Here is a 144,179-nt window from a genome sequence, read left to right as displayed (position 1 = left end):
AACCTCGGTTTGTGTGCTAATACTCTAAAAGGTGAGGTTTGCTTAAGGAGAGTTGAGGATGTGTAAGTTTGGGTTCCACACTGACCAAAGTAATTGAGAGAGTTCTTTGATGTAATGAGTCAACTCTTGATGCTCTTGTGTCACACTTGATACATAGTTTTTCAAAGTTTAAATGTTGTTAATGATTCATTCGTATTGAGGGCAATTGTTAGTCCCAATTGATGCTTGTTGAGGTTACGTTAGGATAGTTGGAAACACTTGGATTTTCCCTTAAGGGGTGGGTCTTATTTTGTTTGCTTGAGGACAAGCAAAGGCTTAAGTTTGGAAAGTTGATAAGTAGGGAGTTTAACGAGTTTCATGCTCCTTCTTGCCTATGATTTGATTATAAATTGTTACAAAATAGTCCCAAAAGGCTCATAAGTTGTGCTTGATTGCAGGTTTGATCGACAAAGTGACGAAATGTCAAATATTGGCTCAAAAGGAGTGAAACCTGCTCAAGTATCAAAGACAAAGTAACCTGAGGGAAAACAAGCCTAGTGTGGACCGCACAAAGTCGAATGCGGCCGCACTAGGTGATTCAGAGAGATGGCAAAACCAAGCTTCAGGCAACGCGGCCATAGTACACATTGCACGGTCCACGTTGAAGGTTTCGCGGCCACACTACCTTATTGTGCGGTCCACAGAAGAGAGATTCAGAGAGATGGAAATTGCCAAAGTTCAAGCCATGCGGTCCGCGGTCATGATTGTGCGGACCGCACCAGCTGCCTCCGTAGTCGCGGTCCATTCTACGAGGTCCGCGGAGCCCAAGTTCAAAGAGCCCAGAATTGAAGTCCAAGAGCCTAGTGCAGCCGCAGTCCATTTTATGCGGCCCGCACTGACCCAGCAGGGGTATTTTTGTCCAGTTTTTCCAGCCTAGTATAAAATAGAACATTTTACCATTTTTTATGTTATCTGATATATCTAGAACTGAGCTGCGCTCGTGGGATCCTCATTTGTAGCCATTTTTGGCATCTTAGCTTTAAATTAACGATAGATTCTTGTATTTTAATTTAGTATTTAATTAATATGCCTTGTTCTTCATCTGTTTCTCTATTTTCTCCTTCAAGCATGAGTAGCTAAACCTATTAGCTAGGGTTGTGGCTCAACCCTAGTGTGGGTAATTGATGGGTGTTGCCATCTATTGTTAGATTGACTATAGGTGTTTATTATTTGGGTCAATTTTATGGTTTAATCTATGAATTGGTGGTTGCAAATACTGGTTTGTGCTAAGTTGACTTGGCTCTTCTTGAGAAAGAGAGCCTAAGTCTCCAAAATTGACCCAACAAGGAATTGGGATGGACTTAAGAGAATTGATAGTCCCAATTAAAGGGTTAAACCTCGAGAGAGTAATTACCCAACTTGAACCGTAGTTGCTTGAGCTAATTTGCCTACCCATTTGGTCTCGAGAGAGTCAATTAGGCAAAATCACTCTCTCTACCGAGAGGTGTGAGAGTGAATAAAATTGTGCAACGGTTATAGCATAAGCCCCAATTATGTCAATCAAACCTTAGTAACATCTACCCGTAGATTAGCCACCTAGGTAATGTCACGACCCTAGTTCCCTTCTTCCCATTAGATACAACTTAGCAATTATCTCGTAGTATAATCTAGTTTCAATTAATAGTTTGATAATAGTAGTTTATAATCAAAAACCCAAAAATGTATGGAACTGACATTTGGAACAATTACACAACTCTAGTCTATATAGATACTCGACTCCATTCCTAGCTCCATCTGGAAATCGATCCCGACCCTCATATCGAAAAAATCTATTGCAACCCTTTCTTCCTACTTTTTAGTAGTATGGAGTTGGCAGCTCTCAGTAGGCGAGATTTTGATATAGGGGTCGGAATGGAATTCCGAGAGTTGCAGTAGTTCTGTTGTGTCATTTGGGATGTGTGTGAAAACCTTTAGGTCATTCGGATGTGGTTTGGTTGGACTTTTTATCAAAAGCGTTATTTAGAAGATTTTGGAATTCTTAGGCTTGAATCCGATGTGAATTTGGTGTTTCGATATTTTTTTAGTGTTCCTAAAGTTGGAACAAGTTTGAATGAGGTTATGGGATATGTTGGATTGTTTGGTTGAGGTCTTGGGGGCCTCAGGTGTGTTTCGGGTGGTCAATCGGACCATTTCATGAAGTTTGGAATTGCAGAAATATGCTGCCCAGTGTTGCAGACAATTGACCTTCGCGTTCGCGAGAGGGGAGCCGCAAGGGTTAGCTGGAGAAGGCTGAGATTTTGGCCTTTGCGTTCGCGAAGGGCTGGGAAATGATTCATCGCGTTCGCGAGGTAAGCTCCGTGTTCGCATAGAGGAAAGTGGTCAGCTGGGTTCGAGGTCAAGTTGTTCATCGCATTCGCGAGTGAAGGGTTGCGTTCGCGAAGGGTTAGTCTGAGGAAGCATCGCGTTCGCGATGGGCAGGTCGCGATCGCGAAAGAGGAATTTTGGTCAAAGGTGATTTGTGCTTTGCGAACGCGAGGCTTTGACCGCGTTCGCAAAGAAGGATTTCAGGCCTATGCAGAATGTTTAAATACTCATCTTGTCCGCGATTTTGGGGTTTATTTCTTCCATTGTTGATCGTTTTTGGATCTTTTTGAAGAGGGATTCAAGGGGAATCACTTGAAGGTAATATTCTTGGACTTAAAACTCGATTCTATTGTGAAATCTACCCAATAAATCATGGAATCTAAGCCAAAAATTAAAAAACTAGGGCATGAAACTTAGACCTTTGATTGAGGATTTAAAGGACCATTTGAGGTCGAATTTCAGAACTTTTGATATGTATGAACTCGTGGGGAGATAAGGAAGCTATTGATGTAAAAAATTTCGAATTCCGAGATGTGGGCGGGGGGTCGAGTTTTGGTAATTTCTGGATTTTATTGTAAATTGATTATTTTCGCTTGGGCTTCATTCCCTTAGCATATTTTGACGCCGTAATTCTGATATTGGATAGATTCGACGCGAGTGGAGGCCGGTTCGAGGGGCAAAGGCATTGCGAGCTAGAGATTTGACCGGATTTAGGTGAGTAATGATTGTAAATAATGTTCTAAGGGTATGAAGTCCCGAATATTCACATCGTTGTGCTATATTAATGTGACGCACACACTAGATGACGAGCGTAGGGTCGTGCACTGTTGGGGATTGTGACTTAATCCGTCCTGAATGACTATTTACCGCGTATTTGACTGAAATCTATTTGCTATCATCATTATTTGGGCTGAATGCCATATTTGGGCTTCGTGCCAACTATTTGAACCCTTAGGGGACTTTTATTGATATTTCCTCACTGTTTTGACTTTATACTTGAACTCAGTCATGTTATATTTCGCTGCTTTCGTACTCAGCCATGTTTACTCTATTTTAACACTTAAATGATATTTTGGGCTGAGAATCATGTTGTACTATTGCCCGAGTGGCTTGTGTGGATTTTAACTGAGTAAGGCCGAGGCCCTATGTTGTGAGGAAACATTTGATATTGATTATGAGGCCGAGGGCCCGAGATATGTACGCCAGGAGGTGGCTTGTTGATATGAGGCCAAGGGCCTAGTGATGATGCCACGAGATGGCTTGATATTTTGTTTGGGCCAAAAGGGGACCCTCCAGGAGTCTGCACACCCCAGTGGGTGCGGGTACCCATTGTGATGTGAGATATAGCCCGAGGGGCTAGTATTGTTCTGAGATATTTCCCGAAGGGCGGATTTATGGATACTGTGCCCGAGGGGTGAACCTTTATATGTTTATTCTCCTTAATTGCCTATCATTTATCTGCTTAAATTGTTCAAAAAGGTTTTCGTGAAGTTTAATTTGAGTTAAATGACTTTCACATATCTTTTACTGATTTCACTACTTCACTAATTTTACTGCTTCATTATAGCCTGCAAATGTGCTTTACGTGATTTCCTGCTTTCAGTCTTTATTTATGATTATTACTCACTGAGTTGGAGTACTCACTTTACTTCTTGCACCCTGTGTGCAGATTCAGGTGTATCGGGTCCCGCTCTCGAGTACTGATATTCCCAGCTCAGGTGGATCCGAGGAGTCTCTAGGTAGTTGTCGGCATTCGTAGCCCGGAGCTTCTCCCTATCTTATTTCTCCATGTTTTAGTTACTGTATTAAACTATGTAGTTTTTCTCTGAGTATTCCGAATTGTTTAGATGCTCATAACTAGTGACACCCTGGTATCGGGCTGTGTTGGGTTGTATTCCGCAAATTATGTTATTATCTGCTTAAACTTCGAATATTTTATCAAGCTTAGACTGTTTCTTACTATTTAACTATTACATACTGAAATGAAAAGTGTCGGTTGGCCTTGTCTTTACGAGAGGCGTCATCACGATCGGGTCTGGGTTTAGGGTCTTAACAAGTTGGTATTAGAGCCTAGGTTACATAGGTCTTACGAGTCATCAGCAGGTTTAGTAGAGTCTCGCGGATCGGTACGGAGACGTCTGTATTTATCCTCGAGAGGCTACAGAACCTTTAGAAAAAACTTCATATTCTGAAATTCTTGTCGTGCGACTTTGTTAATCCGAGTACTAAACTTATGTTGTTCTATTCTCTCACAGATGGTGAGGGCACGCGCTACCGGTCAGGATGGACGTCTACCAGTACCACCAGCTATGGCCACTAGAGACCAAGGATGCAGTCGTGGTCGCGGTAGGGGCAGAGGTGTGGCCCGCACAGCAGCTAGGGCAGAACTTACAGATCCACTAGCTGCCCCAGTTCAGGATTAGGTCCCAGTTATGGACGCTCCAACACCACCAGCTCAGGCACCAACTGTGCCCATTGTGATTTTGGGTCTTCAGGAGGCCTTGGCTCAGATCTTATCAGTTTGCACTAGCCTAGCTCAGGCGATTTCAGCCACTACAGCCGCAGCTACTTCTTAGGTCGGGGGAGGTAATTAGACTCCCGCCGCTCGCACAACTAAGCAGGTCGTGCCGGGACTTCAGACGTTGGGGGCACATCCAGCCCAGCCGGTTGTAGCTGCTCAGGACTATATAGTTCCTGCCATTCCAGAAGACGAGCAACGTAGGTTGGAGAGGTTTCGTAGACTTCAGCCTCTGACCTTAAGTGGTGTAGAGGCGTGTTGGTGCAGCACCCTTTACTTGGCAGCAGTTCTCTATTCTCTTTTTGGAGAAGTATGTGCCGTAGTCCCGCAGAGAGGAGCTGCATAGGGAGTTTGAGTGGTTGCGTTAGGGAGAGATAACTGTGACACAGTATGAGATGAGGTTCTCTGAGTTAGCTCGTCATGCTATTTGTTCGATTCCAACAGATAGAGAGAGGATTAGGAGGTTTGTTGGTGGCCTCACTTATCAGCTTCGTATTCTCATGACCAGGGAGAGGGTGATTGGTGCTACCTTTGAGAAGGTTGTAGACATTGCTCGGGAGATTGAGTCTATTCATCGCCAGGAGCGTGAGGAAAGGTAGGCCAAAAGGCCTCGAGGATTTGGCAGTTATAGTGGTACTCCTTCGAGAGGTCAGTTTCAGTATGGCAGAGGCCGTCCATTAAGGCATGCTCAGCCAGCTCGCCCAGGTTATCATGGGGCATCATCAGGTCATGGTTCTCATAGTTCTCATCAGGGCCAGTCATCACTTAGTGCCCTTCCAGCTCCGAGTTTGTCCCGTTCTCCATCAGTTCAGGGCTCTTCTATGCCAGGTGTATCTCCTAGTCACTTTGGTGCGAGGGGTTCCCTTCAGTCCCCTTCTCCAGCACTTGGGAGTTGTTATGAGTATGGTGAGATGGGTCATATATGGAGGTAGTGCCCTCGTCGTCTTGCGAGTTCATCTCAACAGAGGGGTCAGTTATCGGCTTCAGTGCCAGTTGCTTCATCACCACCCGCTCAGCCAGCTAGGGGTAGAGGTCAGTCAGCTAGGGGTCACCCCAGAGGGGGAGGTCGATTAGGTGGCGGTCAGGCCCGTTTCTATGCACTTCCAGGCAGACCTGATGCTATTGCTTCAGATGTTGTTGTTACAGGTATTGTTTCAGTCTGCCACAGAGATTCCTCTGTATTATTTGATCCTGGTTCCACCTTTTTATGTGTCATCATACTTTGCTCGTTATTTGGGTATGCCCCGCGAGTTTCTTGCTTCACCTGTTCATGTATCTACCCCGGTGGGCGATACTGTTGTTGTAGACTGTATGTACCGGTCGTGTGTGGTGACTATTGGGGGTCTGGAGACCCATGTGGATATTTTATTATTGTGTATGATGGATTTTGATGTCATTTTGGGCATGTATTGGTTATCTCTATGTTGTGCTATTCTGGACTGTCATGCTAAGACAGTCACATTGGCTATACCGGGTGTGCCACGGATTGAGTGGCGAGGTGTGACTGATTATGTTCCTAGTAGAGTGATCTCATTCTTGAAAGCCCAGTGTATGGTTGGGAAGGGTTATCTTTCGTATCTAGCCTTTGTGAGGGATGTCGGTGCTGAGACTCCCAGTATTGATTCTATTCCAATTATGAGGGATTTTCCTGATGTGTTTCCTGCAGACCTGCCGGGCATGCCACCAGATAGGGATATTGATTTTGGTATTGACCTAGCGCTGGACACTCAGCCCATCTCTATTCCGTCGTATCGTATGGCACTAGGAGAGTTGAAGGAATTAAAGGAGCAGTTTCAGGAACTCCTTGATAAAGGGTTCGTTCGGCCTAGTGTGTCACCTTGGGGTGCGCCAGTTCTATTTGTGAAGAAGAAGGATGGCCTATGAGGATGTGCATTTATTATAGGCAATTGAACAAGGTAACAATTAAGAACAAGTATCCTTTGCCTCGCATTGATGATTTATTCGACCAGCTTCAGGGAGCGAGAATGTTCTCCAAAATTGATCTCCGTTCAGGTTATCACCAGTTGAAGATCAGGGACACGGATATTCTTAAGATAGCTTTCAGGACCTGATATGGTCATTATGAGTTCTTGGTGATGTCTTTTGGGATGACCAATGCCCCAGCAGCGTTCATGCATCTGATGAACGGCGTGCTCTAGCCTTATCTCAAATCGTTTGTGATAGTTTTTATTGATGATATTCTGGTGTACTCGCGTAGCCAGGAGGAGCGCGTGGAGCATTTGAGAGTTGTGTTGCAGAGATTGAGGGAGGAGCAGCTTTATGCAAAATTCTCCAAGTGTGAGTTTTGGCTCAGTTTAGTGACTTTCTTAGGGCACGTGGTGTCCAGCAAGGGTATTCAGGTTGATTCGAAGAAGATAGAGGCGGTTCAGAGTTGTCCCAGACCGTCCTCAGCCACAGAGATTCGCAGCTTTCTTGGTTTGGCAGGCTATTATCGCCGGTTTGTTCAGGAATTCTCATCTATTGCATCGCCCTTGATCAAGTTGACTCAGAAGGGTATTTCATTTGTATGGTCGGTTGAGTGTGAGGAGAGCTTTCAGAAGCTCAAGATAGCCTTGACAACAGCTCCAGTGTTGGTTCTGCCATCAGCTTTAAGTTCATATACCGTGTATTGTGATGCTTCGAGAGTTGGTATTGGTTGTGTTTTGATGCAAGAGAGTAGAGTTATTGCTTATGCTTCTCGTTAGTTGAAGACCCATGAGAAGAACTACCCTGTTCATGATTTGGAGTTGGCTGTCATAGTTCATGCGTTGAAGATTTGGAGGCATTACTTGTATGGTGTCTTGTGAGGTGTTTACTAGTCATCGTAGTCTCCGGCACTTGTTTAAACAGAAAGATTTAATTAGAGGCAGTGCATATGGTTGGAGTTGCTAAAGGATTATGATATTACTATATTGTACCATCCGGGGAAGGCCAATGTGGTGGCCGATGCTTTGGGCCGAAAGGCGGTGAGTATGGGGAGTTTAGAATATATTCCAGTTGGGGAGAGACCTATTGTAGTTGATGTTCAGGCCTTGGCCAATCTGTTCGTGAGGTTAGATATTTCGGAGCCTAGTCGAGTATTGGCTTGCGTGGTTTCTCGGTTTTCCTTATATAATCGCATCAGATAGCACTATTATGATGATCTATATTTGCTTGTCCTTAAGGATAAAGTTCAACATGATGATGCCAGAGATGTAACCATTGGTGATGATGCGGTGTTGAGGATGGAGAGCCGGATTTGTGTGCCCAATGTGGATGGGCTTCGGGAGTTGATTCTGGAATAGGCCCATAACTCGTGGTATTCCATTCATCCGTGTGTTGCGAAGATGTTCAGGATTTGAGGTAGCACTATTGGTGGAGAAGAATGAATAAAGACATTGTGGGGTTTGTAGCTTAGTGTCTTAATTTTCAGTAGGTGAAATATGAGCATCAGAGACCGGGTGGTTTGCTTCAACAGATAGATATTCCAGAGTGGAAATGGGAGAGGATCACTATGGACTTTGTAGTTTGACTTCCACGGACTTTGAAGAAGTTCGATGCTATTTTGGTGATTGTGGATCGGCTTACCAAGTCCGCGCACTTCATTCCTATGTGTACTACCTATTCTTCAGAGTGGTTGGCAGAGATCTATATCCGGGAGATTGTTCGTTTGCATGGTGTCCCAGTTTTCATCATTTCAGATAGGGGCACTCAGTTTACTTCACAGTTTTGGAGGTCTATGCAGCGAGATTAGGGTACTCAAGTTGAGTTGAGCACAGCTTTTCACCCTCAGACGGACGGGGCAGTCCGAGCACATTATTTAGATATTGGAGGACATGTTGCGTGATTGTGTCATTGATTTTGGAGGTTCATAAGATCAGTTATTACCGCTTGCAGAGTTTGCTTATAACAACAGCTACCAGTCGAGTATTCAGATGGCTCCATATTAGGCTTTGTACAGGAGGCGGTGTAGATCTCCAGTGGGTTGGTTTGAGCTGGGTGAGGCTAGGCTATTGGGGACAAACTTGGTGCAGGATGCTTTAGAAAAGGTGAAGGTGATTCAGGAGAGGCTTCGTACAGCGCAGTCGAGGCAAAAGAGTTATGCTAACAGGAAGGTTCGAGATGTGTCCTACATGGTTGGTGAGAAGGTTCTGTTGAAGGTCTCGCCCATGAAGGGTGTTATGAGATTTGGGAAGAAAGGGAAATTGAGTCCACGGTTCATTGGGCTTTTTGAGGTACTTCGAAGGATTGGGGAGATGACTTATGAGCTTGCTTTGCCACCCAGCTTGTCGAGTGTGCATCTGGTATTTCATGTTTCTATGCTCCGGGAGTATATTGGGGATCTATCTCATGTTCTAGATTTCAGCACGGTTCAGTTGGATAGTGATTTGACTTATGATGTGGAGCTAGCAGCTATTTTGGAGCATCAGGTTTGAAAGTTGAGGTCAAAGGATATAGCTTCAGTGAAAGTGCAGTGGAGAGATCGGACCTGGGAGGAGGCTACCTGGGAGACCGACTGGGAGACCGACCAGGAGATGCGGAACATATACCCTTACCTAATTGAGGCTTCAGGTATGTTTCTTGACTCGTTCGAGGACGAATATTTGTTTAAGTTGGAGGGAATATGACGAGCCGTCTAGCCGTCTCATGAGTTACCGCTCTGTTTTCCCCATTTCTGCTTCTTATTGCTTTGTCTATCGGTTCTATATGTGATCGGGTTGGTTGGCTCGGATTCAAAAAGGATTTGGTAAGGTTTGAGACACTTAGTCTCTTTTAAGAAAGCTTAAGTTGGAAAAGTCAACCGAATGTTGACTTATGTGTTAGAGGGCTCGGATGTGAGTTTCGATGGTTCGGATAGCTTCGGGAGGTGATTTTGGACTTAGGAGTATGATCGGAATGAGTTTTGGAGGTTTGGAGTAGATTTAGGCTTGAATTGGCGAAGTTGATATTTTGGCGATTTCCGATTGGTAGGCCAAATTTTGATATAGGGGTCGGAATGGAATTCCGAGAGTTGTAGTAGTTCTATTGTATCATTTGGGATGTCTGTGCAAAATTTCAGGTTATTCGGATGTGGTTTGGTTGAGTTTTTTATCAAAAGCGTAATTTAGAAGATTTTGGAATTCTTAGGCTTGAATCCGATGCGAATTTGGTGTTTCGATGTTGTTTTGAGTGTTTCTGAAGGTTGGAACAAGTTTGAATGACGTTATGGGATATTTTAGCATGTTTGGTTGAGGTCCCGAGGGCCTTGGGTGAGTTTCGGGTGGTCAATCGGACCATTTTATGAAGTTTGGAATTGCAGAAATCTGCAGCCCAGTGTTACAGACAATTGACCTTCGTGTTCGCGAAAGGGGAGTCGCGATCGCGAAGGGTTAGCTAGAGAAGGCTAAGATTTTGGCCTTCGCATTCGCGAGGAAGGATTCACGTTCGTGAAGGGCTAGGAAATGATTCATCGCGTTCGCGAGGTAAGCTCTGCATTCGCATAGAGGAAAGTGGTCAGCTGGGTTCGAGGTCAAGTTGTTCATCGCGTTCGCGAGTGAAGGGGTGTGTTCGCGAAGGGTTAGTTTGAGGAAGCATTGCGTTTGCGATGGGCAGGTTGCGATCGCGAAAGAGTAATTTTGGTCAAAGGTGATTTGTGCTTCGCGAACGCGAGGCTTTGACCGCGTTCGCGAAGAAGGATTTGAGTCCTGGGCAGAATGCTTAAATACTCGTCTTGTCCGCGATTTTGGGGTTTATTACTTCCGTTATTGATCGTTTTTGGAGCTTTTTGAAGAGGATTGAAGAGGGATTTAAGGTGAATCACTTGGAGGTAAGATTCTTGGACTTAAAACTCGATTCTATTGTGAAATCTACCTAATAAATCATGGAATCTAAGCCAAAAATTAAAAAACTAGGGCTTGGAAAATTTGACCTTTGATTGAGGATTTGAAGAACCATTTGGGGTCAAATTTTAGAACTTTTGATATGTATAAACCCGTGGGGAGATAAGGAATCTATTGATGTAAAAATTATAGAATTCCGAGACGTGGGCCCGGAGGTCGGGTTTTGCTAATTTCGGGATTTATGTTGTAAATTGATTATTTTTGCTTGGGCTTCGTTCACTTAGCATATTTTGACGTCGTAATTCTGATTTTGGATAGATTCTACGCGAGTGGAGTCCGATTTGAGGGGAAAAGGCATCGCGAGCTAGAGATTTGACCAAATTGAGGTGAGTAATGATTGTAAATGATGTTCTGAGGGTATGAAACCCCGGATTTGCACATTGTTGTGCTATATTGATGTGACGCACATGCTAGATGACGAGCATGGGGTCGTTCACTATTGGGGATTGTGACTTAGTTCGTCCCCAATGACTATTTTACTGCGTATTTGACTGAAATCTATTTGCTATCATCATTATTTGGGCTTAATGCCATATTTGGGCTTCGTGCCAACTATTTGAACGCTTAGGGGACTTTTATTGATATTTCCTCACTGTTTTGACTTTATACTTGAACTCAGTCATGTTATATTTCACTATTTTCGTACTCAGCCATGTTTACTCTGTTTTAACACTCAAATGATCTTTTAAATGATATTTTGGACTGAGAATCATGTTTTACTATTGCCCGAGTGGCTTGTGTGGATTTTGACTGAGTAAGGCCGAGGGCCTATGTTGTGAGGAAACATTTGATATTGATTATGAGGCCGAGGGCTCGAGATATGTACGCCAGGAGGTGGCTTGTTAATATGAGGCCGAGGGCCTAGTGATGATGCCACGAGATGGATTGATATTGCTCTTGGGCCGAAAGGGGACCCTCCAGGAGTCTACACACCCCCAGTGAGCGCGGGTACCCATTGTGATGTGAGATATAGCTCGAGGGGCTAGTATTGTTCTGAGATATTTCCCGAGGGGCGGATTTATGGATACTGTGCACTAGGGGCGAACCTTTATGTGTTTATTTTCCTTAATTGCCTGTCATTTATCTGCTTAAATTGTTGAAAAGGGTTTTTGTGAAGTTTAATTTGAGTTAAATGACTTTCATATATCTTTTACTAATTTTACTGCTTCATTATAGTCTGCAAATGTGCTTTTCGTGATTTTCTTCTTTCAGTTTTTATTTATGATTATTACTCACTGAGTTGGAGTACTCACTTTACTCCCTGCACCCTGTGTGCATATTCAGGCATATCTAGTCCCGCTCTCGAGTACTGATCTTCCCAGCTCAGGTGGATCCGAGGAGTCTCTAGGTAGATGTCGGAATTCGCAGCCCAGAGCTTCTCCCTATTTTATTTCTCCATGTTTTAGTTACTGTATTAAACTATGTAGTTTTTCTCTGAGTATTCCAGATTGTTTAGATGCTCATGACTAGTGACACCCCGGTATCGGGCTGTGTTGGGTTGTATTCCGCAAATTATGTTATTATCTGCTTAAACTTCTGATTATTTTATCATGCTTAGACTATTTCTTACTGTTTAACTGTTAAATACCGAAATGGAAAGTGTCGGTTGGCCTTGTCTTCATGAGAGGCGCCATCATGACCGGGTCCGGGTTTAGGTTCGTGACATCTAGCCTCGCCCAGCTCGAACCAACCCACCGGGGATCTACACCGCCTACCATACAAAGCCTCATACGGTGCCATCTGAATGCTGGACTGATAACTATTGTTGTAGGCAAACTCCGCCAATGGTAAAAATTGATCCCAAGAAACTCCAAACTCTATCACACACGCACGGAGCATATCCTTAAGAATCTGAATAGTGTGTTCGGACTATCCGTCCATCTGGGGGTGAAATGTGGTGCCCAGCTCTACCCAAGTACCTAACTCATGCTGTACGGCCCTCCAGAACTATGATGTGAACTGAGTACCTCTATCTAAAATGATGGAAACTAGAATACCATGCAGACGAACTATATCCCGGATATAAATCTCCGCCAACCGTTCTGAATAATAGGTAGTACACACAGGAATGTACTGCGCGGACTTGGTCAGCCGATCTACAGTCACCCAAATGGCATCGAACTTCCTCAAAGTCCGTAGGAGCCCAACTACAAAGTCCATGGTGATCTGCTCCCACTTCCACTTCGGAATCTCTATTTACTGAAGCAAGCCACCCGGTCTTTGGTGCTCATACTTTACCTGCTGACAATTGAGGCACCGAGCTACAAACCCAACTATATATATATCTTCATCTGCCTCCACCAATAGTGTTGTCTCAAATCCTGGTACATCTTCGCGGTACCCGAATGGATGGAATACCGCAAACTGTGGGCCTCCTCTAGAACCAACTCCTGAAGCCCATCAACATTGGGTATACATACCTGACCCTGCATCCTCAATACCCCGTCATCACCAATGGTCACATCTCTGGCATCACCATGCAGAACCTTGTCCTTGAGGACAAGCAAATGAGGGTCATCATACTAGCGCTCTCGGATACGATCGAACAAGGAAGATCGAGAAATCACACAAGCTGGAATTCGACTGGGCTCCGAAAGATCCAACCTCACAAATTGGTTGGCTAAGGCCCGAACATCCATCACCATGGGCCTCTCTGCTGTTGGTAAATACTCCAAACTCCCCAAAATCTCTGCCCAACGACTCAATGCATCGGCCACCACATTGGCCTTGCCTGGGTAATACAAAATAGTGATATCATTGTCCTTCAGCAGCTCTAACCACCTCCTCTGACGCAAATTAAGGTCTTTCTGCTTGAACAGATGCTACAAACTCTGGTGATCAGTATAAATCTAACAAGGAACACCGTACAAATAATGATGCCAGATCTTCAGGGCATGAACAATAGCAGCTTGTAACGACCTATCCGGTTATTTCATTAGTTACCGCTCCATTTCCCCCATTTTTGCTTCTTATTTCCTTGTACAGTTGTATTATGTGTTATCGGGTTGGTTGGCTCGGGTTCGGAGAGGTTTTGGTAAGGTTTGAGACACTTAGTCTCTTTTGAGTAAGCTTAAGTTGGAAAAGTCAACCGGATATTGACTTATGTTAAAAAGAGGTTGAATGTGAATTTTGATGGTTCGGATAGCTTTGGGAGGTGATTTGGGACTTAGGAGCATGATCAAATTGTGTTTTGGAGGTCCGGAGTAGATTTAGGCTTGAATTGGCGAAATTGGAATTTTGTCATTTTCTGGTTAATAGGTGAGATTTTGATATAGGGTTTAGAATGGAATTCCAAAAGTTGGAGTAGGTTTGTTATGTCATTTCTGACGTGTGTGCAAAATTTCAGGCCATTCGGACGAGGTTTGATAGACTTTTTGATTAAAAGCGGAAATTGGAAGTTTTTGGAATTCTTAGGCTTGAATCCGATATAAATTTGGTGTTTTGATGTTGTTTTGAGCATTCTGAAGGTTGGAACAAGTTTGAATGAGGTTATGGGTTATGTTGGCATGTTTGGTTGAGGTCCTGAGGGCCTCGAGGTGATTTAGGATAGTTGACGAGAAGTTGGAGTTGGAGAGTTGCAGCTGAAGCTGCTGAAGTTTGTCATAACCGCACCTGCGACTTGGGGACCGCAGGTGCGGGCTCGCAGAAGCGCCCAGAGGGTCGCAGATGCAGAAAGGGCTAGGGGAGCTGGAACCGCAGAAGCGGTTGCTTGAGCACACCTACGATAGCGTAGGTGCGGTTTTGAGCACTTAAGTGATTTGCGCAGGTGCACACCTGGGATCGTAGGTGCGGGTCTGCAGGTGCAAGATTATGACTGCAAAAGCGGTTTAGCTAGGGCAGAACATGTAAATTATGGACTTCACGATTTTCATCCTTTCTTCACCATTTTTTAAGTTGGTTTTGGAGCTTTTAGGGAGATTTTGAAGAGGGAATTCAAGGGAGCTTCGTTGAGGTAAGATTGTTGAACCAAAAACTCGTTTCTATGGTGTTATTTCACTGATTAGGCTTGAAATTTATGGAAATTTGTGGTTAAAAGTTGAAGAACTAGGGCTTGAAATTGGAGACCTTCGATTAGGGATTTGAGGGGTCATTTGTGGTTGGATTTTGATGTATTTAATATGTATGAACTCATGAGAGTGTAAGGATTCTAGTTTTGTGATTTTTGTTGGAATACGAGACGTGGGCCCGAGGGTCAGGTATGGCCAATTTCGGGATTTTTGATGTAAATTGGTTATTTTCGAGTGGCCTTTGTTCCCTTAGCATATTTTGATGGTATAAATCTATACTTAAACAGATTTGGAGCATCCGGAGATCGATTCGAGGGGAAAAGGCATCGCGAGCTAGAGTTTGGATCGGATAGAGGTAAGTAATGGTTGTAAATGCTGTCCTAAGGGTGTAAAACCCCGGATTTCACATTGTTGTGCTACTTTGAGGTGACGCACATGATAGATGATGAGCATGGGGTTGTGCACCATTGGGGATTGTGACTTAGTCCATCCCGTATGATTGTTTAACCACGTATTTGATTGAAAATTGTTTGCTATCTTTGTGTTTTGGAAAGTATTATTATGTTTTGGGCTGAATGCCATATTTGGGCCTCGTGCCAACTGTTTTGGACCCTTAGGGGGTTTTTACTACTATTCCTCACCGTTTTGACTTCATATTTGTACTCAGTCATGTTGTATTCTACTGTTTTCAAAAATCAACCATATTTACTCTGTTTTGACCTTTTAAATGATATTTTGGGCTGAGCGTCGTATTTTACTGTGCCCGACTAGCTTGAGAGATTTCTGACTGAGACAGTATGTGTTGTGAGGATATCATGGGATCGGGTTGCGCGCCATAGCAGTATTGTATTGATTCATGATTATGAGGCCGAGGGCCTGATTTGTTATGCCACGAGGTGGCTTATTATGAGGCCGAGGGCCAGTTTGATTATGCCACGAGATGACTTGATATAGCACTTGGGCTGTAGGAGCCCCTCCGGAGTCTGCACACCCCCAGTGAGCGTGGGTACCCAGTGTGAGATGTGATATAGCCCGAGGGGCTGATGTTGTTCCATGTTATTGCCCGAGGGGCTGATACGAGTGATTGTGAGGTAGCCCGAGGGGCTGGTTCTATTGGTATTTTGCCTAAGGGGCGGTTATGGTACTTGTTTTTCCCGAGGGGTTGATTTGTATTTCTATCCTTTTCTCCATGTTTTCATCACTCATTTGAACTACTAAAATATGTTTTAAAGAGGTTTTTACTAAACTAAGGTGTTTTTACGAGCTTTTACTACTTTACTGCATTGTTCATGTTTTATAATGTTTTGATCTAGATGTTGTGTTTTACGTGTTTTTTTATCGTTCAGCTGCATTTACTTTTATTACTTACTGAGTTAGCGTACTCACATTACTCCTTGCACCCTGTGTGCAGATCCAAGAGTCTTGGGTCACACTAGCGAGTGCTGATTTGCTTTCACAACAGGCTTGTTCGGAGTTGACTAGGTAGTTGCTCGGCGTTCCCAGCCCAGTGCTTCTCCTTCCTATATTTATTTCCCTTTGTACTAGCTTTGTATTAGACTATGTAGTCTTTTCATACTATTATATGGATTTTAGATGCTCATGACTGGTGACACCTCGATGTCGGGCTATATTTGTTTCCGCACTATTCTATTATACTCTATATTTTGGGATTTATAGCTTATTAATGACTTAAAATGAATTATTATAACTTTTTAGTTGGTTGGGAGTTTGTGTCGGCTGGCCTTGTTTCACGATAGGCGCCATCATGATCAGGTCTAGTTTAGGGTCGTGACACAGCTAACTCGAGATCATGGACAGGATAATTCTTCTCATGTACCTTCAACTGTCTGGACGCGTAGGCAATCATCCTACCGTCTTGCATTAATACCGCTCCAAGGCCAATCCTCGAGGCATCACAATAGATAGTATAAGACTCCGAACCTATAGGCAATATCAATACTGGGGCTGTAGGCAAAGCTGTCTTGAGCTTATGGAAACTCTCCTCACACTCTTCCGTCCACTTGAACGGAGCACCCTTCTGGGTCAGTCTGGTCATAGGTGCTGTAATAGATGAAAATCCCTCAACAAATCGACGATAATAACCCGCCAAGACAAGAAAACTATGGATCTCTGTGGCTGAGGATGGTCTGGGCCAACTCTCCACTACTTTCACTTTCTTCGGATCCACCTTGATCCCTTCACTAGATACCACATGACCCAAGAATGCCACGGAATCTAACGAGAACTCGCATTTTGAGAATTTTGCATATAATTTCTTATCCCTCAAGGTCTGAAGCACTGTCCTCAGGTGCTGCTCATGATCTTTTCGCCTCTGGGAGTACGCCAGAATATCATCAATAAAGACAATGACGAACGAGTCAAGATATGGCCAGAATACACTATGCATCAAATGCATAAATGCTATTGGGGCATTGGTCAACCCAAATGACATAACAAGGATCTCGTAATGACCATACTGAGTCCTGAAAGTAGTCTTCGAGATATCTGGATCCCAAATCTTCAATTGATGGCAACCTGAACGCAAGTCAATCTTAGAAAACACTTGTGCATCCTGTAACTGGTGAAACAGATCATCAATACGAGGCAAAGGATACTGGTTCTTCACTGTAACTTTGTTCAACTAGCGATAATCAATGCACATACGCATAGAACCATCCTTTTTCTTCACAAACAAGACAGGAGCACCCCAAGGCGATACAATGGGCCGAATAAAACCCTTGTCAAGCAATTCCTACAACTTCTCCTTCAACTCAGGAGGAGTCATACGATAAGGAGGAATAGAAATGGGTTAAGTGCCCGGCAACAAATTAATGCTAAAATCAATATCTATATCGGGTGGCATACCCAGAAGATCATCTGGAAACACATCAGGAAAAAATCCCTCACTATAGGGACTGAATCAATTGTAGGGGTATCAATACTGACATCTCTCTCATAAAATAAATACGCATCACACCCCTTTCCCAACCATCCGATGAGCCTTAAGGAATGAAATAACTCTACTGGGAGTGTGATCTAAAGTACCCCTCCACTATACTCACGGTATACCTGGCATAGCCAGTGTCACGGTTTTGGCATGACAATCAAGAATAGCATAATGGGGCGACAACTAGTCCATGCCCAAGAAAACACCAAAATCGACCATGTTGAGCGATAATAAATCGACTCTAGTCTCAAAGCCACTAAGAGAAATCAAACACGATCGATAAACGCGATCTACAACAAGGGAATCTCCTATAGGAGTAGAAACATAAATAGGGGAACTCAAAGAATCCCGAGATATGCCCAAATGCGGGGCAAAATAAGAGGACACATAAGAATAAGTGGAACATGTATCGAATAAAATCGATGCATCTCTATGACAAACCAGGACAATACCTGTGATGACAGAATCGGAGGCGATAGCCTCAGTACGGCTAGGAAGGGCATAGTATCTAGCCTGGCCTCCCTCTCTAGGGTGACCTATACCTCCCCGACCTCCACTCTATATGGCTGAGCAGGTGGGGCAGCAACTAGTGATGTGATCATAGCTTGGGAACTCTACGGAGCACGTTGTGGCTGAGAAGTCTATGAAAGTGCACCCCTCCTATGTCTGGGGCAATCCCTCACCATATGGCGTGTATCACCATACTCAAAACAAGCTCTGGGAGGACATGGTGGTTGTGACTGGCTTGGGCCAGGTCTGCTGGACTGACCACTAAAAGCACCCCGCGTAGAAGGCGTACTAGATACTGGGGTGCATAATAAAGGTCCTGAGGTCTATGTGGAGCTGGAAGACCACTGGTTGTTGGAAGAATTGAATGACGGGGCGACTCATATAACCCTTATCATGACGAACTACAGCTGGAGCACGGGCACCAGAATAATGGCCCGACTCTCGAGACCTCTTGGCCTCTATCTCCTCCCTATCCTGAGCAAGAATGCCCTCTACTCTCCTAGCAATGCTCACCACCTGCTGATAAATAACATCCATCTCTAACTCCTGGGCCATGCTAGACCTGATATTGGGAATGAGTCCCTCAATAAACCGGCAAACTCTCTCACGAACTGTGGAAACCAAGGCCGGTGCATGTTTAGCCAAGTTGGTGAAGCGGACAGCATACTCTGAAATAGTCATAGTACCCTGGCGCAAATGCTTAAACTCTACGTGTCATGCGTCCCTGAGGCTCTGAGGAACAAACTCCCTCAAGAACATATCTGAAAACTAGGTCCATGTAAGGGAAGCTACCTCAACTAGGCTGTCAAACTCAAAAGTATGCCACCACGGATAGGCTGCTCCTCGAAGCTGGAAGGCAATGAAAGAAACCTCACTCGATCTTGATATACCCATAGTGTGGAGGATACGGTAGCAGTCCTCCAGAAATCCCAGAGCATCATCTAATACTAGACCACTAAATGTAGGAGGCTTGTACTTCTTGAACCTCTCAAGCCTCTGCTGCTCATCCTCTGAAGTTGCTGCCCTATCCTCGGGCTGAACTAGGGCTACAGGCAGTACCGGTATAACCTCCGGGATCTGATCAACCTAGACCCACTGCTCTAGGGTGCGGGTGGCAGGAGTATGTGCTCCTCCCCTATCCTGGGATGTGTCTGCAGCAAGGGGAATCAACCCTGCCTTAGCTAGAGTGGTGTACATGCTCACGAACTGTACAAGGGTCTCCTGAAGAGTTGGAGTAGTAGTAGCAGTAGGTGTATCAGGTGCCTCGGCTCTGGCTGGAGCTGCTGGTGGCTCCTCTATGGTAGCTCGCGCAGGTGCTCTGGCTGCACCGCATGCGCTTCCTCGGCCTCTACCCCGACCTCGACCTCTGGCGGCTCTAGTAGGGGGTATGGGTGCTTGGTCATCTCCGGTAGCATGTGTCCTCACCATCTGTGAGAGAATAGAAGATATAGGTTTAGAAATTTGATATCAAAAATCTCGCATGACAAGGAAATTAAATGAAGTGGAATTTTCCTAACAGTTACATAGCCTCTTGAAGATAAGTATAGACGCCTCCATATTGATCCGCGAGACTCTAATAAATCGTCTTGTGATTCATAACCCATATGAACCTAGAGCTCTGATACCAACTTGTCACGACCCAAGTTCTCCCTCCGTGAATTGTCATGACGGCACCTAGTCTCTACGACTAGGTAAGCCTAACAATTTGCGGAAAAAGGAAATAAAGATACGAAACTAGCAATTTACGGATAACATAATAACTCGGTTTAAAATGTCGCTCGGCATATACAATAACACTCTCTCAAACGGAACACAAAATACTCCCAAAACCTAGAATCTCATGAATCACAAACTAGAGAAAATACATAGTGTTCTAATTCCAGAAGTCTAAACAAAAGTGATTACAAGAAGTCTATCGCTAAAAGGGAGAATAAAGAGGGACTTCTAGGTCTGCGGACACGGCAAGTATACCTCGAAGCCTCTAAAATCGACTTGCCTCATTGATAGTATGGCTGAGTAGAAGAACCTGGATTTGCACACGGAAAACATATGCCGGAAAGGGCATGAATGCACCACAGTGGTACCATGTAAGTAAAAGCCTAACTTCAGTCGAGTAGTGATGAGGAAGGTCATGGCCCTACTGGTTATATATATATATATATATATATATATAACTCAGTACACAGAGATAGCAACAGGGGATCTACCAGGATATCGTCTCGTAGTCCCAAATGTAAAAGTGTCGGGGGATCTGCCGAAATACCGATCTGTAGTCCCAAAGTAAATATCCAGTATAGGAGAATCTACTGGGTGTCGTCCCGTAGACCCAAATATAAATGTGCAGGCGTATCTACCGGAATAACGATCTGTAGTCCCAAAGTAAACATGCAGGGGATCTACCGAAATACCGATTCGTAGTCCCAAAGTAAACACACAACAGTCTCAATAAAGAATCTACAGCTCTATTCAAGTTCATACCAAGAAAAGTTGAGATTTCTATTCTAAACATACTGCACAAAATTCAAGTAAGCAGTTAAAGAAAATACGGTAGTTAAGTCATATAGTCATGCTTTCCTAAGCTAAACAAGAAACTTCAAGTACAAATATTGCTCAATTAAAGGAAGACACAGATATTTACTTAATGAAAACAGGATTTTTCAACAAATAGCCCGTGTACGCACTCGTTACCTCACGTACACGACGCTCACATATCAAAAAAGTACAAAATCCTAAGGGAGTTCCCCCACACAAGGTTAGGCAAGCCACTTACCTCGAACCAAGCTCAAATCAATCTGTAACACTCTCTTGCCACGAGTATCCAACTCCGAGTGGCCCAAATCTAATCAAATCAATATCATAACGTAAATACAACTATAAACAACTAATTTAGCTAAAGAAATCAAAGCAAAGGCAAGAAAATACAAGAATGCCCAAAAATCCTCTCCGGGTCCACATCTCGGAATCAAGTAAAAGTCACAAATTATGAACACACATTCACTCACGAGTTTAACCATACCAAATTCACTCAAATTCGATACCAAAATCTCGATCAAAACCCCAAAATTCGGCCTAAGAACTTTTCTCAATTTTCCCAATTTTTCACCCCAAATCCGAAATTAAATGATGAATCCAACATTATATTCGTGTATTTTATCCAAAACTGAGTTAGAATCACTTATTCCGATGAATTTCTTGAAAAACCTTCAAACAATTGCCAAGTCCCGAGCTCTCTAGGTCAAAATATGAAATAAAATCCTAAATCCCGTATTTATAATGCACCTCTCGGATTCCCATTTCCGTTGACAGCCGAAAATCATCGCCCCAGCGAACTTCCACCGCTGACCGCGCTTCTGGTGGCTGCACAGGTAGGCCTTAGTATTTTGGCCATAACTTTCTCTAAATATGTCCAAATGATGGTTTCTTTATCTTTCTGGGAACTAGACACGAAGTGCTACAACTTTTGTTTTTAAATCATCTCAAACTTTCTTGTAGATCAAAACATATAGGCTTCCGAAGTGGGACCAACGAACCTGCGGATTCTTCCCTAAAGCGCCTCAGCGCCCCATTTTCCGCCCTCAGCGGAAGTTCATTCGCCCTCAGCGAAGATTCAAGCATCAAAACCATGCTTGAGTTCCGGTAATGCTCGGATTCGCTCAAAGCTCACCCGAAACACACCCGAGGCCTTCGGAACCTCAACCAAATGTGCCATAAAGTCCTAAAATACCATACCAACTCAATCGAGCTCCCGAATCACCTCAAACAATAGCAAAAATATGAATCTCATACCAATTCAAGCTTAATAGACTTGAAACCTCAAACTTTCACAACCGATGCGAAACCTATCAAACCTCTTTTGAATGACCTCAAATTTCGCACACAAGTCATATTCAACACTACGAACCTATTTCAACTTTCGGAATCAGATTCCGACCCCGATATCAAAATTTCACTATCGGCCCGAAAACTCCAAAAAAATCAACTTTCGGCATTTCAAGCCTAAATAAGCTACGGACCTCCAAAACACAATCCGAGCACGCTCCTAAGCTCGAAATTATCCAACGGAGCTAACGGAATCGATGGAATTCCATTCCAGAGCCGTCTTCATACTGCTCCGACTACGGTCTACATTCTAAGACTTAAACTCTCATTTAGGGACTAAGTATCCCAAAACACTCTGAAACTCAAGATAAACCATCCCGGGAAATTCATAATAGCAGCAATAGACTCGGGGAAAGTAGTTAATAGGGGATCGAGGCATTAATTCTCAAAACAACCAGTCGGGTCGTTACAATGGGGCTTGGTTCGGGAAGCTCGGGGCATGGGAGGAGGAACAACATGACCACTAGATTCGCCACTCTTGGATTTTCCCTTATTCTTATTTTAACCAAAAATATTTTTTAAGGAATCCATCTTAATTAATCAAGTAATAGCAAATAAATAAAACAAATAAAACTATAATATTAAGACTTAAGAGTTGGAATGAGTTTACCGAATTGACGAACAACTTGTTGAAAATTGATTATTGTGAAAGACTTGAAGGTTTCGATTTACCAACTTCACAATTTTTTTCATAAATTATAACAAGATCAATATTTTTTTTTAATTTTTTGGAATAAAGTAAGCAATATTAGCAAGTATAGAAAAAAATTAGAGAGAGATTGTGATAGATTGATATTGATTTTGTAAGAAAAATAAAAGAATGAGGGGCTATTTATAGTTGAAAATAAAGAAAAAGTATAATTATAAAAAGTTTGGGGTTAAAACAAAGTTGGGGGGGTTAAATGGCTATTTTTTAAATAGCCAACGACTATTTTCTAAAACCCAACGGCTGTTTTTTTAAAAAGCCAAATAGCTACTTTTTTTAAAAACAAAATTAACAGTTGGGCCTCGTCCCGGTTCCAATGGTTCAAAGCCAAGAACCGGCCCATAAGATCGGTCCAGGCCCACCTCTAACGGTCCTACCGGTCCCAGCCCACTTAGCCTGTTTAGCCCGCGGTCCCAGGCCGGCCCCGGTCCCGGACCGGCCCACTAGCGAAACCTGAATTAAAGGATATTAAGTACTTCTGGTGTCCCTCCAATTCTTGTAAATGGTTATGTAACATTCTTTTCCCTTTAGGAGTATCAAAAAAATTGGCATATTCCACTTATAATGTTTGTTTAGATAATATTCATGTATTTAGTTTTTTTAATTGAGATTTAGTGTGATGTCTTATTGATATAGGCTATAATTACGTATTTTAGTCACTTATTACACTCAAATTTACTGTACTTTAATTGAGTTTGAGTTTTAATCGCTAGTGTCTTGCACTAATTGTGTGTTTTATGCCTTGTAGGAGTGATTCCGAGCTATGTAGATGTTATGAAATGAATTCAAGTGATTTGGAGATTTGAAGTCTAAGTAAAAGCTCAAGTAATTAAGCTGGATCGTGTTCGGGGGTCAACGGATGATAGTTAGAACAAACGAAGAATCGAGTAGACATATTGTGTACTGTCTAATAAAATGCACATAACTGTTTTGTTAGAACTCCATTTGGACTCCACAATATATGGCTTGAAAGCTAAATCAAAGGGCTACAACGTTCATGTTTTACGTTTTTCCAAATTCCAAATGGTACAGGGTGAAAAGTGCGTGTCAAGAGCGCGGTCGCGCTCAAGCCGCGCTAAGGCCACGCTCGTCAGGCAGAATCAAAGTGGATATGCGCGGTCCAAGTGCGGCCCTGAATGTTCTATTCGGAAAATGTGTCCTTTTTCGCGTAGGAGAATGTGTAATTATTTGGGTCCAACCCTACTTGGTATTTATACATGGAAAAAGGGTATTTTGAAATCTTTGACATACTTTTGACATAATTTAGACCTAAGGAGGCTAAGGAGACCGAGGATTCGACCTAAAGAGGCAAAAACACATTAGAAGCAAGGCGGAGAATTTTTCTACAAGTTTATCACTTCCTTCTTCCTATTTTCATTATCGGTTATGACTTTTAGTATTGTATCCCAAGCAACCATTGTACTATTTTACACTTCTTGGCTTTTAGATGAGGTATGCAGTCCTGTCTTTCTGGCAAGAAAAATAACAGATTGTAGGCACCTTGTTCCTCATTCCTTGACTCCTCAATTAGCTCGGATGACTCTATTTCCATATCATCATCCAAGCCCAATGTGAAAAAATGTTTGGAGTGAGGACCAATGCGCTCAAACACATGAACTTCAGGACTTTCAACATCCTCAACATCAATGATACTAGAGTCAACAAAATTTGTATCCTCAAAGTCCTTGCCTGACTCTAATCTCACTTCTTCAACATCGATATCCTCAAATTGTAGTTGGCTAGGTTGTTGATGTTCTACTCTGACCTCCTTAATTAACACCTCAAATTCACGCTCTTCTTGGCTACTATCCCCAATAGGCTTGTTGAGCATTAACAGCTCCAACCACTTGACTCAATTGAGCCTCCAAGTTGCGAATAGTTGCCTCTTGCCTCTCTATCTATAGTTGTTTCTCATTATTTTGTTCCAGAAGGTACTTTAACATATCCTTGATCTCCTTCCGCTCCGCATTCCCAGGTTCTTTGTTCCAATTAACTTCACAAGAAAAGGTAGAACCATCATAGTAAGGGGTTGGGAAAAAATAAAAAATATAAACACAACTATGAAGGTGACCATTTTTACCATCACACACATTCCACAAATAAGATTGAGTTGGTGCACATAACTCGCTCTCGGGAATATTTTGATAATTTTGATACGGGTGGTTTCCTTTACAAAATTTATGAGGATCAATAGTAGAATTATCTACACCTAAATTTCCATAATCCCAAGATGTCATGTTTCTCAAATCAACGGTTATAATAAAATAAAAAAAATTCAAAACAAAAAAAAAGTTCAAACTCGCAGCCTAGCAATATATACAGCTATAACTACACCGTTAGTTCCCCGGCAACGGCACCAAAATTTTATTATGCCTAACTATGCCTTATAAAAAGGACTAAGCGGTCGTTGCAAATATAATCCGGTTTACAAGTCCGGAGTCGAATCCCACAAAGAACTAAGGCTTAGCTACAGTTGTTCACTATCACCTAGAATACAAGCTTGAACAGTTCCTAACTTATAGATATTAAGATTCTTGTGTTTAACTAACTACTAACAAATTAAAATAATAAATTAACATTAAAGATACTACATGTTGGAGAAAAGATTAAGGAGGTCTAGAGTTATGATTTCCTCAATTATCAGAATCCTTCCCGCTATGTCTTCTATAATTTCGCCTAAGTATTCTCTACCGATCATGAGTGCTCTGCGTGTTGTATTTCTCTCCCAAGTAATTACGACAATTTACTAGACATACTCTCCCGAGTTACGCTAGCTGGCTTTAATTACAGCTCACTTAGATCGCACCTAAGGTTTCGTTATCCCTAATCCCACCTTTAAACCCTTGGTTATTGATTCCTCACATACGTCGGGAGTGATGTTGTTCAACAACTACCTAAATATGCACTCTCTCCCGAGTAATACACACTAAATAGGCACAGCTAATTGAGGGCCCTTCAAGCAACCATAAGAATAATATAATTGAACAAATAGAGAAAATACTACGACTCAATTATATAAAAACATAACAAAAATTTATCCCACAAAAGGTTCCATCAAAACCCTAGTTAACAAATTAGCTATTCATAATAGTATGCAAAATTAAATAAAATACTAAAAGTCATAACCAATAATGGAAATAGGAAGAAGGAAGTGAGAAACTTGTAGAAAAATTCTCCGCTTTACTCCTAATGTGTTCTTGTCTTCTTAGGTCGAATCCTCGATTTTCTTAGCCTCCTTAGGTCTAAATTTTGTCAAAAGTATGTCAAAGGTCTTCAAAATACCCTTTTTCCATGTATATATACCAAATAGAGTTGGGCCCAAACAATTACACCTTCTCCTACACGAAAAAGAGCACATTTTCCTGACAGAACGTGCGCGGCCGCGCTCAGACCGCGCATATCCACTTTGATTCTGCCTGACGAACACGGCCTGAGCGCGGCTGCGCTCTCGACGCGCACTTTTCACCTTGTTCCGTTTGGAATTTGGAAAAACGTAAAACATGAACATTGTAGCTCTTTGAGTTAGCTTTCCAACCATATATTGTGGAGCCCAAATGGAGTTCTGAGAAAAACGTTATGTGCATTTTACAAGACAGTGCGCAATATACCTACTCGATTCTTCATTTGTTCTAACTATCATCCGTTGACCCCCGAATACGATTCCCGCTTAATTCCTTGAGCTTTTACTCAGACTTCAAAGCTTCAAATCACTTGAATTCATTCCATAACATCTACATAGCTCGGAACCACTCCTACAAGGCATAAAACATACAATTAGTACAAGACACTAGCGATTAAAGCTCAAACTCAATTAAAGTGCAGTAAATTTGAGTGTAATAAGCGACTAAAATACATAATTATAGCATATCATCAACACCCCACACTTAAATCATTGCTCGTCCTCGAGCAATCAAACTACACTTTTTTATATACACGGCCTTTTTAAACAATTCTCCTAACTCATCACACCAAGAGTATTTAAAATAGACTAAGATAGGAGAGTAATATACTCATTTCTGGAGCAGCGAAAATACGTAGGCACAACACGTGAATTTTAGCGGACTTCAATTAAAATATACTCCAAAGAAGCATATAAACAAATTAAAGATGATGAAACAATCCTTCCATTTTCCAAAAGAACTTTGGAATGCGAACATGATCTGTAATCCTGTATCAACTTCTCTTCAGGAAAGCACAACCTAAAATGAACATAAGATTTTATTTTATACATTAAAAAGAAGAACATATGCACCAGTATTCAAGTGCAAACGGAACAGTTGTGCTCTTCATAAAATGCAATAAGACACACCTTTTCCTCTTAAAGTCAAGTCTCTGCTTTATCTTTTTCCAAATATAGTATAGCTCAGCTGCATTTTGCATCAGTTCCTTTAACGGGAAAAAGGGTAGAAGGAACAAGAGACATAATATCACTAATTGTTTGTTCATTAAAAAAAAAAGCAGCTGAAAGATTATTTTCTGAAAATTACTTTCTCAACGCATAGAACAGGTTATATCTTTTGAAGATTGAAACAGTTCGCTACTACTAACAAAGATAGATGATTAGAGAAATGGCCCGAGCTCCAATTTTATTAGCGAGATGATAGATGGATAGATAGCAGACTCGATAATATTAGCATTGAAAATGGATAAGTATGGTAAGATAGATTTTCCTTCAAATGGGCCTTAAGTTCATTATCTGCTAGCTTTGAATGAGTGAGTAGCGAATACCACAGGTAATTAAAAAAAATATTAAGACTGCAGAAGTACACAATATGGATTCTCTATGAGTAATTAAATAAAACAAAAATCAGTGGCCTCGTCAACAGTTCATGATATGACTTGACGGGGACTTTTAGGAAAAAAGTTAGAGAAATGGGCATTCTTTTGGCATGAACATAGTGTTCAATTGGGGATATCCCTTTCGGCAAGAAAAAGTGATTTGAAGGAGAAATGAAAAGGCATCAGAGGCCAAAAAAGTAAAAGAAAAAAAAAAGGATGTAGATTGACATGGTCTTATGAGGAAAAAAAAAAGGAAAAATGTCTTGAATACGGAACCGAAATGTTGTCTTTTTTGATTCAAAATATCTAAATAGGTGGAAAAAAATTTAGTTTTCAAATGATACATATCTTAAAATGAAGAGTTTAAAGTTCAATTATTTCCAAATTTAGAGATGTATTATTTATTTTGGAACAAATTAAAAATACTTCATCCAATTTGAAACGGATGAAGTATTTTTTTTGTTTATATGTGCATTATATACAAAAATAAAATATAAGTATTTTATATATTTTTCGATTAGAGAATGTAATTAGTTTCGGTCCGACTAGTTTTGTATTTTGCCTTATTTTCTTTTTCGTCTTTTATGCCTCATATTTATTCCCGGTTGCCGTAAATCAATTTTCTACTGATGTCAAGTTGGGGGTGTCAGAGCGGGTGGGGTGTAGGGGGATAGCACGAAAAACGGGGATATTAAGATATGGGGTAATGATGAAGTAGCAACTTTGCCCACTGCAGTGTCTCTCAAAAATAAGAAAGCAGAAGCCGAAAGGTAAATTTAGAAGTTTTATATAAAACTTAATTTTGAAACTCGTTTTACCTTAACGTCCGTTAAAATGTGGTTCATAATTATGTTTTATATATTTTGGCACTAAGTTTTTTTTTCTTATTTAAGTATTTTGAGTTCAAAAGGATAATATTTTGGTTCCGGACTCTTATCAAGGTTGCTAGCTCCAAAATTTATTTAAGATGATAGCTTACGAGATTAGACGGAATTAGAAATGAACGATTGAACTAATTAGATTATGAATTCTTTGTTAATATGTTCGAAATTTCATTTATAGATTATCGACAATTTCCTCCCTTTTTAGTAAAACTTTGAATGATGGTCTAGTGATAATAATTTGAAATTTCAATTACACACTTATAAGACGTATTACCCTCATGCTTGTTTAAAAAATATATCTTCTACCACCATTAGACCTATTCCTATACTATAAATGAGAATAACCAGGCAGCTCATGGTTAACATGTCTGCCTGGCCCACGAGGTTAATTTAGTCATTAGCTTGTAGTCCTCCTTTAATCATTTATCCTTCTCGCATTGGAGGTGTATATTCTAGCGCAAAATGTGTTAATGGACGAAAATGTCAAGTTCTGCCTACTTTGTAGAATTAACTTTTACAAAGATTTGTTTTGGCCTTACTTTATCGCCTTATTTTTGTGATAATAGATACTACTTAAGAGTTAGGGACCAAAGTGTGAATAGTGAAAGTTAAAAGACAAAATTGTAATGAAGGAAAAGTTAGGAAGTTAGTCTGTTAAAAGGATCAGTTATTAATCCAACAGTGTTAACGATCATAATGAAGAACATCATTTTCTCTCCTCCTTCTCTCTAGCTTTCTCTCTCTATAATTCACTATCAATTAGCAATCTTCATAGCTTGAATCCTGTAAATTGACATGGTATCAGAGTAGCGATCACTGAAATTGTGTAGATCTGAAGCTTGCTCCTGAAAATCGAAGCTCAACAATGGCGGACGACGAGGTCGATCAATTACCTCATAACCATCCTCTTTTCCTTCGAGATTCTAACATGCTCGGAACATCACTGATATCGCTAAAGCTCACAGGGCCAGAGAACTATACGCTGTGGAGTAGGGCGATGAAGGTCGCACTTTTGGTGAAGAACAAGCTAGGGTTTGTGGATGGAAGTTGCCCTAAGAGCTCATACAGAGGCGAGTTAGCTGCACAATGGGACAGGTGTAATGTGGTAGTACTTTCATGGCTCAGTAGCACAGTATCAAGCGAATTGGTATCGAGTATTATGTACGCTGCGAGTGCAAGGAAGGTTTGGGATGAATTCAAGGAGAGGTTTGACAAAGACAATCTGGCTAGGATTTATCAACTCTGGGCAGAAATTGCGACACTTAGACAATGTACAAATTCAATTACCTGGCTAGGATTGATTGTGAAGAATCAAGGCCATATGTCGATCACTTGGTGAGACAGAGGTTATTACAGTTCCTTATGGGACTGAATGAGAGTTATAGCCAGATAAAAAACAACATTCTTCAGAGAAAGCCAATACTCACTATAAATCAAGCATATTCAGTTGCAGTACAAGAGTAAAGTCAAAGAGCATTAGGAGTAGCTGAGATAAATAAGGATCTCTTGACTATGTTAGCAGGTAGAGGATAGATGTTTAAAGGGAAGAAACCTAGGCTGATCTGTGAACACTGTCGGTATAAAGGCCATCTAAAAAAAATTGCTACAAAATAATAGGGTATCTAGCTGATTTTAAGAGCAAAAAAAAAGGCAACCATGTGGATACAAACCTTATGCTAACACTGTGAATGCAGAAGGAGAAACATATGTCAAAGTGCATATTCCAGGAAGCTTTATGATAGAGGAGTACTACAAACGCTTAGTCAATTTTTTGACCAAATCCTCTATTGGAGAAGGATCTGTTGCTGCAACAAGTTCATCAAACATGGCAGGTATAGTGTCATTGCTATCTAATGTATCCAATAGCAGGATATATGATTGGATAATAGATGCAGATGCATCACATCATATAGCATTATACAAAGAAGTATTAGAAAGTCTTAAAGAAATTGAAGGTGAGAACAATTATGGAGTAGAGATACCTACAGGAGATAAGTCAAAGATCACACACTCAGGAGATGCCCTTATTTTGGGTAAACAAAAGATAACAAATGTGTTACATGTGCCTGATTTTAAATTCAACCTACTTTCGGTATCCAAGCTAACTAAATAGTTGTGCTGCTTGGCTGTCTTCTACCCTGATTTCTGTGTGTTTCAGGGGCTCTATAATGGCAAGGTGTTGGGGATTGGTAAAGAAGATAGTGGACTCTACATACTTAGAAGGGAAGGAGTGGTAGCAGCTAAGATTTCTAAAGAGGAGATAGCAGATACTAAATTGTGGCATCAAAGATTAGGACATGCATCATCAAGTACTTTACAACAACTAGAGGAACAGAAGAATAAAGTTGATGTAGGCTTGCACAAGCTATGTGAAGTCTATCCACTAACTAAACAAAGTAGATTCAAGTTTCCATATAGTAGTAGTAAGTTTGATAGTATTTTCCAACTTGTGCATGCTGATGTATGGGGTCCATATAAGGTCCCAACTTATGACAAGAAGTATTATTTTGTGACAATAGTTGATGACTTTAGTTGATATACTTGGATTTGTTTGTAGCATTCAAAGAGTGAAGTAATAGTAGTGTTGAAAGACTTCTTTGCCTTGGTTAAAAACCAATTAAACATAATGATTAAGACTATAAGATCAGATAATGGCACAGAGTTTTTCAACACTCAGTGCAATGATCTGTATGTATCTCTAGGTATTGTGCATCAAAGCAGCTGTCCATATACTCCAGAACAAAATGGAGTCGTGGAGAGAAAGCATAGACACATTCTAGAGGTAGCAAGGGCTTTAAGATTCCAAAATGGTATACTAGTGAAGTTCTGGGGAGACTGTATGAAAACAGCTGTGTACTTGATCAACAAGATGCCTTCAGATATCTTGAAAGGGAAATCTCCTTTTGAATTGTTGCATAAGAAGCCACCAAAGGTGGATCATTTAAGGGCGTTTTGTTGTTGTGCTATGCAAGAATATTACCTAAAGGTGACAAATTTGCTCCAATAGCAAGAAGAACTGTCTTCTTAGGGTATTCAGAGACTCAAAAAGTCATTTAAGGATGTTTGGTTGTTTGTGCTATGCAAGCACATTACCTAAAAGGTGACAAATTTGCCCCAAAAGCAAGAAGAATTGTCTTCTTAAGGTATTCAGAGACTCAAAAAGGCTACAAACTACTTGATTTAGACAATAACACCTTCCTAGTTAGTAGAGATGTCAACTTTAGAGAGAATGTGTTTCCCTTCAAGACTGACCACAATCACATGGAACATGAGGATCTGTTTCTTCTTAATACTACAAACACAACTGAAGTTATGGAAAGAAGTAGCAGGGGTATGCCACCTGATCATGCTAGTGATCACAATACTGATCAAGCTAAATCATCCCAAGAACATGAAGTAATTCCAGAACTTGAGACTTCAATACTTGCATCAGGAGAAATGACACAATAAGAGCCACATGATCAAATGCATCATGCACTCCCAGAACCTATTGCAGATCCCTCAGTCATCCAGCCCAATGATCAATTGCCTCAGACTGCACCTACTGTAGATTCTCTTGTTCTTCAACCTGTACCATCAGTTGCACTTAGAAGATCAGCTAGAGGGGTCAAACCTAGTATTTCGCTGAAAGATTACTATACTATTGGGAACTCCTCTAATCATAGTTCCTACCCTATCTCACAATATGTGTCCTATGACCATCTTTCAACTCATTACCAAGCCTATCTAACAGCCATTTCAATAGAAATAGAACTAGGGTCTTTCTCAGAAGTTTCACAAGATGTTAGGTAGGTTAAAGCTATGCAAAATGAGATCAAGGCCCTAGAAGATAACAACACTTGGGAAGTAGTAGACTTGCCCTGTGGAAAAAGGGCAATTGGGTCTAAATGAGTATACAAAATCAAATACAAGGCAAATGGAGAGATAGAAAAGTTCAAAGCAAGACTTGTGGCAAAGGTCTACACACAGCAAGATGGTCTAGACTACTATGAAACTTTCTCACGAGTTGCAAAGATGGTAATAGTCAGAACAGTTATTAGCCTAGCAGCTTCAAAGAATTGGCATCTTTTTAAAATGGATGTCAATAATGCTTTTTTGCAGGGAGATCTTTATGGGGAGGTTTACATGCATCTGCCCCAAGGTTTTCATAGGCAGTGGAGTCCAAGGTTTGCAAATTGTCCAAGTCACTTTATGGCCTTAAATAGACATCTAGGCAATGGAATATTAAGTTAATTGATGCCTTGACAAAAGCAGGTTTTCTGCAAAGTGCATATGACCATTCACTCTTCACCAAGAAGAATGGTGCAGATGTGGTAATTATATTGGTCTATATTGATGACCTATTGATCACAGGTAGTTATGAAGCTATGACACAGGCATCAAAGGAAGCATTGCATTTAAATTTTAAAGTGAAGGATCTAGGGGAGTTGAAATACTTACTAGGTATAGAGATCATGAGGTGTGATGACCCAAACGGTCATTGCTTGTTTTAAAAAACAAATTCCGTATTCCGAAGCCTTAAAACCTCTTTCTGTCTCACCTCAATTTGCGTGCGCATTCCGAGCGCGTAGCCAAAAAGCCATTTTGTAAAAATCTGTGAAAAATGATGAATTTTGCCTTTAAAATGAGTTTAAGTTGACTTCGGTCAACATTTTAGGTAAACAGATCCGGACCCGTGATTTGACGATCCCGAAGGATCCGTAGGAAAATATGGGACTTGGGTGCATGCCCGAAATCAAATTCCGAGGTCTCAAGCCCGAGAAATAAATTTTTAAAGAAAATTATTTTCTGGATTATTTATGAGTTTTTGGAAATGAAATGTGTTTAAAATTTGACGGTATCGGGATCGTATTCTGGTTCCGGAGCCCGGTACGGGTCTTATATGTGATTTAAGTTGAGTCTGTGAAATTTGGTAAGAAACGGACTTGAAATGACGTGAATCCGACCGTATTTGAGAAAATTGAAAAATTTGAGGTTCTTAAGTGATTTCATGATTTTTATGCTAAATTCATAGTTGTTGATGTTATTTTGGCGATTTGATCGCACAAGTAAGTTCATATGATATTTTTGAGTTAGTATGCATGTTTGGTTTGGAGCCCCGAGGGTTCAGGTGAGTTTCGGATAGGTTTCGGAAGGTTTTAAACTTAGAAAAAAAAAAGTTGCAGGTTTTCAATTTCTGGTGCACATGGATTTTGTGCTTCGCGTTCACGTGGCTTTACTCGCTAACACAGAAGGCAATCTCCCTCAGGTAAACATTTGCTCTTCGCGAATGCCGAGCTTGGGACGCGAACGCGAGGCTGTGGGGGGAATACCCTACGCGAACGCGTCCAGACCCTCGCGAACGCATAGGGTTAGTGGCCTGGGGGAGGGATTTCACACTTTACCTTACGCGAACACGGCCACCTGACCGCGAACGTGATGACTCTGGGAGTTAAAGCTTCATGAAAGCAAGCTTCTGATCACGAATGCGATGGTCAGCTGGGCCTGACCCATCGCGAACGTGACATTCCTATCGCGAATGCGATGAAGGCCTGCCCAGTGATTTTAATATAGAAGCAAAAACGGGCAGAGCCTATTTACTTTATATTTTCAAAATTTGGGAGCATTGAGGCGATTTACAAAGAACAATTTCTTCCTGAAACATTGGTAAATAATTCTAAACCTTTTTCTTTCAATTTCCCATTGCATTTCATCAATTTTCATCCTAAAATCTAGGATTATTATGGTAGAAATTAGGAATTTGGATAGAGTTAGGGCTTTTTGATTAATTGGGATTTAGACCTCGTTTTGGGTCAGATTTCGAAACTAATTGTATATTTGGGCTCGTGGGTGAATGGGTGATCGGGTTTTGGTCTGAACTTTGAGTTTTGACCAAGCGGGCCCGGGGTCAATTTTTGACTTTTTGGGAAAAATGATAGAAAACCTATAATTAAGCATTGGGTATGAATTCTTTAGCATTTATTGATGTTGTTAAATCAATTTAGACTAGATACGAGTTGTTTGGAGGCAAATTCTAAAGGAAAAGCGGTGTTTGAGGCTTGAGTTGGCTGTGGAAGTTCGAGGTAAGTGTTTGACCTAACCTTAGCTTGAGGGATTAGGAGTTGTGTCCTATTTGCTACGTGTTACTTGTTGAGTACGACGTATAGACATGGTGACTAGTATCTATACGTTGGTGTCAAGCATGACCGTGAGTCTTAAATTGAAATTGTTGTGTTCTTAATAAGTACTACGAATGCCTAAGTTGTTGATTCTCTGTGTTGAGCAAGGATTATGATTATTCTCGTGGAAATTGCTTATGGTTGGGTATTGGTTCTAGTTGAGGTTCTTTTGTGAAGTTAGATGTTGGAACAAGTTTGGTTATAGCTGATTTTCCCTTGCCGGGATGTATTTACTTATACCATCGATTCCCTTGCCGGGATACGGTTGTTTTCTTTGTTGTTCCCTTGCCAGGACTCTCTTTGTGATTGGTGTTGAATTATATATGTGGATCGGGTTGCATGCCGCAACAAAATTATGTTTGGATCGGGTTGCACTCCACAACAATAATATAATTGGATGGGGTTGCACGTTGTAATAGTGATAAATGATATGGATAGGGTTGCACGCCGTAACAGTGTTTTATGATTTGGATCGGGTTGCGCACCGCAACAATTGATAATAAAAGTGTTTATTGATTGATAACGATTTCCTTATTCTTTTGCTGTGAATTTTAAATAGTTCTTTATGCTTTTCTCTCAAATTACTGTTGGTAAATGATATTCCCTGCAGCATGTCCCCCTCCTATCTTTAATTGTTTATTTCTATTTATTTTCGGCTGTATATGATATAACTGCACAGGTTTATTTGGTAGTCTGGTCCTAGCCTCGTCATTACTTCGCGGGATTAGGCCAGGCACTTATCAGTACATGGGGTCGGTTGTGCTGATACTACACTCTGCATTGTGTACAGATCCTGGAGCGGTAGATTTTGGACCATAGCTTTGGGTGGCTGCCTTCAGTCCAGTCAAAGATCCCGAGGTAGTCCTGCAGGAGTCCGTAGGCCCCGGCGTTCTCTTCTATCTCTATATTATGCTTTCATTTAATTTAGAGACAGATTGTATCTTTCTTCCCAGACAATTGTTTGTAGTATTCGTAGACAGTCCGTGATATTGTGACACCGGTTTCGAGTAGAGATGTACTTGGTATTGTCGTACTTGTTTTTTTGCTAAGTTATCAAATTACGTCTTCCGCATGTATTTAATTACTGTTAATATTTCACTGTTGATACCATGTTGATTTAAATTGTTAAAAAGGGCTAAATAAAAGAGTTAGTGAATCTATAATACTCGGTTTGCCTAGCTTTCACGAGTAGGCGCAATCACGACTCCAGAGGGTGGGAAATCCGGGTCGTGACAAGTTGGTATCAGAGCTCTAGGTTACATAGGTCTCACAATTCACGGACAAGCTTAGTAGAGTTTGAGGAATCGGTATGGAGACATCTGTATTTTTTTCCCAGAAGCTACAGAGTTAGGAAAAACTTCACATTTATTCTTTTCGGTCGTGTGGTTTGGTTACTCAATGCTAATTGAATTTCTACTCTGTTCTTTCGCAGATGGCGAGAACACGCGCTTCCTCATCCATCGATCATTATCCCGAGCCCCCAGCAGCAGCTCCCACGAGGGAAAGAGGGCAATGTCGAGGCCGTGTTAGAGGCCGAGGTAGGGGCAGAGCTCAGCCCAGAGCAGCAGCACAAGCGGTGGAGCTTCAGGTTGACTTTGATGATGTGGTTTCGGCCCAGACAGTTCCGGTAGGCCCAGCTCAGGTCCCAGAGGGGTTTATTGCTACCCTAGTACTCCAGGATGCTCTGGTCCGTCTAGTGGGCCTTATGGAGAGTGTCACCCGGGCAGGCTTGCTTCCTGTAGCACCAGCCGTCTCTCAGGCTGGAGAAGGGGCCCAGACTCCTGCTACTCGAACTCCGGAGCAGATGGATCCCCAGTTTCAGACTCCAGTAGCTCAGCCAGTTGGAGCAGTTCCGCTGGGTGTGGTAGCTCAGACCAGTGATGGAGCATCTATGTCTGTCGATGCTTTGTGGAGATTGGACAGGTTCACCAAGCTCTTCACTACTACTTTCAACAGTGCATCTTTTGAGGATCCCCAGGATTATCTAGACAGCTGTCATGAGGTTCTCAAGAATGTATGGATATTGGAGACCAATGGGGTCGACTTTGCTACTTTCCGCTTGTCTAGATCCGCCAAGATTTGGTAGAGAGATTATTGTTTGGCTAGACCAGCCGGATCACCAGCTTTGACTTGGGAGCAGTTTACTCAGCTATTTCTAGAGAAGTTTCTCCCTATCACTCAGAGAGAGATCTATCGGAGGCAGTTTGAGTGTCTCCAGCAGAGTTCTATGACCGTTACTCAGTATGAGACCATATTCATCGACTTGGCCTGCCATGCTCTTATCATACTTCCCACCGAGAGAGAGAGAGGGTGAGGAGGTTCATTGAGGGACTTATTCAGCCGATTTGACTTCAGATGGATAAGGAAATAGGGAGTGAGATTTCTTTTCAAGAGGTGGCCAATGTGGCCAGGAGAGTTGAGATGGTTCTATCGCATGGGGGTGGTCAAGGGTCTGACAAGAAGCCTCGTCATTCAGGAAAATTCAATGGTGCCTCGTCTGGAGGCAGGGATTTGTATGGTAGAGGCCATCCTTCTAGGCCTTTTCAGTCAGCACTTTAGGTTTCTCATGGCGCTTCAGGTGGTTGTTGTTCTCATATGCAGTGTTCTGATCAGCATCCCTATAGTGCACCACTGCTTCAGAGTTTTCGGGGTGGTCATTCAGGTCGCCAAGGTCAGTCTCAATTTCCTCAGCCGCACACTCAGGTAGATACTTTGAGTGTGGTGAGTATGGTCATATCCGGAGGGCTTGTCCAAGATTGGTGGGTATTCAGTCGCAGCAGCAAGGTTTCCGTGCTATGGTTCAAGCACCAGGTGTTCCACCGCTCGCTCCGCCAGCTAGGGGGTGGGGGTAGAGGTGTTAGAGGTGGAGGTAGAGGTATTAGAGGTGGAGGTTAGGCAGCTAGAGGTGAAGGCCAGCCAGCAGCAGGCCGTCCTAGAGATGTAGTTCAGTGGTGGGGCCCAGCCCCGATGTTATGCTCTTCCAGCCAGGCCTGAGGCTGAGGTTTCCGATGCAGTTATCACATGTACTGTTCTGGTTTGTAGCAGAGATGCTTCAGTTTTATTTGATTCAGGATCTACATACTCCTATATGTCATCTTGTTTTGCACCATATCTGGTCATGCCTAGTTATTCCTTGAGTGTTCCTGTATATGTGTCTACACCGGTGGGTGATTTTATTGTGGTAGATCGAGTCCATCGTTCATGTATAGTTATTATTGGGGGTCTGGAGACTCGTGTAGATTTGTTACTTCTGGACATGATTGATTTTAATGTCATATTGGGGATGGACTGGTTATCACCTTACCATGCTATCTTGGATTGTAATGCCAAGAATGTGACCTTAGCCTTGCCGGGTTTACCCTGTTTAGAGTGGAGAGGGACTCCTGGTCATTCTACTAGTAGTGTTATCTCTTATGTGAAGGTTCGGCGTATGGTCGAAAAGGGATGTTTGGCCTATTTGGCATATGTTCGTGATTTTACTGCCGAGGTTCCTTCTATTGACTCTGTGCTTGTTGTTCGTGAGTTCCCTAAGGTATTTCCTTCAGACCTACTGGGTATGCCACCCGACGGGGATATTGACTTCTGCATTGATTTGGCTCCGAGCACTCAGCCCATTTCTATCCCGCCGTATCGTATGGCCCCACCTGAGTTGAAAGTGTTGAAGGAGCAGTTGCAAGACTTGCTTGAAAAAGGTTTCATTAGACCTAGTTTTTGCCTTGGAGTGCGCCGATGTTGTTTGTTAAGAATAAGGACGGATCGATGAGAATGTGTATAGATTACCGGCAGTTGAACAAGGTTACAATCAAGAATAAGTATCCATTACCAAGGATTTATGATTTGTTTGATCAGCTTCAGGGTGCCAAGGTATTTTCGAAGATTGACTTGAGATCTGGCTACCATCAGTTGAGGATTAGGGCATCTGATGTCCCTAAGATAGCTTTTCGCACTCGGTACGGGCATTATGAGTTCTTGGTGATGTCATTTGGGTTGACAAATGTCCCAGCAGCTTTTATGGATTTGATGAATCGAGTGTTTAGGCATTACTTGGATTTGTTTGTGATAGTCTTCATTGATAATATTTTGATCTATTCCCGCAGCCGGGAGGAGCACGAGCAACATCTTAGAATGGTTCTTCAGACTTTGAGGGACAGTCAGTTGTATGCCAAGTTTTCGAAGTGCGAGTTTTGGTTGTGTTCAGTTGCATTCCTGGGTCATATTGTATCAACAGAGGGTATTTAGGTTGATCCGAAGAAGATAAAGGCAGTCGAGAACTGTCCTAGACCCGCATCAGCTACAGAGATCCGAAGTTTCTTGGGTTTGGCAGGCTACCATCGTCGGTTTGTGGAGGGGTTTTTGTTTATTGCAGCCCCGATGACCAGGTTGACCTAGAAGGGTGCCTAGTTTATGTGGTCAGATGAGTGTGAGGCGAGCTTTCAGAAGCTCAAGACAACTTTGACTACGGTACCGGTGTTGGTTTTGCCCATAGGTTCAGGGCCATATATAGTTTATTGTGATGCATCTTGTATTGGACTTGGTGCAGTGTTAATGCAGGATGGCAAGGTCATTGCCTATGCTTTGCGGCTGTTAAAGATTCATGAGAAGAACTATCCGGTTCATGATTTGTATTTAGCAGCCATTGTTCATGCGTTGAAGATTTGGAGGCATTATTTGTATGGTGTGGCATGTGAGGTGTTCACGGATCACAAGAGTCTGCAGTATTTGTTCAAGCAAAAGGAGCTAAATTTGAGGCAGAGAAGGTGGTTGGAGCTATTAAAGGACTATGATATCACCATCTTATATCATCCGGGAAAGGCCAATGTGTTGGCCGATGCTTTGAGTAGGAAGTCAGCCAGTATGGGCAGTCTTGCTTATATTCCGATTGGTGAGAGACTGCTTGCCTTGGATGTTCAGGCTTTGGCCAATCAGTTCGTGAGGTTGGATGTTTCTGAGCCCAACCATGTGTTAGCTTGCACAGTCGCTCGTTTTTATTTATTGGAGCATATCCAAGATCAGTAGTATGATGATCCCCATTTGTGTGTCCTTAGAGATACGGTGCAGCACAGAGGTGCCAAGCAGGTTACCTTAGGAGATGATGGAGTTTTGAGATTGCAGGGTCGAGTTTGTGTGCCTAATGTGGATGGACTCCGAGAGTTGATTTTAAAGGAGGCTCATAGTTCCCGGTACTCTATTCATCTGGGCGCCGCTAAGATGTATCAGGATTTGCGACAGCATTATTGGTGGAGGAGAATGAAGAAGGACATTATTGCATATGTGGCTCGGTGTTGTTGAACTGTTAGCAGGTTAAGTACGAGCATCAGAGGCCCGATGGTTTGTTCTAGAAGATTGAGATTCCTGAGTGGAAGTGGGAGCGTATCACTATGGACTTCGTTGTTGGACTCAGAGGAAGTTCGATGCAGTATGGGTTATTGTTGATAGGCTGACCAAGTCAACACATTTCATTCATATGGCAGTCTCCTATTCTTCCGAGAGGTTAGCTGAGATCTATATCTGGGAGATTGTTTGCCTTCATGGTGTGCCCGTGTCTATCATTTTAGATCGAGGTATGCAGTTTACCTCATATTTCTAAAGAGCATTTAAGCGAGAGTTGGGCACACGGGTTGAGTTGAGCACAACATTTCATCCTCAGACGGACAGGCAGTCCAAGCGGACCATTCAGATTTTGGAGGATATGCTCCGAGCTTGTGTCATTGACTTTGGAGGCTTATGGGATCAATTTTTGCCTTTAGCATAGTTTTCCTACAACAACAGCTACAAATCGAGTATCTAGATGGCCCCTTATGAGGCTTTGTATGGTAGGCAGTGTCGGTCACCGATTGGATGGTTTGAGCCGGGAGAGGCTCGGTTGTTGGGTACAGATCTAGTTCAAAATACCTTGGACAAGGTCAGGATTATTCAGGATAGGCTCCGTACAGCTCAGTACATGCAAAAGAGTTATGCCTACCGTAAGGTTTATGATTTGGCTTTCATGGTCGGTGAGCGGGTATTGCTTCGAGTGTCGCCTATGAAGGGCGTGATGAGATTTGGGGAAAAAGGCAAGCTTAGCCCTAGGTTCATTAGCCCGTTTGAGATTCTTGATCGAGTGGGAGAGGTGGCTTACAGACTTGTGTTTCCACCGAGCTTATCATCCTGCATCCAGTGTTTCATGTTTCCATGCTTCGGAAGTATCACGGCGATCCATCCCACGTGTTAGATTTTAGCACTGTTTCGTTGGACAAGGACTTCTCCTACGAGGAGGAGCCGGTAGCTATTCTAGACTAGCAGGTTCGTCAGTTGAGATCGAAAAGTTTCCCTTCTGTTCGTGTTCAGTGGAGAGGTCAGCCTGCTGAGACATCGACCTGGGAGTCCGAGTTCGATATGCGGAGCCGTTATCCTCATCTTTTCCCCGACTCAGGTACTTCCTTCTTATATTCGTTCTAGGACGAACGATTGTTTTAGAGGTGGAGAATGTGATGACCCAAATGGTCATCACTTGTTTTAAAAACAAATCCTATCTTCCGAGGCCTTAAAAACCTCTTTCTATCTCACATCGATTTGCGTGCACAGTCCGAGCGCGTAGTCGGAAAGCCATTTTGTGAAAATCTGGGAAAAATGATGAATTTTTCCTTTAAAATGAGTTTAAGTTGACTACGATCAACATTTTGGGTAAACGGACCCGGACCCATAATTTGACGGTCCCTGAGGGTCCGTAGGAAAATATGGGACTTGGGCATATGCCTGGAATCGAATTCTGAGGTCCCAAGCCCGACAAATGAATTTTTAAAGAAAATTATTTTCTGGATTATTTATGAGTTTTTGGAAATGAAATGTTTTTAAAATTTGATGGTATCGGGCATGTATTCTTGTTCTGGAGCCTGGTACGGGTCTTATATGTGATTTAAGTTGAGTTTGTGAAATTTGGTAAGAAACGGACTTGAAATGACGTGAATCGGACCGTATTTAAGAAAATTGGAAAATTAGAGGTTCTTAAGTGATTTCATGATTTTTATGCTAAATTCATAATTGTTGATGTTATTTTGGCGATTTGATCGCACGAGTAAGTTTATATGATATTTTTGAGTTAGTATGAATATTTGGTTTGGAGCCCCGAGGGCTCGGGTGAGTTTCGGATAGGTTTGGGATGGTTTTAAACTTAGAAAAAAAAGTTGCAGGTTTTCAGTTTTTGGTGCACAGGGATTTTGTGCTTCGCGTTTGCGTGGCTTCACTCGCGAACGCGGAAGGCAATCACCCTCAGGTGAAAATTTTTTCTTCGCGAATGCGGAGCTTGGGACGCGAACGCGAGGTTGTGGGGGGAATACCCTACGCGAATGCGTCCAGGCCCTCGTGAACGCGTAGGGTTAGTAGCCTGGGGGAGGGATTTCACACTTTACCTTATGCGAACGCGGCCACCTGACCGCGAACGCGATGACTCTGGGAGTTAAAGGTTTGTGAACGCGAGCTTCTGATCGCGAATGCGATGGTCAGCTGGGCCTGACCCATCGCGAATACGACAGGCCTATCGCGAACGCGATGAAGGCCTGCCCAGTGATTTTAAAACAGAAGCAAAAACGGGCAGAACCCATTTACTTCATATTTTCGAAATTTGGGAGCATTGAGGCGATTTTCAAAGAACATTTTCTTCCCCAAAATATTGGTAAATGATTCTAAACCTTTTTCTTTCGGTTTCCCATTGCATTTCATGGTTGGGTATTGGTTGGGTATTGGTGCTAGTTGAGGTTCTTTTGTGAAGTTAGATGTTGGAACAAGTTTGGTTATAGCTGATTTTCCCTTGCCGGGACGTATTTACTTATACCGTCGATTCCCTTGCCGGGATAGGGTTGTTTTCTTTGTTGTTCCCTTGCCAGAACTCTCTTTGTGATTGGTGTTGAACTGTATATGTGGATCGGGTTGCACGCCGCAATAATATTGTATTTGGATCAGGTTGCACACCGCAACAGTGATAAATGATATAGATCGGGTTGCACACTACAACAGTGTTTTATGATTTGGATCGGGTTGCGCGCCGCAACAATAGATAATAAAAGTGTTTATTGATTGATAATGATTTCCTTATTCTTTTGCTGTGAATTTTAAATAGTTCTTTATGCTTTTCTCTTAAATTACTGTTGGTAAATGATATTCCCTGCAGTATGTCCCCCTCCTATCTTTAATTATCTATTTCTGTTTATTTTCCGTTGTATATGATATAATTGCACAGGTTTATTTGGTAGTCTGGTCCTAGCCTCGTCACTACTTCGCCAGAGCTAGGCCAGACACTTACCAGCACATGGGGTCGGTTGTACTGATACTACACTCTGCACTTTGTGCAGATCCCGGAGTGACAGCTTTTGGACCATAGCTTTGGGTGGCTGCCTTCAGTCCAGTCAGAGATCGCGAGGTAGTCCTGCAGGCGTCTGCAGGCTCCGGCGTTCTCTTCTATCTCTATATTCTGCTTTCATTTACTTTAGAGACAGATTGTATCTTTCTTCCCAGACAATTGTTTGTAGTATTCGTAGACGGTCCGTGATATTGTGACACCGGTTCCGGGTAGAGATGTACTTGGCATTGTCGTACTTCTTTTTTTGGCTAAGTTATCAGATTACGTCTTCCGCATGTATTTAATTACTATTAATATTTCACTGTTAATCGCATGTTGATTTAAACTGTTAAAAGGGCTAAATAAAAGAGTTAGTGAATCTATAATACTCGGCTTGCCTAGCTTTCACGAGTAGGCGCCATCACGACTCTTGAGGGTGAGAAATTCGGGTCGTGACATGAGGTCACCAAAGGGAATCCTTCTCAATCAGAGGAAATATGCCCTTAGTCTGATCTCTGAAGTTGGGCAGAGTGGGGAAAAACCTGCAAGTTCTCCACTTGAACAAAATCAAAAGCTAACTACAGTAGACTATGACAAATATGTAGGGGCAATAGGAGATGAAGAATTGCATGATATAGGTGGATATCAAAAACTTATAGGAAAGCTAATATATCTGACCATAACCAGACTAGACATATGCTTTGTTGTTCAAATGCTGAGTCAGTTTATGCAACATCTAGAACAGTCACACCTAGAGGCAGTATTGAGAGTTGTAAGATATATTAAGGGATGTCGAGGAAGAGGAGTATTACTGAAAAAGGAACCTGTAGAACAAGTCACAGCCTATTGTGATTCAGATTAGGCAGTCTGTCCAAACACAAGAAGATCTGTTACAAGGTATGTGGTGAAAATGGGTGATTCCTTGATCTTATGGAAATAAATAAAAAAAGCAACAGACTGTGAGCAGAAGTTCAGTAGAAGCTGAGTATAGAAGCATGGCAGCTGTGGTATCTGAAGTAGTTTGGCTCACAAGGTTGATTTAAGAGCTTGGAATTGAGGTTCAAATACCTGTGAAGCTGTTTTGTGATAGCAAAGCAGCTCTACAGATTGTTGCCAATCCAATCTATCATGAAAGAACTAAACACATAGAGATAGACTGTCATTTTGTGAGGGAAAGAATCAAAAGTGGTCTGATTACACCAGAACATATATCAATAAGAGAGCAAGTTGCAGATATGATGACCAAAGCCTTAGGTACTGCACATCACCAGATTCTTGTGTCTAAGCTGGGAGTGTTAGATGTTTTTCACCCTTCAACTTGAGGGGGAGTTTTGTGATAATAGATACTACTTAAGAGTTAGGGACCAAAATGTGAATAGTAAAAGTTAGAAGACAAAATTGTAATGAAGGAAAAGTTGGGAAGTTAGTCTGTTAAAAAGATCAGTTATTGATCCACATTTTCTCTCCTCCTTCTCTTTAGCTTTCTCTCTCTATAATTCACTGTCAATTAGCAATCTTCATAGCTTGAATCCTGTAAATTGACACTTATTACTTACCATTTTTTTAGTTTTCCATAAATCCTATGTACTTTAAACCTTCTTTTGGTAAATTGCTCTGCATCAATTTTGAAATTTTCATTATCGTGGTGGAACTCATTTGAAATTTCACATACACTTGAACAATAACACTCGCTTATTATCTTTCTAATAAAATTCCACATGGTCTTTTCAATAACAAAATTAGTTTTTAAAGCCATCCGCTTCTCCTGATTACCTCTATATAGCTTATTAAAAGTCATTATCTATTCCTATATTATAAATGGGGATAACCAGGCAGCTCATGGTCAACATGTCTGCCTGACCCAAAATTATTTCATGGTTGTATTTGCAGCCCAACACATGTAGCCCAATTTTAATAGCTATCAATTCACCGTTTGATTTATCTTGCTATATCCGACACTTTCCAAGTTTATCTGCGAAGCCCTCTTCTTCAAACGCCTCTTTGCTTCATATTTGTGCTCTCTTGCTCCTCCCCTCTGATCTATTGCTATTTTCTACTGGGTAATCTTCTTCTCAACTTGTGTTTTTTGTATTGATTTTGTTTCAATCTTTGATAATATTGTAGGTATTTGTGTTTTTCCCTGAATAGCGAATAAATTCTGTTCTCAAGGTGTTTGACAAAATTCTTCAATCAGGATTTTTACTAGATTTGTTATACATGTTCCTGCCTGTTATTTTCTTTGGTTGCATTTTGAGTTAGGGCTTTCATGTACTTCTTTAGTGCCTGAGATATACCAAGGGGCAATGGCTGAAGTTTATGCTAAATTGATCAAGAAAAGGGTTATTTCTTGGTTTTGGTTCAGAGAAGAACAAATTTATTTTCGTATCTTTGTGTTTCCAAAACCCAAAAATTGATTTTGAAACCAAATAACTTCGTTTGGTTTTGATTTCTGAAAATGTCTTGTACTGCATAGAGCAAATGGGTCCCATGCAACTGCTTTGTACTTTCATTTTCTTGAGTAGGAGAACTTCTTCTTAAAAGAAAGTGAACGCTGTTTAGGACAACTAAGAGTGCAGAGTAGTAATTTGAGATGGGGCGTATTAAAAGGTTTGTAATATTTATTTTCTTCAGTTTATGTGCTCTGCTAAGTTATGTTGCAAAAGTAGGACAGAAAATTGACTTGGAAGTTCTTGATTCAGCTTCTCTTGACAAGTATATTTCCAAGATATCAGGAATAAGTCAAAAATAATTTTGGCAGAGTTAATATTTTAAATATTGTATAGTTGGTGACAACAATCTTATTACCAGTAAAATTGACATTGAAGATTCACTTTGTAGATGAATTGATTAACATCATTTCCCTCTTAAAGAAACATAGTGAATACTTTGTACAAGAATTGATTAATATCATTTTTCTTTTAAAGAAACATAGTGAATATACTCTTGCAGTTGAGTTGTATAAGTTGCTCCATTTATAGCTATTGTAGTTCTCGTGATTGAGGAGTATCTACATGTTCAATTAAACAATCATTAGATGTTGTTACAATTTTTCTTATATGTAGTGGTCAGAAAATAAAAGTCACATATATTTGAGTCTCAGTAGTACTTTTTATTAATCTGATGCTATTCGCTTCAGATGTTACCTCTGCCAGCAAACTATTTCTATTTACTTCGTGTGTTTTAATTTCTATAATTGCAGTTTTGTAGGAATAATGGGTTCTAAACAAAAAAAACAAACATGTTTGCTTCGCAAAATCAGAAGCTGAGATGAAACTTAGGCGACATGAAACGTACAAAATAATATCTGCGGAAAAAAAAGAAGCATTGTTACTACAACGACGAACAAAAAGACAAGAGTTAAAAAGGAGTAGTCTTTCTGAGAATGTTGTTTTTCCTGGCGCTACTCCAGCTGCAACTGAGTTTCAGCAACAAAATATTCCTCTTAGGAGCTCTTCTTATGTTTTAAAAACAGGTTAGAATACATCCTTTGTTATTTTATTTTTTTAGAAATGTCCCTTCACGCTTTTTGCATGTGAGTATAATTGAATGACGGTAAATGTGTGTTGTGTTTCCCCTATTAGCCAACGAGCGTCACGTTGATGCTTTAGAAGTTACATTTGACAAGCGAAAGATTATAAATTATCCCTTCTACTCATTTGAAGTAGGTAAGTATCAAGGATGCAATGTTGACTTTTACATAATGTCTTTATTTATTCATAATTTATTACTTTTTGGCGTTAGGGTCAACGTCACATGCATCTAATGAAAGTAGTAGTATGAGCTCAACAATGGTTGGAAAAAAAGATTTGCACCAATCTTTTATTATGATACTGTTGTATATTACTTTATTGGTAATTTTATGCTAATAATACTTAAATATACAGGTTATAACTCAACAAAAAAGAGTTATACATACGTAGGTCAGTTACAATCTGATTATGTTCCCTTGAAGACTGTTCCTAACTGTAAATTTTGTGGTGCAAAAAAATTTGAATATGAACCACCTGGATTCTGCTGTAACAATGGTTCGATCAAGTTAGTTTCACATGAGATGCCTGTTGAACTACAAAATTTATATTTAGGGACTACTGAAGAATGTAAACATTTTCGAACATATATCAGAACATACAATAATATGTTTGCATTCACATCACTTGGTGTAAATTATGATAAAGAATTAGCAAAAAGAAATCGTGGTATTTATACATTTAGAGTTCAGGGAAAGATGTACCATTTTATAAATGATTTGCTGCCTCCGAGTGGAATAGCAAAAAATCTACAACTATACTTCTATGAGAACGATAACGAATTAGCTAACAGAATGGCTTGCTTTGAGAAAATGCATGAATCAATAGTCAAAAAGCTAATGAACATACTGAGAATTAATCCATACTCTATTTTCTTAAAATTCCTAATAGATGTTCCAAATCTATCGAACTACAATATTGCACTTAAATCTGACTCAGGTTTGGATCAACGTGTATACAATCTTCCTACTACATCAGAAGTTGCAGGATATGGGTTGAAAAAGAAATCACCGAAGTTAGTTCTGCACCTCATATTCAAATCTACACTCATAGAAACAGATCTCAAATAGTGAACTACTATTACGGATGTTATGATCCGCTACAATATCCACTATTATACAACCAAAAGACTTCTAAACGTCGAGCCTTTTGTGAATACGAAGAATTACCAAGTATTAGAAATATGTGTTCTGTTGATGGATATCTTGACATGGAAGCTCAAAATCTTGAAAAAGGAAAACGAAAAAGAGATAATATCTCTGTTCGTGAATATTACTGTTATAAATTCCAAATGAGAGAAGATGAAACAAATGAAACTTTGTATTCTGGAAGATTATTTCAACAATATTCAGTAGATGAACACATAAAACTTGAAACACAGAGATTAAATTTTTTTTCATTCAACCCAGATCTCTTTAGGATAGAAATGCTACAAGGACTCATTGATATTTTAAGACTTGGAGAAAGAGACGCTTCAAATATAGGAAAGCAAACATTCCTTCCTGTTACTTTTATAGGCGGACCAAGAGACATGTGTCGACGCTATATGGATGTTATTTCTTTGGTACAACAATTTGGAAAACCTGATCTATTCATAACGATGACTTGTAACCCATCTTGGCCCGAAATAAAAGAGCACTTGCTACCAACTGACGAAGCACAGAACAGACCTGATTTAATTAGTCGAGTTTTTAAGGTAAAGATAGAAGAACTAAAAACCGATATATTAAAAAGAAATATCTTTGGAAAAGTTGCAGCTTTTATGTATACTATAGAATTTCAAAAACGTGGTTTACCACATGCTCATTTCCTTATTATACTTACTAATGAATACAAACTACTCACTCCAGAATCTTATGATAATATTGTTCGTGCTGAATTGCCTGATTGTAAAGCTGAAGAAACCTTATATAAACTTATTCTTCAACATATGATGCATGGACCTTGTGGTAAATTAAATCCTACAAATTCATGTATGCAACAGAAAAAAGGTGGTTGCAAATTCAAATATCCAAGAAGCTTTGCTGATCAAACATCAAAAGGGAAAAATTCTTACCCAATTTATAGAAGACGGAATACAGGACTTGTGAAAGTCAAAGATCACTATTTCGATAACACATGGGTTGTCCCTTATAATCCATTCTTACTTGGAAAATTCAATTGCCACATAAATGTTGAAATTTGTTCAGATATTAAAACTGTTAAATATATTTATAAATACATCTGTAAAGGATATGATAAAATCGCATATCACATACATGACAATGACACAAATGTTGAAGTAGATGAAATAAAAGAATATCAGTCTGCTCGATGGGTATCACCACCTGAGGCTACATGGCATTTATTTGGTTTTCCTATTAATGAAATGACACCAGCTGTTTATCATCTTCGGTTACATCTTGAAGGACAACAAGTTGTTTCTTTTAAGAGTGCATCGAGTATAAACTCAATTATGAATAATCCTATGATTAGAAAAATAATGTTAACAGAATTTTTCGCTATGAACAAAACAAATAAAGATGCAATAAAGCTCAATCTACTGTATAAAGAATTTCCACAATATTTTGTATGGTCAGTACAATATAAAATGTGGACCCGTCGAACAAAGGGTAATGTAATTGGACGTGTTGTAACATGTCATCCAACAGAAGGTGAAAGATATTATCTGAGATAATTATTAATGAATATAAGAGGACCAAAATCATATGAAGACCTACTAACTGTAAATGAAGTACGTTGCGATACATTCAGAGAATCAGCTCAAAAAAGAGGACTATTTCATTGTGACAATAACTTAGCTGAATGTATGCTAGAAGCTGAGAGTTATCAAATGCCATGTAGCTTGAGACGCTTGTTTGCTACATTGTTGGTATATTGTGATCCTGCTAATCCAAGAGAATTATGGGAGAAATTCGAGAACTCTATGCCTGAAGACTTCAAAGTTTTACCAGTTATCGGAACAAAAAGTGTTTGATATAAAGTTTTAGATTGTCTCAATGACATCTTACATTCGATGGGACATAACATTAATGAGTATAAACTTATCGCTGAAAATTTCAAGGCTTCAAAGGCTGCCAAAGAAGGAAGAGAAATATTCTTCGAAAGAAACATAATTGTTACTGAAGTAGAGCTATTACTGCGACAAAAATTGAACCGTGAACAACAGATGGCATACAATGTGATTATAGACAGAATATCTTCGAACTGACCGGGAGCTTTTTTTGTTGACGGTTCTGGAGGAACAGGTAAAAATTTTTTATACCGTGCCTTATTAGCTACTGTGCGATCTAAAGGATTTATTGCTCTAGTAACAGCAACCTCTGGAGTTGCGGCTTCGATTCTTCCAGGTGGTCGTACAGCTCATTCCCGTTTTAAAATTCTCATTGACATTGATGAAAATTTTAGTTGCAATATTAGCAAACAAAGTTCACTTGCCTGTTTGATTCGAGATGCAAAATTAATTGTATGGGATGAAGTATCGATGGCAAAAAAGAAAATGATTGAAACTTTTGATCTACTTTTGAAAGATTTCTTGAATACTAATGTGCTTTTTGGTGGTAAAGTTGTTGTCTTTGGTGGTGATTTTAGACAAACTTTACCAGTAGTTCGAAATGGAAAAAGAGAGGATTTTATTCATGAGAGTTTATTATATTCTGACATTTGGCCCTGACTTGAAAAATTGCAACTGTCAGAAAACATGCGTGCAAAAACTGATCCGGCCTTTTGTGAATATTTGATGAGAATAGGAAATGGAAAAGAACCTCTTACTTCTGAAAACAAAATTGAAATTCCAAAATCATTTATTGTCCCTTATACTACTGAACAGGAATCTTTGAATGCATTATGTGAAACAACATTTCCTAACATGCATGCTTTCTTCTGTGATGCATCTTCTGTAACTTCCCGCGTTATTTTGACGACGAAAAATGATTTTGTAAATGAAATAAATGATATGCTTATAGACAAATTTCCAAAAGAAGCTAAAACATTCGTTGCAATTGATGAAACATGTGAATCGAATGATCAAAGTCAGTATGAAGATTTTTTGCATTCTTTAAATCCTGCTGGTTTACCTCCTTATAGATTAACTTTGAAAGAAATTTGTCCAATTATATTATTACGAAATTTGAATCCTTGTGAAGGTTTGTGCAATGGCACAAGATTGACATGTTGTGATTTTAAAACACATGTTATAAGCGCAAAAATTGCAAGCGGTGACTTTAAAAATACACATGTGTTTATTCCGAGAATACCATTGATGTCATCAGAAGATGAAAAATCCCCAGTGCAGTTTAAAAGAACACAATTTCCAGTAAGACTTTATTTTACTATGACTATAAATAAATCACAAGGTCAAACATTAGATTTTGTTGGTATATATTTACGAGAACCAGTATTTTCGCATGGTCAGCTTTACGTTGCATTGTCGAGCGCAAAAGCTTCCAATTGTCTCAAGATATTAATTCGGCCTCCAAACCCAGATAGTGATGACGATCATTCTACATACAATATAGTTTACGATGAAATTATTCAAAAGGCTTTTTTTGTGAATCTTTTACATGTTACTGTATAATGTCTGTTCAACTAAAGAAAGTTAAACATACAGTTTAAACACAACAGCACACGTCTTGTTTGTGGAACATGTACTTAAAAGGTTAGGTTGTGCTTCTATTTCTCCATTTGGGTTTCTCATTTATTTTTTATATTTTGTTTCTTATATCTTAATGCTTCATTTTGATCTGATGTGCATATTTGTTTGTTTTATCTATGTATATTTTTTTTTGGTTATATTCGTTTTGTTGTCTGTGATTTTGGGTATCCTTATAATCCGACAAAGCAGAGGAGGTGGTAGGGTAATCGCTAGGTTTGTTATTGAAGGGTTCAATCATATTTCAACAGCTTTAATACTAAAAAAATTTGCAAACTTCAATATTCAAGAAAGGTTGAAAATGAGTATTTTACAAGCACTGGAAACTCTTCAATAAAAAATGTTGAAGAACATTTGAGAAGCACTAGAAGATATGAGGTTCTAATGGATTGGTTATCATTACAGCATGTGCACACTAATTTACGCAATGTGTTTGATATATGGCTTAAAATTGAGATAACTGAATAATGTTTTTTTGTTTCTTTTGTTTTTATTTACCATTTTGAAGCTTACTGTTCATCCTTCTTTGGCATGCATATATGTGAGTTTTTTGCCAAGTAATGTGAAGCATGTTATTTTTTCCACGCAAATTATTGTTATTATTTTCTTCTGTTTTGGTTGTCTCTTCTTGTGAGTGTATTGATATATTTTTTCCCATTTTGTTGCCCAGTCCTGCGCACATGTTCTGATGTTGCACATTTTCATGGATCTTGAGTTTTTTTGTAAAGGTAAAGAAATGGATCTTGAAATTACTGAGATATGTGGATTAAAAATAGTGTGATCGGAGTTTTCATATAAAGGGTAAGATGTTTGTCATGAATAGAGGTGGACTTGAAGAGACAACAAGCAATCTATCGCTGCTTGGCTAAAGAAGTTCAGTTAGTATCTCAGCCTCTGTGACACATGGTAAGTCCGAATTCGTCATAGCATTTTTCGCTAATGTGTGTTACTGTATTTATTTCAATTAACTCGAGTCTCATTTTAGAGGGCTGATTATAGTGAGTTCAAAGTACATAATTTCTTGTGCAGGTCTTCAAAGCGTAATCATTTAAATACTCCAGACAGAATACTCAGGCTACAAAGGCTTATGACAGCAGTAAAACTGATTGAAGCCACGTCTAAAAGCTTCCATCTGCAGCCTAATTTCAGACATGACAGTAGCGTCAACTACCAAATAAACGTATTCCTTCGAGCTACTGAAATCCACTTGCAAATTCCATCCAAGGTATTGAAAGAAATATCAACAGATTCTTTTGTATTATGTAGATTTTAAAAAACTTGCGACGAGGTTTCCGAAAGAACATCAAACCAATTAGATTTGAGATTTATTTCAGACTCTGGAATTCAAGCATCAACCACGTCACATTGCAGCAGAGGTAATTTATAGCACCACTTTGTCATCATGAGCGCCTTTAGTTTTTACGGTTATTAGTGGCTGAATGGATAAAATTTAATCGCATTTGTGTTTGAAGTGCTTATTGGTTGTTACTAAGTATATAATAGTTTTGACATGTTGAGTTCTGTTTATTTACTTTTTCGTCAAATGAGAAAAAAGTGATCTTATAGAAGTTTGTAGCCTTGTGTTTTCCCTCATCAAAATCATAGCTTCGCATATTTAAGATTTAACTTGTGATTTACTCATCAGCTATTATAGGTAAGTTATTAGGATTAAACAACTAATTTTTTTTCTCCTTGGAATGGCATTGTCAAAAATTTATTGATATATTTTTTCCTTTTTTTTGATGTTGCACATTTTCATAGATCTTGAGTTTTTTTGTAAAGGTAAAGAAATGGATCTTGAAATTACTGAGATATGTGGATTAAAAATAGTGTGATCGGAGTTTCCATATTTAGCGTGGTTGGAGTTTTCATATAAAGGGTAAGATGTTTGTCATGAATAGAGGTGGACTTGAAGAGACAACAAGCAATCTATCGCTGCTTGGCTAAAGAAGTTCAATTAGTATCTCAGCCTCTGTGACACATGGTAAGTCCGAATTCGTCATAGCATTTTTCGCTAATGTGTATTACTGTATTTATTTCAATTTATGCAATTCTTTGTAACTCGAGTTTCATTTTAGAGGGCTGATTATAGTGAGTTCAAAGTACATAATTTCTTGTGCTCCTCAGGCTACAAAAGCTTACAACAGCAGTAAAACTGGTTGAAGCCACATCTAAAAGCTTCCGTTTGCAGCCTGATTCCAGACATGACGGTAGCGGCAACTACCAAATAAACGTATTCCTTCAAGTTACTGAAATCCCCCTGCAAATTCCATCCAAGGTACTGAAAGAAATTTTAAGTTCTCTTCATTTATTTTATTACCCTGCTATTCTCCTGAGTATCTGTTTTATTTTCTGTTGACAAAATTTTCAGTGTATTAAATTATTATTATTATTATATCTGATTTTGACGTGATCACAGAACACAACCAGATATTACAATTATAGAAGATAAAGAAGAAGCCCCATCTACTTCATTTTATCTATTGATTTTTTTGCTATTCTGTGTAAAATAGAGAAAGTGCAACAGAGAAATTTCCTCGAGATGAATATGCTGACCCAAAAAATGATGAGGATGAAAAGCGTGACTATCTGGGAGATGAAGACAATGCGGATAACTTAAAGACCAAAATCATGTAAAGTATTTCCTTGCTCCTTAATGCTTTTGTAGAGTTTGTTTAACGCAAGCTATTTCACTTTCATTTAATCTGCCAAGACTTGCTCTACTTTTCTCTTCGATATGTTCATTATTTGCCTGCATGTCATTAACGCCTTTTGCTATTACGGTCTTATATTCAAATAAATAAGGTGGAGCATGTAACTGTAATTGGAAAGACTTAATACTATATTTTATTAATTTAAATAAATCACATTAAGTTTTATTCTTTTCTGGTCTGCAAATGTGAATCGTTCAGTTAGTCCAGTGGCTTTATATAATTTTGCGAGATATTTTTGTGAATGTAACCTGAAAAAGAAAAAATTCTCAGTGCTTGAATTTTCGATGCTGAAAATATTTCTTATTTCATTTCTTTGGTTTGTTAAGTCATAGCAATTATGTCAAATAGCTTAAGGGTTTCAATGTGGTTACAATCTAAAGAATTATAACTCCAATTGGTGGTACAATATGATTTTCTGTGATAAAATGAATTATGTTATCTTTGATGTCTACATATGGTAGTTAGCCCTGTCCTGTTGTTATCTGCTTTTTTGCTACAGGTAGCACAGTTTTCCCATTTAAATTCTTCTGATTTATTTCTCCTCTTTGACCACTTTTGTTATGCCATTCGCACTATTGTTGGTTTTTTCTATGTTTCAGCCCTCCTTTGAGTACCTCACAATGCTATCCTGACCACTATTGGATCTTCTTATGCTTTTGATTACTAATTTTTTCTTTCAAAGTTTTTCTTGGTAGAACATCAAAAGTTTATCCTGTTATCCATTTCCTTAGGAATCCTTATTTCAGTACTGAATTTTAATTCTTTCTTTATATCTTCATATGTTAGTGGTAATGCATGGGATTTGTAGCTTATGTACTGATAAGTTTTAAACAATAAAACTCTAGAATGCACGTTATTCCGAGACCGAATAGGAAAATTGAATTACTGTGATTATTTTGTTAAAGCTGTGTATTATTAATAAAGCCATTGATATATAGCTTGTCAATTTTCAATTTTGATGGTATGGTTACTACTCTTTACTACAGTGGACTTTCAATGAATAACAATAAGGTAACATTTTTCGTTGCTGGAGTAGTAGACTTGCTCAATACCTGTCTTTTACCATTCTTATGTGAGGGCAGTTGAACACGAAAGTTAATAAATGATTAACACTGGAAGATAAACTCAGAGCTCACTTGAGATGGTTGGCATGTCTTGTGTGGACCTCCAGATTGTATTGCTGAATTTCTCAGCTGGTATAGGATTCTCTTCGTGGTTGATTATTAAGTTACATTAGACAGACAAGCCATATGAAAGACCAATATTCACTTGTTGAACCGAGGAAATAGTTGTCATTGAAGTCCTATTTATTTTTAAAGTCATTCGATGTCTTTTCTTACTATAGTTGCAAATTCATCTTTGCGGCAGTTAATGCAGAGCCTGTGAGTGAATCTCCAATTTCTCACAAGGCTTCCAAAAAAGGGTCTTGTAAGGTACCTGCAAATTCAAATAAGAGGAAGAAAAAAGATACATCATCTGAATCTAAAGACGAGGAGCTAAATAGTGGTGAGGAGAGTGACGACTATGAAAAACAATTTAATTTGTTTTTATTTGGGTCCTTCTTGGTTTGATTATGTTTCCATTGTTGTCCTGTTATGGTTGCTTCTTCTATAGTTTCTGCAGTTTGTAGTTTCTGTTGGAATATTTTTTGATTCAGATTGTTTTTTATCCTGTATTCCATCTATTATTCACACCCATTATTTTTTGAGTTTCTTTGCTCCCAATCTAAGAGATTCTTCCTTTTATGAGAAATGACAACTGTCAGATTCAAGTGTCTTTTATTGGTGAACATTCTTTCTTGTTCTATTGAACTTTAATTGCTGGATATTAGTTTTATAGTTAGTCTGATTCTATTGAATCTTTAATTGCTGGATATTAGTTTTATAGTTAGTCTGATTCTATTGAATCTTTAATTGCTGGATTTTTAGTTTACCTTTACGAAAAGATTGAATTTTTAGTTAGCGTTTAGTTCATATTCCTAGGTTTTAGTTTACTGCTTTTTCTGATTCTGAAAAATGAAACTTTAATTAATGAGTTTAAAAAAAAATTAATCTTTAGTTAATTATTAGTTTCATTTGTTGTATTGGTCTACTATTTTCAAGTTTAACTTGGTCTTAAGCATCTTTAAGCTGAACTTGAAATGAGTACTGGATCAATGCAACTTCTTTACATGCTAATTCCTGTTTCTTTTGTTAGAGAAATTCAACTAGCACGAGGACTATCATTTACCATTACTGCAAAGGTCAAGGAAAGGGTGCTGCCAAAGCTACAAGAAGTAAAAAGGGCAGTGACCATGGAAGGAGTCGACCTCCATCGGCAAACAAAAGCTCTCAGCCTGAATGGATGAGTACAACTTTTCTGGTTAAGCTAAAAGCTCTGAATATTTCCATTGGCTGCTCAGTTGCACTTTAAAAAGTGAATCATTTTCATCATTATTTTCATTCTACAGTATGAAATTTAGCAAGTGTAAAGCATTTGTGCTTTAAATTAGTAACCTGTATTGACAGAGACCATTAACCGCCAAGATAGAAGGCTCTGTCCAACTTTGTATCTGCTCGTCTCTATATCTATGATTCACATATGTCAACAAATTACAAGGTGATTGAATTTTATCCTTGATTAGCAATTCCAATACTAAGTACTCCACCATGGAGTTGATGTTCATGTTAAGCACCAAAATTGATTGTGTAACTATAATGTTTAACCATTGCAGTTCACGTGAAGTTTAATATATCAATTGTCAGAGCAGTTAAAAAGCATTGGAAATTGATAATATATTAACAAACTTTCATGGAATGAATAAAGTATCACCAAGTATTATGGGAAACAACTGCAAAAAAAATTAACGCTAAATAACTATTGGGCCTGTGCTTAGCACAGGCTACACCCACTAGTATAATATAAAGCAAAGAAAATAAAAACTTATAAAGAAAAAAATAAAAAAAACAAAAAAAATATAAAGGAATACGAAGGAAAATTACTCAAAGGTCAACTTCTACAACGATATTCATTGGTCCTCATTAAATTCATACATATAAACTGCAAACCTAAATTGAAAGTCATGTATTTTAATACATGAGCCTTGCGCATTGATTTCTAAATCTCAAATCATATTTTACTCACTTTGCTCTTCAACAATCAATCCAACAAAACACAATAATGGTCTTTTTCCAATTTTAACTAAACCAATTCAAATCAATCACAAATAAAAAGGAAAAGAAAGACGACTAAAGAAGGGAGCAAGTTCTAATGAATTTTCATAAGGATGACATCCAAAAGAAATGTCTTGTATTATTTTGTAAAACATCTGAACCTTAAGTGAATCTTTTCAAATATTAAACGTCAATGTTAGACGAGCAACAAATTAAGATCTCACAAGTCATGAATAATTGCAAGATAAATCAATAATATAAAACAAACACAAGTAGAACAAAAGAAACAATAAGAAAAAAAAAAACTCACATCCAACAATCAACTTACTGCGCATCCTAATATTTCACGAGCAACTATAAATGACATAAGTAATGATCTCTTAATAAATTAACTACTTATTTAACAAAAAGACAAACAAAACAAAAAAGACGAATTTAAAAGAATATTTTTGGGCCATGCTTAGTATGTGCCATCTTTTACTAGTACTAGTGTATACACAAAAATAAAAATAGGGATTTTTTCTTTCCTATACCATATATAAAACCTTATTATCAAAAATGTGCATAGTTTCTAATTTGCCCGCTCTGTCCACATTTTTTCTACAGTTATTATACCAATCATTAAATACTAATTAATAGTAGCTGAATATTCCTAATTTGTCGAGCTAAAATTAAGGAACAGAATATTCTAAAAAGATTTGGCGTAAATCAGATCAAATCATATTCTTCCAGATATTCCTATTTAGGCGCGCTACAATTATGGAAGTAAATATTCTTCCAGATATTTTCCACCATTAATAGCCATTAAAAAGCTTGAAAGCTTTGAATTCAAATTTGGGTTTTCAAAAATCATTATTTGTTTGGATTGGGTGTTGTTGAAAATAATCGGGAATATGGTTTGGAGTTTATATCTCAATTTTGAGGGGTTTTGGTGAAGATTAAACTTGGTTTTGACTGAATTTCAGATTGAAACTCGAAGAAGAAGAAGACATATTGCAGAAATTGTAGATAAATTTTAGATTATTTGTATTCTGATTGTAGATGCTTTATTTTCTGTTTTCACAAATAAAAAACGACTAAAACTCCTACAAATCTTCTGAAAAAACGCAATTATGTCAAAAAATTACAATTATGCTACAATTGGATGAGAATTGGGATATAAAAATTCAATGTACCCAGTTTGTAGATATTTTGTAGATTATTTGTATTCTGATTGTAGATGCTTTGTTTTCTGTTTTCACAAATCAAAAACGACTAAAACTTCTACAAATCTTCTGCAAAAAACAGTCTACAATTTATCTACAATTTTTCTACAATTGTTGCAATTCTTCTTCTTCTTCTTCTTCTTCTTCTTCTTCTTCTTCTTCTTCTTCTTCTTCTTCTTCTTCTTCTTCTTCTTCTTCTTCGAGTTTCAATCTGAAATTCAGTCAAAACCAAGTCTAAATCTTCACCAAAACCCCTCAAAATTGAGATATAAACTCCAAAACATATTCCTAATTATTTACAACAACACCCAATCAAAAGAAATAATGATTTTTGAAAATTCAAATTTGAATTCAAAGCTTCAAAGCTTTTTAATGGCTGTCAATGGCGGAATTGCTGCTCTCTTGTCTCTTTGAAGGTTTGTTCTTCTTCATTGAGAAAATTTGAAGTTGAAGGTAAATGTGTGTATGAACTTTGAAGATTTGACTTCAATTTTGATGAACTTTGTTGTTCTTCATTGATGAACTTCAACTGGAGTAAAATGGGGAACCAACTTTGTTGAAGGGTTTCTTCAATTTTCTGTGAATTTAGAGGGAGAATTTGGTTACAGAGGATGAAAAATAGTAAAAAGAACGTGGCTATGGGTAAAACGTGAGTGGGACTGAGGGGTTAGGAGAGAGAAACATGCAGATTCCTTTAATTAAGGAGTAAAAAATGTACAATTAATTATACCCTTAATTAATTATGGTATAGAATTGGTAATTTGGTATACTAAGTGTAACTAAGTCAAACCTTAAACATTGAGGGTAATAAGGTTTCCTATGTGGCATAGGAATGTAAAAATTCCATAAAAATATGAGAGTGTAACGTTGCCACGTGTCATTAACTCTCCTTATAGGTAATTTTTTCTTATGTTTCCACTTTATGTCCAGCCATTAAAAAAGGAGGAAGAGAGCTGGGGGAGAAAATGGTGTTCAACATAGTTTCAATTTTTGACAAGCAAGAATCAACCTTTTAGCTAAGTGGTGAACACCTTTCTTACAAAATCAACTACTTCTATCAAGCAATCTAATCCGTAAAAATTATCATCTTACACACACAAAAAAAATTGGTGAAAAGGATGACTGTTTATATTATATTAAGGTGGAGGTACAAGTAACATGCGAAAACATGGTTATGGTCCTGGGGATGGGGCGACATCGTATTGGGTCTTGACAAAAGGGGAAATCAGGAGAAAAATTAGTGTTAGTGGTTCTCATATCCTGGGGAGTACAAAAGGAGCGTCCAAGGGGACTTGACAAACAGTTGGAGGGTGCAAGAGTTGATGGTGCCACATCTTTAACAAAAATTTTCTCCCATTGGTCGTCTTCCAAGGCTTTGCGAACAAAAGGTGGTGGTTGTTCAATGATAGTGTTGCCTGCCGAACTATCCATACGACTTCCAATTTTTGCTAGTAAATCAGCTACTTCGCTTTGTTCCCGATAGGTAAAAAAAAAAGAAGATAAAATCAAAACTCGCATTATTTAAATTCCCCAATCTTTTTCCACGAGGCAAATGAAGAAATCTTCGGCAGGAGAGTGGTGCCGCGGTAGGGAATGTAAAGAATTAGGCGAAGGATATGAATTGTGGGTTTTCGATCGCTAAAATATCTTAATTTTCTCTTTGCAAAAAATAGGTAATGGAAAACAAGAAAAAAGGAAGAGAAAGAAAAAGAAAAAAGTAAACTAAAGAAGATACATAATTAAAAAAATGTTGTAAATAACAAAATGCTAACTTCTTTTTTGCTTCCCAAACGTAAATACATTCTCTAGATAAGTTAGACGTCTCAAAATAAGACAATAACAATAACAATTTAATGTATTCCACAAATGGGATATGAAGAGGGTAGTGTGCACACAAACCTTACCTTTGTTAGTACTCTGTATTCAAAAAGTGACCAACGGACTTAACGATCGGTAGCAAATCACACTTGCTGTTGTTTGCTTTCTGTTAAAAACAATGCAGAAGGAAGAACGAGAAAACAGAATTTTCGTAAGGAAAATGTGTAGGAAATATCATATATTTATAGCCAAAAAGTTGGGTAATAGCGAAGAGTTGCAACTCAAAGTGATTGTTTATAAAATGGTCATTTATGCAAACCGCCAAATTTAAATTCTAATGTGAAAATCTATTTACCATTACAGAGACGGTTGATTTGGATTAAAATAATATTTAATATGAACAAATAAATTTGGTCCAATAAATTGATCAATAAATCATTTGACCGAATCCGATGTGATGGCCGAGGCTTGACTATTTCTCAACTCTTTAAGAATTAGAAGAAGTGCAATTGTATGTATACCCATCAAAATTCTTTTCCTCCTCCAATATAGGACAATGTCCCTTTGCTAAAGAGAAAAATTCAAAAAATTTATTTTCCCCTCTATTTCTCATTCACTATATTTTAAGATATTATAAGTTTAAACTCAATAACCTCTAGCTTATGAACGTTAAGCTAATATAGATAATGAGAGTATTTATGAATTAGCTCATAGATTAAAGTTAAGGCATTGACATCAAAATGTCTTCAAATTCCTTTGTAAGCCCTCAAAGAAAGAGTCCGAAATTTTTGTAATGCTTTTTTGGGCAAAAAATACATTTCTACTTCTAAAATAAAGTTACATAAATAACTAAAACGCAGTATAATACTCCATTTTACTTTAACGAAAAGTTAGCCATTAAAGTAAAACGCATTACTATACTGCGTATTATTAAAAAATTAATTTTTTTAAGGAAAACGCAGTATAATACTGCATTTTCCCAATACTGCGTTTCCCTATTAATATTGGGCCCACTTCTGCAGAACCTGCTGGGAATATTTATTTTTAATGCAAAAGGCAGTACAATACCGCATTTAAGGAAAATGCAGTATTATACTGCATTTTGCTTTAAAATTTGGGCCCACCAATAAGTGTTCTGCGGATAACTGACATACCAATAATTCAAATACATAAAACGTGGTATTGTACTACGTTTTACACAAAAATAATTCTGCACCCCAAGCTTATTTAAAGGGTTTGAATTTTATGAAAATCCATTCAATATTTTCCTTCAAACTTCCGTTCATACTTCTCTCTTCTTCTTATCAATCATTTTTCACAATGTCTGAAGAGCCAAAAATAAGGGTTTCATTATATTGGGGGGGTCAGGTTGTGCTGGAGGAAGATTTCCATATTTAGTGACTCCGCAGGGGTTTGCTTATTACTCTGAGTTTAACATCGAAGATGATGAAACTCTTAGAGATTTTTTGCGAATTCTGGATGAATACAGGGAATTTATTCCAGTAAAATTGTTGGAAATGTACGTCAAGGTGGAAGACGTTCCCAATAATGAGGGCGTGCATAGTAGGGATACCCCAGTCATCGGGTGGTTATTCTGGAGCAGTTTTTGCCGGACAGATTGCCGATGAAAGAGCTTGCCTTGATTTAAACTTGTCACCACCGGCGAATGAGCAGCCACAAAATAATTTTTTGACTTTATATAATCCACAAGACAACTGGTAAACTTCAATTTTTCTACGCTTTAGCAATGTTTATTTTATGTTTGAATTGGATTTGTATTAATACTCATATTTTTCATAGGGTGTACCGTCCGGATATGAATTTTACAAGTTATGACCCCGCCCCTAGTTGGAATATGCGTAGTTCTAGAGTATTGGACCACGGTGGTCCATCCGGGAGTCATCACCAACAAGAAAATATCCATCATGAAACGTCAAGACAGTACGACTTGTAAGTAAAGTGATATATCTATTTCTAAAGTATTTATCTAGTTGGGTAACTTATCATTTTGTTCTTTTTGTGAAGTGAAAACGAGCTTCTTGATGTTCCTGACCTCACACAGTTGCCCATAGACGACGTATTCACTCGTGAGATGGCAGATGCGCAGAGTCAGGAAGATGATAGTGATTATGACAATAATGCAGATGAGTCTGGAGATGGCACACCCTTCCATGATGAGGGTGATGATGAGGAGGAAGTGAATGTTGAACTTGAGCTGACGAGGAAGCATGTTTCTCCACCTCCCGCTAGACCAAGAGTGTATGAGTCCCACGTGCCATTTCATGAGCGTAATATTCCCTACCTTGATAATTTGCCAAGTATGCTGAACGTGGATGCCCTCACAAGGGATGATGACGAAATTCGGTCAGCAATATGGGATGAGTCTAGACCAGCTGTTCTGACAAAGGGCATGTATTTCCCTGACAAAGCTCGCCTAATTAGGGCTGTAAAAATCTACAGTATAAGAGAGTGTTGTGAGATGATAGTAAGTGAGTCAAATACGGAGGTATACAAGGCTGTATGCCGTAGAGACTTTATGGGTTGTTACTGGATGTTGCGTGCCAGCAAGAAGAAATCAGGTTTGTGGAAAATGGGTATATTTATTAGCACCCACATATGTGAAATGGACACATTCAATAAGAATCACTTCAACCTTGATGTGGACTTGATTTCTCTTGTCTTGATTCCATATTTGGAAGTGTCCATTAGGTTCAAGATTAAAGAGTGTATTACAGCCGTCCACCAAGAGTATGGTTGTACTATAACCAAAAGAAAAGCATATCTCGGTCGCAAACGTGCCTTTGAACTTATTTATGGCGACTGGGATAAGTCTTTTTCAAATCTGCCCAGGTACATGGCCGCACTGCAACACTTTAACCCCAACACTGTTGTTGAATGGAGGCATGAGCGTAGTCCGGACAGACCCGAATATAGTTTCAACTATGTGTTCTGGTCATTTAAAGCAACAATTGATGGTTTTGTGCATTGTCGTCCTGTAATTTCCATAGACAGTACTCATGTCTATGTAAAGTATGATATTAAGCTTTTGATTGCAGCTGCAGTTGATGCCAACGGCCAAATATTTCCACTAGTTTTTGCCATTTGTGCCAACGAAAGCGAAGCGAAGCGACGTGGACGTTTTTTTTATCCACTTGAAGCAGCACGTTGTCAAACAGCGTTCAGGTATTTGTCTAATATCCGATCGACATGATGGTATTTTAAGTTCTGTACGACACTTGCCTGAATGGAAGGAATCATATACATACCACCGTTACTGTGTGAGGCACCTAAAGGCCAATTTCCAGAAGAAATATCCTGACAAGGTCTTGCATGACTTAATGTGGATGGCTGCAACTGAGCACCAACAGTGCAAATTCACCAGGCGCATGGAAGCGATCCGGCAGATAGATCCACGAGCCTATACTTGGTTGATGGGACATGAATTTCACATGTGGACATTGCATGCTGATGGCGGCAGATGATGGGGAGCCCTCACTACAAACGTGTCGGAGTCATTCAACGGCTTGTTGAAGTCTGCCCGTGGACTGCCTGTCACTGCCATGGTCCGTATGACATTCAAACAGAGTGTGGAGAGGTTAGTTGAAAGGCATGCAGCTGCATTGGCATTGATGGACAGGGGTGTTCAATTTATGATAATACCCATGAGAAGATTTGAAAGGTACAGGAGGCGAGCACAGTGGCATTCGTTTCTACAGTACGATGATGACCGGAGTGTTTTTGAAGTTAAAACCGTTATCCGCGGACACCGTGGGAATAATCTACATACAGTGAATGAATCCAGAAGGTTTTGTTCATGTGGGAAATGGACCATCTACCACATGTCGTGCGCAAATGCATTGAAGTGCTTTCAACAAGTTGGATATGGGGCAACCAACTATATTGATAGGCAATACAGGGTTGCTGAATACGTAGGCACGTATAGCGGGCAGTTGCAGCCATTAGGTGTTGAGCATTATTGGCCGCCGGAACCTTTTAAGATGGTATGTAACAAGGACTATTTGTGCAAGCTGCAAGTGAAAAAGAGAACACGTATACAGAACCAAATGGATGTTGGTGACACCGTATATGCACGTAAATGTGGCATATGCTCGCAGCCAGGACACGACCGTCGTAAATGTCCTTCAAGTGGTGTGCGTGGCGGTGGTAATCCAGCTCCTGGTGCAAGTTCGTCGAAGGTACCCAACTATCAAGGATACCCCTAGTCTTTTGTTTTGGTTTTGTTTTTTTAATATGTGTCTGTATTTGTGTATGTTGCAATATATATCAAATAAAATTATATTCCACAATCTTGTTACATCTTATTTTTTAACGTGACGTTTTGATATGGTTGTTCAAATATTAAACTTATTTGTGTTAGTAAAGAATACCAAGAATGTGGAATAAAAAAATTACGTATTAAAAAATAAATCTAATATGTAAAGCGTGGTACAATAATACATTTTATATATTGTATTGTCATTCTCAAAAAGCTGGAATGACTGAAGAAAAAGAAGTTTAATTGCAGAATAACTTTAATATGTAAAGCGTGATATAATACTACGTTTTGTTGAGTTGTCATGTCGTTCTGAAAAAGCTGAAAACCATGTGAAAAACTTATTTTGTTGCAGAATAACTTTAATATGTAAAGCATGGTATAATACTACGTTTTGTTGAGTTGTCATGTCGTTTAACTTCAATAACTAAAACGCAGTATAATACTACGTTTTGTGTAAAATATTGACTATAAATAACGGGCGCATGCTATTTATGTTTTGCGCTTAACAATAACCAAAGTTTCTCTTTAAGAAATGTCTGAGCAACACGTTTATGTCCCAAGGTGCTATTGCGGAGAAAAATGCAGTTTGTATAAATGGTGGCCAGATGGTGGACGCCGCTACTGAGCATGTATGAACAAGGAGGACGAGCAATCCGACAAGCCTACATGTGAATTTGAGGTATGGATGGATGAACCATGTAACCAGGAGTACTACAAAGAAAGAAGTTATGATCTTCATATACCTGTACGAGGCAAGCGATAAGCGAGCGCCGAACCAACCAAGAAATTGATGAGTCGAAGGCGAAACTCAATGAGGTAGAAGAAGAGAAAAAAAAACTGGAAGACCAACTCCAATGGTTGGAGCAAATAGTAGTATGCGGTCGTGACTAAACAGTGGATTGTACGTGTTGAGCGTACTAGTGTATCTTTATGTTTCCCTTGTCAAGTGTTTTCATTAGTTCTACTGTTTGTTTTTGTTATGTGTATCGTTAGATTTGTCGTGTTTGTGTTTGTGTTGTCATGTTTAAATAAAATTGTTGTTCAAATTCTGTCACAATAACTTGTGTCGTTAAACTAGAATTGTTGCCATTATCTACATAATGTATTATTTTCTTCATAGAATTATTCAAATATTCAACGTATTGGTGTTACTAAAGAATACCAATCTAAAAATTTAAAAAAAAATTATGTGCAAAGCATGGTATAAGACTATATTTGTATAGTACTACATTTTATGGAGTTGTCTTGTCGTTCTGAAAAAGATGAAAACCATGTGAAAAAATTTGTTTTCTTGCAGAAAAATTTAATACTTAAAGCGTGGTATAGTACTATATTTTATGGAGTTGTCTTGTCATTCGTAAAAATCTAGAAACGCATGTGAAAAAGTTATTTCCTTGCAGAAAAATGTAATATGTAAAGCGCAATATAATACTACGCTTTGTTGAGTTGTCATGTCGTCCTGAAAAAGCTGAAAACCATGTGATAAAATAATGTCGTTTCAGAGAAATTTAATATGCAAAGCGTGGTATAATACTACGTTTTACGTGTATGTAAAGCGTGGAATAATATTACGTTATATGTGAAATATTGCCTATAAATAACGAGCGCATTCTAGTTATTTTCTGTGCTTAACAACAACCTATAGCAAATATTTCCATAAAACCAAAGTTTCTCTTTAAGAAATGTCTCGACAACCCCTTATTGCCCAAAGTGCGATTGTGGAATCAAAAGCATGATGTACGATTGTTGGGAAGAAGCTGGACGCCGCTACTGGGCGTGTATGAACATGTTTTATGGGCAACCCGGCGTACCATGCAATTTTAAGGTATGGATTGATGAACCATGTGAGCAGGAATATTACAAAGACAAGTTGTATCATCTTCATGATGTGTGTATGGGGCAGTGGGACAAAGAGCGCCAATCCAAGCAACAAATTACAGAGTTGAAGGCGAAACTCAAGGTGGCGGAAGAAGAGAAAAAAAAGTTGGAAAACAAGCTCGAGTGGATGAAGCAGAGAATACTAGGCGGTAGTAACTAAACAATGACATGTACGTGTTGAACGTTGTAGTGTATCTTTATGTTTCCTTTGTCCAGTGTTTTCATTAGTTCTACTGTTTGTTTTTGTGTTAGGTTTGCAAGGTCTGTGTTTATTACCATTATTTACATAATGCACTATTTATACAAAGTAAAAACATAAGTAAATCAATGAGTCCCGCATCCTATGTGCTTCAGTGCTGTTGCTGGCCTGAGTCGCATCCCCTGTCGCCCGGGTACACTATCTGGATCATCATCATCAAGTCGCCTCTTTATGTGAGGATGTGCAGTAGCATCGACACCACAGCTGGCAGGATCGGAAGAATAGGCCGCCGGGCCGTCAGCAACCTACAAAACAAGTACTAATCTTAGCATGTGAAAAAGTATATTTGTATTGTACGTGTTAAGTCAAAAAATATTTTCTCACTGTGGTCTCGTCGGCCTCCTAACTGTATGCATTCGTGGTGTCCTCATTAAAGCATGTAGTGGCCTCAAAGATGGGCTGGGACGAAGCCTTCATAAGAAAGTTAAAAATTAATTAATGACAGTTCATTAAGGAAAAGAAAACTAATTGAAATTTTAAAGTAATACAAACATACCTGCGCCTGTGGTAGATCCGCATCAACCGTCGGGGATGAGGCATAACTCAACCTGCGCCCGCCATCCATGTCTCGGGTCGGCCGATCCTTAGCTGCGGTAGATGGGCATGCAAAGTACTGGTCTACATCCCCGTCGAATTTACCTGTGATCGACAATGCTCCTGACGGGGTGACATGCGATGCTGGTAGAGATAGCTGAAGTCTGTACGACGGCATGCTGCTGGAAGGCTCATCTACCTAAGGTATATAACTCGGTTGATCATCTCCAAAATCCTCATCATATCCCTCAACAGGTGGGTCGACAGGTGCTTCAACGCCCCCTTGCTGGGGACCACCTCCTCTCCGTCCCCCGCGACCCCATGGGGCACCCCTGCCTCATGGGGCACCCCTACCTCGTGCCCTACCCCTGCCTCGTGGGACAGCCCTACCCCGATGGTAGTCCTCTGGAGTCGCATATTGAGCCTCGTAATCCAACCTCGCGCCATCTCTCGCTTGAAACAGGATCCGACGAGCCATATCTGCCACCCGCGGCCATACTCAACGAGTGCAGCACTATCGGCATGCTTCTGCATCTCCTGTCCCAACTGGTAGACCAGGTGATGCCCAATAGCCTGTGAAACACTTAAGATATTAAAAAAATAACGCTATATCACAAATATAAGATATTAATAAGCCACAAAAACATACCAGTGACTCGTACCTCCCGGCGTATGGTCTGTAGCGCTTGCTAAGTACATGAATGGGGTTCCCGATCATCAGTCGGGTGTGACAACGATACCATGCCGTATACAGATGAATAGTGGCCTCCTGGATAAATGAAGGTGGTGGCGGAATACGGTCACCTCGCTGCTCCCAAATATGGACCTGCTGCTCTAGCCATCCCATAAATATATCGTCCATCCTGACACGGTCATCCCGCTGATAGTGTGTAGGGACCCATGCAGGCTCCCCCGGTATAGGCTGGGGATGGTGAAACTGGCGAAGCACACGCTCTGTGGCATGATACTCAACCATATCGAAGAAGATCATCGGGACGGAGGTGCTCCAAAGCAGTCGGTCGACTGAGCAATAATCGGCCAACTGAGCTAGCAACTCGTCGATGTATGGCGTCCAGATGAACTACCAAATAATAACATAAAAGTGAGTATGCACAACACAACTCAATTTATAACAAGTGTAGGTACATATTTACTTGTCCGGCCACCAACATATCTAACACATCCCTGACAAGGGGGAGATTATGATGAGCATCGGTCCCTCGGTAGTTCCCACGCCGGAGAACCCACCTAGAAGCTAGAGGGAGAAACGGATAAGCCTCACCGGGCGCAAGTGGTGGTAGAGGTAGCTGCAACGGCATGATCCACTGCCAGGCCCAAACCTATGATAAAAGATTGACGTAAAATTTATGAGTCATTTCGACCATATAGAATTCGGAGTAATGAACAGAGTATTCCAAAATGTTGTCACCTGTAGAAGGGGCAGAAAACCACATATGTCCACCTGACAAAGCATGCTCGCCCAGCACATGCTCATATACAGGTATGCGAGAACAGCAACACCCCAGATGTACAGGGGTAAATCATCTAGTTGCTGCAGATGATGGAGAAAGCGCATACTCACTAGACTTCCCGAAGTGTTCGCGAACAAGACACCCCCGAAAAGTAGGAGCAGCGCCAACCTCGTGTACCGCTCAATATGGAGATCCTCCGTCTCGCCAGTAATGTCTGGGTGCAAAAACGCCATATAATCTCTGATGGCTGACAAAGCAACGCGACTACCCCCTCTCTGTACAGCGTCACCCTGAGGTCTGTAACCAGTATACTGCCCCATCATATCCAAATAATGTCCACGCGTCATGGATCTAATGTACTAGGGTAGTGCAATGGCCCGTCCATCTACGCGCAGCCCGTACAAAACCTGAACATCCTCCAGCGTGATGGTGGCCTCTCTAGTGGGCAAGTGAAAAGCGTGCATCTCTGGTCGCCACCGCTCTACCAAGGCCGTGATGAGAGACCAATCAAGCTGCATCCGCCCAATCTGAAAAATTGTATAGAAGCCCATAGCATGTAGGCGCGCGACTATGCGGGCATGGAAATGATGTTGCGCCATGAAGTCCCACAAATCGCCAGGTCTTCTTGCGCGGAGAGGCTGATCCGATAGATATCCCTCCTATTCAAAGGAGGACCTATGGTCGCCCTGCAACACTAATAGCTGATCCTCGGCTGGTCCAGGATGCGAAAGCAGAAAGTCTATGTCGTCTACTATAATTTAAAGAAAATTAATTGTGTGTGTTAGTTTAATAAATTAAATAATTATTTTTAAAATTGGACTGAGTAATTATGTATGGGTTCTAGGCTCGATATTTGAGGCCCGATAGCACCAAGTTATCCTTAATTATTATGCGTGTCAATTTCAACATTTTTAGAATTTTGTTAGTTTAAGGAATTAAATAATTATTTTTAAAATTGGACTGAGTAATTATGTATGGGTTCCAGGATCAATATCTGAGGCCCGGTAGCACCAAGTTATCTTTAATTATTATGCGTGTCAATTTCAGCATTTTTAGAATTTTGTTAGTTTAATAAATTAAATAATTATTTTTAAAATTGGACTGAGTAATTATCTATGGGTTCCAGGCTCGATTTTTGAGGCCTGGTAGCACCAAGCTATCCTTAATTATTATGTGTCTTAATTTCAATATTTTTAGAATTTTTTTAGCTTAATAAATTAAATAATTAATTATTTTTAATATTGGACTGAATAATTATGTATGGGTTCCAGGCTCGATATTGAGGCCTAGTAGCACCAAGTTATCCTTAATTATTATGCGTGTCAATTTCAGTTACCGATGGAATTTTGTTAGTTTAAGGAATTAAATTAAAAATTATTGAATTGGACTGACTAATTATGTATGGGTTCCAGGCTCGATATTTGACGCCCGGTAGCACCAAGTTATCCTTAATTATTATGCGTGTCAATTTCAGCATTTTTACAATTTTGTTAATTTAATAAATTAAATAATTAATTATTGAATTGGACTGAGTAATTATCTATGAGTTCTAGGCTCGATATTTGAGTTAATTTGACAACATATATCAATTTTTTACTTTTGTAAGATTATTTTTATAAATTAAATAATTAATTTTGTAAAGTGTAATTGGATAGAGTTTGCAGTTACTACATACTTAAACTACAGAGACTCTACGCTAAAAGGCTCTACATTTTACTACGCTAAAAGACTATATATTTTACTACGTTAAAAGGCTCTATATTTTACTACGCTAAAAGGCTATATATTTTACTACGCTAAAAGGTTACTATTACATATAAAAACAACAAACATAACATACAAATATGAACAACAAACTAAATAAATAATATTTAGTTATTATTTAAGCAAATAAAAACATAACATTAACAATAAAAATTATTTATCAAATTTTAATAATTTTTTGTCCCAAAGCTAATAAATCAATCCGGGTATAAATAAGATACAAATTTAAACACAAACATAACATAAATTAACATGGAAACATATTCAACAATACAAATATGCATGTGTTATACGAGTTTTGACATAAACAAAATCGAAATACCTCGAAGTTTTTTGAAATTGATTCAAATCGAATTTTTGCACCCGAATGAAGGAAGCCAAAGCGTGTCTTGTGTGCGTGACCTACACTCTTTGCTTTTTAAGTGATGGGTGGAGCCCAATTTTTATTTTTTTTTAATTTGACGGGGGGACCAGCAGTGGAGCAGGGGTATTTTTTTAATGGAGATAACGTTCTGTCGTTGTCTTGGGGAGGAAGAAGGGTTTTATTTTATTAAATGAAAATGCAGTATAACACTGCATTTTCCTTAAACGCAGTATTGTACTGCGTTTCCCTTTAATTAAATATAGGTGAGTCCAATATTGATAGGGAAACGCAATACAATACTGCATTTAAGAAAAATACAGTATTATATTACGTTTTCCTTTAAAAAATTAATTTTTTAATAATACGCAGTATTATATTGCATTTTAGTTATTTATATAACTTTTTTTTAGCAGTAGAAATATTATTTTTGTCCAAATAGGCATTAGAAAAGTTTCGAAACCCTCAAAGAAAAGAACCCCAAACGACAAAGCGAAGACTTCGCCCACTTTTCCATCACCTCCTATTAAACTATTGGTTGAGTGATTGTGTTGAGCTCTCAGCAACCGACACTTGTGCATGTAAGAAACCCCACACACCTATATATATTTATTCCAACTATTCCTTTCTTTTTCTGCTCTTTCATCTTTATCTTTTTGCTGGCCACATGCGTATAACCAACTCATGACCTTGTGATGGGCCCCATCTTTCGGCCACTTGTAATCAGTGTTCTACTGCCCATAAAGCCCTTCCACCAACCACATTCTTACTCGTAGCTTCTGAATTTTAGCCGTTGGTGCCTAAATATCGGGTTCCTCCTCCTCAACTTGTCTCCATTTACTAAATTACCACCTTTTCCATTTCGCTTTCAATCTCTTAATATTATATAAATAAATAATTTCATATGATAGGTTACAATTCAATTAAATAAAATTATCTTAAGGTGTCTCCCAAAATATATATAACTAAGAGGCTATTTGTAATGACAATTTGTGTCCCCTATATATAATAGTATCTGCTAGAATTGGATCATCAATCTTCTTATGACATGTACTATTTGTGTGTTTACCACTATCTGTATAAGCATGAAATTTCATCGACAGATTAAATGACGCATTGTGATTTGTACAAAAAGTGAATGTAATTGCTATCATTATCTTTTGTGATTCAACTGATATTAATTGTTGAATAGCGTAAAATATAGTATATACTTATATTAATTATACTTAATTGTTTCAAAGGTTAAGGTAGTTGGACGTCTTGAGGCCGATTGAGTCAAAGATATTGAATCCCCCTCCAAAGAACCTCGACTATTCCCTAAGATGTGCCTATTGTTCTAATGCTCCAGGGCATGACATAGAGAAGTGCTGGCGTTTGAAAACGGCAATCCAGGAGCTTATTGATACCAACCAAATTGTAGTACAAAGCCTAGACGCGCCGAACATCAACCAAAACCCTTTGCCAGCCCATGCAGAGACGCATATGATTGAAATAGTTCACAAGGACGGGGAGCCCAGGAAGTCTTCTAAGTCCGTCATGATGATTCGGGCCAGTGAAAGTAATTTGGTTAAAGCTCTTGACTCTACCAAAGCGAAGCCCTTGATAGTTAAAGGGGTGACAGAAAAGCCGAGCTCACTCAATTTGAAACCACCAGTGTTGGTCGTGAAAGGGTTGTCAAAAGATGTTAGGGCAAGTCCGGAAAGTTCAAAAGTGGTAGTACTAGGGATTCCAAGTAAGCCTGTCATAGTTGTGAATGGGGCTCCTGCTACCTCTATCATCATTAAACCAGTAACCCAGCTTCCCGTGGTGGATGCCAAGGTTGTTCCATGGAATTATAAACAAGTGATAGTGACATACAAAGGAAACGAAATAGAGGAAGAAGTTAATGAAACTGGAGGATTGACTCGTTCTGGGAGATGTTTCACCCCAGAAGAATTTAGAAAAGCCAAGCCATTCAAGGATAGCCCAATGCCAGTAAAGAAATCAGTCACTGAGGAAGAGGCTGAAGAGTTCCTGAAAAAGATGAAGTGCAGGATTATTCCATTGTGGAGCAGTTAAGGAAAACACCAGCTCAGATTTCTCTTTTGTCTTTGTTGATACATTCAGATGAACATCGCAAGGTCTTGATGAAGATTTTAAATGAGCCACACGTTCCTGATAAGATCACAGTGAACCACTTGGAAAAGATAGCTGGCAAGATCTTCGAAGCAAATAGGATCACTTTCTCGGACGATGAACTTCCTATGGAGGGTACAGAACACAACCGAGCTCTTTATCTCACCGTGAAGTGTGAAGATTCTGTTGTCTCAAGGGTTTTGGTTGATAATGGCTCTAGTGCGAATAATTGTCCCCTGTCTACTCTGCAAAAACTGAAGATTGGCACCGAAAGAATCCACTTGAACAGTGTGTGTGTTCGAGGATCCTGAAGATCCGTCTTCTCTGCACCAAATGGTGAAGTTCGAATAGGACAGGCAGGAAATAGTTGTGCACGGTGATGAGGACTTGTCAGCTTGTAATGATACAATTGTTCCGTTCATCGAAGATGAAGATGATAAGGGACCTTAGGTCTATCAGACTTTCAAAACAGTGTCTGTTGAGAAAATTCCTGAAGGAAAATGCATTCCGGGTCCTAAGCTATCCTCCGTGTCCGTCATGGTTGCGAATGAAATGTTCAAGAATGGTTTTGTACCGGGCAAGGGTCTAGGCTCATCTCTGCAGGGTATTGTGCATCTAGTGCGCCCCAGTGGGAATCCTGGTATGTTTGGTTTGGGATTCATGCCCACCGAGAAGGACGTGAAAAGGGTTAAAAATCTGAAACAGAAGGCATGGTCACTCCCCAAGCCCGTCCCACACATCTCTAAGTCTTTTGTCAAGCCAGGGGCCGAAAAACCTCCAACCTCCTCAATCCCAAAACCTGTGGTCGATGTTGATGAAGAGTTGATCAAGAGGTTCCAAAGTCTATTCGAAGAGGTCAATATGGTAGAAGTTAGTAAAGGCTCTAGTAAAGCAAATGTGCAGCTCGTTGGCCCAAACGTGAAGCTTAGCAATTGGGAAGCTACTCCTCTCCCCACTAGGACGGAGTTTTGGTAGTTTGCTTTGTTTTCCTTTCTGTTATCTGGGTTATTCCAGGGTTGTAATCCAGATTTTTAGTTTTTGCTTGTTTTGATGTTCAAACCCTTCTATCCTTTTATTTTCAATGAAATGCAATTTTTCGTTTTTCGTTATTCTTAATAGTGTTTTATTTTGTTCTTTTTTCTTTTGTACAATTCTTTTTATGTTGGTTGCAGTGACATGACATGCATGAAGAGTTTTCAGCCGAGTCTTAAAAGCCAATCTAATTCTGAAATAACAATCCAAGAAGTAGAATATGATGATGAAATAGAATATGATGAAGAAGCAACATTTGAGGAAATCAGTAAAGAGCTAAAACAATTTGAAGAAAAACCAAAGCCTAATTTGAGTGAGACCGAAGCAATCAATTTAGGGGACCAGGATGATGTTAGGGAAACCAAGATAAGTGTGCATTTTGAACCGCAAGTTAAGGAGAAAATAATCAAAACATTGTCTGAGTACAAAGATATCTTTGCATGGTCATATGATGATATGCCGAGCCTGAGCACTGATCTGGTAGTTCATAAATTGTCAACTGATCCAGCATTCCCTCCTGTCAAGCAAAAGTTACAAAAGTTCAAGACTGATATTAGTGTGAAGATCAAAGAAGAAATCACAAAGCAGCTTACTACAAAGGTCATTCGAGTCACTCGATATCCCACTTGGTTAGCCAATGTTGTGCCAGTACCAAAGAAGGATGGTAAGACTAGGGTCTGTGTTGATTACCGTGATCTTAACAAAGCAAGCCCAAAGGATGATTTTCCATTGCCGAACATTCACATTCTGATCGATAATTATGCCAAGCATGAGATTGGGTCTTTTGCGGGTTGTTACGCGGGATATCACCAGATCTTGATGGATGAGGAAGATACAGAAAAGACAACATTCATCACGCCATGAGGAACATACTGTTATCGGGTAATGCCATTTTGTTTGAAGAATACTGGGGCAACTTACATGAGGGCGATGGCCACCATATTTCATGACATGATACATAGGGAGATCGAGGTTTATATAGATGATGTGATCATAAAGTCAAAGAAGCAGTTTGACCATGTCAAGGACCTGAGGAAGTTTTTCCAAAGGTTCCGCAGGTACAACCTCAAGCTCAATCCAGCGAAATGTGCATTTGGTGTCCCGTCTGGGAAACTGCTAGGATTCGTGGTCAGTCGATGCGGTATTGAGTTAGACCCGTCGAAGATCAAATCCATTCAAGAGTTACCACCGCCAAAGAATAAAACAGAGGTGATGAGTTTGCTTAGAAGGTTAAATTACATCAGCAGGTTCATTACTCAGCTCACGACAACCTGTGAGCCCATCTTTAAGCTGCTGAAGAAGAACGCTGCGGTCAAGTGGACTGACGAATGTCAAAAAGCATTTGATAAGATTAAGAGGTACATGTCGAATCCACATGTGTTGGTCCCACCAGAGACTGGAAGACCTTTAGTTCTCAATTTGACAGTCTTGGATAATTCGTTTGGCTGTGTATTGGGTCAACATGACGTCACGGGAAAGAAGGAGCAAGCAATCTATTACCTCAGTAAGAAGTTCACTCCCTATGAGGTTAAGTACACTCTGCTTGAGAGGACATGTTGCGCCCTGACTTGGGTGGCGCAAAAGTTGAAGCATTATTTATCTTCCTACACTATTTACCTTATTTCTCGCATGGATCCTCTAAAGTATATCTTTCAGAATCCTATGCCCACAAGAAGACTTGCAAAGTGGCAGATTTTACTTACAGAGTTTGACATCATCTATGTGACTCGGACCGCAATGAAAGCCCAAGCCTTGGCCGACCACTTGGCCGAGAATCCGGTGGATGATGAATATGAGCCACTGAAGACTTATTTTCCTGATGAAGAGGTCATGTATGTTGACAAGGTTGACCATGATGAAAAGCCAGGTTGGAAACTCTTCTTTGATGGAGCTGCTAACATGAAAGGGGTCGGAATAGGGGTTGTACTTATCTCTGAAATAGGGCAGCACTACCCTGTAACAGCCCAGCTTCGATTTTATTGCACCAACAACATGGCTGAGTACAAAGCATGCATTCTAAGTTTGAGGTTAGCTATAGACATGGGAGTCCAGGAAATACTTGTTCTGAGAGATTCAGATTTGCTGGTTCACCAGATTCAAGAAGAATGGGAGACTCGAGATTTGAAGCTCATACCGTACCGACAGTGCCTGCATGATCTTTGTCAACGATTCGGGTCGATTGAATTTAGACATATTCCCAGGATTCATAATGAGATTGTTGATGCCTTGGCTACTCTAGCGTCAATGTGACATCATCCGAACAAGGCTTATGTTGACCCCGTGCATATCCAAGTTCATGATCAACATGCTTATTGTAATGTGGTGGAAGAGGAAATCGATGGCGAACCTTGGTTCCACGATATCAATGAATACATCAGGTCAGGGGGATTTCCAGTACATGCTACAAGTGACCAAAAGAGAACCATTCGATGTCTGGCTAGTGGATTTTTCTTGAGTGGAGGAATCTTGTACAAGAGGACTCCGGATTTAGGACTGCTGAGGTGCATAGATGCTAAAGAAGCTTCAACTATCATGGCCGAAGTGCATTCTGGAGTTTGCGGGCCGCATATGAACGGGTATGTCTTGGCAAAGAAGATACTTCGAGCAGGTTATTATTGGCTTACCATGGAACAAGATTGTATTAGTTTTGTTCGAAGTGTCATCGATGCCAGGTACACGGTGATTTGATTCATTCTCCCCCATCTGAGTTACACATAATGTCTGCACCTTGGCCCTTTGTTGCTTGGGGCATGGATGTTATTGGACCAATTGAGCCGGCAATGTCAAACGGGCACAAGTTTATTCTGGTGGCCATTGATTACTTTACCAAGTGGGTCGAAGCTATAACTTTCAAGTCCGTGACCAAAAAGGTAGTGGTGGATTTTGTTCATTCAAATATCATTTGTCGGTTCGGAATTCCCAAGGTGATCATCACAGACAATGCTGCTAATCTCAACAGTCATTTGATGAAAGAGGTATGCCAACAGTTCAAGATCATGCATCAGAACTCCACTCTGTATCGCCCCAAGGCAAATGGAGTTGTTGAGGCTGCTAACAAGAACATAAAGAAGATACTTCGTAAGATGGTGCAAGGTTATAGGCAATGGCATGAAAAGTTGCCTTTTGCCTTACTGGGTTATCGCACTACTGTCCGCACTTTAGTAGGTGTAACTCCTTATTCGCTGCTATATGGAACTGAGGCAGTTATACTTGCAGAAGTTGAGATTCCATCCCTTCGGATCATCGCGGAAGCCGAAATTGATGATGATGAGTGGGTCAAAACCCAGCTCGAGCAGTTGAGTTTGATTGACGAGAAAAAATTGGCTGTAGTATGTCATGGTCAATTGTATCAGAAAAGAATGGCAAGAGCATACAACAAAAAGGTGCGTCCTCGGAAATTCTAAGTGGGCCAGATGGTATTGAAACATATCCTTCCTCATCAGGTGGAAGCCAAAGGCAAGTTCGCCCCAAACTGGCAGAGGCCATTCGTTGTGACAAGAGTGTTGCCCAATGGTGCTTTGTATTTAACAGACATAGAAGGTAAATGTGCAGATATGGCTATCAATTCTGATGCAGTTAAGAGGTACTATGTATGATTTATTTTCTTACCTTCAGTTGTATTTTGTACTTGGCATATTCAAAGTTGAAATGACGAAGACATTTTGTTCCGCTACCCAGACACTTTCATCCTTTGTTACCCCTTTTGAGCTTTATTTATTTTCTTTCATACCCCTCTTTTGGAATTAGTAGTATAAGTAGAGAATGAAAAAAAATGATGATGAATGAGTGAAAATAAGAAAAACAAAAAAAAGGGAAAAATAAAAGAAAAAAAGAGGAAGAAAAGAAGGGAAAAAAAAGGGAAACAAAAACAAACAACTTTCTTTTTGAACTACGTTCGACCTGATTCCTTTTAAGGATACGTAGGCAGCCTCACGGTTCGGTCCCATCAAAAATAAATTAAAACTCCCCGGACCCAAAGAAACCGGGGCAGAAGTTTTGGTTTTGAAAAGATCTGATTCCAAAAGTTGTAATTTTGACCCCTTTTCATCTTAAGTTAGTTTGAGCCTTCATGCCACCCTTTCTTTCTAACCCTGTCCAAAAGCCTACATTACGGTCCAACGAAAGACCTTCCGATCAATCTTTGAGGATGCCAGGTCAAGTGAGATAGAGGTATGATTTACATAATGGGTAACATTTTGTTCATAGGCGCAAGAGAGAAAATTTAAAATGAGAGAGTCTTATTGGTGAAAACCCTCACGGGCACCGTAAGGCGATAGTGAGTTGAGAGAAAATTTAAAATGAGAGAGTCTTATTGGTGAAAACCCTCGCGGGCACCGTAAGGCGATGGTGAGTTGAGAGAAAATTTAAAATGAGAGAGTCTTATTGGTGAAAACCCTCGCGGGCACCGTAAGGCGATGGTGAGTTGAAAGATGAACAAATGAGAGAGGCTTGTAGGTGAAAACCCTTCGGGACTCTACAAGTCGAATGAGGCTCATGACTTTACCGAGAAATTGGATCAGTGAAAGCCCAGCTTTGAAGTATGAAGACAGGACATGAACTGAAAATATGATTGGTTGGACGAATTAGGCTGATCATTCCGAAATGCATGTCATGATCATTGGAACTGGCTGCTTCCCTCAAATAAGTCTTCTTTTCTCATTCTTCTTCATATAGTCGTCTGTGCTCAAAACTTTCCTTTGTTCCTTTTGTCAAAATTCATTTCACTTTGCTCTTTGAGTCTATCTTTATGGGTCTCTTTTGAGTCAACCCTTGTTGAACAAGCAGGAAAGGATTTCAAAGCCTACTACCAGCTTCTAAATTGCACAAAGCGGAGTCCGGCCAGGCACATCACAATTGACTTGATTTAGAATAAGCAGTATGGTGATAACTGAGGTTCAGGCAATCAAGTGAATCTTGAATTTTGAGAAAATACAAGGATTCAACAACTTTCAAAATGAAAACACAATGCAGCAAGTGAGTGTGAGAGATTCAGGTTATGCAGAGGTTTTGTGGTCCATATCCAATCAAAAGGTCAAACAACTTCTTGCTAGCCCGAAGCAGCTAGTCAGAATGAAGCATGGCAGTGGCGGAAGCAGACACTCAGTAAGGATGCCACAAACTAACCACCACGTTTTCAAACTAACAAGATTTTATTTGTCTGAAACAGGGGCAAGAAATTTTTTAAATCCACAGGGATCTCCCATGAAAAAACATGGTTGAGGGAGCAAGAAATTATGTTCAGAATCCTCAAAGATGAGAGCATGGCTCAGGTAAGTTCATTCTCAGTTTTTAGGACCTTCCTGGATAATGAGATTTAATTTAAAATTTTCAGGACCCTCTTGGATAATGGGATTTAGTTTTTAAATTTTCAGGACCCTCTTGGATAATAGAATTTAGTTTTTAAATTTTCAGGACCCTCTTGGATAATGGGATTTAGTTTTTAAATTTTCAGGACCCTCTTGGATAATGGAATTTGGTTTTTAAATTTTCAGGACCCTCCTGGATAATATGATTTAGTTTTAAATTCTCAAGACCCTCATGGATAATGGGATTTAATTTAAAATTCTCAGGCCCCTCCTGGATAATGAGATTTAGTTTTTAAATTCTTAGGATCCTCCTGGATAATGAGATTTAATTTAAAATTTTCAGGACCCTCCTGGATAATAGGATTTAGTTTTTAAAATTTTCAGGACCCTTCTAGATAATGAGATTTAGTTTTTAAAATTCTCAGGACCCTTCTAGATAATGGGATTTAGTTTTTAAATTTTCAGGACCCTCATGGATAATGGGATTTAGTTTTAAATTCTCAGGAACCTCCTAGATAATGGGATTTAATTTAAAGTTTTCAGGACCCTCCTGGATAATGGGATTTAGTTTTAAATTCTCAGGACCCTACTGGATAATGGAATTTAATTTAAAATTTTCAGGACCCTCCTGGATAATGGGATTTAATTTAAAATTTTCAGGACCCTCCTAGATAATGGGATTTAGTTTTTAAATTTTCAGGACCCTCCTGGATAATGGGATTTAGTTTTTAAATTTTTAGGACCCTCCTAGATAATGAGATTTAGTTTTTAAATTTTCAGAACCCTCCTGGATAATGGGATTTAGTTTTTAAAATTCTCAGGACTTTCCTGGATAATGAGATTTAGTTTTTAAATTTTCAGGACCTTCCTGGATAATGGGATTTAGTTTTTAAATTTTTAGGACCCTCCTGGATAATGGGATTTAGTTTTAAATTCTCGGGACCCTCCTGATAATGGGATTTAATTTAAAATTCTCAGGACCCTCCTGGATAATGGGATTTAGTTTTTAAATTCTCAGGACCCTCCCGGATAATGAGATTTAACTTAAAATTTTCAGGACTCTCCTGGATAATGAGATTTAGTTTTTAAATTTTCAGGACCCTCTTGAATAATGGGATTTGGCTTTTAAAATTCTCAGGACCCTCCTGGATAATGGGATTTAGTTTTTAAAATTCTCAGGACCCTCCTGGTTAATAGGATTTAGTTTTTAAATTTTCATGACCCTCCTGGATAATGGGATTTAGTTTTAAATTCTCAAGACCCTCTTGGATAATGAGATTTAATTTAAAGTTTTCAGGACCGTCTTGGATAATGTGATTTAGTTTTAAATTCTCAGGACCTTCCTGGAGAATGGAATTTAATTTAAAATTTTCAGGACCCTCATGGATAATGGGATTTAATTTAAAAAATTTAGGAACCTCCTGGATAATGGGATTTAGTTTTTAAATTTTTAGGACCCTCCTGGATAATGGGATTTAGTTTTTAAATTTTCAGGACCCTCCTGGATAATGGGATTTAGTTTTAAATTCTCAGGACCCTCCTGGATAATGGGATTTAGCTTTTGAATTCTTAGAGCTCTATAGTTAACATGATCCGATTAACACTCACATATGCCCAGATCCCAAACTGGGGCAGAAAAATTTCTTTTGTTTTGTCTGTTTTGTTGCAATATCAGGCGCTCACCTAGATAACGAGGGAATACAGTTTCGAGTTTTGGTAATCAGGCGCCCACCTGGATAACGAGGGAGTACAATTTCGAGTTTTGGTAATCAGGCGCCCACCTGGATAACGAGGAAATACAATTTTAAGTTGTTGGCGATCAAGCACCCACCTGGATAACGAGGGAACACAATTCAAGTTGTTGGTAATCAGGCGCCCACCTGGATAACGAGGAAACTCATTTTATACCAAAGTCAAGCTATTGGCAGGCGCCCACCTGGAGAACGAGGGAATTCATTTCAGAGTTACTTCAATTCGTAAATTCAAGAAGCATCAGAAGCCCGCTTGAAGAACAGGTTCCATTTTTCAGTTTCATATCGAAGATCAAGTAGAGATTCAAGGAAGATTCAAGACAAGAAGTAGATAGGATCTTGTATTTTTCTTTTACTTTTGCTGTAATTTTTCCTTTTATCTTCGATGTAATGGCAGGAATCGCGGACCGGAACCTCGACGGCACCTCGACCGTCTCTCTACCTCGGTATACTCCATCATCTCACGCACTTTCGAGCTACAAATGGCTTGATTCCTTTATAGCCAAGGATATGTAGGCACCTCAGATATCAGGGCTCGGTCACATTTTTTTTTTTTTAGTTTTTGTCTCTCTAAATAAGGGTCGGTTCAAAAACATGTCTTGTTGTTCTTTGTCTGAAATCGTCAAAGAGGGACAGCTGTAGACATATAATTTTGACCCGCACATTAGAATCACCTCTAATAGTCCTAGTATTTTTTTAAGACATTTATTTGAGTTTATTTCTATAGGATTTTACTTTATTAATAATTTTAATTCTATTTTTTTGGCACAAAATTGAAAAAAAAATAAATAAATAATAGTTTCATGTTCTATTTTATTCTATTTAGTTTAGGTTACAATATTTTATAGCCATATCTTTTGTTTTTACCATGATTTTTTCACTTTTATTTTGAATATAATAATTTGTATAAAAATAATATTAAAAAAAATGGTTTCATAGTATGATATATTTAATTTAATTTTATATATATATATAGTTCAAGAAATTGGGTTTGTTAGTCAATGGACCTTAGGAATGGAAGAAAAACCAAATTTTTGGCCCAATTTCAGGCAGGAACATGGCCCAAATCGGGCAGCCCACTCCCTCTTGACCCATGACCCGTCACCCGCCCCATTTCACTTAAAATCTCGACCGTCCATCATATTAATTCCCACACTCCTTGTAAACCCTAAGGTTACTACATCCCAAACGCAGCCCCTCCCCCCCCCCCCCTTCACACGCCTCTGCCCATCAACAACACCCCGAAACCCGCCGGAAAAGTCATTTTTCCGACGTTCCACGTAAGCCCTAGTCCCCCCATGGTCCCCCCTCGTCTTCTCCTTCTTCCACGTCATCCCTTCCGTACCAAATCACATCATTTTAGTCCGATTCATGCGTATTTCTTCTTTTATTTCTTTTGTTTAAACAAAAAATCTGAATCCTTGAGATAAATGTCGGAAAATGGGAGCCGTTGGATTAAAATTTTGATCCAAGACTTCCATTTTCTGATTTTTTGTTTAAAATGGGATTTTCGGATCTTGGAGGGGGTCCACACGGTTCTGGGGATTTCTTGTTGAAGAAGAAGAAGATTCGAGAGAGATATATATATTTGGTTTTTGGACAGAATGAAAAAAAGGAAGGAGGGGTTTTGGTTTTGATTTGAGTCTTCCTTTTCTAATTTTCAGTTGATTCGTATAAAAAAAAAGAAGAGAAGTTCTGTTTGGTTTTGATAATCAAAAAAAAATTATTTCAGTTTCTGGTTTTAAATTCGAAGATGAGGATCAGTTGAGGTTTGGAGTTTGATCGAAGGTTTATTTGCCGATTCGACGTGACAAATTGCCATTCGAGTCTTGTTGAGTTGAAGCTCGTTTTCCAGTCGAGTTTGCCGTTCGAGGTCGAGTTCAGTGGTTCGGGTTCCGTTGCAATTCCTTGTTCGAGCTCGTTCTTTGTGAATCATTGTAGCTATTGGAGTGTTATCAATCGAGGTTAATTTCAGGTTCCCCTCTGATTCTTTCTTTGTTCTGTATTTGGTGCTATTAAAACATGATACGAGCCGTAGGGAATCCGTTTCTGGAGGGCTAGATCGTTGGTCGCATTTCCTTAGAGGTTTAATATGGGAGTAACCTTTGATACTGATTTGCAAGAGCAAGAGATTTGATATTCTGTTTTTCGCTAGGCACTCTATTTCTATTGAGTAATGTTCTGATATTATGCTTGATTTCGTATTCTTGTCTGTTTGATCTGCTTGAGGGTGATTCTCAATGAGATTTAGATTGGTTAAATTATGGCCTAACTTGAATTGGTTTAGTTGCGTTGATTTAGCAAAGTTCGACCTGTTGTTTCGCTCACTCTTGTATGCTAGTTCACACTGATTCGCGTCAAGCTTCATTATTCAGTAAATTCAGTTTGATCTCTTGGCATGCTAATGGTAAGTTTGGTGGTTTATTCTAAATTAAGGAAGTTGGAATGACTAATTAATATTGGCAGTGCTCCTATTGTCGTCTTGGTTTATTGTTTAAATCTGTTTGTCTTTATTGTTAGCGTCGAGTTTCAGTTCAGTTGGAGGGCAACCTCCCTGTTTCAAGAACTATGTGCCTGTTAGCTCTTTCAAGGGCTTCTATTCGCGTGGCTGACTTTGAGTGTAAATGATCTGTTTAGGCGAATCTGTTTCAGCATCGAAATGATAATGTTGCTTGGATATTTCACTTCATTGTTGAAAGCATGTCTAGTTGTTTAGCCGTGTTAGTCCTCTGTCTAATTGTTATTGTGAGATCTAAGCTAAGTTTCTTCAATCCCGTCCAGCGCTTTGAACCATCAGTGAATTTGCTCATGATAGATGGCGGCACGACCGTTTCTTTTTTTTTGAAAAACAGTTTCAATGTTCACTCGACTACTGAACCTTTTCTTTGTTTGAATTGAGTTAATCCATTTGAAGGTGTGAGCATTATATCTTCTGCATTTGATTAACTTGTTTTAGCCTTTGTGTGATCTCCCCAAATTTAGGGTGATAACTTGTTGCATCAAGGGAATGTGTTCACCTATGAAAAATGCTTTGAAGTGTCTTCTGTTAGTCTTCAATAGAAGGTTGTTATATTAAGGTCTTAATGTCACATGGGACTTTGGAGGTATAAAAGCAAAAATATAGAAAAGTAAGAAGGTGAGGCGGTCGGCTAGATTTAGATGGCTCTAATCATGTTTTAATTCACCAGGCCTTTATTTCACTGACATTTCATATGCATTTTTCCTTGTGTGATTTGGATTTCGTTCTCCTTTGTTTGTTAGGCATTTTTATGATTGTTGGGCCGTGGGAGTTGGGAAAAAGACTAGCCCATTAGTGTTCAAACTTATTTGCATGCTAGAATTAGGCTTGGTCTAAATACATGGAAATGATAAATTAAAAGAACATGACCCGAAGTTAAATTTCTTTTAGTTTTTCTCTTATTTACTTATTCTCGTTTTATTATTATTCGCTAGGAGCATGTTAGGCCAACGACACTTAGGTAGGCAACCTTAGGATTTTTCATTTGCTTTTGGTTTCGAGGTGAGAGGTTGTCCCTTAGATAAATTTATCCGGGGAATGTCCCGTAGATATTGTAAATATTTTAACCCGGGGAATGCCCTTAAGTAAATGTAAATGGAGTCGTGGCATCATCAATAGAGGCTTAGTATAAGTTAAGAAGGCTTATTTTATTTTATTTTTTTTAGGAAGGGACGACCTCGAACCTTTTGGATGTTTATTTTCCTTTGTGTGTTTTACCTCAATTCGGACATTCTAAAAGTCAACTTGATCGAGTACGCAACCGTACTAGTTACAGGACTCGAAAAATGTCTAACACCTTCTCCCCGAGTCAAATGAACCCCCTTACCCGAATCTCTGGTGCAGACTTAGTTTTGGAGTCTAAAGTGTTTTAAAAGGAAAAAATATTTTTAGAAAAATGGTAACCTGACACACCGAAACCAATGTCAGGTGGCGACTCTGAAATATCTTTTGAAACACAATCCTTTGTCACTTTCATAATTGAAAACCCTTTTGAGCTTTACAAATTTTTTTATTTATTTAAGAGGATTAAGCAAGGTTTTTAAAAAAAAGGGGGGCTGTGACAATATGGAGGGTAAAGTGTATGTAGATCTTACCCCTACCTAATGACGGTAAAGAGGTTATTTCCGAAAGACCCTCGACTCAAAAGAAGTGAAAATGAAGCAATAAACAAACAATAGCAACAACAAGGTAATTAGACATGGGCGCAAATGAAGATACGTGCAACAATAGATATCTAAGAAGACGACACTATCAAAATAGAGTCAATCGTGCTGGAAATAATGACACAATGTGAAATAACAAGGGGCTAGTAATAGCAAAATACAAGACTAGTACTAATACTACTAGGATGCCTAGACGAACTCTAGACTGTCTGTCAACCCACAACCCTAATCCTCAACCTTCACACCTTCCTATCGAGGGTCATGTCCTCAGTGAGCTGAAATAGCGCATTGTCCTGCCTAATCACCTCACTCCAGTACTTCTTAGGCCTCTCTCTTTACTCCCCCTCTGACCCGCCAAGGCCAACCTCTCACATTTCCTAACCGAGGCATTAGTGTCTCTCCTCTTCACATGTCCGAACTATCTCACCTTCGATTCCCGCAACTTATCTTCTATAGGAGATACACCCACATCCCTATTATACTCGTTCCTAATCTTATCTCCCCTGGTATGCCCACGCATCCATCTCAACATCTCCATTTCCGCTACTTTCAACTTCTGGACATGAGAGTTTTTGACTGGCCAACATTCGACTCCATACAACATGGCCGGTCTAACTACCGCTTTATAGAACTTGCCCTTAAGTCTAGGTGGCACATTCTTGTCGCACAAAATACCATAACCGAGCCTCCATTTCATCCATCCTGCTCCAATATAGTGTGCGACATCCTCATTGATTTCCCCCTTACCCCTGTATCATAGACCTAAGATATTAAAAACTATCTCTCATGGGGATGACTCGTGTATCCAGCTTCACGTCCACTTCTGCTTCATGAGCCCCAATACTAAAATTACACTCCAATCACTCTGTCTTCGTCCTGCTCAACTTGAAACCTTTAGACTTCAGGAACTGTCTCCTCACCTCTAACCTAGCATTAACCTCACAACTCGTCTCATCAATTATTTGGTATTTATGCTAATAGAAAATAATAAATACCTAACGGAATAGTTGAAGTATGCGGAAGCCGTCTCGGCACCACCGTCAAAAAAAATTGTTGTTTGGTGAACTAATACAATCAAGAAAAATAGTTGAACTAACAATTCATAGGTCTTAAAATTTTCTCTGTCCGTGTCATATAAGGGTGTCTAACAGGTGGGCCGGGCCGGGCTGGGTAGGAAAAATTTTGAACCCTACGGGTTAGGGGTTACCGGGCTTAACGGGTTCGGATTCATCCGGGTAAAAAATGAACCGTACGGGTTATGGGTACAAGGGGACGGGCCGGGTTAGTGTAATTTTTAAATTTTTTTGTATTTTGTATAACTATTGTAAGTTATATTAATATAAAGTAAAATATAAAGAATAAAATGAAGATGGGGAGAAATTGCACTTATAAATTTCAAGTGCTACATTTATTTCAAAATTCAAACTTACAAATTGAAAGGTTTACATTTAACGACAAGTAAATTAACGAAAAAAGAGTAAATTCAAAGGTTTTGCATTGCCTTAGTAAGTTCTTCATAATCAATATGAACTGATTGGCCTTCTTCTGGAGTGTTAAATTCAGATTGGTTACCATGTGTTAATAGATCTCCAAGTTCCTCGTTTTCTGGGCTATCAACATCTTCACATCCTTGTTTTTTTCGTTCCAATCTAATCCAATCTCTGAAACATACTAAAACTTCCAAAGCATTACTTCCCAATGAGTGACGGGTGTCTCCAAGTTGTTGTATTGCTTGGCTAAATTCACTCTCTGATGCAACAGTTGAAATTGACATATTCAGCACGTCCCGAGCCATAGCGGAAAGAATAGGAAATTGCTTTCCATTCTCATGCCACCATCCCAACGGTGAAAATTCCTTTGTGCGAGGCCCTTTTTTGCTTTTGCAAGTAGAATTGAAGTTCATCAATGTTCCTACTACTGGTTTGAGTGTTAGAAAATGTAGAAAAAATATTAAAACTATCAAGGCCTTCATTATCATCCACAGTAGTAGAAGTGATACAATGCATAGTGGGATTAACATTGCTTACATTAAGAGCAACATCATCAATTATATTTGCATAATAATTATATAATTGTTGTAAAGAATCATTTAGCTTGTTAATACAAACATATATATCTGGGGTTTCAGTTGGTCCAATCTCCATATAAGTATATAAAACATTGATTAATTGGTGACAATCAGACATCTTAATAGAAGGATCTAAAACATCACCAATTAAGTAAATCGAAGGAATTTGGAAAGAAATATTTTTTGAATTTTGCTTGCATTTTTTCAACGACATTCTTATATTTTTTTTCTTCTTAAATTCAAAGAGTAGAAAAAAAAATTCAGCTATATGTAATAAAGCCATAGTAACAATAGGGTAATATGCTCCAGAAAACTCAACAGTAGTTGTATAAAATTTATGTAAAAATTTAAAAACATCATTAATGGCCTCCCAAATAGTAGTTGTTAGCATACGGTTTGGATCAGTACAATGCGCATTAGCAACTTTAGTTATTGGGAATCTATATTTATAGCAACATTTTAAAAATATATATGTATAATTCAATCTAGTAACAATTTCGTCTGGCATAAATCTGGGCTTAAGGTTATGCTCGGTACACTTATTCTTAAATTCCATAATTCTAGATTGTCTACTATTTTCTTGAATAACACCAACTGTTCTTCTAACATGAGTAATCTCAGTTGAAAATAAATCAAAGTCACTTTTAACAAATAAATTATAAACATGACATGCACACCTAACATGAAAAATTTCGTCAAGTGGTGGTTGCAAATGCAGTTTAAATATTGAAATTGCGGCATTATTGTTAGAAGCATTATCAAAAGACATACAAAATACTTTTTGCTTGAGATTATAAATTTCAACAACTTCACAAATAGTAGTACTTATAAACACATCAGTATGACTCTGATCTTCATCATATTTAAAAGCGATAATACGTTTTTACATACAATAATTATCATCTGTCCAATGACATATAATTGTCAAATAATCATTTCCACTAACAACATGGCTAATATCAGAAGTTAGAGAAACTCTACAAGGAAGGTGGCTAAACAAATAACGTATGTATGTTTGATATTGTCCATGAAGTCTAAAGATATCAGATCTACAAGTACTTCTAGGGATACCTTTAAATAAAGGATTATAAATCCTTTGAATATACATAATAAGATATGATGAAGAAGCAAAAGAAAAAGGTAGACAACCCAAAGCAATTATTTTTGCTAATTCCTCACGATCCTTCATTTTATTATATTTCATAAGTCCACCAGTAGAAGGGTTTAAAGTTGCTTGTTTTTCATCTCCATCAGAACCCCATTCTATGGGATGCTCAATTCTCATATGTCTACTAAGTGTCCCAGTCCCCCCTAATTGTCCTCTAGTCTTGTGTTTAAAAGTATCATTACAAAGTTTGCATTTAACTCTATCGGTACCTTTTATTTCGTCAAAAAAATTTCAAACCTTACTTCTTTTTCTCCGATTATGTAGTCGGGGCCACATGTGGTCTACTACTAGCACCACGACCACCACCCCTGCTACCAGCTCCAACACTACTAGGTATAAGTGGTATCTCATCTTCCATTTCTAATTCATTATCTTCTATACCGAAATTTTCCTGTAATTGTTCATAATCTAAATTATTATCAGGTAATGTTTCAGGAATATGTGTAGAGTCATTTAAATTACTACCAGATGCTGAAGTAGAAGTACTACCCCTTTTTTTATGTCCCAATTACTAACTTTATTGCAAACTCTTTTTGCAGCATTAAACATATTGTGAAAATTTTACTACTAGAAAAAACATTAAATATGCAAATAAAATAATAAATAAGAAAAAGAGTTGGAGGGATGTAATACCCTATATTTTTAGTAAGGGTGTATTGGTCATTAGCAAATAATAATAACAAAAGGGGGGGGGGGCGAAGCCCAAGAAAAAAATTGATATAGAGCATCGTATAGAGTTTAGGAATGGGTAAAATTCCAATTCCTTGCAATCTCAAAGAAAAAGGAATAAGAGTAGGAGAGTTGGGGCATTAAAGCTCCTGCAAACAAAAAAGAAAAAAGAAAATCGAAGGAACAACAAAGTTGTTGGTAGCAAGTTCACATCTATAATGAGGAAATCAAGAAGGTCTTTACAGTGTCTAGCGATCTGGTACAACAAGAGAGCCACTATCAGCGGAGTTTAATTCAAGTTTCAAGGTATTTTTTTCATCCGTTGACATAGGTATATCCAGATTATCATGGCTAAACAGTGATATTGATAACTTGGTTATATTGAGTTTCGAGTGAATTGTAATAAGATTAGATTGTCATTATTCTAAATTGAGAAGTAATGAATCCATTAGTCATGCTAACTTAGTGGAGAGTCTCTGAGGTCTTGCAAAGCAGTACCTGAAATATTGCAAAGGTACTCAGTACGTGAAATATTGCAAAGGAATTGAATTCCCAAGTATCTGTATAAGCCATCTATATACATATTGACATACACATAAGCAAGAACCAATTTCCTTTCCAGTTAAGTTCCATTAAATTAATTAACAAAGAATAGATGATCATATTCCGAGGAGTGAAAACAGAAAAATGGATTAGATTTGACAAGATCTGGAATCGATTATATTGGTAGTTCACGAAGCTTATACCTAGATTAATTTTGTAACAGTATAGGTCGTAAAGAAAGTCACACGAAGTGATCGCAAGTGACAAGTTTGTATTTCGGCTCGATTACTGTGAGTAGTAATCTTACCGCAATTTATGTTTTCATAACCTGCATGATTTATACATGATTTTTAATATGAATATGTTACCGATTAATTTTAGTTGCATGTGGGACAAGTCTTTTACTCGATACGATGCAGAAATAGTTATTTGACATGATTACCGTTGTTTTAAATATTCTTGTTGTCACTAGATATATTTTACCGTTACTTGAATTTACTGTTGTCGAAATGAAATTACATGATTTGATAAGAACTGAAATACCCTATATTGTTTTAACATATTTTCCTATGAGTATATACGGATACATAGACAAGTATAAATGGGAGTAGACTTTGAAGGATCCCGTAGCTAACGGCGGGTTCGTTAGACCTGGTGCACCTTGTATTTCCCGATTACAAAGTACAGTTATAGCCCTTGCTAGTGGGAAGGTAGAACTAGCATACCATTACCGATTTTCCCTCGAGTAGGGACTACCGTTATATTTGACTTCTTGCGAAGAAGTCCACAGTTATACCGATTACATGATCTGTTCATTGAAACCTCTCAAAATATGAATATTGATATTATATAGTGGTTACCGAGCTTATTACGGAATTGTCAATCGTATTATACTATAAGAAAAACATGATGATACTGAAAATTATTTTTTTTATAGTTTCTGAAAGGGGCATTTTTATGATAATTTCTGTTTAATATACTAGCATGTTTTCTGACTTGTCCGCAATAAAAACGGTTGAGGTTAAGTTTTATTACTCACTGAGCTAGCAACTCATTCCCCACTAATTTTTTTTCCAGAGACAGCAGTTGACGCAGGCGAGGATTTCGTTAATTAGAGCGCACATGTTGAGAATTCTTGGTGAGCCTCGCACTTGTTCGCGTGGGCGGAAATTTTATCAATTGTTATGGTCTTTTCTTTGAACTCTTAGAGTCGCTCCATAGTCATTCTTTTAGTGTCTTGAGTAGTCTTTGTTATTATAGACTTATGTTGAGTAACCCTCATTCTTATAAAATTTTTGAGATAAAGTGGTATTCCTAGTTGTTAGTGGGTGGACTGTTAAAGGTAGATACTTATTTTGGTTAATAGATAAAGTCATTATCATTTGAATTGCTATTAGGATGTTTGGTTGCTGAATTTGAGACAGGAAAAATTTTGGGATGGTCCAAAAATAGGGGAAACTCTGGCCGATTTTCTGTAAAATACCGATGAGGCTTACTTGGGGGCACTTGCTCCTAAGAGCCGGTCACGATCCTAAATTGGGTCGTGACAAAGTTGGTATCAGAGCTTAGGCTTGATGTCCCGAGTCATGGGGCAATATTTAGTAGAGTCTTGTTCATGGGTATGTAGGCGCCCATACTTATGATCTTGAGGCTACTGAACATCTAGGAATGTTTTCCCTTCTTTCATTCTTTGATCATGCGTTGAGATAACTTAAGATTGACTTTGGAATATTTCTTTCGCAGATGGATAGGACATACACACCTTCGTCTGCTGGACGTGGTGCTACCCGGGGTGGCGGTCATGTTGGGGTTTATCAAACTAAGACAGATTGCTCCTCAACTTGAAGTTGGAAACACGGGTCAACCTCAAGCTGCTATGCCAGATCAAGTGAAAAAGCAGGGAGTTCAGAACACTCCACCACCAGTGCCAACTGTTGTACCTACTGTTGCCTTACCTGCAGATGCAGTGGCAAGGTTATTGAATGTGTTAGAGGCATTGGTGCCTACTTAGGGAGGAAGTTTAGCTTCTCCGGCTATTTTACAGACACAAGCACTTGTACAGACTCAGACTTTTGGAAATAAGGAAGTATCCCTACAAGAGTTTCTGAAATTGAAATCACCAAAATTTACAGGTTCCGATAATTCAGCAGATCCTCTTGGATGGGACACTCAAGGCATTACGTGCACTTGGATGTTCTAGTTAGAAAGCCGTGGAGCTCGCAGCATACAAACTAGAGGATATGGCCAACATATGGTATGAAACTGTATTGCTAAGAAGGCCAGCAGGAGCAGTACCACTGACATGGGATGAGTTCACTAAGTTGTTCAAGAATCATTTTCTTTCGGATAGCCTGATGCAAAAATATGCTAGAGACTTTGAGGGATTGGTTCAGACTCCAGATATGGATGTGTCAACATATAACACTAAGTTTTGTAAGCTAGCTATATATGCTCCTTACTTAGTGCCTACCGAAGAAGCTCGAGTTCAGAGGTTTGTTGATGGGTTGGTTGGTCGTCTATACACTGTAGTAGCCCCACAGATGAAAACTTTATTCTACTCTGATGTAGTCGACCTTGCTAGAAAGATTGAAAACAAGGGACGTGATGAACATGTAGCTAGTGATTTACGTAAGAAGGCCAAGACAGGAGGGGCTTTCAGTGGCAGTTTTAGTAAAAATAGAATAGCAGGAAATTAGGGACAACAACAACAGGGTTCTCAGACAGGGACACACATGTCTTCTCAGTCCACATATAGACCACATTACAGACAGGGTACTAGAGGACCATCAACATCTGGACATTGTAATTATGGGCAGATATATACCACTACTGCAGTCTGCCAGACCTGTGGTAGATCACATTTGGGCCAATGTCGTGTTCTAACTGAAGAGTAATTTCGGTGTAGCCAGTTGGGACATCGCTTGAGGGATTGCCATCAGCCTCCGAGAAATTTCAACCAGGCTTCTATTCAGTCAGCTGCACCGACTCAGACTACTCGTAATATGTCAGGTGCTACAGGTACAGGAAATAGAGGTCGAGGTGCTGGAGACCGTACTGCTATGAATCAAGGACAAGGGAATGTTGGTAGAGGTCAGGCTAGAGTTTTTGCATTTACTAGACAGGATGCTCAGACCTCGAATGTTGTGGTTATAGAAATTCTTTCTGTCTGTTCATTTGATGCACTTGCGTTGATTGATCCGGGATCTACTCACTCCTACGTGTCCTCGTACTTTGCTTTGAGGTTTAGTGGATAGCCTGAGCTATTGAATGATCCTTTTCTAGTTTTTACTCTTGTTGAAGAGTCTCTGTTAGCTGAATACATGTATCGTGCTTGTCAGATTCGGGTTGAGGGTAGAGATACTCTAGCTGACCTTATTGTACTTGATATGATTGACTTTGACATGTTGATGGGAATGGATTGGTTATCTTCTTTCTATGCTATAGTCGATTGTCATGCAAAGATAGTTAAGTTTGAGATACCAAATGAACCCAGTTTTATTCTAAGAGGGAGTGAGGTTCCAGAGATTTGCAAAGTTGTATCTTTTATGAAAGCTCAATGATTTCTAAAGAAAGGTTGCATGGGTCTCTTAGCTATTGTAAATGACACAAGAAAGGAAACAATTAGTATAGAAAATGTACCACTAGTGAGAGAATTTTTTGATGTATTTCCTGAGCATTTATTAGGATTGCCTCCAGTATGAGAAATAGACGTTGGTATTTATTTGCTACTTGACATGCAGCCCATTTCGATACCCCCATATCGAATGGCACCAGCAGAGTTGAGGGAGCTAAAGCAATAGTTACAAGATTTGTTAGATAAGGGTTTTATTAGACCTAGTGTATTACCATGGGGTGCACCAGTACTGTTTGTAAAGAAGAAAGACGGGTCCCTGAGAATGTGCATTGACTTCAAAAAATTGAACAAGATAACAATATGAAATAAATATACTTTGCCTCGCATAGATGACATGGTTGATCAGTTACAAGGAGCTGCCCACTTTTCAAAGATTGACCTCCGTTCTGGTTATCGTCAACTTAGAATCAAAGATGAAGATATTTCTAAGACTGCTTTCAGAACTCGATATGGGCACTATGAGTTTCTTGTGATGCCTTTCGGACTAACTAATGCTCCAGTGGCATTCATGGATTTAATGAATAGGGTGTTCAAGTCATTTCTAGATAGATTTGTAATTGTATTTATTGATGATATCCTGATATATTCTCGTAGCCAAAGAGAACACGAGGATCACCATAGGACTGTGTTGCAGACATTGTGAGAACATCGGCTTTATACTAAGTTCTCGAAGTGCAAATTTTGGCTAGACTCGGTATCATTTCTGGGGCATGTTGTATCCAAAGATGGAATTATGGTAGATCCTAAGAAGGCAGAGGTCGTGCAGAAATGGCCCACGCCTACTTCTCCTACAAAGATTCGCATCTTTTTAGGCTTAATAGGCTATTACAGGCGTTTTGTGCAGGATTTTTCTAGAATAGCAGCGGCACTGACTAAGATAACACAAGAAAATGCAAAGTTTTCGTGGACGGAGGAATGTGAGCAAAGCTTTCAGAAACTCAAAATGTGTCGGACAACTGCACCAATATTGGCCTTACCATTAGGTTTTGGAGGATTTTCAGTATTCTGTGATGCCTCGAGGGTGGATTAGGATGTGTTCTCATGCAAAATGGTTGTGTTATTACTTATGCTTCGAGATAATTGAAAAATCACGAGCAAAACTATCCTACACATGATTTGGAGATGGTTGCAGTGGTATTTGCTCTAAATATTTGGAGGCATTATCTATACGGCGAAACTTGTGAGATTTATACTGACCATAAAAGTTTGAAGTATATCTTTCAGGAGAAAGATCTGAATCTTCGGCAGCGTCATTGGATGGAACTACTTAAAGACTATGATTTTTCTATTTTGTATCATCCTGGAAAAGCCAATATGGTGGCTGATGCATTGAGTAAAAAATCTATGGAGAGTTTGGCATATGTAGCTCCTGCAAAAAGACTCTTGGCCAAAGATATTCAGAGACTAGAAGATACAGGTATTAGATTTGGTGTCGGAAATTCAGAGGCATTGTTGGCTTGTGCTCAGGCTAAGTCTTCATTAGTTGAGCGCATTAAGGCCACCCAATATGAGGATGAACGATTATGCAAATACAGAGATGAGGCCTTAGCTGGTAAAAGCAAGGATATGATTGTTGAAAGTGATAGTGTTCTTCGAATGGGTGACAAGCTATGTGTAGCAGACGTATATGGGTTGCGACATGCTATTCTTAAAGAAGCTCACAACACCTAATGCAATATACATCCTGGATCCACAAAAATGTACCATGACCTAAAAGCAATTTTATTGGTAGGAAGGTATGAAGAAAGATGTTGCTAACTTTGTTTCTAGTTGTTTGACTTGTCATCAGGTCAAAGCTGAGCATTAGCGACCCGCAGGACTACTACAACAAATTGAGATTCCAGAGTGGAAATGGGAAAGAATTACTATGGATTTTGTCACCGGTCTACCATGAACTCTTAGAGGTTATGATTCGGTGTGGGTAATTGTAGATCGACTAACAAACTCAGCACACTTTTTGCCAGTAAAGACTACGTATGGAGGAGTAAGGTATGCATAGATATTTATGAATGAAATTGTCCGACTTCACGGAGTTCCAGTATCCATCATCTCTAATAGAGGATCACAGTTCACTTCACGCTTTTGAAAATCTTTTCAAGAAGCATTGGGTACACGAGTAAATCTTAGTACTGCATTTCATCCACAGACAGATGGGCAGTCAGAACGTACTATACAGATTTTGGAGGATATGTTAAGAGCTTGAATTATTGAGTTTGGAGGTAGTTGGGACACTTATCTACGTTAGCTGAATTTGCTTACAACAATAGCTTCCAGTCCAGTATTTAAATGGCATCATACGAAGCATTATATGGTAGAAGATGTCGTTCTCCTATCGGATGGTTTGAAGCTGGTGAGGCTAACTTATTGGGACCCGACTTAGAATAAGAAGCAATGGACAAAGTCCAGTTGATCAGACAGAGATTGCTTACAGCTCAAAGCAGACAAAAGTCTTACGCTGATAAGAGAAGAAGATATTTAGTGTTCACAATTGGAGACAAAGTCTTCCTACGAGTCTCTCTTATGAAAGGTGCGATGCGGATTGGAAAAAAGGGCAAGTTGAGCCCCAGGTTTATAGGACCGTATGAGATACTAGATCGAGTGGGAGTTGTGGATTATCGTTTGGTACTTCCTCCTGAGTTTTCCTTTATTCATCCAATGTTTCATGTCTCAATGCTAAGAAAATGTATATCAGACTCATCTCAGGTGCTTGAAGGCACCAACTATACCGCTTGATGAGAAGTTGTCTTACGAGGAGGAGCTGACGACAATTGTTGATAGGCAAGTAAGAAAACTACAGTCAAAAGAAATTGATTCGTAAAAGTCTTATGGCGAAATCATACAGTCGAAGAAGCTACTTAGGAACTAGAAAAAGATATGCAAGCGAAGTATCCCCACTTGTTTCAGTCTACAGGTATGTACTTAAGTTAAATTCGGTTCATAAGGTGGGGAGGATGTAATACCCTATATTTTTAGTAAGGATGTATTGGTCATTAACAAATAATAATAATAATAACTAATTTAAAAATAGAGGGGGGGGGGGGGGGGCGAAGCCCAAGAAAAAAATTGATATAGAGCATCGTATAGAGTTTAGGAATGGGTAAAATTCCAATTCCTTGCAATCTCAAAGAAAAAGGAATAAGAGTAGGAGAGTTGGGGGCATAAAAGCTCCTGCAAACAACAACAAAAAAAAAGAAAGAAAATCGAAGGAACAACAAAGTTGTTGGTAGAAAGTTCACATCTATAAAGAGGAAATCAAGAAGGTCTTTACAGTGTCTAGCGATCTGGTGCCGCAAGAGAGCCACTATCAACAAAGTTTAATTCAAGTTTCAAGGTATTTTTTTTCATCCGTTGACATAGGTATATCCAGATTATCATGGCTAAACAGTGATATTGATAACTTGGTTATATTGAGTTTCAAGTGAATTGTAATGAGATTAGATTGTCATTATTCTAAATTGAGAAGTAATGAATCTATTAGTCATGCTACCTTAGTGGAGAGTCTCTGAGAGCTTGCAAAGCAGTACATGAAATATTGCAAAGGTATTGAGTTCCCAAGTATCTGTATAAGCCATCTATATATATATTGACATACACACAAGCAAGAACCAATTTCCTTTCCAGTTAAGTTCCATTAAATTTACTACATATAAAGTCTGAAGAAAATGACAATACACTATTTCTGAATAAAAGGAAAATAAAATAGGAAATAGGAATAGAGGAGACGCCAGGGCCTGCGGACGCTTGCATGTCTACCTTGGATCTCCACGTGGATTGAAGGTAGCCTCCACACTACGATCCAAAAGCTGTTCCGGGATCTGCACATAGTGCATAGTGTAGTATCAGCACAACCGACCCCATGTGCTGGTAAGTGTCTAGCCTAACCTCGACGAAGTAGTGACGAGGCTAGGACCAGACTACCAAATAACCTGTGCAGTTCAAATATATATATATATATATACAGCGGAAAAGAAGTACAGAAATAACCAGATAAAATGGGAAGGTGAGCATGCTGTGGGGTAGATAACAGTTCCGAGTAGAAAGACATCAAATAAACAAAAGAAACAACATAACTCAGATATCAACAAAGAATCAGAAATCAACAAATGCACGGCATCACCCTTCGTGCTTTTACTCTCGTCCTTACCAAAGCAATCATATAATAAAAATGTGCACGGCATCATCCTTCATTCTTTCACTCTCTTTCCTCACCATATAATCAATAAAATCAGCACGGAATGGTAAATCGTGCGGCACAGCATCGCCCTTCGTTCTTTACACTCTTTCTTCACAAAACAAACAATGCACGGCATCACCCTTCCTGCTTTACACTCCTTCCTCATAAAACAAATAATGCACGACATCACCCTTCATGCTTTAACTCTCTTCCTCACCCAAACAACAATCACAAACAATAGGGCCAGGGAATAAATGAAATTGCAATAAAGATCCCGGCAAGGGAACAACAATTCAACAAATAATTCCTGGCAAGGGAACATCATCAATAACCTCAACATCCCGACAAGGGAGACAACATAATGATCTCTTCTCTTTCTCACTTTTACTTCACAATTCACTCCACAACTCGATCCAATGCTCTAGAGGTTTAATTATCACTTATACTTTCACAATTCATTATGAAACTTGAGCCAACGCTCCTCAATGTTCATAGGTCACAATTCCTTCCACAAACTTTACACAACAAGTAGAAACCATTACCAAGGCATGAAAGATACAACAAAGTCATGATAATCACAATATAAGGCTCACGGGTATGCTAGACACCAACGTATAGATACTCGTCACCATGCCTATACATCGTACTCAACAATTACCACATAGCAAATAGGACTCGACTCCTAATACCTCAAGCTAAGATTAGACCAAACACTTACCTCGATGCCACAAACACAATTCACGATTCAATTATAGCTTTACCCCTTGATTCCACCACCAATTCGCTCATATCTAGTCATAAGTTACTTAATTACATCAATAAATGCTAAATGAATCAATTTGAATGCATGAAAATGAGTTTTCTAAAGTTTTACCAAAAAAGTCAAAAATCGCCCCCGGGCCCATATGGTCAAAACCCGAGGTTCGAACCAAAACCCGATTACCCATTCCCCCACGAATACAGATATATGATTTGTTTTGAAATCGGACCTCAAATCGAGGTCCAAATCCCCAATTTTTGAAAAACCTTGGTTCTACCCAAAACACCCAATTTCTCCCATGAAAATTATTGATTTTGAGTTGAAATCATGTGAAAAGATATTAATGCTTGAAGAAAACGAGTTAGAAATCACTTACCAATGTTTTGGAGAAGAAAGATTGTTTGAAAAATCGCCTCTTATATTTTTGGGGTTTTGAAAAATGAAAAATAACTGAAAATCCCGTCTTAATATACCTCTCTCAAACTCCCTGTTTGGACCGTACAAAATCAACTGTGGCCGCACAGTCACCAGTGCGGACAACACAAAACCAATGCGGACCGCACTAGCAGGTTCAGAGAGCTGCAGTTTTTCTGAACCTCCAATAGCCATGTTTTAAGCCTAAGACACTCGAAACCTACCCGAAACTCACCCGAGTTCTCGGGACTCCAAACCAAATGTGCATACTAACTCAAAAACATCATATGGACCTACTCGTGCGATCACATCATCAAAATAACATGTTAAATCATGAATTAAACCTCAAAACTCAATATTTTCATCAAGAACTCTCAAAGTTCATAACTCTTCAATCAGAAGTCCAACTCACGTCAAATAAACTCCGTTTTTCACTAAATTTCACAGTTATCTTTCAAATACTATAACAAGTTTGTACCAGGCTCTGGAACCAAATACGGGCCCGACAACAATGGTTTCAAACATTAATTCTTTTCTTTATTTCTTAGATAATTCAGTAAAATAATTTCTTTCAAAAATTAATTTCTAAGGCTTGGGACCTCGGAATTCATTTTCAGGCATACGCCCAAGTCCCATATTTTACTAAGGACCTCCTGGGATCGTCGAAACATGGATCCGGACCCGTTTGCTCAAAATATTGACCAAAGTCAACCATAATAAAATTTTTAACTCTAAAATTTCTATTTCTCATATTTTCACATAGAAGGCTTTCCAGATATAGGTTCGGACCACGCACGTAAATTAGGGTGGGGTAAAAAGGAGGTTTTTAGGCCTCGGATCACTGAATTCACTTGCAACACAAGTGATGACCTTTTGGGTCATCACATTCTCCACCTCTAAAACAACTGTTCGTCCTCGAACGGACATAAGAAGGAAGTACCTGAGTCGGGAAAAAGATGGGGATAACGGCTCCGCATATCATACTCGAACTCCCAGGTCGATGCCTCAGGAGGCTGACCTCTCCACTGAACATGAACAAAAGGAAAACTTTTCGATCTCAGCTGACGAACCTGCCGGTCTAGAATAGCTACCGTCTCCTCCTCATAAGATAAGTCCTTGTCCAACTGGACAGTGCTAAAATCTAACACGTGGGATGGATCGCCGTGATATTTCCGAAGCATGGACACATGAAACACTGGATGCATGACTGATAAGCTCGGCGGCAATGCAAGTCTATAAGTCACCTCTCCCACTCGATCAAGAATCTCAAACGGGCCAATAAACCTAGGGCTAAGCTTGCCCTTCTTCTCGAATTGCATCACGCCCTTCATAGGCAACAATCGAAGCAATACCCGATCACCGACCATGAATGCCAAATCACGAACCGTGCGGTCGGCATAACTCTTTTGCCTGGACTGAGCTGTACGAAGCCTATCCTGAATAATCCTAACCTTGTACAAAGCCTCCTAAACCAGATCCGTACCCAATAACCGAGCCTCTCCAGGCTCAAACTATCCAACCGGAGACCGACACCGCCTACCATATAAAGCCTCATACAGAGCCATCTGAATACTCGACTGGTAGCTGTTGTTGTAGGCAAACTCTACTAAAGGCAAAAACTGATCCCACGAGCCTCCAAAGTCAATGACACGATCTCAGAGCATATCCTCCAAAATCTGAATGGTCCGCTCAGACTGCCCGTCCATCTGAGGATGAAACGTTGTGCTCAACTCAACCCGTGTGCCCAACTCTCACTAATTTGCTCTCCAGAAATGGGAGGTAAACTGCATACCTCGATCCGAAATGATAGACTCGGGCACACCATGAAGGCGAACAATCTCCTGGATATAGATCTCAGCTAACCTCTCGGAAGAATAAGAGATTGCCACATGAATGAAATGCGCTGACTTGGTCAGCCTATCAATAATAACCCACACTGCATCAAACTTCCTCTGAGTTCGTGGGAGACCAACAACAAAGTTCATAGTGATACACTCCCATTTCCACTCAGGAATCTCAATCTTTTGAAATGAATCATCGGGCCTCTGATGCTCGTACTTAACATGCTGACAATTCAAACACCGAGCCACATATGCAACGATATCCTTCTTCATTCTCCGCCACCAATAATGTTGCAGCAAATCCTGATACATCTTTGCGGTGCCCGGATGAATAGAGTACCGATAACTATGGGCCTCCTCTAAAATCAACTCTCGAAGCCCATCCACATTAGGCACACAAACTCGACCCTGTAATCTCAAAACTCCATCATCACCTAAGGTAACCTGCTTGGCACCTCCATGCTGCACCATGTCTCTAAGGACACACAAATGGGGATCATCATACTGCCTCTCACGGATACGCTCCAATAACAAAGAACGAGCGACTGTGCAACTAATACACGACTAGGCTCAGAAACATCCAATCTCACGAACTGATTGGCCAAAGCCTGAACATCCAAAGCAAGTGGTCTCTCACCGACCGGAATATAAGCAAGACTGCCCATATTGGCTGACTTCCTACTCAAAGCATCGGCCACCACATTGGCCTTTCCCGGGTTATATAAGATAGTGATATCATAATCTTTCAACAACTCCAACCACCTCCTCTGCCTCAAATTCAACTCCTTTTGCTTGAATAAATACTGAAGACTCTTGTGATCCGTGAACACCTCACATGCCACGCCATACAGATAATGCCTCCAAATCTTCAACGCGTAACAATGGCTGCCAACTCCAAATCATGAACCGAATAGTTCTTCTCATGAATTTTCAACTACCGCGAAGCATAGGCAATGACCTTGCCATCCTGCATCAACACTGTACCAAGTCAAATACGAGATGCATCACAATAGACTGTATAAGGCCCTGAACCTGTAGGCAATACCAACACCGGTGTCGTAGTTAGAGCTGTCTTGAGCTTCTGAAAGCTCGCCTCACACTCATCCGACCATCTGAACTAGGCACCCTTCTGGGTCAACCTGGTCATCGGGGCTGCAATGGATAAAAACCCCTCCACGAACCGACGATAGTAGCCTGCCAGCCCCAAGAAACTCCGAATCTCTGTAGCTGATGCTGGTCTAGGCTAGTTCTTGACTGCCTTAATCTTCTTCGGATCAACCTGAATACCCTCCGCTAATACAACATGACCTAGGAATGCAACTGAACTCAACCAGAACTCACACTTCGAGAACTTAACATATAACTGACTATCCCTCAAGGTTTGAAGAACCACTCTAAGATGATGCTCGTGCTCCTCCCGGCTGCGGGAATAGATCAAAATATCATCAATGAAAACTATCATAAATGAATCCAAGTAAGTCCTGAACACTCAGTTCATCAAATCCATAAAAGTTGTTGGGGCATTCGTCAACCCGAATGACATCACCAAGAACTCATAATGCCCGTACTGAGTGCGGAAAGCTGTCTTAGGGACATCGGATGCCCTAATCCTCAACTGATGGTAGCCAGATCTCATGTCAATCTTCAAGAATATCTTGGTACCCTGAAGCTGATCAAATAAATCCTCAATCCTCGGCAATTGATACTTATTTTTGATTGTAACCTTGTTCAACTGTCGGTAGTCAATACACATTCTCATCGATCTGTCCTTCTTCTTAACAAACAACACTGGCGCACCCCAAGGCGAAACACTTGGCCTAATGAAACCCTTCTTAAGTAAGTCTTGCAACTGCTCCTTCAACTCAGGTGGGGCCATACGATACGGCGAGATAGAAATGGGCTGCGTGCTCGGAGCCAAATCAATGCAAAAGTCAATATCCCTGTTGAGTGGCATACCCGGTAGGTCTGAAGGAAAAACCTCAGGAAACTTACGAACAATGGGCACAGAATCAATAGAAGGAACCTCAGCACTAGAATCATGAACATATGCCAAATAGGCCAAACACCCCTTCTCGACCATACGCCGAGCCTTCACATAGGAGATAATAGTACGGGTAGAATGACTAGGAGTCCCTCTCCACTCTAAACGAGGTAAACCCGGCAAGGCTAAGGTCACAGTCTTGGCATGACAATCCAAGATAGCGTGGTAAGGTGATAACCAGTCCATCCCCAATATGACATCGAAATCAACCATGTCCAGAAGAAGCAACTCTACACGAGTCTCAAGACCTCCAATCACAACTATACATGAACGATGGACTCGATCTGCCACAATAGAATCACCCACCGGTGTAGACACATAAATAGGAGCACTCAAGGAATCACTAGACATGACCAGATACGGTGCAAAATAAGATGACACATACGAGTATGTAGACCCTGGATAAAATAACACTGAGCATCTAAGAAGACCCTGGATCAAATAACACTGAGCATCTCTATCATAAACCAGAATCGTACCTGTAATAACCACATCTAAAACCTCAGCCTCGGGCCTGGCTAGAAGAGCATAACATCGAGGCTGGGCCCCACCACCCTGAATTACATCGTTAGGATGGCCTGCTACTGGCTGGCCTCCACCTCTAGCGGCCTGAGCTCCACCTCTAGTACCTCTACCTACACCTCTAGCACCTCTACCCCCACCTCTAGCTGACTGGGCGGGCTGTGGAACACCTACTGCCTGAATCATGGCACGGGAACCCTGATGTTGAGAGCTACCCGGTGCTCGAGGGCAAAACCTAGCAATGTGACCTATATCACCACAAGTGTAACAAGCCCTCGGCTGCTGAGACTACTGGCCTTGATGACCTGAATGATCACCCCGAAAACTCTAAAGTGGCAGTGTACTGATAGGAGCAGGTGGTGCACTGTAGGGCTGTTGATCAGAATACTGCATCTGAGGACCTCTACCACCTGAAGTACCGTGAGAAACTGGAGTGCCGACTGAAAAGGCCTAGGAGGATGGCCTCTACCATACGAATCTCTACCTCCAAACGAGGTACCACTGAATCGGCCTGAATGACGGGGCCTCTTATCCGACCCATGACCACCTCCCTATGACAGAACTATCTCAACTCTCCGGGCCACATTGGCCGCCTCCTAGAAAGATATCTCACTCCCAGCCTCCCTAGCCATCTGAAGATGAATCGGCTGAATAAGTCCATCAATGAACCTCCTAACCCTCTCTCTCTCTCGGTGGGAAGTATGATAAGAGCATGACGAGCCAAGTCGATGAATCTGGTCTCATACTGGGTAACAGTCATAGAACCCTGCTGGAGGTGCTCAAACTGCCTCCGATAGGCCTCTCTCTTAGTGATGGGGAGAAACTTCTCTAGAAATAGCTACATAAACTGCTCCCAAGTCAAGGCTGGCGATTTGGCTGGTCTAGCTAAGCAATAATCTCTCCACCAAGTCTTGGCGGATCCAGATAAGCGAAAAGTAGCAAAATCAACCCCATTAGTCTCAACTATCCCCATGTTCCTAAGAACCTTGTGACAACTGTCTAGATAATCCTGGGGATTCTCAGTAGAGGCATCGCTGAAAGTAGTAGTGAAGAGCTTGGTGAACCTATCCAACCTCCACAAAGCATCAGCAAACATAGCTGCTCCATCGCCAGTCTGAGCTACCATACCCAGCTGAACTGCTCTAACTAGCTGAACCGCTAGAGTTTGAAATTGAGGAGTTACCTTCTCCGGAGTGCGAGTAGCAAGAGTTTGGGCTTCTCCTCCAGCTTGAGAGACAGCTGGTGCTACAGGAAGCAAGCCTGCTCGGGTGACACTGTCCATGAGGCCCACCAGACGGACCAGAGCATCCTGAAGAACTGGGGTAGAAATAAACCCATCTGGGACCTAAGCTGGGCCCACCGGAACTGCTGGGGCCGGAACCTCATCATCAAAGTCAACCTGAGGCTCCGCCGCTAGTGCTGCTGCTCGGGGCTGAGCTCTGCCCCTACCTCGGCCTCTAGCACGGCCTCGACCTCGCCCTCTACCCCTCGTGGGAGCTGCTGTTGGGGGCTCGGGCTGCTGGTCAGTGGATGAGGAAGCACGTGTTCTCGCCATCTTCGAAAGAACAGAGTAGAAATTCACGAATTGAGAGAACAAAATCGCACGACAGGCAAGAATGAATGTGAAGTTTTTCCCAACTCTGTAGCCTCTGGGGGATAAATACAGACGTCTCCGTACCGATCCCTCAGACTCTACTAAGCTTGTCTGTGAACTGTGAGACCCATGTAACCTAGAGCTCTGATACCAACTTGTTACGACCCGGATTTCCCACCCTCGGGAGTCGTGATGGCGCCTACTAATGTGAGCTAGGCAAGCCAATAATTTAACTACTTATCTCATTACTCAATTATTTCTTTAAAATAAATATAAGACGATAACATGAAAACAGCGGAACTTTAAATAATTAAGCGGAAGATAACAATTAAATATCTAAAATCTGCATCTATTACAACTTTTAAAACCTAAAGCACCCAAAACCTGGTGTCACAATGTCACAGACGATTAAGATTTACTACATTTAAAGTCTGAAGAAAATGACACTACACTGTTTCTAAATAAAAGGAAAATGAAACAGGAAATAGGAATAGAGGAGATACGAGGACCTGCGGACGCCTGCAGGTCTTGGATCTTCGCGTGGACTGAAGGTAGCCTCCACACTATGGTCCAAAAGCTACTCGGGGATCTGCACATAGTGCAGAGTGTAGTATCAGCACAACCGACCCCATGTGCTGGTAAGTGTCTAGTCTAACCTCGGCGAAGTATTGACGAGGCTAGGACCAGAATACCAAATAACCTGTGCAATTCAAATATATATACAACAAAAAAGAAGTACAGAAATAACCAGACAAAATGGAAGGGGGAGCATGCTGTGGGGGAGCTAACAGTTCCAAGTAGAAAGACATCAAATAAACGAAAGAAACAACATAACTCAGATATCAACAAAGAATCAGAAATCAACAAATGCACGACATCACCCTTTGTGCTTTTACTCTCGTCCTCACCAAAGCAATCATATAATAAAATGTGCACGACATCACCCTTCGTGCTTTTACTCTCTTTCCTCATCATATAATCAATAAAATCAGCACGGAATGGTATATCGTGCGGCACAACATCACCCTTCGTGCTTTACACTCTTTCCTCACAATAATACACGACATCACCCTTCATGCTTTACACTCCTTCCTTACAAAACAAACAATGCATGACATCACTCTTTGTGCTTTAACTCTCTTCCTCACCCAAACAACAATCACAAACAATAGGGCAAGGGAATAAATGAAATTGCAATAAAGATCCCGTCAAGGGAACGACAATTCAACAAATAAATCCCGGCAAGGGAACATCATCAATAACCTCAACATCCCGGCAAGGGAGATAACAAATAAATCAACAATAGCCCGGCAAGGGAGACAACATAGTGATCTCTTCTCTTTCTCACTTTTACTTCACAATTCACTCCACAACTCGAGCCAATGTTCTAGAGGTTCAATTATCACTTATACTTTCATAATTCATTATACAACTTGATCCAACGCTCCTCAATGTTCATAGGTCACAATTCATTTCACAAACTTTACACAACAAGTAGAAACCATTACCAAGGCATGAAAGATACAACGAAGTCATGATAATCACAATATAAGACTCACGGGCATGCTAGACACCAACGTATAGATACTCGTCACCATGCCTATACGTCGTACTCAACAATTACCACATAGCAAATAGGACTCGACTCCTAATCCATCAAGCTAAGGTTAGACCAAACAATTACCTCGATGCCACGAACACAATTCATGATTCAATTATAGCTTTACCCCTTGATTCCACCACCAATTCGCTCATATCTAGTCACAAGTTACTTAATTACATCAATAAACGCTAAATGAATCAATTTAAATGCATGAAAATGAGTTTTCTAAATTTTTACCTAAAAGTAAAACATCACCCCCGGGCCCACATGGTCAAAACCTGAGGTGCGAACCAAAACCCGATTACCCATTCCCTCATGAATACAATTATATGATTTGTTTTGAAATGAGACCTCAAATCGAGGTCCAAATCCCCAATTTTTGAAAAACCTAGGTTCTACCCAAAACACCCAATTTCCCCCATGAAAATCATTGATTTTGAGTTCAAATCATGTGAAAAGATATTAATGCTTGAAGAAAATGAGTTAGAAATCACTTACCAATGTTTTGGAGAAGAAAGGTTGTTTGAAAAATTGCCTCTTATGTTTTTGGGGTTTTGAAAAATGAAAAATAACTGAAAATCCCGTCTTAATATACCCCTCTCAGACTCCCTGTGCGGACCGCACAAAATCAACTGCGGCCGCACAGTCGCTAGTGAATTTGTGCGGACCGCACAAAATCAACTGCGGCTGCACAGTCACTAGTGCAGACAGCACAAAACCAATGCGGACCGCACTAGCAGGTTCAGAGAGCTGTAGTTTTTCTGAACCTCCAATAGCCATGTTTTAAGCCTAAGACACCCTGGAACCTACCCGAAACTCACCCGAGCCTCGGGACTCCAAACCAAATGTGCATACTAACTCAAAAACATCATATGGACCTACTCGTGCGATCACATCATCAAAATAACATGTAAAATCATGAATTGAACCTCAAAACTCAACATTTTCATCAAGAACTCTCAAAGTTCATAACTCTTCAATCGGAAGTCCAATTCACGTCAAATAAACTCCGTTTTCACCAAATTTCACAGTTATCTTTCAAATATTATAACAAGTTTGTACCGGGCTCCGGAGCCAAATATGGGCCCGACAACAATGGTTTCAAACATTAATTGTTTTCTTTATTTCTTAGATAATTCAGTAAAACAATTTCTTTCAAAAATTGATTTCTAAGGCTTGGGACCTCAGAATTCATTTCCAGGCATATGCCCAAGTCCCATATTTTATTGAGGACCTCCCGGGATCACCGGAACACGGATCCGGGTCCGTTTGCTCAAAATATTGACCAAAGTCAACCATAATCAAATTTGTAACTCTAAAATTTTTATTTCCCATATTTTCACATAGAAGGCTTTTCGGATATATGTCCGGACCACGCACGTAAATCAGGGTGGGGTAAAAAGGAGATTTTTAGGCCTCAGAACACTGAATTCACTTACAACATAAGTGATGACCTTTTGGGTCATCACATGTATTCCTAGTTGTTGATGAGTGGACTGTTAAAAGTAGATACTTATTTTGGTTAATGGATAAAGTCATTGTCATTTGAATTGCTATTAGGATGTTTGGTTGCTGAATTTGTGTCACGACCCGGATTTTCCACCCTCAGAAGTCGTGATGGTGTCTACTAATGAGAGTTAGGCAAGCCAATCCTTAACTGCTTACATCATTATCAAATTACTTCTTTTAACATTTAATAGTGATATCATGAAAACAACGGAATTAAATAAATAAGCGGAAGACTTAAATTAAAGAAACTGAACGTAAATGCGGAAATCAACATAAGCCTCTACCCAAGAACTGGTGTCACATTACTCACGAACTACTAAGAGTACTAAATACAACCGTTTGAAAGAAGATATAAACTGTTTGTCTCGAACACATGAGATAACAGACTGAAACAAAAGATATAGGAGACGCCGGGATTGCGGACACCTGCAATGCTACCTCGGTGTCTCACTGGACTGAAGGCTGGCTCCCAAGCTACTGCTGCGGTCCGATACCTGGATCTGTGCAAAAGAGCACAGAGTGTAGTATCAGCATAACCAACCCCATGTACTGAGTAAGTGCCGAGCCTAATCTCGACGAAGTAGTGACGAGGCTAAGGCGAGGCAGTGTAACTTAACCTGCAACATTATATATAATAAAGCAATAAAACAATTCTACACCAACAAGAAAGATAAACTGTAACATTAAATAAAATAGCTCAGTCGCCTATTCCAGGCCTCAGCTGTAACCAAGATCTCACACAAATCTCCAAATTTTCAATCTTCACATTAAAATAACCATATGTGTAGAGTATGAGAAATAGTAGAGTAAAACAATAATTTTTTTCCAAATCTTGTATTAATAATCAGTAAAACATAAATGTCCTCCCTTATCACTGTCTTGTTGTGGCGTGCAACCCGATCCCACCTGTCCACCCTTATCTCTATCATTTATTTCACCTGTCCACCCTTATCACTATCATTTATTTAATTTATTAAAACTTTCACAATTCAGGCCAAGCCTTTCACAACACTTTTATCTCAACAAATGTAAACAGAAAACCGTACTTCTCATAAACTCATCAATATTATCTCAAAATGAAACCAGCAGGAATACATAGAGGTGTGACAATATATATCGTAAAACAACGTCAACCCACTCAATCTTTATGTACAATAATAAAACCAAGGAAAACAACAAAAAATAATAATAATTGCAACAAGGCTTAACAACAAATTAACAAGCCAAGTAATCATAGAAACAACAATGAACATGAAACAATTAAAACATGAAGCAATTATATTGGAAATGGGGAAAGGATCATGTAAGCAGAAAATTTGGTGGTGCATAGATACTCGTCACCTCACCTATACACCACACACATGAAATTTCACATAATAATTAAGTTGGGGATTCCTATTCCCTCAAGTCAAGGTTAAACCAAGCACTTACCTCGCTTTGCAATTTCAATCAATTACTCGACCACAACTTTCCCTTTTGAATTTGTTTCCAAAGGCATCAAATCTATTCACGAGCAATTCGAAATACTCAACACGGATCGTAGGAATGAATTGCATAAGAATTTACTAATTTTTCGGATAAAAATCCGAAATTAATTTTAATATTCAGTAGTGGGACCCATATTTCAAATCCCGAAAAAACTTACGAAATCCGAACACCCATTCCAATACGAGTTCAACCATACCAATTTTATCCAATTCCGAAAACAACTCGACCCCCAAATCTTCAAATTAAACTAAGAGGGTTTTCAAGATATTCCCAACTAAAATCACCAATTAAATGCCAAAACTAGTAATAGATTCGGGTAATCTAACAAAAATAAAGTTAAGAACACTTACCCCGTTGTTTTCTCTGAAAATATCCCGAAATCGCCTCTCCCCGAGCTCCAATTTGCTAAAAATGGAATATGGGTCGAGTCCCATTTTCAGAGCTTAAGAATCTGTCCAGAAAATGTTGTGGGCACTGTTCACGTGTTCGGTACTGTTCACGACTGTTCACGGGGTAATGTACACGGTACTGTTTACGGGGTACTGTACACGGGGTACTGTATACAGTACTGTTCACGGGGTACTGTACACGGTACTGTTCACGGGGTACTGTACACAGTACTGTTCATGGGGCACTATACACGGTACTATTTCTGCAATTTTCTGCAATTTTCCCTAAGTCCGAAATCACTCCGAGACACCTTCGAAACACTCCCGAGCCCTCGGGCTCCTAACCAAATACATACACTAACTCAACAACATCCTACGAACTTAACTGTGCGATCAAATCGCCAAAATAACGTCATATACCATGAATTAAGCTTTAAAATCCAAGAATTCTTTCAAATTTCATAAAACATCAAATTTTTCATTTTGAGTCCGAAATACGTCAAACGACGTCCGTTTTCAACCAAACTTTACAGAAAGTGCTTAAACCATATATAAGACCTATACCAGGCACCGTAACCAAAATACGGGCCCGATATAATCACTTTATAATCAAATTTCATTTCCATTTTCCTTAAACATTTTCAGAAAATAATTTTACTCAAAAATTCATTTCTCGGGCCTGGGACCTCGAAATTCGATTCGAGCATACGCCCAAGTCCCATATTTTTCTACGGACTTCCCAGGACCGTCAAATTACGGGTCCGGGTCCATTTACCCAAAATGTTGACTGAAGTCAAATTTATTCATTTTAATATCAAAACTTAGCAAATTTTCACAGAATTTCATATTTGAGCTTCCGGCTACGCGCTCAGACTGTTCACGCAAATCGAGGCAACCGTAAATGAGGTTTTCAAGGACTCGGAAGCTCGGAATGGATAAGAAAACAGGTGATGACCCTTTGGGTCGTCCCAATTATGCTCCTCGCATCAGAATTTTCGAACCTTGCTGTCAAAAATCCAGCAAGTTAAATTGGCCTAAAAATGGCCCGAAACCATTCTGAAACTCACCCGAGCCCCTCAGGACTCTAACAAAATATGACAACATGTCCCAGAATACAATAAGAACTTAGTCGAGGATTTAAACCACACTAAAATTTCGAATCGCGCCATGAATCGAATTATGAGTTTTCAATTCTTCTAACTTCTATATTTTGCGCCGAAACATATCAAATCAATCTGGAATGACTTCAAATTTTGCACACAAGTAATATTTGACGTAAGGGAGCTATTCCCATTTTCGGAATCGAAATCCGACCTCGTTATCAAAAATTCACCCTTCGGTCGGACTTTTCCAAAATCTTATATTTTTCCAACTTTCGCCAAAATGTGTAGAATTGTCCTACGGACTTTCAAATCCAAATCCGAACATACGCCTAAGTCCGAAATCATCATACAAAGCTATTGACATTATCAAATCTCCATTCCGAGATTGTTTGTTCAAAAGTCAAATCTCCGGTCAAATTTAAGAAATCTTTAGCCTTATATTTCTAGATTCCGTTAAATGGCGATAATTTGAGCTAGGAACCCCCGAATTCGATTTCGGGCATATGACCAGGTCCCAAATCACGATACAGAACTATTGGAATGGTCAAAACTTGGATCCGGGTTCGTTTGCTCAAAATGTTGACCGAAGTCAACTCAATTGAGTTTTAAAGCTCTAATTCATAATTTAATCCATTTTTCATACAAAAACATTCTAGAAAATTATACGGACTGCGCACGTGATCACGCCCAACTATGCCTTATAAAAAGGACAATGCGGACGTTGCAAATATAACCTGAGTATTCTACCCAGAGTCGAATCCATAGAGAATTAACCTATCAATTACTATCTTTAGAACTACTAAACTCTTGAGAACCAATTTCCCCAAACATTTGAATCACAGTTGATGGTGTCTTCAATAACTAAAATTGCACGTAAATAAACAGCTGTAAACTAAGGATACTAAGGTTGTAAACAATAATGAGAAGACGCTAAGGTAATGACTTCCCCTATTGATGGAATCCCTTCTATTTATGCTTCATACAAATTGACCAACACCTCTCTATCAACCATGAACGCTCATCTTACCGTAATTCTCTCCCGACTAATCAAAGTAATATACTCAATGCACTCTCTCGAGGTACATTAGCTAGCTCTAATTAACACGGTTCACTTTAGATTACACTCAAGGCTTCGTTATCCCTAATCACGCTTTTAAACCCGCAGTTATAGATCCCTCTTATACTTTGGGAGTGGTGTTGTTCAACAATAACCTAAATATGCACTCTCTCCCGAGTTATGCACACTAAATAGGCACAGCTAATTGAGGATCCTGTCAATTAACTACAACATACACAGAGTTGAACAAATAAAGATTGAGACTAGCAATTTGTATTAACATAAACAAGAAGTTCATCCCCAAATAGGTTCCATCAAAACCTTAGACAAAGGATTTAGCTACTCATAACTATGGGTAAATAAACTAAAACAATATTCATCATAAAACTTGCAAGAAAAATAAAGAGAAGAAGAAACCAAGATGTTTTGGGTGATCTCTCACACTTGTTCTTCTTGCCAAAAATACTCTCCAAAACAATACATGCCTCTCTTGGGCGAAGTCTAGTGTTTAAAATAGGGTTTTGGGCTAAAAATCCCGTGTTTTGCACTTTAGTCCCTGAAGTTCTCTGCCTTCGCCGCGGTTCTGCCGCCTCTCTGATTCTCACTTTGTCTGCAGCCCTCTTCTACCACAATTCTACCGCGGTCGCGGTGGAACCGCAGCAGTACTCTTTCAGTTCTGATTTGATCTGTTTCGCATGGTTTACTTGACGGAATTTTACGATCAGCCTCTTTTTCTCCATATTTGATCCCAAAAGTACTACATAGCCTTCTCTGGTCATATATAACCTACAAAGCATGAATAACACTAATAAGAGCATTTTTTTTATCACTTTTATCATCCAAACTATACAAGAAGGTGGTTATTTAGGGCCTAATTATAGTTAAATTCACCTCTTATCAACACCCCACACTTAAACCTTTGCTCGTCCTCGAGCGAGTTACACCACACTTCCAGGCCTAATCGTTCGATGCATTACCCAATTTTTTTTATGCCACACCCGCCATTATGAAGGAACAATCTAAGTAGTGCAACCGTCATACCTCAGATGAAGACTCTAACACCATGACACACTCATGCTCACTCTAGTTACTCTAATAGAGGTGAAAACTCACTTTTCTTCTTCCTGAGTCACATGCCCTCACATCATAATTTTGAGAGAAGTTCCACGCACATAAAATTCAAGCAACAAAGAACCAAAGATAGGCAGAATTCACTTACTATCAACAAAGAACATTCACATGCCACACAGACACACCATAAGTTTGCCCCTAGTATAGTACTCTACTACTCGAACTATTCAGTCAAAGATCAAGAGGTCTTTATTTGGTTGTAATGTAGGCTAAGGGACGGGTAGGATATATTTGGATATAGTGACTAACCTCCCTAAGCACTTTTGAATACACACTTTCTTTTATTTTAATTTCCATGCTCAACCCGCTCATTCTTCCACATTTCAGTTCACAGGTGACCCCCACTTTTCTTTAGGTGCAACTGTTTTTTTTTTACTTCCTTACCACCCCACACTTTGACTTTTGAATGTTTTTTAGCAATTCAAGTGCTTCTAGGAGGTACAGGGTCAAACCGTCAAACTATTCAAACACAGGGATATTGGTCATTATAGGGTTATTAAAGAACAGGCTTCAGGATCAAAGGGGTTAACTATGGCAATATATACAGGTGGATTCACAAATATACAGGCTACACAAAGAAATGCCTCAATCATCTCTAAAACCAAACAGCTTCTATTTCGCTTTGCAAACACACATGGCAAGTTCGAGGTATCACATGCAAGCATAGAATACAAGTAATAGCTCACACACACTTGGCATGTAACTCATTCCGAATTAGTTTATCAACACACTCATACGAGCGTTCAAGCAAGATAGGATATGCAAAATTAAGGCATAGATTTACGAGTCTACAAACGAGCCTAGACGTCGCACCCTCATGTTCATTTTTGTTATTCTCAGGCGTGTACATCAAGGGTTACATTCTATCCTTCCCTCATTTTGGTCCTAAAACTACAAACGAAAAATCTACCTAACCCGGTTCAAGAAAAGCCCTTGGAAAAGAACCGTGGTCAAAAGAAAAACCAAGAGAAAATTACTACACTACCTAAAAAAAAGAATAAAATAAAATAAAGAAACTATATGGACTACTTCCCTCAAGAGTACTGTCCAAGTGGTCCATCCTCAGGAAGAGTCCTTTACATTTTTTTATTTTTTTTTAAATCCGACTTTGACCCTCAAGAGACCCATCGACAAGTGTCCGTCGTTGGGCCAATTCAGTTACTTCTATTGTGAGTACAGTCAATTATACACCACAACACCAATCAATTACTACAACATACACCATGTCTATATACACTACAATACATTACCCGAGCAAGTCTCCCACCCCACACTTAAAAATTATGGCATGTCCCTATGTCATATAAAAAATAACGAGCAGAAGGGTAAGAAGACTTCCCTGAGCCTCAATCAAAGTCAGAGACGGTTCTGGGGTCCACATGGCACGCCCTTCCCAAAGCACGGAACTAGGACATGAACCGGCTCTCAGACCTGGCTTGCCGCTGAGACATGGCATCCATACGTGTGTGTAGGCCCTCCACTGAGGTGTGAAGATCCGCGACCTCGTCCTCCATAGTACGCAACATAGGCTGGGTGGACTGTGATCTGGATAAGCCTGTCCCAGCATGGGGGCGCCGAGAGGGTCCGGCACTGTCATAGGATCTCCTGGATGGTGCCATGGGAACCTGGTCATCCTCCTCATCTTCGATCTGAATGGTGGTGCGGGTACTCCTACCCACTCTGATGCTGGAAGCTCTGAAAGCTGCTTTAGGGGGCAACTCTCCATCAGTAGGATGGGTGGGGACATTCTTCAGTAGGCACAATGTAGCCACCAGGGAGGGGAAGCATAATCCCTTTGACCTCAGCGGGGACCGTATGATCATTTCATCACTAATAAGTCTTGCCGCATCAAAATATTTCTTTATGACGAAGCACCACGTCAAGAGGGCTCTTTGGAAGTTCACGTCAGTTGTGTTGCCGGAGGGCAAGAACCGGCTGCAAATGACAGTGAGCCAACACTTAGCCAAATGGGTGAATGAATTGGAGTTCATGGTGATGTGGTCACGTATCCAGATTGGTTGCCCCCTTGTGCATAGTGCATCAGTCATAATATCCCAAGTGACTCCTGGTGCGTCTTGGTAATAGTCGACGTCACCAGTAAACCGGGGCAGCCGCAACACCTGTTGAATAATGTTAACTGAGGCATCTACCAATTTGCCCCGCACAGTCACCTCCCGCAACGTATGTGATGGGAAGTTCGCGTAGAACTCCCTTACAAGCATCTTGTTCACCGTTTCAGGTTCATCAAATAAGAACTCCATTTCCCTCCGCCGGATTTCCTCATACATCTCCTCCTTTTTTGCACGGAGGCCGCCCTGTCAATCAGAATTTTAAGGATGAAGCTCTTTGAAGCCTTGGAATGAAAGTCGTCCTTTGCCAATTCTGAGTCAAACCGTGAGGCATCATATGTAGGCTGTTGGGACGTGCCTGCCGATCTCTTTTGCTTCTTACGAGCCATATGACCTGCAAAGAATACAAGAGAACCATCAAAGACATCCTACAAGGGCCAGCTGAATGGGTACTCAGACTTCACCACCCGATGACATCAAATAATAACCCCCATTTATTTGATTCATACACTATGCCAAACCTCCAACTAATGAGGTGTTCCAGGTTACAACCCCACAATGGCCCCACAACTTTCTTACAAATCCTGGCATACAACACCCCACACTTACTCCCTCAAGTGATTCACGTTAAATATAACACCACCCGTCACCAAATACAACACCACCACAACCTAGGATAGACACAAAATAGCACCTCCAGCCCCAAATTTTCGGCCAAAAAGGGCCCTCCACCAAACTACACCGCAAAAATTATTTCTAGGCCTCCAAATCATCTAAATAACCCCCACAATCAAAGTATAAGAAAAACCCAATCATTTTAGCACCAAACAAATCTACAAGAAGCAAATACAACAATAAAAATAGAGAAGAAACAAAAGTTGAAAGAAAATCTACACTATTCCCACTTAGGATTTAACTAAGCAAGTTTAGACTAGATTACACTAATTAGAAGAGGAAATAGAATAAAAAAGAAGAGAACACTTACTTGATGAAGGTTGGAAGGGGTGGGTGGTGGTAAGAGGGGGTGTGGAGGAATTTTGAGAGAGAAAGAGAAGAGAGGATTTGGTTTTTTTTTTGGGAGGGGTCGTTTTTGATTGTGAATGTGGAGGGGAAATAATTGTTTTGGGGTGGGTGAAGGATTAGGTGAATTAGACAAAAGGGTGGTGAATAAAAATAAAAAATAAAATATTTTTTTTGCATACCTGGGCCGACGGGGTCTGCCGCGGTCGCGTAGTTCAGAGAGGGGTTCCCATCGTGGTTTGACAGCGGTCGCGGTAGAAGCGCGGTAGACGAAGTTCAGAGAGTGTCTCTGACCGCGGTCTGGGCAGTTGTCTGATTTAAATTTTTTATTTTATTTTATATAATGTGTTACACTTACAACAATTTCGTGGGTTGCATCCCATGCAGCACTTGATTTAATGTCGCGGCACGATGCAGGATGAGCACATTTAAGGCTCGTTCGACCTTTGTGGGTCAGTCAGGTGCAGCTCAGACACTTCCTTTTTCTCGCTCATGCCCACATATGGCTTCAATCTCTGACCATTGACTCTGAATGTACGAGAGTCATTCTCTATGGCAATCTCAATAGCTCCTGAAGGGAAAACATCAACTACTCGAAATGGTCCAGACTATCGTGACTTAAGTTTACCTGGGAACAAACATAGTCTTGAGTTGTATAGCAGTACCATGTCCCCAGGTTCGAAATTTCTCTCAACAATGTTCTGGTCATGCAGCCTCTTCATTCTCTCCTTATACAATTTTGTGCTCTCAAAAGCAAGATATCTGAACTCATCGAGCTCATGCAATTCAGTGACTCTTGATGTGCCCGCAGCTTCCATGTCTAAGTTCAGCTGTTTCAATGCCCACCACGCTTTATGTTCAAGTTCCACTGGCAGGTGGCAGGCCTTCCCAAACACCAACTTGTATGGTGACATACCAATTGGAGTTTTGAAGGCAGTTCTGTAAGCCCAGAGTGCATCATCTAGCTTCTTCACCCAATCAGTTCTTGTGGCGTTTATAGTTTTGGTTAACACACTCTTGATTTCTCTGTTGGACACTTCAACTTGTCCACTATCTGCGGTTGGTAAGGAGTAGCCACCTTGTGGCGCACATCGTACTTAGCAAGCAACTTTTCAAAGGCCATGTTGCAGAAATGAGTGCCTCCATCACTGATAATTGCTCGTGGTGTCCAAAAGCAGGTGAATATGTTCTTCTTTAGAAATCCCACCACCACTTTTGCATCATTGGTGGGTAATGCCACAGCTTTCACCTATTTGGACACATAGTCTACAGCAACAATAATGTACTTATTGCCATAAGAGCTGACGAAGGGACCCATGAAGTCAATCCTCCAGACGTTAAACATTTCTACCTCTTGAATTGGGTGCATTGGCATCTCGTGGCGTCGGGAAATGTTCCCGATCCGCTGACATTCATTGCAGCCCTTCACCCATAGGTGCGCATCTTTAAACACTGTCGGCCAGAAGAATCCAGCCTCTAGCACCTTTACCGCTGTCCTAACCCCTCCAAAGTGTCCACCATACGCCGATGCATTACAAGCCTGCAAAACAGAAAATTACTCTATCTCGGGGATGCATCTCTGGATCATATTATCAAGGCATATTCTAAACAGATAAGGTTCATCCCAGTAATACTGGCGGCTTTCACGAAAAAATCTTTTCCTTTGGACCGATGAAAGGTCGTGAGGAACTATATGACTGGCCAGGTAATTAGTAAAGTTTGCATACCATGGCGCTTCCTGATGAGTGGTGGCGAGCAGCTGCTCGTCTGGAAAAGTTTCCAGTATTTCTTCAACCTCAACTACATTTTCAGCTCAATCAAGTCGTGAAAGATGATCAGCGACTTGATTCTCAGTGCCTTTACGGTCACGAATCTCAAGATCGAACTCTTGCAATAGTAACACCCAACGAATCAGGCGCGACTTAGATTCTTTCTTTTCTATTAAGTACCTGAGAGCTGCATGGTCAGTATATACAATTACCTTGGACCCTATCAGGTAGGATCGGAACTTATCAAACGAGAACACAACAGCCAATATCTCCTTTTCAATCACAGTGTAGTTCAACTGGGCTCCGCTCAGCGTTCTACTAGCATAGTAGATTGGGTGCATCAGTTTTTCTTTCCGTTGGCCCAGCACTGCTCCCAATGCATAGTCACTGGCATCACACATTAGTTTGAACAGTTTCTCCCAGTTGGGGGCAACAATGATGGGTGCTGTGACCAGTCTCTTTTTTAACTCCTTAAATGCTGCCATGCAATCATCAGAAAATAAAAACGGGTGATCTTTTTCTAACAACTTACAGAGGGGATTGGCGATTTTGGAGAAGTCTTTTATGAACCTCCGGTAAAAACCGGCATGTCCAAGGAAGCTTCTGATGGTTTTGACTGAAGTTGGTGGAGGCATCTTTGCTATTACATCAACTTTCGCGCGATCTACCTCTATTCCCTTACTTGACACCCGGTGCCCCAAGACTATGCCTTCTTGTACCATGAAATGGTACTTCTCCCAGTTCAGAACCAAGTTAGTCTCGATACACCGTTTTAGCACACGCGTCAGATTTATCAGGCACTCATCAAATGAATTCCCCACCACTGAGAAGTCATCCATGAACACCTCCATTATGTACTCAACCATGTCAGTGAATGGCCATCATGCACCGTTGGAATGTGGCAGGTGCGTTGCATAGGCCAAAGGGCATCCGTCTAAAGGCATAAATGCCATACGGGCGAGATCTGATTGTACCCTGAGTACCCATCCAGAAAACAAAAGTGTGACCTCCCTGCCAATCTGTCCAACATCTGATCAATGAAGGGAAGTGGGAAGTGGTCTTTCCGGGTGGCTAGATTCAACTTTCGATAGTCCATACAAATTCTCCAGCCTGTGACGGGTCTTGTTGAGATCAATTCATTGTTGTCATTTCTCATAACTGTCATGCCACCCTTTTTAGGAACACATTGCACTGGGCTCACCCAGCTGCTGTCAGAGATTGGGAAAATAATTCCTGCATCCAACCACTTTATCACCTCCTTCTTCACCACTTCCTTCATGTTGGGGTTTAGCCTCCTCTGATGTTCCCTGGAAGGTTTGTGCCCCTCTTCCAGCAGAATCTTGTGCATGCAGTAGGCGGGGCTGATCCCCTTGATATCTGCCATGGTCCACCCTATGGCAGTTTTGTACTCCTTTAGTACCTGTAAAAGTTTTTGACCATGCACGTCTAACAAACTAGATGAGATAATAATAGGTAATGTGGAGTCAGGTCCCAGGAATTCATACCTGAGGTGGGCTGGTAATGGCTTTAACTCCACCTTTGGTGGTTCTTCAATGGATGGCTTGGCTGGAGGGGTTTCTCTCTTTTCTAAGTGCAAGGGCTCAAACTCTAGATTTCTCTCCCAGAACCCTCTACCTTCCAATGCCAACACCCATTTCGCCATATCCTCACCATTCACTTCATCTAAGTTCATCAAACATGCAACAAGGGGGTCCTCACTTGTCAACACCTCATCATCAGACTCTATAATAACATCCATGACATCAATAAGAGAGCAATTGACGAACTCGCTTGGTCGCCTCATAGACTTCTGCACATTGAACGTTATTCCTCATCATTAAGTCTCATTTTGAGCTCCCCAGTCTCACAGTCAATCAGAGCTCTCCTCGTGGCCAAGAATGGTCTTCCTAAGATTATAGGAATATCTTCATCCACTTTGCAATCCAAGATCACAAAATCTGCAGGGAACACAAATTTCCCCACCTGAATCAGCACATCATCAAGGATACCGAATGGACGCTTCACAGTCCTGTCAGCCAGCTGCAGCAACATGGAGGTGGGTCTAGCTCTCCCAATGCCCAACCTCTTATAGATAGCCAGGGGCATGAGATTAATGCTGGCCCCTAAATCACAGAGTGCCTTAGCAAAGGCGAAATTCCCAATAGTGCATGGAATTGTAAAGCTACCTGGGTTAGACAGCTTTTCAGCAATAGGTCTCGTCACCACTGCACTACAGGTCTGAGTAAGTGTAACCGTAGCCAAGTCTTGAAAATAAAATTTCCGGGACATCAAGTCCTTCATCATTTTTGCGTACCCAGGCATCTCATTTAAAGCTTCAATCAGTGGAATATTTACCTGGATTTGTTTGAGCATTTCAAAGAACTTTTTATACTGCTCCTCCTTTTGATGCTTGGCAAGCCTTTGTGGAAAGGGTGCAAGAGGTCTCTTCTTCCCAATCACTTGGGACTTCTCTTTATCAGATTCTATTTCAACTACTGGCTCTTCAACTGGCTTAGCTACTTTCTCAGTCTCCTGCTGAATGTTCTTTTCTTCCTGAGCAGGTTGGACTGTCACTTCTGTCAGTATCGTAGACTCATCCAGCTCAATAGGCACTGGAATGAATGTCTCAGCCTGTATATTTTCTCGAGCTCTCTTTTGTTCTACATCTAGATCCCTACCATTACGGAGACTCACCGCCATCAGCTGCTTTGGGCCCTGATCTTTTGGATTAATCTGGGTGTCTGCAGGTAATGTCCCCTGAGGACGATTGTTCAGAGACATTGAAATTTGGCCCAATTGCACTTCAATATTTTTGATTGCTGCGTCATGTGCATCTACTGTTTCATTTATTTTTGCATTGGACCCAATAACCTGCTGCATCATTGCTTCAAGTCTTGTGAACCCATCTTCTTGCCTTCCACCATGCTGTTGCTGAGGTGGGAGATACCCTTGCTGCTGATTGTTGTACCCCTGTGGTCTTGGATAAGGTGTCATATTGTTGGGAGGTCTCATACCTCCTATGTTTCCAGCGTTGTACTGTGGTTGAGGTGGTCTGTATGGCTGCTGAGTTTGCTGACCCCAGTTTTGATTGCTCTGTCTCTAGCCTCCATAGTTTGCTACATAGTTCATGTCCTCAGGGTGCTGATAATGATGATCATGTTCAGCATTCCACGGATTACCAATTGGCTGACTAATGCAAGATGTGCACAAGCCCCCATTGGTAGTATCTACAATGTGCACTTGCTGTTTCTGCCCCGATTCTCCACCTTTTTGGTGAGTATGCTCATCTGTGTCAAAAGGGTCGCCACATTTTCAGCCATGGAATTTGATGGGTCAAAAGGCACTGAGTGTACCACTGGAGTGATAGGTGCATTCCTCGTCATCCACCCCGAATTCTGAGCCATTTTGTCAAGCAGACTCTAACCTTCTCTCCAAGTTTTGCTCAAAAATGCCCCACCAGCTGAGGCATCTACAATGTTCTTCATGCTATCTGTCAGTCCCATGTAAAACCGTTGTCCCAACATCTGATATGGAATACCATGGTGTGGACATATAACCAATATTCCTTTAAACCGGCTCCATGTCTCATGCAGTGTCTCCATTGGTTTCTGTTTAAAGCTCACGATCTCATCAATTTGTTGAGTTGTTTTGTTGGGCGGGTGGAACTTGATGTGAAATTGCTTGACTAACTCATCCCAAGTTTCTATAGAGTTTATGGGGAGTGAGTTTAGCCAGACCTGAGCAGCTCCTGTCACCGAGAATGGAAATAATAACAGCCTAATTGCTTCCGAAGTTACGTTGGGTTGCCTTTGAGTTTTGCAAATCGACAGGAAGTTCTTCAAGTGCTGCTGAGGATCTTCGGCTGGTGTCCCAGAAAATAGTCCCTTGTTTTGCAGCAAGTGCAACATGTTATTCGTGATCTGGAATGATTCAGCTTGTATTGCGGGTACAACAATGGCAGTGGCCAGATTGTCAGCTGTGGGTTGTGCCCAGTCATATAGTGCAGCCTCAGGCACAGGAGGTGCCCTATCTCTGACGTTTCTGTTGACGTTGTCTACGTCACCCATGTCAATTTCGAGGTTGTGTGTTTGATGAGGTTGTTGAAGTATTTTGTTGGCACAGTTCAATATACGGAATGTTTTCTCGGGGTTTGAGAGTCCTTTAAGTAATTCTCCAGTCCTCGTAGAGTTTCTAGGCATACACAGGTAGGAAAAATTAATTACACAAATATTCACAAGTTAGGTATAGAGAAAACTGACCATACTAAGAATTTTGTATTTCTATCAATGGTAATTGATAATTCCGTTAAGTCCCCGGCAACGGCGCCAAAATTTGATCACGCCCAACTATGCCTTATAAAAAGGACAATGCGGACGTTGCAAATATAACCTGAGTATTCTGCCCAGAGTCGAATCCACAGAGAATTAACCTATCAATCACTATCTTTAGAACTACTAAACTCTTGAGAACCAATTTCCCCAAACATTTGAATCACAGTTGATGGTGTCTTCAATAACTAAAATTGCACGTAAATAAACAGCTTTAAACTAAGGATGCTAAGGTTGTAAACAATAATGAAAAGACGCTAAGGTAATGACTTCTCCTATTGATGGAGTCCCTTCTATTTATGCTTCATACAAATTGACCAACACCTCTCTATCAACCATGAACGCTCATCTTACCGTAATTCTCTCCCGAGTAATTACAGTAATATACTCAATGCACTCTTCTGAGGTACATTAGCTAGCTCTAATTAACACGGTTCACTTTAGATTACACTCAAGGCTTCGTTATCCCTAATCCCGCCTTTACACCCGCAGTTATAGGTCCCTCTTATACTTTGGGAGTGGTGTTGTTCAACAATAACCTAAATATGCACTCTCTCCCGAGTTATGCACACTAAATAGGCACAGCTAATTGAGGATCCTGTCAATTAACTATAACATACACAGAGTTGAACAAATAAAGATTGAGACTAGCAATTTGTATTAACATAAACAAGAAGTTCATCCCCAAATAGGTTCCATCAAAACCATAGACAAAGTATTTAGCTACTCATAACTATGGGTAAATAAACTAAAACAATATTCATCATAAAACTTGCGAGAAAAATAAAGAGAAGAAGAAACCAAGATATTTTGGGTGCTCTCTCACACTTCTCTTCTTGCCAAAAAAACTCTCCAAAATAATACATGCCTCTCTTGGGCGAAGTCTAGTGTTTAAAATAGGGTTTTGGGCTAAAAATCCCGTGTTTTGCACTTTAGTCCCTGAAGTTGTCTGCCTCCGCCGCGATTCTGCCGCAGTCGCGGTCAAACCGCGGCCAAACTTGCTCTCTGATTCTCACTTTGTCTGCAGCCCTCTTCTACCGCGGTTCTGCCGCGGTCGCGGTGGAACCGCGACAATACTCTTTTAGTTCTGACTTGATCTGTTTCGCGTGGTTTACTTGACGGAATTTTACGATCAGCCTCTTTTTCTCCATATTTGATCCCAAAAGTACTCCATAGCCTTCTCTGGTCATATATAACCTGCAAAGCATGAACAACACTAATAAGAGCATTTTGTTATCACTTTTATCATCCAAACTATACAAGAAGGTGATTATTTAGGGCCTAATTATAGTTAAATTCACCTCCTATCAGCACACAAGCCGATGAATTATTGATAGCACTTTTTTTTCGAGGTTTTAAAATACCGAGATGATTATTTAATTTAAAGATGACATTTTGGGTCATCACAATTTGAGACAGGAATTTTTTTGGCATGATCCAAAAATAGGGGAATCTCTGGCCGATTTTTTGTAAAATACCGATGAAGCTTACTTGGGGGCACTTGCTCCTAAGCGCCAGTCATGATCCTAAATTGGATCGTGACAAGGGAGTGCACCGAATTCGGCAATAAATTGAACACTTGATGATTTCGCAACTCCATAATTACCACGAAGAAACGTCAATTGTTCAAACTTCAAACTTCAAATATTAAATAATACGATAAATGAAATTCCAAAAAAATGAGAGCCAAATACTTAATTGCACCGATTTGGGCCGATTTGGGCCAATTAACCGGTTCTACAATAAATCCCGTTGATAGAGTTTGACCGGGCCGGTTAACCGGTTGCCCCAAGTTAAACGGACCAACCCCTTGCCCTATTAACCCAGCCCACTCGGCCCCCTTTGTACCGATCCAAGCCAGTTCTGGTTTCAACCGGTCTGGGCCGGTCAGGAAGCGGACTGACCCGGCCCTTTAGACACCCTTAGTTTCTTGAGAAAATCTCACTTTATACCCATTAATTCCAAACTATTTATCCTTTAATGCTCAGGACCAAACTATTTACTACTCCTACCCATGCGGCTCAAACTATTTACCCGCTAATTCCAGCGATACTTTATGCATCCAAGAACTGAGGCATTGGTTTGCCCTATTCTCTCATCCGTTCGCACTGAAAATTGAAATAACTTCAAGCCTTCGTGATTTTAGCACTGCAAACAAGTTTTCAACACTAAAATACAGGGCATAATTCAAAAACTAGATCATAGGAAGAACATATCAATTTTTGAAACTTCATATGAATGAGTTCAAAATGTCAGATCTGATTTTTTATAGTGTTTTACTGTTGAAATTCGTTAGTTATTGTTCTTTGATATGTAGATTGTACCTTTGATGCTAGTTTTTGGAGATTTATTGTACAAAAAATTAAATCCACCATTGAAGGATCTTGAAGCTTGAAACTTATAACTTGGTTTGTTTGAATTTTTAATTATTTTGATCCAATCCTGTATGGGTTTGTTTGGAAAGTTGATTGGAGGTTGTAGCTAAAGTTTTAGTCAATTTGGTGGAGATTTTGTAGTAGATTTTAAAAATTTGGGTTGGAATATAGTTGAACCAGAGAAGAAGACGAATTTGTATTGTATACCCAAACAGTATACAAATATACCATTTTGGTATACAATTCATTCCAACTATATACCCTATTAGTATAACTATATACTATATTGGTATCATATGCTAGTTGAATCATCTTTTGGTTGTATTAACTGCATTTAATTGGTACAATATTTGATTTTCTTTTAATAATAGTAATATAATACAATATCTTGAAATACCTTATTATATTAATATGTGGTACACTATTTTTTTATTTTTCTCTTTATGCATGTGTGTTATGTAATAGTAGTATAGTCATATAGTTGCCGGGAATTAACTAGTAAAATTGTATACCATGTTGGTATAGTTATATGCCATATTGGTATCATATGGTAGTTGAATATTGTTTTGGTTGTTTTAGCTGCATTTTAAGTGAATTCTATTATGAAAATATTTATATTAACATGAGTTGCAATGTTGGAATTTTTGTGTGCCGATGGACATAAATTATGTGTATAATAGTTTTTATAGTTATAGGCAATTGTTGGAATGACCCCATACAACTATATACCCTTTTAGTATACGAAATGAGCAAGTTGTTTTGCGAATATTTAGCTTGCAATACGAGCATATAATTTTCTCATACTTTTATTGCGTCCTTTAATGTTTTGTTACAGTAGTATAGTCGCAGATAGTTGTAGCAATATTCTAGAGAAATCATATGCTCTGTTGGTATACATATATACCATATTGGTATCACATGGTACTAGAAATCTTTTTTGCTACTTATACTTTTGTTGCATTTTTCAATATTTTATTGTCATTTTTGTTCTAACTAGTATATATGGAGATTTGGTTACCGTAGATTATGTTTTCTTGCTCTATAACTTATTGTATTACTACTAATGGTAAAGTGTGTACTGATATTTATAGGGAATGAGATCAAGGTTTGCATGTCAATCACGTGTTGATTCTTAGAATCTGATTATTTGTAATTTATGGTGCTCAGCAGCAATCAATATGATATTCAATGAATTAGATCAAGTGACAACTAATATTATTTCAGTTTAATAATTGAATTTAAAAAATGAGAAATAACAAAAATAAAAGGTATATTGTACTAGTTATATTAAAAAAGGTAAACAAATGTTTACTATATCAATTATTTTTTCTTATTGTATAAAAAAATAAATAAAAAATAATAAAAACGGTAAATGAAATTAGATTATGAAGAGAGAAAGAATAAAAAAAAGAAGTTAAATGAAATTAGAAAAGGAAAAAAGAAAAAAAATAAGAAGAAAAAGAGAAAAAGGAAAAGGAGAAAAGAAAAAAAAAGAAAAAGAAGAAGAAAAGAAATATAAAAATAAAAAAGAATTGGAGAATAAAGAAAAAAATTCCCACAAAAATTATTATGGATAGAAAATATAATTAATTTATGAATTAAAAAATAAATGAATAAATAAAGATAAATAATTTATTTTTGTGAGTAACTGTGTCAAATCGATAGTTTCATATCATGCCATTCCAGCTCCATGCCGTATTTTATAGTCGAAAAATTGGAATAAATATAAGGGTAGTGGCATCTTGTTATTCAACTCACCTAGGAGGCTAATTTTGTAATAGTTGCGTCGGACCTGTGCTGAAATTTAAAATACGACTAATGGACATTTCGAATCCGGAGATTCTACTAACGTATTAAAAAGCTCAGTGGCTGAACTTCCAATGTTGTGATATACGGAGAGGCAAAGAGCACAAGCTCCCATACCAAATACTAGTACTGACCAAATATCTTGAGTAAATATAGATCTAGATTAGGGCTTAAGATAAATTTCACACAAATTAGGTAAATCTCGTTTCGTATTTTCTTATTAACTGAATTCGTATCAGCTTTTTTCTAATGGGTTTTTCTTTTTAGCTTTTGGGTTAGTCATTTTTCTTGTGATTATTTTGAATTTTCTGAATTTTGTTTTTGTTCCTGCTGATAGATCTGAAGAAACTGAAGAGTGAAGTGGTGGTCGTTGATAGGTATACGTACAAGTATATGTGCGAGTAAGCATTGACACTGTTTTACTAGATCTTCAGGTTTTTGGGATAAAGCAGTGAGGTTGAATCGGTTGTTTAATTCAGAAATGGAGACACTTGTTATTGTTTCTCAGCATAAGAATCAGTACTATGATAGAACTAGGGGTCAATCCCATGCTCGATTTGGGCATTTTGGCTCACCTCCTTCTGTTGGTTTTAAGGAGATTAATTGCCGGACTTTTGATTCAGGTGCCGGTATACTTCCTACCCCATTAAGATCCTACTCCACTCCAAAAAAATCAACCCCAAGTAGTGCAATTACAGTACCAATTAACATTAAAGTAGGTGCTGAATCTAGAAAAGGGGAGTCTTTGAATGATGAATTTGCTTATTCTGAACTTTGGGCTGGACCAGCTTATTCAAACTCACCTCCACCTAGTTCTTTGCCTATGCCCAAATTTTCTCTCAAGCCTAAAAGGACTGTTTCCCTTGAGTTGCCTGTTTCACCCTCTGATATTGATTTGCCTCCCTTGGCTAAATCTGCACCTGCATCCCCGACCAGGGATCGCAGCCTGTCTCCTGGCGTTTTGTTTGATACTACTGACTCCGCGACGCAGACTCTTCGTCGCATTCTCAATCTTGAAATATAGATTGATGAATGTGATGAGGGGTTAGTGAAGAATTTATAAATAAGGCAGTTATCTAGTTTGCAAGTTGGTTTTTAAGTAGATTGTATATAGGTGAATAATAAATCAGTCTTTATCTTGACATGGTATTAGTTAATTAGCTTTTGTTGTGGTGGAACTGGAAAGCAGCTTTGGTTCAATGGTGGATGGGCTACAATAGTTGTTATAGTCTTTTGGTGGTTTAGGTTGTATGAGATGAACAATGGCAGGTTGATCAACATTTCCTGGTAGATTCAAAGTTGATTAGTCTTATAAGCAGAGCGGGTTAGCTTCAGTAGTGGTGCAACAACATGGAGGCGTGTTCGTGTAGAGGTCATTGGCAGACGAATCTTGGTATTGCGGTATTTGTTATATTTGGCAGTTCTTTGCTGAGCCTTCAGAACTGGTTGCTCAATTATCTTTAGTGCTCTGGTTGATCACATTACCTGTGATATCAAATTCTTGTTCTTGATTATACTCTTCTTAGTAGTTTGTTCATTCCTTGTTGTTTCTTCATAATCAGTTAGCTTTTGACTTTGTCAAACTGATGTACATATACTAGAGCTCTGATCAGATTAGGTGGACAGCTTTCTTTCAGACTTTTGTTTTATATACTGACTAAATTCTTGGCCCTCTGTCTTGAATTTAGGATCCTTCCCTCTATTACTTTGCAATTCAATAGCAGAAACTTCTCCTGTATAGAGTATTAGGTATCTCTTGCTCCTTACAAATTCATGATGCCTGAATTGGCTTGTCAGCGTTCGTTTCATCTGTGTTCCTTGTCATTTGTTTTCCTTAACCTTGAATAGGATCTAACTCATACTTTCCCCTCTCTAAGTTGTGTTTTCCCCTTCACCATTTTCTGTTTTTTGGAATGAAAATTGGTAAGTGGGACGTAAAAGTTAGTTATATCCTTTTCTTCTCCTGCTCTTGGGTAAGTGGCCTATTGAGCTTTCCTCTTGTGAAGTCTAATTAGGGTCTCCTCTGTGGTTGTTCCACTTGTTTCTCTGCTAAAAGTTCCTTTCTGCCTCTGGAGATTGTTGATCATACCTGGCTGTTGACTAGGTGAGCCACTCCTCCTTTTCTTTTTAAACTATTATTTAGTTCTGTATCTAACACTTGCTGTGCATGTTACTTATAAATTCTGTTTGCTTATCAACCTATCAGAAAAAAAAAAAGTTACTTTAAATTCTGTTTGGTTTTGTTTTTGGGTGTACAGGGCCTTGTTCAGAGTTAGACGAAGATTGTTGAAGAGGCTGTTCTCCAAGTTTTTCTAGTTGGTAGCACTATATCGCATTTCATCATCGTGTAATTGGTGAAAGTTTAATATCTGTATTAGGTGTTTTTTCTTGTTACTTGCAAAACTGATACTATGCCATGATTATCTCGTTATGTTATGTTTTGATCTTGGGGTTGTTAAGTCTACTTTTGCCTTTGTACCAAGGTACTTTTGCATTTGTATGAAGGATCAATATTATGGTTTTAAGGTCTTGCATTTGTATGAAGGATCAATATTATGGTTTTAAGGTTAGCATTGTGATATAGATAGTGATAGTTGCTTCAGTTATTTGCATTCCCAGATTATGCCTCGTGGGAGTTTTCAAGGATCAATATTATGGTTTTAAGGAGCATATCTCAAAGTTTTTTTTCTTAATTGAACCCTTGAAAAATGTTTTATTTGATTTTGGGAAAGAACAGAAAGCAATTCATAAGTCATAACAGCCTGTTAGATTGCAATATACCATATTTTCAAAGTTTACTAGCTGGTGCTAAGCTGTGGCATGAGCACCTCATACCTCATTGAATGGCTGTAGTGGAGCTTTATTGCTGGCATACCAGTATATTTGAATACACGTTCCATTTATCAAAAACACATACAACATAGTAAAGTACATCATTTAACACTTCAACTAATGATTTGTCTGTATGATTGCTGTTTGAAGTACCCTGTGCCAACCCACAACTAATCATTTATCTGTTGTGAGGCTTCCAAGTTCTATTCACTCGAAATACCATAATAGAAAAAAGTTAGGAGTGTTAGGGGTGAGAAAAACAGATTGGGTAAATGAAAGGGTAACGATTCTACTTTTCTAATTTTAATGGGGTCAAATTGAGTTGGGTTACAAACAGTGGCTTGCATTTTTCTGGGTTAAGAGTGACACACCTGGTAAGAATCCATGAAGAATAATTTTCAAGTGTAAGGAGATTAAGGTATTATGTTGAACACGAGCGCTGTTGAAAGCTGCAAAGTCAATAGGTTCAGACATATTTTGATGTTTCTGTCCGTGGTCTGCAGCATGGCCAACAAATATTGCAATAGAGAACTCTTAGCAGGAAGTTCTTGACTAGTTTTGTTCATAACTCAACTTATTGCCTGCTTCGTCTCATGTTAGACGTTTCCCCTATATAACACAGTGACAAGTTTTATGGCCGTTAACATCTAAACCAATAGTACACTCTTAAAAAGGGGAAGAACAAAGATGGGTAATGGCATTGCCTTTAAATCTTGTACAGCGATGTGTGTACTCTCTGGATCAAATCATCATAAGAAAATACTAAAAGTCTTTCCAAAGTGAGAGGAGGGTAGGCTGACAACTAATTTAGCAACTAGCTGAAAAATGTTAGCTAGCTAGGCTAATGGAAAATGACTTTTACCGATAAGAGCTTGCTTATTTAAGCTCTGTCCAATTTATACAATGTGCTGCTCGCTTCTTTCAGCTACTATATATTGGTTTGTTTAGTAGGAGTGGTATAATAATATTTATGCATCCATGCATTATTACAATTTTTCTTCAATGATAACCTGACGTCTTGGAACACAAAAACATCGAATTTTGATTGACTTCGCTCCAGCAACTAGTAAAGAATCCGTAATGGAAGTGGACCTCTTGTCTAGGACAATATCGGGGTAAATATTTTAGATTTTATACAAAAAGCAATCTACTTTGTATAAACATGTTTAAACAATTCTATTGTAGAATTTTCGTATGCTAATTTAGTTCATTTTAAGAGGTTGAAACTAGCATATTGGAAGATCAATCGGTCAAAATAATCATGAGCGGCTATGATGTTATAAATTTCTTCCTCTTGACCGAATCTGTAACCTTCATTAGCAGATTCATATGCTGTATTAATTGGATTTTTTTTCTTCATGCGTTGTGTTTATCCATTCTCTTCCTTCACAAATGTCCTTTATACACTGTTACCCACTAAGAATTAAGATGTTCAGTGAGTTAATGTCCGGTCTTCAATCAATTTCGAAGTTATGTTTGAATATTCAACTTGGTAATACCATATTTTTCATAGAGTAGATTAGAAAACATTTTCATCTTGGTCGGGATAATTGACACCTGAAACAACATTGATTAATTTGTTAAATGAAGTAGCATGACGTGAGACGAAAAAGACATGTTTCTAATGATCGATTGACACGTCAAAAAGTTTAAAAATCCAAAACGATTGTCCCACCTCACACATTACCTAATTTTTCTTCAATAGGAGTAAAAATAATGCCTCCTTCCTTATCCAATATCTTCAATTGCATTGTTGACCAGATTGATCTCTAATGGACTAAAGATAAAAGGTGACAGTGCAGAACACAAACTTGATCAAGATATTGTTCCTTTCCTCCAAAAACCAATGGCAGCTCAGAGTAGGATAATTATAGTTTCTTTTTTTAAAGGATTTGTGAGTATTTTATAAGTGGAAGAATATTTTTTTGGGAAACACCATAGCAACAACTTCAAAGAATAGTCCTTGAAGACAATTTTATTCGGTAAGAAAAACTTTGAAGCCAAAAATTTGTAGCGACCAAACACACTCACGCAAGTATATGTAGTCGTCAAGTAATAAAGTAGTGAGTAGAGTATCTTTTCCATTGAGACTTATGATTAACTTTTGACTGATTCAAACTCAATTAACTTATTGATTCAAGAGAATTTTCACAAAAAGTGTAACTGACTAATTTACTAAGGACTATCAAGCAATGAAATAACTAGAATTCAACCACAACACTTAAGCAATGTCGGATAACAATCAGTAGGACAAGATATTCCAGGGTCATAGGCTAGCTAACAATCATGTTGCGTTCTTGGTTTAAAATGACTAATTGATTTATCTGGATTGTTGATTGACAGGGGTTGATATTACTCATAAGAATCTGTCGTTCTTACTCGCCTATTCAAGCTAACTTAATACTTATATGTCTATGGAATTAAGATTAACAAGAATGCATTTACACTTTCTGTATTTCAACCAAGCAAGGCAATTAGGTATATGTCTATCCTAATTGCAAATCTGTTCCCCGATGTCCGGGTTCAAGAACTTGCTCTATTTAATTCTATATGCAATCTAGAATTCCCACTTTTGAGTTCAACTCTAGATTCGTAGATAGTATTTCACTGTTAGCTCCTTGGCAAAATAGTTAAAAAGCAGAATTAAATAAACAACCCAATATGATAAACTCAAACTCATCAATTTAAACTTCAAACGTCAACATTCATGTAGCACCCACGACTCCAGAATAACATGGTTCTTAGCCACACATGCTCATGGTAACAATCTCAAGTAATTCCCAAGAATACATAAAAATCAATAAAAGAAGGAAAAAGTAAGAACTCAAGATGGATTCCGTGGTTTCCAAGCTTTATCGTGGCTTTTTCTCGCTTTCCAATATGTTAGATGACCTAAAAGAGGCGTTTTTGGCTTATATATTGCGTATAAAAGTCGTGGGCCAAAGTTCTCCTACTCCTAATCCGACTCAGCTTCAGGGATTGATGATGGGGTAGATGCTTCGCATCCACCTCATCCTCCTCTTCTTCAGCTTCGCATGCTAGGGTGGATTCTTCACATCCACCCTTTGTTCCTCCATCTCTGCTGTGCCCAAGTGCGGATGCTAAGGCGGATGCTATGGTCCGACTTCACTGCCAAGGTTACCCAAAATATGATTTTTTTCTAGGTTGGATGCGACTCTCCTCTAGCTAGAGCACTTTTTCTTCATATTTTTGCACTCCAAACACGTTAAATCATCACACACAACTCAATTAGTCATAAAACCAATAATTAAACTATGTCGGGAATTTTAAAGATTAAATAGCATCAAAAAACAACTCAGTTAAAACATGAGTGAAGTAACATTATAATATATAGGAATATGCCCAACTTCAGTTGCTGTTTGAAAAAAAAGAAGGAATATTTTGAACTTGATATCGAAAAAGGTATTTTGGGTCTCAACTTTTTCATCTAGCTCCAAATTGAAACTAGGTATTTCTCTAAAAAGAAAAAAGAAAAAAAATATAGTAGTTATTAACTTTTACGGTGCATTCTTGATTTATAAATAGTCATGCATCTTGTTGTTAGATAACGTGTGTTATGTGTCACGCCTTGATTTTGGAGGACAAACACAACACACGATTCTTTAAATTTGTGACTGAATGAACCAATATTCATCTCGTTGTATACTGGGACAATGCATGGTGCATGTTAAAATAGACCTCAAAGTTTAAATCATAAACATTCGGCTCAATGGCCCAAAATCTTTTCAAAAATTATACATAGTTTGATGAATACAATACCAACGCTCTAAACATAAATACACGACCCACAATATACACAGAGCTTCTATGACAATCAATACTTAATTATATAAATAAACTAGACTCGAAAGTACCAACGGGAACAATAGCGGGCTCACCATAACAACTGGAGATGAGAGGGAGATGCCTGGAAAACCTCAGCACATCATTCATATGATCATTAGAGGGACCGACGTCCCTCGAGGACCCGTGATCAAATAAACAAAAGTTTTCGCTGCAACAGAAGGTCAAATTCGGGGCCTCGTGCCAGAGGACATCCTAGCATTCAGTGAAGAAGACTTCTAGACCTTGTATCATCAGCCAACGTAATCAGGTCGAAGGTAGTAGAACAACTCGGACTGCTCAACCAAATCATACCTACTTCCCGAGTCTTCAATGGCTTCAACATGGCCGACAAAGCAACGAACGATGAGATCATCCTTCCGGTCAACACGTCCGATGTAGTTCGGAATACCAAATTTCACGTCATTGAGGGTGACATGAGATACAATGCAAGGCCATGGATACACGATATGAGGGTAGTACCGTCAACTCTTCATCAGATGATGAAATTTCCAACAAAAGACGGTATAAAAACAGTATATGGGGAACAACGTGTGGCAAAGGAGATGTTTGTAGTTCACGAGGAGGTACCAACTTCTATACCCTCCGCCTCGAAGGAGCTGGTAGACAGACCTCCGAGGACGATGAAGAGGACTTCTTCACCCCCCGCCTGGGAATTGAAATCAACAAAGTCAACAATTGAAGAACTGGAGCAAGCTGTTTTGATCAAGCATCTCCCAGATCGGATGGTATACCTGGGAACAGTACTAACCCCTGAACTCAGGAAAAAACTCATTCAATTTCTTATTAATAACATCGATTGTTTTGCTTGGTCCCATTTAGACATGACATGGATACCACCGGAAATAACCACCTATCGACTAAGTGTCGACCCCAAGTTCAAACCAGTGAAGCAAAAGAGGAGACCTCCATCCGAGGTAAAACACGCGTTCATCAAGGACGAGGTAACAAAACTCCTCAAAATAGGGTCTATTAGGGAGGTAAAATACCCCGAATGGTTAGCTAATATGGCGGTAGTTCCCAAAAAGGGAAATAAATTAAGAATGTGCGTAGATTATAAAGACTTGAATAAGGCGTGCCCCAAAGATTCATTCCCACTGCCCAACATCGACCGCCTGATCGATGCCATAACTGGCCACGATATCCTTACCTTTCTCGATGCCTACTCGGGGTATAATCAAATCCAGATGAACCCCGAGGACAGGGAAAAGACTTAGTTCATCACGAAGTACGGTACGTATTGCTATAATATAATGCCCTTCGGGCTGAAAAACGCGGGAGCCACGTACCAACGCCGAGTTAATAAGATGTTCGAGCATCAAATAGGCAAATCCATGGAAGTTTACATTGACGATATGCTAGTTAAGTCCGTACGCACAGAGGACCATTTGACTCATTTGCAGGAAATATTTGACATCCTCAGAAGCTACAACATGCAACTCAATCCCGAGAAGTATACCTTCGGAGTAGGTTCGTGCAAATTCTTAAGCTTCATGGTGTCAAATAAGGGGATCGAGATCAACCCCAACAAAATCAAAGCCATCGAGGAAATCACGGTGGTAAACAATGTGAAGGCCGTGCAACGGCTGACCGGACGGATAGCAGCCCTGGGACGATTCATATCAAGGTCATCAGACAGAAGTCATCATTTCTTCTCCTTGCTCAAAAAGAAAAATAGCTTCGAATGGACTCCGGAATACCAATGTGCCCTAGAGGAGTTGAAGCGATATCTGACAAGCCAACCTTTGCTCCACACCCTAAAGAAGGGTGAAACACTATATTTGTACCTGGCCATATCCGAGATAGCGATAAGTGGTGTGCTAGTTCGAGAAGAATAAGGTACACAATTCCTTATTTATTATGTAAGTCGGATCCTGGGAGATGCCGAAACTAGGTATCCGCACTTGGTAAAATTATCTCTTGCATTGATAAGCGCATCTCGAAAATTAAAACCTTATTTTCAATGCCATCGTATTTGTGTTTTAACGACATATCCTCTTCGAAGCATATTGCATAAGCCCGAATTGTTGGGCCGACTGGCCAAATGGACCATCGAGCTCGGGGGGTATGATATCGAGTATCAACCCCGAACGGCTATCAAGTCCCAAATTTTGGCAGATTTTGTGGCCGACTTTACGCCAGCCCTCGTACCTGAGGTAGAGAAAGAACTCCTGTTGAAAACGGGCACATCTTCGGGGGTATGGACCTTGTTCACTGATGGTGCCTTGAACGTGAAAGGGTCTGGGCTCGGCATAGTTATGAAGCCGCCTACGGGCAGCATGATTAGGCAATCTATAAAAACCGCAATGTTGACTAACAATGAAGCCGAGTATGAGGCTATGATTGTAGGTCTGGAATTGGCCAAAGACCTAGGAGTGGAAGCAATCGAAGATAAATGTAATTCCCTTCTGGTGGTAAATCAAGTAAATGGGAGCTTCAAGGTCCGAGAGGATAGGATGCAAAGATACTTAGACAAAATTCAAGTCGCATTGCACTGCTTCAAATAATGGGCTCTGGTCCACATACCTCGGGAGCAGAATAGCGAGGCGATGCCCTCGAAAACCTAGGATAATCTGTCGAGAAAGATGACATACTCCCTGGGGCTGTTGTTTAGCTATCCAAATCAGTGATCGAAGAAGGCTATGCCGAGATCAACTCCACTAGCCTGACATGGGATCAGAGAAATAAATATATAGACTATCTAGAAAGTGGGAAGCTACCCGCGAATCCAAAAGAGTCGAGGGCCCTGCGAACCAAAACAGCCCGGTTCTCGCTCGATGAAAATGAGACTCTAGACAGAAGAACCTTTGATGGGCCCCTAGTAGTATGTCTAGGACCGGGGAACACAGATTACGTGCTCCGAGAAATTCACAAGGGCACCTGTGGAAATCACTCCGGTGCCGACTCCTTAGTCCGAAAGGTGATCTGAGTAGGCTACTATTGGGACAACATGGAGAAGGACACCAAAGAATTCGTTCGAAAATGTGACAAATGCCAAAGATGTTTGCACCAATGATTCACCAACCTGGTGAACAACTGTATTCAGTCTTGTCACCATGGCCGTTCATGAAGTAGGGGATGGACATCGTCGAACTCCTAACGATAACACCTGGTAAAGTTAGATTTATTTTATTTATGACTGACTACTTCTCAAAATGGGTAGAAGAATAGGCCTTCGAGAGGATAAGGGAAAAAGAAGTCATTAACTTTATCTGGGACCATATTATGTGTCGATTCGGGATTCCCTCTGAGATAACATGTGATAACGGGAAGCAGTTCATCGGGAGCAAAGTAACAAAGTTCCTCGAGGATCATAAAATCAAAAGGATCCTCTTAACACCTTACCACCCATGTGCAAACTACCAATCCGAGTCCACAAATAAGACCATCATTCAAAACTTGAAAAAGAAGTTGGAAAATGCAAAAGGAAAATGGAGAGAAATATTGCCCGAGGTGCTATGGGCATATCAAACAACTCCAAAATCAAGCACAGGAGAAACGCCTTTCTCTCTGGTATATGGCTCCGAGGCATTAATATCGGTCGAGGTCGGGGAACCAAGTTCTAGATTTTGACATGCCATCAAGAGCTCAAACAACGAGGCTATGACTACAACCCTCGAACTATATGAAAAGCGAGAAGCTTCACTGGTCCGAATGGCCACCCAAAAACAAAGGATCGAAAGGTATTATAACGAGAGAACAAATCTCTGATATTTCAGGGTCGGGGACTTAGTCCTAAGGAAAGTCACCCTAAACACTCGAAACCCTAATGAAGGGAAACTAGGCCCAGGCTGGGAAGGACCGTACCACGTCCTCGGAGTTATCAGTAAAGGGTCGTATAAGCTTGGTACCATGAAAGGCAAACAACTTCTAAGCAATTGCAACATATCAATCCTTAAATTCTATTATTACTGAGGTGGCCAATGGAAGACACCGAAACATCCTACGACTTCGACATCAATCCCTTTAACATCAAAGGAACCAAAAAAATAAAAAAACAGTGAAGTAGTAGTGGTAAACCACGCTCTCGGCCACATCCGAGCGAATGGACAAAGGACCATACCATGTCCCTGGAGCAAGCAGTTGAAGAATATCGAGGCTCGAAGCGCCATAACTGCTAAGGTATAACCATTTCTCTTTTCATTTACGCCCTACACTAACCTGTGTGCAGACGTCTAGTTAGAAGAATGGAAGTACCTTCCAGATTGAAGACCTTAGGTTTTAAAGCATGCGTTGCACTCTTTTCCTTCGATTGGATTTTATCCCAAGAAGGGTTTTACCGGCAAGGTTTTTAACGAGGCAGTATCCATATGCTACCTAAGGAGAACTCAACAAGTATTCAAGGCTTCCCTCTAATCAGCCTCGAACACAGGGGGCATCCCCCCGAGAGGTCATCTCCCGGAGAAATCAAGACGAGCTGAAGAGGGCCTCAACAGAAAAATGATATATCGGGCCAAACAGTTGAAAAAACCGTGTCCACGTAGGACAATCGAACCCTCAACGGAGAACACTATGTAATACTTATGCCAAGTAGTCAAGGAATACATTTTGACTTTTACCATCATAACGCTTTGCGCTCCAAGCAAAGATTGCTCTTATTACAAGCACTAGCCCCAGGGCCAGAAAATTCCCAAACTCTGAGGGTCTGACATCAAAAGTTCGAAGCCGTAAGACCTCCGGGCTGGGAACTTAGAGTTCATAATCCCTCAATAATGCAACATCAAAAAACGGCTCCAAAGCCAAGAACTTTCGGTGTCTCGGGGACTGCCGCCCCATCGAACTATTGAAAACTCGAGGCCAAAAGACCCCATGCAGGCAACCTCGAGCTCGAAAGCCCTCCATGTGGCTATGCCCAAAAATGTAAGACCTCTATGAGGCATTGTCAACAATATAAGACCTCCATGAGCCATTATCAGCAATGTAAGACCTCCATGAGGCATTATCAACAATGTAAGTCCTCTATGAGGCATCTTCAACGCTATAAGACCTCCGGGCGTGCCCATATCTGTAAGACCTTAAGCATGCATGATTTATGCTTGTACGAAGTAACCTATCTATAAGGCCTCAAGTTAGGCATGCTCAAATTTATGAGACCTTACATAAGGCAAGTCTCGATCTTAAAGTCAAGGCTATATATTCGAACTTGTAAGACCCCTAAAAAAGCATACCCTCGATATAGGCGCCGAAGATACTTCACTTGGGGACTAAAAGGCTATGGCCAAATACAATGACAATGGTCACAAGGCTGTACCAGCCAAACTAACACGACTCCGAGATGCCCGACCGTCGCCATAAAATCACAGGCCTTCAAATTGCATCAAAATACTTTGAAAAGAACTGATTAACCAGGCTACCGTTGGCATAAGCAAAGAGCTTCGATCATATTAGCTCCAAACAACACAAAGGCTTCGAAAAAATTCAACAATCAAGCAAAACCTCCCAAGGTGCTCATCTATCATCACATAACAGCTCACAATCGAGGTTCTTACCGAATCGTTGAAGAGTCGGACGAACACAAAAACTTCAACGAGGGAAAAATAAAGCGTACATTAGAGGTCGTACCGACCCTACGCATAAGAGCCATTGTCGTATCGACCCTACGCGTAAGAGCCACTACCGCCAGCTTAAATTAAAAGGTCATACCGAACCTACACATAAGAGCCACTGCCGCTAGCTTAAATTAAAAGGTCGTACCAACTCTACGTGTAAGAGCCACTGCCGCCAACTTAAATTAAAAGATCATATCGAACCAATGCGTAAGAGCCACTATCACCGCTTAAATTAAGGGTCATACCAACCCTATGCGTAAGAGCCATTGTCGCTAGCTCAAAAGAGCCTCAAGGCTGACTAGAAGTCACACCAACCCAATGGCTGGCCCAAATAATTTCAGGGCCAATTTCTTGACCTAAAGGTCGATAAACTCGAGTCAAGAGCCTGACTCGGGGACTAAGTCCCAAATGGTCAACTTTCGACCATCACAAATTGCCTAGTAGTGGCAAGAACCCAAGGGTTTAATCTAAGGTCCAAATTTTCGGACCAATTGTCAAAGCAAAGGAAAAACAGGAAATAATGAGAAACAAAAGGCGATTTATATATATTGCTCACAAGGGTACATTCATAAGGCCTATAAGGCACTTACAAGGGAGATAACAAATAAAACCCTAACCTACCACCGGGTCTATGCATTTGACGATCCCTTGGAGGTTGTGCCCCTAACGGCTCAGGCCGCGGCCCCAGGGTCTTCAATGGCCTCTTCCCCTTTGGGGATTTCGCCTCCATCCTCATCATCTCCTGAGCCACTGATCGACTTACTCTTAGAAGTTAGCAGGGCCGCATCCCTCTTCTCTAGGGTCTTCACCCTCTCGATCTTAGCAGATAGATCAATGCCGCATGCATATATATCCTCGAGAGTCCACCTCCGAGATTCTAACCGAGCATGTTCCATAGCTCGAGTCAATTGCAGCTCGGTCCCTTCGGGCACTCCCCTGGCCTGAGCATTTGCAACAACACCCTCTTTGTGCGAGGACACAAGTGCCTTGGCTTCAGCTTTGATCTTGGATAACGCAGCAACTAACTCGGTATGAAGATCTTTATACTTATTGCCCTCCGCCCTCGCATCATGAAGTTGAAGCCGGACTAAGACCACCTTCCCCTGAAGGGTATCTCTCTCAGAAGCTATCTCACTCACGTGCCGTTTGAGTTCGAGAATTGCGGAGTCTCTGGCTTGGAGCTCCTCCCTCATAAGGACATCCTTCTTCTCGAACTGCGTAGATCAGCTCAAAGGTGTTAAAACGCTGAAATCAGGTAAACATTTAGACAAAAGCAAATGGAAACTACATAACCTGCTCAGCAAAATGAGTCTTCTCATGGGACTCCGCCTTTAAACAGTCCCGAAGGCCACAAAGTTCCTCTTCTTTCCTAGTAAAAAGAACTCCAAGCACATCAACTTTCGAGGTGAGCTTCCTGTGCTCGCCCTCGTAGCGAGTCAACTCAACTTGAAACCAGGCACAAATCTGATTATAAAGCACCTTGGCCTGTAACCGTGAAAGAAATAAAGTTAGAAAGATGAAGAGCAGGACGCCGGGCAGAATTTGCAAAAGGTTACCTGCTCACAGAGCCTATCTATCTCATTGAAAATAAGTGAGGCGTTGAGCTCAGGGTTTTTCTTAGGCATAGCCAAAGGCCCTTCAAACACATCTTTATCTCCGATGGGCACCCCCACATCGGAAGGTTCTTTATTTTGAGCATCTTGCATCTCCCCAGGAGGTAAAGTCGATATCGGAGGGAATCGCTCACTTCAATAGCCCCGACTAGATCGATCGAGGCCATTACTTATTTCTGGAGAGCTTCAGAACTAGGCTCCCCCAGACCACCTATCAAATTCACCTCTGCTCGAGGAATATTTTGGCCATCGATCGGCTCGAGGACATTAGCTGATACACCCTCAAAGGCCTCTTCAGCCCGAGGTAGGACAACAACAGCATCAAGTCCTGACTTGAAAGCCACCGTCTCAGCAGTATAAGGGGCGATAGGGTTTTCCCCTCCCTCGAGTGCTACCGAGGAATCATTTTTCTCCTCACCTTTAGCTCGGGGACTCCCCGCCACTCCTGGAGTTAAGGCTGCTGAATCAGCCTTAGGTTCTTCCACTTTTGCCTTCTTGGATTTAAAAGGCTCAGTTGACGATTCCCTTCGTCTTTTCTCCTCTCTATCAGGTTTCAGGGCATCTGCTTCCCCAAGCGGTGCTTCTCTCATCAAGGAGGCCTCTCTTAGACCTGTGCAGATACAAAATATAAACATAGAGAATGAGGACCCAATCAATGATAGCTCTTCCAAGAAATTCAACTACAATAGAAGTAAGGGCTCACCATGGTCCATGGCCTCCTATCAAGCCCTAGACAGGTCGTGCCACACAAGATCGACATATGGGCAAGTCAAATCTAGCCGGCGAATCCAGCCCAAGAGATCCCTAACCATGCTAGGGTACACCGCGTCAGCTGCATCAGTAGAGGAAATCAGTTCATAGGGAAATTGGTCTTAAAAGGAAAGAAAATACTTAATTAGCATATCCGTTTACGTTTTATGTTCCACCTTTCAGGGAACGACATCTTCTCCACTGGGATCAGGTCAGAGGTCCTAACTCGGACGAAATGGCTCATCCTCCCTCCGTCCCTAATCTCATCAATACAAGCAAAAAAGGGTTTTGAGGCCCGACTTCGGAGTTTAATCAGGCCCCCTTGGAGGAGTCGTGGATTGACTAGGTCATCAAGGGTAAAAGGCATCCCCTTAATCATGCTCGCAAAATATCTGATCATATAAACAATACGCCAAAACGACAGATGAATTTGGCCGAGAGTCACTTAGTATCGTTCAAAGAAGTCGAGGATCACAAGGTCTATTGAAGGCGAAGACAACTCCACCGGGCCAAGAGTAAATGGATAGGTATATGATATTAGGCTATATAGATGATATTTACACCTTAATTTTACCATGCTTTATTGTTGTTTTATAGGCAAATTGATAACAAAATGCTCTAAATGGTGTTCTTTTGCTTCGCAGGGAATAATCTAAGTGAGGAAGCACTACGGAGTATTTTGGAGTCAATAATGTGAATAAAACACCCAATCAAGAAGTATCCGAGCATAAAGAAGCAAAAATGGACTGAGTGAAATCCACCGCAGCTGCGGTTGAACCGTGGCAGATCAATTATGCGAGGCAGAATGTTCAGCGTTCACCACGGTCGAGCCGCGGTCTTGCCGCGACCGTGGTGAACTATTCAAGTGCCAGAAAATTGATGATCAAAGTGTAATTTGGGGAAAACTTGTTCCAAACCCTTATAAACTTTAGAAGCTCGCCCAAGACGGAATTAAGCTTGTTTTTAGACTATTTTGGAGGCAAGAACAAGTGTGAGAAGATCAACCAAACATTAGAGTTTTTCTATCTCCTTTTAATTCTTGCAATTATTCATTATGAACAACTTTATAGTTTTATTCTATTTTGTTATGAGTAGCTAAACAATTATCTAGGGTTGGTTGAATTTTGACTCAACTTGTTATAATCGAGTCAGATTTATTATATGATTGTTCAACTACATTTTGTATGGTGATTAATTGAATGGACCCTTGATTAATCATGTCTAATTACCTTATATTGCTTGAGAAAGAATATTAGGTTAGACAATTGTTGAACAACACCACTTTTGGGTAATTGAAGAGATTCATTACTTGAACTTAAAAGTGGGAACTTTGGTGGGATAATTTAGAGCTGCACATATTGTCAGCTAGAGTAGTTCGAGAGAATGCTCTAGTAAATTATTGTAGTTGATCGAGAGATAATTATATAACCCATAGATCTTAATTCTCATAGAGTATTACAGCGAGATTATAGCGAAAGAGGCAAGACCTAAACTAGCAATTGGGGAAATCACTGCCCTAGACCTTTTTACCATTAAACTATCTTTAATCTAGCTTATTGTTATTTTCAATATTATTTGAAGTAGTTAAGAAAACCCAAGATTGATTAATAAAAATCTTGCATCTAGAAATTGGTTGAGTTGATAATAGCATTGCCAAAGAGTTGTAATAGATAGGTTAGTTCCCTGAGGATTCGACTCCGGACTTAAAACCAGATTATATTTGCAACGACCGCTTTACCTTTTAGAAGGCATAGTTGGGCGTGATCAAATTTTGGCGCCGTTTCCGGGGGAACTAACGGTGTTATTTATTAAAACTTACAAGTAGTGTTAGAATTATTAGTTTAAATCCATTTTCAAAGGTGTTAAACAATCTTTTCATTGAAATTCTCACGTTTGAACTCTCGTGGAATTCAGGTGTATGCCTAGAAACTCTTCGTGGACTAGAGAACTGCTAGAAGGACTCTCAAACTCTGAGAAAACATTCAGGGCATTGAACCGTGCCAACAAGAGGATCCAATAATCACAACAACCACACCAGCTCGAATTTGACATGGGTGACGTAGAAAATGTCAACGGGAACGTCGGGGATGCGCCAGCTCCCCCAAACATCAGAGTAGTGGCACCTCTGGTGCCAGAAGCTGCACTTTATGTTTGGGCACAACCTACAGCTGACAACCTGGCTACAGCCATAGTTGTGCCCCCAATCCAAGCGGAGACATTCCAGATCACCAACAACATGCTTTATCTTCTGCAGAATAAGGGATTGTTCTCTGGGTCACACATTGAAGACCCTCAACGGCACTTGAATTTTTTTTGTCGATTTGTGTGACCCAAAGGCAACCGAATGTGACCCCAAAAGTTATCAAGCTAGTACTGTTCCCGTTCTCTGTGACTGGGGAAGCTCAGACTTGGCTAAATTCGCTCCCAATCAATTCCATTGTCACCTGGGAGGAATTAGTCAAGCAGTTCCTGAATAAGTTCTACCCGCCCAACAAGACTACAAGGCAGATTGATGAAATATTGCAGTACAAGTAATAGTAGACTGAGACCTTGCAGGAAACTTGGGAAAGATTTAAAAGGATGCTAGTGAAGTCTCATCACCATGGTATTCCATACCAGATGCTCAGTCAGAGGTTCTACATGGGATTAGCTGACAATCTAAAGGCCAATGTGGATGCTTTAGCTGAGGGTGCATTTTTGAGTAAGGCATTCACCGAATGCAAAGTCCTTCTTGACAAGATGTCCCAAAATTCGGGGTGGATGACTATAGGTACAACACTGGCACCCATAGGGCACTCAGTTCCTCTTGACCCAGATAATTCGCATGTAGAGAACATGGCTATGAGTATATTGACAAAAAAGATTGATGAGATGGGTACAAAACATGTGCATATTATTGACACGACTAATGGAGGACTATGTACACCCTGTGTTAATCAGTCTTATGTGTGCTCATGGAATGGAGAAGGTGACAATCAAGGGGTAAGAGAAGATATGAATTATGTTAACAACTTTGGGGGTCAGAGACAAGGAGGACAACAATGGAGACCGGCACCAAATCAGCAATACAAGCCAAACATGCAACAACCTGGAGGTATGCAACCCTAAGGCCAAATGGTGTCATACCAGAGATAGCAAGGTTATCCACAGCAGAACCACCAGCAACAATTGACATATCAACCACCTCCTCAGTAGCAAGATAACAACATGGTAGAGATCAGGGGTATGCTTCAGTAACTCATTGGGACAAATGGTAAGATGCAGGAAAAGTTGGCAGTGCATGATTCAGCTATAAAGAACATTAAAACTCAGTTGGGGCAGCTGTCTATGGTTTTAAACAACTGCCCCCAGGGAACATTGCCAGCAGACACAAACATTAACCCTAAGGAACAAAACCCGAATCAGCTGATGACAGTGAGTCTCCGAAATGGAAGAGACTTAGACAAAGAGCAGGAAGTTGCATAAGCTAACAAAGAGACTACGCCATCCACTCTAGTTCCACTAGAGGTAGATTAACCAACAGAACTTACTGAAGTGGTGGTTGAATAGGGTCAGGATGAAAAGGGTAAGGTAAAGGTGAGTGAACAAGCTGCAAA

General features: G+C 39.9%; 2 protein-coding genes, 1 long non-coding RNA gene and 1 other non-coding gene across 26 annotated transcripts; 3 read left to right on the top strand and 1 right to left on the bottom strand.

Moving 5' to 3' along the window:
- Nucleotides 1-44,370: 44,370 nt before the first annotated feature.
- Nucleotides 44,371-56,407, top strand: LOC107802678 (uncharacterized). Of its 23 annotated transcripts, none has more exons than XM_075243286.1 (11): nt 44,371-44,963; nt 46,103-46,375; nt 46,485-46,568; nt 46,645-49,678; nt 51,752-51,809; nt 51,905-51,987; nt 52,111-52,306; nt 52,416-53,065; nt 53,209-53,359; nt 53,595-53,714; nt 55,992-56,407. In XM_075243286.1, exon 4 carries the CDS (start codon nt 47,614-47,616, stop codon nt 49,105-49,107), a length of 1,494 nt encoding a protein of 497 aa, XP_075099387.1. In that variant the 5' UTR covers nt 44,371-44,963; nt 46,103-46,375; nt 46,485-46,568; nt 46,645-47,613; the 3' UTR covers nt 49,108-49,678; nt 51,752-51,809; nt 51,905-51,987; nt 52,111-52,306; nt 52,416-53,065; nt 53,209-53,359; nt 53,595-53,714; nt 55,992-56,407. The 23 variants fall into 23 exon arrangements, 18 of the variants coding, with proteins under 18 accessions (XP_075099387.1, XP_075099385.1, XP_075099392.1 ...); XM_075243284.1 differs by having other exon boundaries at nt 46,645-49,780; XM_075243291.1 differs by having other exon boundaries at nt 46,645-51,809; nt 52,111-52,261; nt 52,348-52,457; nt 52,983-53,065; nt 53,273-53,359.
- A 25,523-nt stretch (nt 56,408-81,930) lies between these two features.
- Nucleotides 81,931-95,955, top strand: LOC107809142 (uncharacterized). The gene is made up of 3 exons (XR_001653350.2): nt 81,931-82,693; nt 90,426-90,486; nt 91,092-95,955. It is a non-coding gene; the product is annotated as an uncharacterized LOC107809142 (long non-coding RNA).
- A 23,335-nt stretch (nt 95,956-119,290) lies between these two features.
- LOC107793247 (uncharacterized) lies at nt 119,291-121,533 on the bottom strand. The gene is made up of 3 exons (XM_075243182.1): nt 121,204-121,533; nt 120,891-121,074; nt 119,291-120,285 (listed from the first exon to the last, which is right to left on the bottom strand). Exons 1-3 carry the CDS (start codon nt 121,531-121,533, stop codon nt 119,291-119,293), a joined length of 1,509 nt encoding a protein of 502 aa, XP_075099283.1.
- A 4,497-nt stretch (nt 121,534-126,030) lies between these two features.
- LOC107793248 (uncharacterized) lies at nt 126,031-128,500 on the top strand. Its single transcript, XR_012705276.1, has 3 exons — nt 126,031-126,170; nt 126,313-128,079; nt 128,234-128,500. It is a non-coding gene; the product is annotated as an uncharacterized LOC107793248 (transcript).
- The last annotated feature ends 15,679 nt before the right edge of the window (nt 128,501-144,179 follow it).

The sequence above is a fragment of the Nicotiana tabacum genome, chromosome 22, assembly GCF_000715075.1.
Source record: "Nicotiana tabacum cultivar K326 chromosome 22, ASM71507v2, whole genome shotgun sequence".
NCBI lineage: Eukaryota > Viridiplantae > Streptophyta > Magnoliopsida > Solanales > Solanaceae > Nicotiana > Nicotiana tabacum.
The sequence above is the reverse complement of the archived record's forward strand: the minus strand, read 5'-3'. Positions and strand labels throughout refer to the sequence as shown.

Excerpts from the sequence above, each read along its gene's own strand:
- LOC107802678 (XM_075243286.1), top strand. The coding sequence starts at position 47,614 with ATGTGTTCTGTTGATGGATATCTTGACATGGAAGCTCAAAATCTTGAA.
- LOC107793247 (XM_075243182.1), bottom strand. The coding sequence starts at position 121,533 with ATGGGTGACGTAGACAACGTCAACAGAAACGTCAGAGATAGGGCACCT. Across the intron at positions 121,075-121,203 it reads CGGTGACAGGAGCTGCTCAG|AAACCAATGGAGACACTGCA; the intron begins GTCTGGCTAAAC and ends AGCTTTAAACAG. Across the intron at positions 120,286-120,890 it reads GAGCAAAACTTGGAGAGAAG|CAATCAAAAATATTGAAGTG; the intron begins GTTAGAGTCTGC and ends CACATGACGCAG.